The sequence below is a fragment of the Cuculus canorus genome, chromosome 2 (assembly GCF_017976375.1).
Source record: "Cuculus canorus isolate bCucCan1 chromosome 2, bCucCan1.pri, whole genome shotgun sequence".
NCBI lineage: Eukaryota > Metazoa > Chordata > Aves > Cuculiformes > Cuculidae > Cuculus > Cuculus canorus.
Genome location: NC_071402.1, coordinates 158,407,246 through 158,551,424, shown reverse-complemented (window position 1 = coordinate 158,551,424; position 144,179 = coordinate 158,407,246). Strand labels below are relative to the sequence as shown.

Sequence of the window (144,179 nt, the reverse complement as noted above, 5' to 3'; positions counted from 1 at the left end):
TGAGAGGGGTGGGTGTGCAATTGATAGGTATGGGACAACCCAGTGGGCCAGGGATGGGTGTGCAAGGGATGAGTGTGAGACAGCCCTGCAGGCTAGGAATGGGAGTGCAAGAGATGAGTGTGAGAGGGATGAGTGTGCAAGGCATGGCTGTTCAAGGGATTGGTGTGGGGAGAGGGTGTGCAAGGGATAGGTGTGAGGGGGTTGAGTGTGCAAGGGATAAGTTTGTAAGGGACATGTGTGAGTCAGCCCGCCAGGCAAGGGATAGGTGTGCCAGGGATGGGTGTGAAATGAATGCAAGGCATGCGTGTGCAAACGATGGATGTGAGAGGGATGGGCTAGATGTGAGACATCCTGGCAGGCAAGGGCTGAGTGTGTAAGGAATTGGTGTGCAATGGCCAGATATGCCAGGAATGGGGTGAGTGTGCAAAAACTGGATGTGCCAGGGATGGCACAAGTGTGAAAGGAATGGGATGGGTGTGAAAGGGATGAGATGGGCATGCAAGGCATGGACTGGGTGTACTATGGGTGTTTGTGAGAGGGATGGGCTGGGTGTGCAAGCCACGGGTGTGCAGGGGACAGGCTGAATGTGCCAGGAATGGGCAGCTGGGCAATGGCTGGGCAATGGCTGGGCAGCTGCACAAGGGCTGGATATGCCAGGGGTTGGCTGAGTGTGCAAGGGCTGGATATGCCAGGGATGGGGTGGATGTGCCAGAAATGTGCAGTTGTGCAAAGGACAGATGTGCAAGACTTGGATGCAATTATGGAAGGGCTGGACCGTCTCCCATATGAGGGCCGGCTGAGAGAGTTGAGCTTGTTGACCCGCAGAAAGGAAGGGTCCAGGGAGACCTTCGAGCAGAATTCCAGTAGTTAAAGCAGTGCAGGAAAACTGGGGGGGCTCAGAGGGGAGATGTATGTTAGATATTAGCAAGAATTTTTTTTTCCTGTGAGAATGGTGAAGCGCTGGCACAGGTTGCCTGGAGAAGTTGTTGAACCCTGGTGGTGGTGAAGGCCAGGCTGAATGAGGCTTTGAGCAACCTGATCCAGTGGGAGGTGTCCTTTCCCATGGCAGGGAAATGGAACTGGATGATCTTTAAGGTCTCTTCCAACCCAAACCTTTCTATGATTCTATGATGGGACACATCTGGGCAACTGTGCAAAGCCTGGGCAGTCACACAAGGGCTGAATGTGCTGGTGATGGGCATCTGTGCAAAGGCCAGGCAGTTATACAAGGGTTAGGTGTGCAAGGTCCAAGTGTGCAAGGTCCAAGTGTGCCAGGGATGGGCAGCAATGCAAAGGATGGATATGCAAGGCATGGATGTGCCACATCTGGGGGGTTGTGCAAGGGCTGGATGTGCCTGGGATGGGCATGGCATGCAAGCGCCAAATGTGCAAGGGCTGGACAGACATGACAGCACTGGGCATGCAAAGGTTGGATGTGCAAGGACTGATCAGTTGTCCATGGACAAGACATACAAGGACCAACCAGTCATGCAAACACTAAATGTGCAAAGGCTGGTTGGTCGCACAAGCGCTGCAGTTGCAAGTGCTGATCCATCATGCAAGAACTAGGCAGCTGTGCAAAGGCTGGACTGTTGTCCAAGGGTTAAACACGTTTCTCAATAGTTCAAGACATTCATGGAAAGGCAAGATGGGCAAGGGCTGATCCTGCGTGCAAGATCTAATCGGTGGTGCAAAGGCTGGATGTGGAAAGGCAGAGGCAGCACATGCTCCTGTGCAAGAGCAATCATTGGTGCAGTAGAAGGGAGCACAGAGACCCCAACGCATGGACAGGATGATGAGCACCCCAATGCACATACAGGACAATTAGCACCCCAGCTGGGAAGCAGTTAATGTCCCAAATGTCAGCCCTTGAGGCCGGTGCTCCGTGTTGGGTGACAGCATTGTTCCAGGTGCTGCAAGTGCTGGCTAATGTCACTCTCCTCGTCATCGTCACTCTTCTCGTCATCCTTGAGGCAATTTCCACACCCGCTACCACCCAAGACCAAAAAAAGGTTTCCCTCCTGAGCGTGTGTGTGTGTGTGTGTGTGTGTGTGATGTAGCTGAAGTGTGATGAGCTCTGACCCCATAGGACAGAGGTAGGAGGACTCCCAGGTACTTGCCACTGGACTCTCATCCCAAAAGCCACCATCCCTGGAGGTTTATGCTGTTCAGCTTCACAGAGCCATGCCCAGCAGGTGACAATCAGATGTACGACGAGACAGCAAGACCCTAAGATAACTGCAGTGGGGCTGTTTGTGTTTCTGACCCCCATAATGTGTAGACAAACTGATTTAGGATCCAGACAGGGTGTGGGTTAATGGGAATGAACCTTCTGTCCTGGAATAGCCCCTGGAGCAACACTGGGAGCTCAGGGGATTTATTGTCACCAGTGGCCATGCATTTGGGCATTTCCAGCCTTCCCAGCACTTTGTAAACTATTTGAGTTCTGCTTATTTTCAGAATAAAAGGAGGGGGAGAAAGTGCGAAGCTGCTTTAATTTTTAATGTGTGAAATATCTCAGTCCAATCCCAGACTAAACTGTTGCAAAACAGCCTTGTGGAAAAGCATTGTGCAAAGCTTCACATATCCACAAATACACGTCATGGCTTGGGAGCTCCCATTGTGGCTTTGCATCACAAACCTCAGCAGCCCTTGGGGTGGGGGATGAAACATGTTGGGGGTGGTGTGTCAAGTCCAATCCTGCAAAAGGCTTCCTCAAACCTGCATGATTTACCAGGATCTGGGAATATCTTTGTTCCCTTATCCCAATGGTTGGGGTGAAGTGGCACCGTGCCACCACCCTGTGGGTGCTGGAAAGTGAGCAGCCCCGGTCTCTGCAGGTGGATTGCAGCCCAGCTGAGGCCAGCAGCAATATTGCATTAAAGCCCCATCTAGAGGCCTTTCACTAAGGAGAGTTGGGGAAATGAGGACCAGCTCTGTTGGAGTGTTGGGCATCCTTATACTTCCACTCAAGCAGTTCCAGCTTAAGAAAAATCAATAAAGAATTCCGGATGGAGGGGAGGACAAGCAAGGTTTTATATATAGATAGAGAGATAAGAGAGATAGAATCATAGAATCACCAGGCTGGAAAGGACCCACTGGATCATCGAGTCTAACCATTCCTAACACTCCCTTAAACCATGTCCCTAAGCACTTCATCCACCCATTAGCACTTCATCCACCCATTTAGAGAGATGGAGATGATAGAGGTAGAGGTGGAGGAGAGAGAGAGAGAGATAGAGGTAGAGGTACAGATAGAGGTAGAGATAGAGACAGAGAGATAGATAGAGAGAGAGAGAGAGAGAGAGAGAGATGGAGATGGTGAAGGAGAGATGAGGTATAATTGGGAAGCTTTGCCTGAATATTCTCTACTGAAAAAGACAGTTTCAGAGTCATTCTTCATGCATGTCCCCAGGAACTTTGTGTGCCCCGCATGTGGAAGGAAACTCCAGTTATGCCAGGCAGCCCTGAGGTGGAGGTCTGGGACACACAGCTGGTTCTGGGTCATGGAAAGGCAGCGAGACCTTCACTGTTACTCATTTCCTCTGCCCGGAGCACAGTGCCATAGCTGGAGTGATGCTCTGGGACATTCACGACTCTTTCCGAAGTGAGACAGCACCAAAAATAGCCACCACTTCTGCTTTCAGTTGAGGGAAAGGGGAAGCCCAAGCAGGTGATGACTCCTAAAGGGGTTTGCTGCCTGCAGATGCTCCTTGTCATGACTGGGGACCATTTCACTGATCCTGGGCACAGCATCCTTCTGGGGTAGCTTTGTGGCTTTCCAGGTCCTCCAGCAGTCCCCAGAGTGATAGAAAAGTTTGTTTTTTCTGCTCAGCCGTGGTGGCCTTGGCTGGTGTTCCCATAGCCACTGACAGCAGAGGGCAGTGCCACACAGGAGCAGTGCTGCCTTGTCCGAGGCGCTGTGAACATGCTGGAGTGCTTTTGGCTTTTACCTGGGCATTTTTCACCAGATTGTTTCCTATCCAGAATGGAGAGGACACACCGTAGCCAGAGTGAAGCAGCCAAGCAGCCAATGAGTTTGGCATTTCAAGTAACAATTTCAAAGGGCCATAACCATACCGCTGCCAGCACAGTGCCGTGTTCTTTAGGATCAAAAAAAGATGCCAGGGTACAAGGCGAATGGTGGACAAGTTGCCTCAGAGTAGTTGCCATCAGACCTGTCTCTGCTTTGGCATCTGTGGAAAACCTGCACCCAAACCCACTGTTGTGCTTTTGTAACTGCAAGGCGGTTGGAGGAGCGATAATTCATGGATCCCAGCAAAGAATACGGCATCGTGCAAAGGGTCCTGGCATCCTGCACCTGCTGCTGGGGTCAGCCCTGCCTCCCAACCCCACTGGTGACACCAACAGCCACCAAATATAGCTGATGGGACACCCTCAGACAGCACACGGCTGCTGCGGTCACCCTATCAGGCTCTTCTCAGGCATGTTAGACCACAGGAGGATCTGGAGGGTGACTTGAAGTTTTCCTTCTCCATGACTCAGCTCTTGAGTGCCTCCTGGGACTCAGCCTGCCTGCATCGTTCCAGAGGCTTCCTCACCCCAGAGGAGCCCTCACCACCATCCTTGTTATGTTTTTGTTCAGGAAACCCAGTAACTTTTTTGCTCAGGGTTCCCCTTCCCTTCCTACGGCATTGCTCTAGGTTCTCTTCTCTGCAGCACAGAGCTGGGCTCCTTCCAGCCTCAAGCAGCTCCCATTAGAGAGGTGAGGACTTTGACCAGATCACCGAGGTCTCTCTGCATGAACCAAAGCTCTCCAGGCCAGCAACTCCAGCTCAGCGGGGCGGTTGAGTCATTGGAGTGCGAGAAGGAAGGAAAATACCCATGAGGTCATCTTGTTCATCCCTCGCTGCCAGTCCTGCATGGGTTCCCCACCAGATACTTGGCACTCACTCCCGGGCTGGAGTAACTCAAGCAAGGCAGCAAGAGGTGGGGACCTCACTAGGCTCAATCTGGGCTGGGTATCTGAGGCTGTGCCTCGGATAGCTGAGAAGCCTTCAGCTGCGTTTCCTCCCGACAAATTGTCTCCGAGACGAGCCACTCACATTTCCCTTCCTCAGTTTCCTTAATTAGAAGTGGGCCTGGCATTTATCTGCCCTCCGGATACAGTCTGAAATAACAGACAAGACCCGGGAACACCGCCTGCCCACGGGATGTCGTTTATTCCACGGTTTCAGGGATCACACTGTGCAAGTGCCCCACTGTCACCACCGCCTTCATTTCCAGTTACTCTTTTTTCACCATCACGTGGACTTCCATGGTGTTTCCTCCCTCCAAGTGATCACACGTGGGCTCAAAGCCAGATTCTTGCTTCTTTTCCATCAGGCTTAAATGCAGTTAGCGTCAGCCCAGGGACAGCTCTGAGTTTCAGGGAACGTGGGTTTGTGTTATACCTCCATCCCATCCCTCCCTGGAGCCAGTGCTCAGCCCTCCAGCCAGGGCCAATGATTTTTTGGGGGTAGAGATGTGGTCAAAATATACCTATTGCTTTTGACTGGGCTGCTGAGGGCCAGTCTGAGAGCATCCCTGCTTCCCCAAGGCTCTGGATAGTGCAAATCACTGTGAATAAGGAGCAGTATGGTCCTGATTGTCCCCATGCCCCCTCCTGCCTCCTGTCTCCCCACCGATCCAAATGAAGAAAAGGCATGGAAGCCAACTGCAGTCCAGTACTTCAGTGTTATTGAAGGCAAAATGCAAGCGAGAGCCTGTCATGCCATGGCCTGCAAGCAGTTCACCATTACGGAGCCCCCCTTTCCACTCAGGGCAGAGCAGGAAGCGTGAATATGGGGGTACTGTAAGGCTTTGTGCATCCCCAGCTGCAGAAAGTGCAGGGCACCAGCTTTGTTCTGAGGTCCACTTGCTGTGAGGACCATGCTGGACTTGGAGGCATAGCTCATGGGCTACACACATTGAATTTTCACTTATTCCTCTGTACGTCTACCCTGAAATGAGGCAAATTGTTGGAAACAGAATGAGGCCAGGGCACGATGCTGCCATGGGACTGACCCCTAGCAGGGCCCCTCGAGCCAAATCTCAACAAGCCATAGGTTTCCCTAAACCTCACTCCCATCAGAGATCCCCTCTCTTAACTGATTACAGGACTCATATTAAAATACTTTGAAAGGGACTTAACCAACAGGTCCCAATAGGCATCTGTTACACAGCAGTTAAATCTTATTAAGCATTAGCAAGCACCTTACTCCTGGCCCACGGTAACAGGCTCACACAGATCCTTTCTGAGCATTGCCAGCTCTCTGTATAATCAGGCAATCTCATAAAATATGTTTACAAAGGGCCTCAGGAGGTCATCTAGTCCAGTCCCCACTCCACAACAGGAGCAGCTCCTTTATTTATTTATTTTTAATTGCAATCAGTAATCATTTTCTCTCTCCTGTTGCGCCACTGAGACAAAAGAGAGAGGAAACTACTTTTCAGCTTTCCTAAGGCCCTTCCAAGAATTAAATCTCATGCAAGAAGAGCAAGAAGTGAACTTTGGGGGCATTCACCTCTTTTTCCTTACTGTAAGAAGCTGTCGCCTGCAGGTAAAGCTGAAGGAAGGGCAAGTTCATCACCTATTTGTATCGAACAAGCTTGAGGGGGGTGCACAGATTGTCCTTGACATATGAGCATATGAGCACTGCATGCAGGTGGAAATGATTGCTGCTGGTCTTCCCTCATGCATCCTTTGCAAACACCTAACATGAGTTGGCAATGTATGCTTGAAACCCAGAAAGTGAACTGTATCCTGGGCTGCACTCAAAGAAGTGTGACCAGCAGGGTGAGGGAGGGGATTCTGCCCCTCTACTCCACTCTCCTGAGACCTCACCTGCAGCCCTGCGTTCAGTTGCACAGGAAAGACAAAGAACAAGTCCTGAGGAGGCAAAGAAGATGATCTGAGGGCTGGAGCACCTCCCATATGAGGACAGGCTGAGAGAGTTGGGGTTGTTCAGCCTGGAGGAGAGAAGGCTTCAGGGAAAATTTAGAGCAGCCTTCCAGTATTTAAAGGGGGCTACAGGAAAGCTGGGGAGGGGCTCTTTATCAGGGAGTGCAGTGATAGGATGAAGGATAATGGTTTTAAACTGAAAGAGGGGAGATTTAGGCTAGATATTGGGGAGACATTTTTCATTGTGCTGTTGGTGAGGCACTGGCAAAGGCTGCCCAGAGAAGCAGTGGGTGAGCCACCCCTGGAGGTGTTCAAGGCCATGTTGGATGGGGCTTTGAGCAACCTGAACCACTGGAAAGTGTCTCTGCCCATGGCAGGGGGGTTGGAACTGGAGGATCTTTAAGGTCCCTTCCAACACAAACCATTCTATCATGTGTGTGAAACAAAATGTTTTAAAATTTTTAATTTTTAATTGCTATGCATTGTTTAAAAAAATGAAATGATACGATGTTTTACTTCTCCCACTCATGGAATTCCTAGTAAATACTTCTCTTAAAATCTAATCATTTTAATCAAAATCTAATCTCTCTGGCAGCAAAAGGCATCTCTTTTCACCGGTGTTCCTTAGAGCTATAAAAAATTGTTTCAAATTACCTAAAAGTTGAGATTTTTGCCTCCTGCTTCCATGCCTATCTTTCCTGATTAGTGCTCTGCTCTTGCAAATCTTTTTCCTCTTAAGTACACAAGTACTATCAAAATCGCCCTTCTGAATAAACCCAGACAGGTTGTTCTTTACATGAAAATCGCCTTTCTCCTGGCAATTTCACAGAGAATCGGCGACTTCATAGTCTGGACCAAAATGGTTTTTAATGCAATTTGTCCCAGTGCAAAATAAGGTCCTTATTGTCTTTATGACAATCAGGCATGCTAGGAATTAATGTGTTTTTGTTAGACAGAGCTGCAGGAGGTATTTTTTTAGGTCTGAAGGAACAGTGCCAAGGAAGCAGAGACCTCTTTTCACATTCTTCCTGAGCCCATACTGTAAAACACAGTAAGTTACCTGCCATTATTTGAGGGCTTTTGATGACAATTTGCTTCCTTAGTAAAATTAGGTAGGAGAGAGACATTATTTCGAGCACAGTGGAGGGACAGGCTCCTGTGTGAGCTCAGCAGCTCCTTTGAGCCGATTAACACTGCTAATATGGTGCCAGCCCTGACGCAGCTCCTGGCCATGCTGCTTGAGGGCCAACTGTGGAGGTACCGGAGGTAGCAAGGGAGTGACTGAAGGATGAAAACTGGGAAACTGAGGTTCATGCAGTGGTAGGCGTTAGGGGAGCTGAATGTGATGGAAGGGTTACTGTGAGGGCTGATGTCAGGATGCTACCTGCAGATCTATAGGAGACCTCATTAGCTCTGCTCCTGTAGGACCTTTTGTTTACCTCATCCTTAGGGTGACAGGTGCCCTGGGGTAACATATTTCTCTATCTTTAAGGTCACCCACCTATGCCTATATCTTATGGACTGATGGAAATGACCAGGGGCATGCTCAAGTCAAGGGTCTTTGACCTTGAACATTCATTAAACCAGTTAACTGCAGGACATGCACAGTCCCGAAGAAGGAAAGGGAGAGATATGATAACGTGCAAAAGAAGAGAAAGGAGAAAAAAACCAAACCAAAACAAAATAGAGAGTGGGGAATAGAGTCCAACTGACCCCTGTTTCTCTGTCCCTGGCTGTGGTCACTGCTGACCCCTTAGAGAGAGTTTCACAGAAACCTCTTTAACCCCTGCAAATCGATTTTTTGTTATTGTTGCTGATGTTTTGTAATAATTTCTAGCCATCCCAGTGGTCTGTGGCTGTTGTCATCCATCATGCGCTTTTTTGAAGTTCCCCTAATTAATTACTGCTCTGATAAAATGAAAAAAAAAAAGGATCCTTTTACTGATTCCTAATTTCTTGCCACCATTTAATTTTGGGTCTCCCCCGATGGAAAGTAACAGGTCATAGGGGGCCTACAAGAAAGCTGAGGAGGGACATTTTACAAAGTCATGTTGATAGGACGAGGGAGAATGGCTTTAAATTGGAAGGGAGACAGCTTAGATTAGGTGATAGGAAGAAGTTTTTCACGATAAGGGTGGTGAGGCACAGGCACAGGTTGCCCAGGGAAGCTATGGATGCGCCCTCCCTGGAAGTGTCCAAGGCCAGGTGGGATGGGGCCTTGACCAGCCTGGTCTGGTGGGACATGTCCCTGCCCATGGCAGGAGGTTGGAACTGGATGGGCTTTGGGGTCCTTTCCAACCCAAACATTCTATGATTCTATAGCATCTGCTTTTCCTGGAGTGCATTTGTGCCTGTGGGTTGCAATATGGGACCAGATGTGGCTGAGATGGGGTGATGTGTGTTGAGTGTCATCGTGTGGTCATAAGAACTGAGGAAAAGAAGTGTGTGTTGGTGGATGGGGCTGGGAATGCTTGTTCTGGATCCAGTTCCCTCTGCTGGCTCCACTGAAAAAGGATGAAGGATTTTGGATCAGTTTTTAACATGGCAGTGAGCAAGAAATTATAACGATAGTGGATAAGGAGTGGGCCTGAGTAATGTCTTTTTTCTCTTTAATAGCATATTTTCTGGAAATGGATATTAGAGAAGAACAGAAGATATTCATAAATTCATGTTGAAATTCTGTGGGGTGGAGAAAAGGTGGGAGAAATGATACATTTCCCTGCAACAGTCTCAAGGCAGGTCCAAAATACCAACAGGTTTCCTGGGATATTTCAAAATATGACCTTTTTGATTGAAAATTACACGCTCTTTAAAGAAAAAAAATCCCTATGTGCAAAGGAAAGGCAGTTAAGGGAAGAGTGAAATGCCCTCAGAATGAAACAAAACCAGCAACTGAGCTCAAATGGACTGTTACGAGCTGAGCCAAAGGACATTTGCTCTTCTCCAATTTTGTTTTTTTGCTGAAAAGCCTGAAGAAAAAGACCCTTTGGTCTTTCCAATCCACCTGAATTTACTTCTGACACCACTTTCCACATCCTCTTTTTTGGGTTCAGCCTCCTTTTGGCTGTTCCCCAGGAGATCCACGTTTCATCACCCCATGCTGGGGCCGTAATGGAGAGGAACTAAGTGTGTTGTCCAAAACTACTCACCGCCAGCTCTTGGATGGCAGAGGTTTCCCTAGGCACCTGTCCTCCTGTGCTCCTCCGTCCTGCGAGCAGCCACACTTATTTAAATGAAAAGAGAAAACTGCTGCTCCTTGGACCCCGCTACGCCCTGTTTGAAACTCCCAAAGCAAGACAACGGCGTTGGCTGAACTTTAAGCAGTTCTGGGAAGCTTCTCTGAAACTGTTGACAGTTACAATGGCTCAAAACAGTGGGATCTTTCTAGGACATTTACTGGGGGGTCATTTCCTGAGGCCAGAGGCACCGCTGTCTCTTCAAGCCATATGGATAAGCTAGCAAACCCATCTTATTGAACGCCGAAGCAGAAAGGATCCAGCCAAGAGATCTGGCAACCCATCAACTGTGAAACAGCCAGAAACAAACTGAGCGAAAATATTTTTGTAGTCACAATGTCAAGCCCACCCATCGAATCTGTGTCGAGTATTTTCCAGAACTGCTAAAAACTCTCACTTTGCTTTTATTTTTAGTGGAAGGGTGATTTTGGTTATGCTATTTCACTTTTTGGACATTTCATGCTAATAAAAGCATCTTATTTCACACTGTTTATCCTTCTTTTAAAGTGGGACTTCTGATTTACTGCTCTAACTGAGATGTCATTGTCTTGAATGTTGTCACCTGTCTGGTCTTCAGCCAAAAACTCCAGGAGCTGAGTGTTTTTCCCTGTGTTAGTGCATGAGTAGACTGCCAGATTTTGGCTCCTGAGCCTTGAGTTGGAGGAATCTTCCCAAAAGTGACTCCCCACTCCTGTGAGCAAAATGAGCCTTTTGAAAGAGAACTGAAGCTCAGAAGTTAAGATCACAGTCATTGGGTTGATACTCGCTGGTAGGTACAGCAAAACACAGAAATCCTCAGTGGAACACATCCCCTTCCATTTAGAGGTCTCCAGTAAAGGTGTCCATGTCTGCTGGGCACCTGAGGCCCCGTTACAGATTGAAGGCAGGTGTCTGTTGCCAGAAAGCTGGCCTTGGACACATTGAATATCCATGCAGTACTGGCAGTTATGATGCAGATGACCTCTCTCAAGCAGCGGATGAAGGTCACCCAGGCACCTCAGGGCATCTCAAACAGCATGAGATGGCCACGTCTGAATGGTTGAATCCCTCTTCATTAACTGAACTGAATATTGCCATTAGCCATAAAGGAAGCAGGGGACAAAGACTGCTCGTAAAAACTTAAGTATTCCGAGAGTTAGGACTGTCTGAGTGGAGATATAGGGTCATTCTTGCCATGCTACCCTGTTCTCTGCTTGCTTACTTTATATTTAATGCCTCCCTGCACAGCCAGAGTGTTGAAATAACCATTTTGCCATGTGCCAGTTGCTACTCAGGCTCTTTCAAACCTTATTCCAACCCACCACATCTCTGAAATCCTTTACGGCTTCTTTCCATCTAAGTAAGAGAATAAGAATGCCACATCTCAATAGGCAACTCACTGCTGGGGAAAATCTGAATATCAGTACTGAGCTAGCTGGTACAGCTATGGTGGTCTCCAGATATCGCTGTTGCAATGACTCAGGTCTGAATCTCGTGATGCCTTCGTGTTTAGGCATTCAGAGACCACTAGTGGTTGGACGCCATGACGATGATGAAGGATGATGATAGCATATACTGCTTGATCCAGCGTAAACACTTGCAAGCACACCATCACACAAAGCAAAGCTAGCTCTGTTTCCTTCTGTTTTCTTCCTTCTCTGTAGCCCATTGCCTTCTGTCTCAGATTGCAAGCTTAACAATTAATACAATTTGAGAGACAACCTGAAGCCCTTTCTTCTGAGAGAGCTGGGCTTGTTCAGCCTGGAGAAGAGAAGGTTCCAAGGAGATCTTATAGCAACCTTCCAGTACCTGAAGGAGCTCCAAGAAAGCTGGGGAGGGACTGTTCACAAAGGCTTGTAGTGATAGGATGAGGGGCAGTGGGTATAAACTGGAGAGGGGCAGATTTAGACTGGACATAAGGAAGAATTTCTTCACCATGGGAGTGGTGAGACACTAGCACAGGCTGCCCAGAGAAGCTGTGGATGTGCCATCCCTGGAGGTGTTCAAGGCCGGGTTGGATGGGGCCTTGGGCAGCCTGATATGCTGGGACATTTCCCTGGCCATGGCGGGGCGGTCTGAACTAGATGATCTTTAAGGTCCCTTCCAACCCAAACTATTCTATGATTCTATGATTCTGTGATTCTATGATTCTATGATTCTATGATCTTGCATCATCCAGCTTTACATGTCCACAAGGCTCATACAGATGGGCTGAATGTGCCCAGAGTCCAAATCTTACAAATAATCCCAGGCTGTGTTGTGTGGTTGAAGTTCGTAATGTGGCATTGCAATGTGGGCAGCTGGTAAGCAGAGCACTGAAAAACAGATTCCGTCCACTCTGGTAAGCTGTGATCTGCATGCAGTCTATCTCAGTCCATTTGAGAGGACCTATGTTATCCAAGACACCGACTTATGACTGGCAGATACAACCGAGGTCCACCTGTAGGCCATGCAAGATTGACTGAGATAACATCTCCTGCCCTCCTGAAGGGCAGGGCTTGACAGCCAAAATATGCCTTATCTCTTACAGAGCAACTTCGATAGAGTATCTGATGCCTGAGCTGAGCTGGAAGTGCACTTAACTCTTGCTGTTCCTTTGAAGGACGTGCATACATCAGACTGAAACAAAGCTGGGCAAAATTTGTAAAAAAAAAAGAAGTAAAAGAAAGGGGAGTTGTTGGAAATTAAAGTTTTCTTTTATTTTTTCAGGATTTGGGGGGGGGAGGGTGAAGATAAAGCTCAGTATGTAGAAAAGTTTGTCTTTATTCATTTCAAATAGATGTTTTGTTTCTCAATTCAAATGCTGGCCTTCCTTTTTTTTCACTCTTCTTCTCAGTCAGATCTTTTGTATTCTATTTTCATCTTTAGTATACTAAATATCTTTGGAAATCTAATTCTCAGGTAACTTTGGGGTTCTTGTACTTAATCCACCTTTAGGGAACTTCCTATTTCAGTATTGCTGGGAACCCTGAGATACACCAAGGAATATCCCATATACCAAATGTACAGTTTGTAGAACATCTACTAGCCTAATTCCATGTACTATTCCGGGGAAAAAGGTGTCTTCCCAGCACTGCACCTGATCTTTGTTTCACATCATGATTTTGATGACATCCAGATGGAAAAGATTCCCCTTCATGCCATCACATCACCAGCTTTCCTTCTTTTTTGAAGTGAAAGATATGGGAAATTCAGTTTCCTGAATTTCCAGTAGCACCCACCAAGGAGAATGACACGTAATAAGTACTGGATAGCTGAGCATGCATAGAGCAAAACCACAACAGGGGTGATTAGATAGGTAATTCATCTGACTGCCAACGCAAGAATGGTATGCAATGAATGGATTTATTAGTAATGATAAGCTAGAAATGAATGATTAATTCTGTCTCATGCAAGGAGTGCAGGGATAGGACAAGAGGTAATGGTTTTAAGCTGAAAGAGGGGAACTTTATGTTAAATCTTAGGAAGAAATTTTTTTACTGAAAGGGTGGTCAGGCACTGGAACAGGTTGCCCAGAGAAGTGGTGACTGCCCCATCCCTGGGGGTGTTTGAGACCAGGTTGGATGGGGCTTTAAGCACTCTGATCCAGTAGAAGGTGTCCCTTCCCATGGCAAGGGGATTGGAACTGCGTGGTCTTTAAGTTCCCTTCCAACCAAAACCATTCTATGATCCTATAACTGATGGATGTTTGGCCAGTGCCTCCAGATGACTAAATTTGTGTACTTTAGTGGCTCCTAAATTCCGACGTAGCATTTCTGCAACACGTAGACATATCGCACATAAAAGTGAGTGTGAAAAATGAGTGGCAGCTATTAAGTCTCCTGGGGTTTGACACAAAGCATGAATTTGGGCAAGATTAGTTTCCAAGGTCAATGCAGCGCAGATGAAAATGTGGGGAGCACCAGCCTCTGGCACACGATTGGTTGCGTGAGAGCCTGAACTGAGTCATTACATCGCAATATCCACACAGGTCTGTCAGCAGCAGCACTGACGAGACGGACAAGTCGGGGTGCTTTCTGTATGGGACCCATTGTTCAGCAAACCAGAGGGCCTTCCTATTTGGTTAATGGGTCAGCAAACTCTGTTGCTTTAGTGGTTAATCATCTACTTACATTGTTCAACAAGTAAACCCACGCAGATAATGCTCCTTGCCTACAGTTCATGTGACAGACCCACTTCCCATCTATGAACAGGGAAAGTATTTGACACTGGGAGAATAAGAGAGAGGAGAAATGCCAGGCTGTGCAGCTCTGACCTCAAATTGGTGGAAATTATGGGAATAATAACACAAGGAACTATATGTATGTGCACATACACACAACTATGTGTGCACGCATATGCAAAAATGTAGGAATGAACAGACAAAGGCCCACACAGAGATCCACATAAAATGAATATTTCAACCCCAGACCATATTCCAACAATTAAATTAGCTGCCTATCAGACGGACACGCAAAACTCACTCCAATCTCTTTTAAGCAGTAAGTCACGTTGAGGGCCATCACCATTCAAGATTTCAGAGTCTCAGTAGCATCTCTTATTTTGATTACTTGAACATCAGACGACTTCAGACTTCTGAATTTCAAACTCTCACATCCCATCCTTGTGCTTTGTACTGTCTGAATAGATCCAGCAGAGAAGATGTGGACCTTGGAGTTAGGTGGCCAAATTAGAACTGTACAATCGTAGAATCATTAGGATGGAGAAGACCTTTGAAATCATCAACTATAACTGTACCCATCCAATACTAAATCATATCCCTAAGAACTTAATCTACTCATCTTTTATACACTTCCAGGGACAGCGACTCAACCACCTCCCTGGGCAGCCTTTGCCAGCGCTTGATAACCTCTCCTGTGAAGAAATTTTTCCTAACGTCCAAACTGAACTTTCCCTGATGCAGCATAAGGCCATTCCCTCTTGTCCTACCACCTATCATTTGGGAGAAGAGACCAACAGCCACCTCTCTGCAAGCTCCTCTTAGGTAGTTGTAGAGAGCAATAAGGTCTCCTCCATGCTAAACAACCCCAGCTCCCTCAGTTGCTCCTCATAAGCCTTGTTCTCCAGTCCCTTCACCAGCTTTGTCGCTCTTCTATGGACACATACCAGGACCTCAATGTCTTTCTTACAGTGAGGGGCCCAAAGCCGAACACAGTATTTGAGGTGCATCCTCACCAGTGTTGAGTACAATTCTACCCACTGTTGACATTTTGGAGATGTGACTTGTTTGGACAAGTCTATTACAGGCAATATACTGCTACTTTCACTCTTGGAAGCACCTGGTGTTACCCAGATGACAAATCAGAGCTTGCCAAGGTCAAGGCAGGAGTCACTGGTTCCAATTTTCTGATTTACTGTATTCAGGCTATCAAACTGCATAATTATGTCCTGACCTAAAATACCTCTGTCTCTACGTGACAGTGACAAATATGCACTTTAGCTGATTGACGGTAAGGATGATTTCACTCCAAGCTCCCTTGATTTGACAGGAGTTTAATTCTACATGTAGTCTAAACTGAGCATCCAGCCCCACTGTCTTGAGATGATCACTTCCAGAGCATGATCTGTCCCTTTCCAAGACAGGGTTATGTAAGTTGACGGGAGGAATCACCAGCCAGTAATATGCTGGGGAGATCATAACATCATTAAGTTTGGAAAAGATCTCTAAGATTATCAGGTCCAACCATCAGTCCAGCACCACCACGCCTACTAAGCCATGTCCCAAAGTGCCACACCTACAAGTTTTTTGAACACCTCCAGGGATACAACTGTACCACCTGGGCAGTCTGTTTCAATGCTTTACCACTCTTTCAGTAAATATTTTTTTCCTAATGTCCAATCTAAACCTCCCCTTGCACAACTTGAGTCCATTTTCTTTACAACTACACTTGATATGTTCCTGTTGCCCTGAGTAGGAAGCAATGACTTTCTGGTCTGCTAAAGCACACAGCCAGGCAAACTAACACTGGGAAAGCCACTAGATGTAAAAAAAAGACACATCTCAGATAATAAGATGAATAAACCAGACATAGGACTCCCAATAGCAATCTTGAAATTCTTGTGACTCCATATGGTCAATACACTTCAAGTCCACTTAAGAATAATGACCTTGACTTCATGTCATCATCTAGGGTGGTAAGCAGTAATAGGAGAATGATCTACAAACAGTTGGAGTGTTTGTTCCTCCCCGGTGGGTACTTGTCACTTGGAAAGTACTTCCAGCCTTCCAGAGCTTGAGAGGGTAACCTTTGAAGTAAAAGTCCCTTTCCTATCTGGAGGGGCACATCAACACTGCAGCCTCACCAGATTTTTTTGTTGTTAAGCAGTGAGCGTTGAGATGGATGGCAGGGAAAGGTCATGGCCACCAGGTTAGAGAAGAGGACCAGCAACAGAAGGTTGTCCCTTTCTCCAGGTACAAAACATTCTTACCTTACATCCTAAAAATGGAGTTAATGGGACAGTCTGTAGTTTCTCTGCAAGGAAGTAGATTCAGATAAACACAAATGGCCTGAGCTGTCTGGAATCTTTTTGCCCTGGTTTCAGGCATGAATGTCACCACTTGCCCTTGTGTCAAAGGTTTCTGCACTCCTGGAGGATCTTGTGGGACAGAGCTTGCAGCCCAGACACTCCAGATGATCCCACTCCCTTGGCAGAAATAGGCAACCCCACTGTGAGTAGAAGGTAAAAAATGATGGACCCCTCCCTTCTATTCTTGCTCAGGGACCAAGAGGCAGAGCCCTCTCACCCTGTAGTTCTGGATTTGACCTATTTCTTCTCATCCCAGCACAGGAATCTACATGTCCTTCCTAGCCAAAATAAGTCTTGCCTTGTCCCAGATGTTCCACTGCCTCAAGGAAGGATGTGTCTGCTCTAGAGAGTCACAGGAGAGCAACTGAGATGGAAAGAGGTATCAAAAGAGGACCTGTGAAGGGCAACAGAACAGACTTGTTTGGTGTAGGGGAGACCATGAGTTGTTGGGGTCAGTTTATCCACTTGCACTTCTGGGAAAGGGAGAGAATAAACTGTTCATCTAGAGGGAAGGAAACAACGGTCTCTGAATGCAGTAACACAGGCTGAAGTTAAACATTAGTGTAACCTGTCTGCTGGCCCGGCTGGCAAAAATGTGGGCCAGGCTCAAGTGTGAAGGGGTCAGTCAGAAAACACCAGCCTGGGCCTCCGGCCCCAGGAACCTGAGGACATAGAGCAAAGCTCTGGTGCCTGGTGAGCTAAAACTGTCCTGCTCACCAAGGGAACAAACAGTATTTTACTGAAGGGAGAAAAGGTACAGACAACAAGATAGAAAAGCAAAGTAACACTCAAAATCCCTCCCAAGGACAAAAAAATAACCCATATAAAATAAACAGTGTTCACATCTGCCTGTTTGTCCTTACTATTTTAGCTCTGCTCCCCTCCATCTGATGCCAACACACCCTCCTGCATTTGGGAACTTGTCCCCACTGAGGACACCTGTGATGAGTGGGTTGCTTTGCCTTTCAAGCCTTGGTTAACAGGCTTATGTTTTGTGACTGGGAATCTAGTTAAAGCCGAGAAACAACTGGCCTGTGGAGGTCCTTAAGGGCACTGGTTTGGGTAGATGTGGTGCTGTCTTGGGGCACGGTAACAGAGTGGGAGAAACTCTCAGGACTTTTTTTTCCAGCCTGGGTGGTTATAGATTTGTGAAAGTCACTCATCCCTTTTCCAAGGGCCCTAATCCAGGAAATTCAATTCAAATTCAAATCCTACCTGATTTTCTGCTGATGACATCTGCAAGGTACAGAAAAAATACGCAATTGAACCATCCATGGTTTCAATACAGGATGTGGTACATAAGGGAGAATTTCTTCACATTGAGAGTGGTGAGGCACTGGTGCAGGTTGCCCAGGAAAGTGGTGGCTGCCCCATCCCTGGAGGTGTTCAAAATCAGGTCGGATGGGGCCTTGGGTAGGCTGATCTAGTGGGAGGTGTCCCTGCCCATGGCAGGGGGTTCAGAACTAGATGATCTTTAAGGTCCCTTCCAACCCAAACTATTCTATAATTCTATGATTCTACGATTCTATGATTCTATGATTCTACGATTCTATGATTCTATGATTCTATGATTCTATGATCCGAGGGCTGGAGCACTTCCTATACAAGGACAGGCTGAGAGAGTTGGGGCTGTTCAGCCTGGAGAAGAGAAGGCTTCAAGGAAACCTTATAGCGACCTTCCAGTACCTGAAGGGGGCCTACAAGAATTCTGGGGAGGGACTTTTTACGAAGACATGTAGTGATAGGACTAGGGGGAATGGCTACAAATTGGAGAGGGGAAGATTTAGAGTAGACATAAGGAGGAAATTCTTCATAGTGAGGGTGGTGAGGCAATGGCCCAAATTGCCCCATTCCTGGAGGTGTTCACGGCCAGGTTAGACAGGGCTTTGAGCAGCCTGATCCAGTGGGAGGTGCGTCTGCCCACGGCAGGGGTGTTGGAACTGGGTGGTCTTGGAAGGCTCCTTAAAACCCAAATCATTCTATGATTCTGTGTCAGCCACTTCTAATAGAATACCTGCCTGCAGATCACTCTGCTGCTTCTTGTAGTCATTCTCCAGCTCCCCTAATGTGCTCTTTTAAAGCTTGCACTCTCCTGCACATTGCCTGAAAGAGCAGATACCAAAATACACAGCTTTGCCAGGGACGAGAGGAGCTGACAGTGCCCCCAGAAATACCCAATGCAGATCATTGCAGTGCAATGCAAGCAACTAATAGGTCTCTCTCCACTCAACTCTCTCTTTTCAACAGGTCCAAGATGTATGCTACACTAATTGTCAGCTAAGAAAAAAGCTTTAGAGTTTAAACTTCCACTTCTTTATGATGAGATTGCTCTTTACAATGTGATTGCTCTAAAAATAACTTGAGTAAAGCTCTTGACATTAATTCTCGGTGGTTCCCCTTCTGAATGTCCACCACTTTCCTGTAGGAAATGGTTTTATTTTATTGCTTCTTAAGTGCTCCACGTGAGCTCTGGGGCTGTCAGGTCTATGGTCAAAGGCAAGACTGGCAGCAGCCCAGGATACCTCACTCATAGCTAGCCAGGAGACTGCTGGCAGCAGAGCTCATGCCCAGGAAAATTATGCAGAGGGTGAAGACCCACTACCAGGTCCCAGTTGCCAGATGTTCATCAGTTTGGTTTTCTTCTTCCTATCTGCCACTGACTTTAAAGCTCTGCTGATCACAGGAAGCCTTTGAAATAACCTCCACCTTGAAAGGGATGTAGAAATGGGATTTGGCTGCACATTGAAGGACCTGAATTTTGGTATCTACATCTGGAGGCACAATTCAATTGCATAATCACATCTTTGCCATCTAAAATGCTCCGTGGGATGCTTCACCAGCCTCCAGCAGCTAATCCATCTGAATGCAGTCCTCCAAAAAGTCCTGTCTCCTGCAGACCAGACTCATGTGGATGTCTCAGATGCCCTAGGGTGTCACCTACATTGAGGCAGGTGATTCTAAGTTTGGCATCTCTGTTTAAGTGGATATCTAAGTTGTCATTGCAATCACTGGAGATCTAGTCTATAACGATTGTGGAGGGGTTCAGGCAGTCACCTGCTGGTATCTCTGAGTCTCTTGCTCATACCAGCATGGGAGAGAGCAGCCTGAATTGATGTCGATGAAGAAGGCTCAGCTGCCATGGCACTTGCCACCATGGCAAAACACATGGGCAATCACTCAACTTGGCAGACACATAGCAACTGCTTGTCTCCCACACATTTGTCTGAATCCTGTCGAGACACATGGAATGACCTGAATGTACAGAAATGTTACCTAAATTTGCTGGATTCAGCAAAACTTTTTTTTTCTGGGAAGCTTCAGGGGCACAGGAGTCTACAAGGGTCAGGTTAACTTTCACATCAATGCCTGGTACCCTCAGTTTTGACCTGGAATCAGAAGCAAAACCTGGCCTTGGAAGAAGCCACAAAACACGCACTGTGGTTCTGCATTTACACACTTCCCATCCTGCCAAGGTGGTTATGGGAACCCGCACCACTAATTTACGGTTTATCTCCATGTTAATTTTATTGTCTTCTTCTTCTGGAATTTTTGGGTGAAGGGTGTGGCGTGCAAGACTTTTGAGAATCGGCTGAGGGAACTGGAATTGTTTAGCCTGGAGAAGAGGATGCTGAGGGGAGACCTTATCACTCTCTACAACTCCCTGAAATGAGGTTATAGTGAGTTGGGTGCTGGTCTGTTCTCCCAAGTAACAAGTGATAGGCTGAGAGGAAATGGCCAGGGGAGTTTGAGATTGGATGTTAGGAAAAATTTCTTTACTGAAAGAGTGGTAAAGCATTGGAAGAGGCTGCCCAGGGAATTGGTGTCACCATGCCTGAGGGTGTTAAAAATAATTTGTACATGGCACTTTGGGACGTGGTTTAGTTGACATGTTGGTATTGTGTTGATGGTTGGACTTGATGTTCTTAGAGACCTTTTCCAACCTTAATGATTCTATGATTTCTGAGGAAAAGATAGCAAGAAAATGTTCTGCTGTGATGCCCGATGCTCAGACTCATTTCTTCATGTTGCTTAGAAAGAGCTATACTGCGACACTAGACCGTGTGCATAAGTCACAAGTTGGATGATTTGTCCAAGCTTTCAGTTGTTGCATGGAACTTGTACATGAAGCATTAGAATAGGTTGCCCACGGAAGAGGTGAAATCTCCTTCCCTGGAGGTGTTAAAAAAATATACACGTGTGGCATTTTGTGACATGGTTTAGTAGGCACGGTTGTGTTGGGCTGACAGTTGGACTGGATGACCTTAGAGGTATTTTTCAACCTTAATGATTCTCTGTATATGAGTATGCAACTATTTGCTGGAGGCTCTTATCTTCCAGTGCATTTATGGGGACAATGTGATTTTCTCAGGGCCCAGTTTAGGGCAGCCACCCTATCTGGAGGGAGGATATCATGCCAGTATCTGGATGCGTTTGTACTACACTGCTTGCCCTCAGATGCAGAGAATGTGCCCCAGCTTGTTTTATCTAGTGGCACAGATATTGCCACAGGGTCCTGGCTCATACCTCGGTTTGTTGGGCAAACACGGGCAGCATTGCAGCCAGCCTGGCAGTTCAAAATGCAGTATGGCATTTCAAAACTGCTGCAGGCATTCACATGTGATGATCAGGATTCACGCCAGTTTCCTCTTGCTTCAGATTCCCCATCACCCAACTGCCCTCCTCTCCCCTGTTTTGGTTGCTGCTCAACCTCAATGAGGAGCAAGAGGGAAGCAATCTGTTCTTTCCCCTCACCTTGCACAGCTGATGGCACTGCACGAGAGAGGCAGAACCTTCCAGGGCACACCAAGGGAATGGAGGGGAATGCATAACTGCCAGCACGCAAGGGCATTTCAGCACCTATGGGGTGGGGGGGAGGAGGCAGCGTGCAAACCACTTCTGGCCTGTAAATTATTGTCAGTGTTCACATGTATTAGGTCATAGTTCAGGGACTAACCAATGAAGCATCCACTCTCAAACATGCCATCATACCTCTAATTTACGAGCAATCACAGCACAACACTTCCAAGATAGTTCCCCATGGAAGTTCAGAGGGGTATCAGGCTTTGGGGAGCATGAAACATTTTCATAGAATCATAGAATCACTAGGTTGGAAAAGACCTTTGAGATCATCAAGCCCAACCGCATCTGCCCCTTACTAAATCATATCTGTAAGCACTTCATCTACCCGTCTTTTAAATACCTCTAGGTTTTTGTGTGGGTGAGAGGAGATGTAGCTTTGTCAGATTCAGATGCCTCACTTGCAGAAAATGCTGGTTTCACCAGCAAAGAAATTATAGAGTGCACACACATCATCTGTCAAGAATGAACTTCCTTGACCACAGCCACTATATGACCATGCTTTCATTCTCATGATTTGCGTAGGCAAGGCATGGACAAAGCGCAGTACACCACAGTCCATTGGCTGTATGACATGGGTTTCCTTCAGGTTATCTACTGAGAGATTTTGTGCTTCTTAAGCACGAAGTTGGTTGTTCATATGAGGTGGAGCCAGGCAAAGAGTGATGTGGATGGAAAGCACAAAGACCATCATGAACAGCTTTCATAAGCCTCTCTTAATCCCCTTAACTTTTTTATGTGCTCAGGCCTTCTCTTTCTGCCGTTCCTACGTTATTTCTGTATCCTACCTCCAGGCCAAACAAGTGCCTCCCATACATCTCTCCGCAGCATTTGTCTCCACCCCTCATTCAATCAGACACCTCTTGAGATTCCTACCAACCTGAACTGTTCAGTCTTTCTCAAATTAGCATTAATTGCAGTCCTAACCCCAATCTAGTTAGGACACGGTTTCTATGCACCATGATGGTGGCAGGAAGGGACTGACTGGTGTGCCTCAGTAGGTCCATACGATCCCCCATTAAGGGAAGGGTGCAGCAGTTATGTTCTTTGCAGAGAGGAGTCTGTGTGCCCTTCATTCCCTTCATCATGCCATGTTAAAAAAACAACGGCATGTGCAGCTTCCAAGTGCATGTTTCTGCTGGCCTTTGCTGTTGGGCAGATAAAAGTAATTCTCATCTCTTTTACCTACTCACTTTAAATCCTCAAAAGTATGCATGAGTTGGCCAAAGTTTGTTGGCACTTTTAGTACAGGCTGGACCTAGTCCATCCTGTCTTCAGGTCCTGTCTTGAAGAAACGCCATTCTGAAATTTGTAAGGGCTCGTGCTACTGCAAGTTGCAGCAAAGCCTGGAACTGGCAAGCCAAGCTGGAAAGTGCTGAAATAGATCTACAGCAGCAGCTATTTTTACGATAAATGAAAGTCTAACTGCTGAATGTGGTCTTGATGCTGAAAGTAGGTGTCCTTTTGGTCTTGGTCAGAAGCAACAGTAGGAGCCCAGAGCCTGGGAAGAGGCTTTTGTGCAAACCAATTGGCCTTGAGAGAAGATGAAGAACATGGGGACTGACGGAAGAGAAGAACATCTAGGTTGGATGAGGCCTTGAGCAACCTAATCTAGTGGAAGATGGCCCTGACTCTTGCAGGGGGAGTGGAACCGAATGATATTTAAGGTCTCTTCCAACCCAAATCGTTCTATGGTTCTAGGATAATGCAGTATTTGTTGTAGCAAAAGGTTTAGATATTTTCTCTCTGAGAAGATCAAGGCTTGACCTTCTCTCCGAGAAAGAGCAAGAATAGGTTTTTTTCTTATTTCTGGGAACCAGGAAAATTCCTTTCTCCAGAAAAGTTGGAGAGGTTTCTTTGAAACTTCACCTTTCACTGTTCTGGAGGAGAAAATGCTGTTCGGTCCTCTAGGAAGGGAGGGTTTCCTCAGCCAGATCTCATCTGTGGTGTGCAGATGTTCACAGAGACTGATGACATTGATAAGACATCTGGTCTTACAGGTCCGTATGGTATATATATATAAGCGTATGTCCCAGGCTGAGATTGTCCTGCTGAGATTTACCTTCCAATGGACACCAGTGCCATGCTTCTCTGCCGTGCTCTGTTTTCTGAGCATCAAGGATGATGTTAGGGGGAGAACTGACACAAAGCTGGAAACAAAAATACTTTCCCAAGTGTGACTGGCAGTATCCTTGTAAAAAAAAAATAGGACTTGCACTCACCTGGGCTGCTGGATCACAGTTAGTTGACTTGGACATATTCTGGATTAAAAATGAAGCTTGCTGGCCTAGTCTTTGATGTTGAAGGGGGGTTGTTCATTTTGGGTGCTTTTTTAACCCCCACGGCACACGAGCAATAATTCAAAAATCCAGACAATGAAATCCACACACCAGAAGGTAGCCAGCAGGCCAAAGCAAGTCGGAGTACAAGTCTCTTCTACTTGGCCTTTGCATCATGTCTAAGGGCAAATAATCAGCAGGAAAATTCTGCTTGGGTGCCTTTATTTCTAGTTTTTAGATGTTGAGATCTCAATGCACGAGGGATCAAAAATGACTACTGAAACCAAAGTAAAAGAGGAGTTACTGTCTTCCTCTGCAATTATTGTTTCTCCATTTTCCTTGCTTTTGCAGATGTAGCAGAACTGTTTTATTCTGCCGCACTAACAGATCCACTCCTGGCTTCAGATCCCAGTCTGGGAATCCTGTGGTTCATCAGTGAGCACCTGACTCAAAGTGCCTTGAGTCACTAATTTATTAATAGTTTAATTTCGTCAAGGTGAAGAGAAGCCCCATATCACTACAGGTGGAAAGTTCGGGGACAGAGTGGATGTGTTTCTTTGTCCCTGTTGGGTGTGGAAAACCTTGGGAAAAGCTCAGTGTTCCCTGCTTTGGCAGAAGGAAGCAATGCTGCCCTCACGTAGTTTCTCCAGGCTTTACTAGGAAAATCAGCAGGTTTTTATCATGGGAATGAAGAGGAGCAACAGGAGACTTGCTCCTGCCTGTCTGATGGTCTTTTGCAAATAGAAGGAGAACCCAAGCACTGACCTTTCTCCTGTTGGAATTTCCTGACCAAGTACATGGGAAGCCTCCATCCCACGGACACGGGAACCACCTCCCTGTGGCTACTGGGAAAACCTGCTCTGGGGACCTGAAGGTAGTAAGTGTGGAAATGGCTCCATCTATTGGCCACAAAACTGATCTGGAGCACAACGACCCTCGAACCATGCCGAAATCATGCAAAACTGCTCACCTGGAAATGGATAACAACCTTCAATCTCCTGATCCTCCTGTGATCTCTGTGGGCTTCTCCAGGCACGGGCCCATCATCTGCTGGAATGAGCAGATGTACATCTCCAGTGGTTGCCAATTAGCAGCAAGCATGAATAGCAATCAACCTGAAATTGTCCTCATCGTTCCCAAGCAGAATACACTTATTTCAGGTGGTTTTTCCCCTTAAAAAAAAAAGCAAGTCTTTGGGACAGGGGAGTGAAATAACACAAGAATTAAAATAAAAAAAAAAAAAAGAGATGGGTTTTTAATATGTTTGCAATCAAGGAATTCAACCTGCAAGTTCTGCATTTATTATGCAAGAAAAGATGTGAATCTCCAGGACCTGGGCTTTTGTCAGGCAGGGATAAAGCTGCATTCGTATTCTCGATATTTTAAGAACCCGTAGCAGGATCTTGGAGAAGGCTTTAACCCAAGCTGAGGAGCATGACCTGCTGGAACGGATGGGGATGCACCTGTTCCCACATGCAGCTCCATGGAGAACCACTGCCATCTTCTGGCAAAGAAGACCTTTTCCAGCCTCGCAACAGCAGGCGAACACACAGCCTGGGGATCTTCTGGCTGGCCAATGAGGATTTGGGGATCAATTTGGTCAAGAAGCTCTCCAGAAGACGCACTGACCTTGTATTACTGCCACACTTAGCTCTGGATTGCAGCTGCATTTTACTAGGCTGTAGAACAAAAGGTTGTCCCGGCTTAGAAGAACTGGACATCCATCCCTTTCCCTTGGCTGTGCAGTATTATGTGGTCACACAACGTTGTTCTTGCTTAGGGTTGGATTTTTTAGCAACACTGCAATGAAGAGCAGTAACACAGCCTGACTTCAACTTTCACATGAATGATCCAGGAACAAATTATAATTTCAGTCCCCTTTTGCTGTCTCAGGGACAGTTGAGAGAGAGGCTGAAATATGAGGTCAAAGAAGCGGGCTCTTCATCAGGGGGGTGTAGTGATAGGATGAAGGGGAACACTTTTACACAGAAAGAGGGGAGATTCAGAATAGATATTAGGCCTGTGAGGGTGATGAGGCACTGACACAGGTGCCCAGAGAAATCATGGATGTCCCATCCCCAGAGATATCCGAGACCAGATTGGATGAGGCTTTGAGCAACCTGATCCAGTGGGAAGTATCTCTGTCCATGACAGGGGAATTGGAACTAGGTGATCTTAAAGGTCCCTTCCAACCCAAACCATTCTATGATTCTAAGTGACTTGGGACCATCCTGAAGGTAACTCATGGGACTCTGAGAATGAATAGCTGAGGAATAGACCACTGACATCACAGTCCTTAATAGTGCATCTCTCCTGCACTGCAGAAGAGAACAGTACCAATTAATTTAATCACTTTAGCGCTCTCTTAAGTGAAACTGTTGGATGCACCTTTGTGGCTCAGCTGTAGCCTGAGCCAAAGGGCCAATAACTGCTGATAAGACAGTAGCTGCATGAACCTCTCCAAATCATCCTCTCTGTGGATAGGAACACTTCTGCTGAGGACACGAGCAGATTCCTCAGAGTTGGTAGCTGTTAAGGACACTTCAATGAAGCACATATTCCCTTCCCACCTGCTCAAGAAATAACAAACCAAAGGACAATGAAACGCTGTCTCAAAGCGCAACCCCAAATTGCTGTGTGCCTACACTTAGGCTTAGGAGGAATGTGTCCAAGGCCAATGGTCATCTTTCTCATGGGCTTTTGCAAGTGCTTCTGGAGATGACAGGAAAGGAGTTTCCAAGGAGCTGTGAGCTGTTTCATGGTCACTAGGTGGCAGTGACTGTTTACATTTGGCAGCTCTTGACAGGTGAGGGCTATCTAAGGCTGAGAAGAAATCACTTGGAATAAAGATTCTCAGTGAGGACACTTTGGTGGGCTGCGGGCAGATGCTGACTGGTAGCCTACCGGGAGAAGCTGAAACAGCAAAGCTCCTTCTTCAGCGATTGAGAGTAATTTGAGATCAAAGTGTCAGAGCAAGTTGAAGCTAGAGGCTTTGCACTCTTTCCCACCTCTGGCCATGGGTACCACCAGGAGCAACCATAGCTTCAGACTGCTGCCCACTTAGAGATGCAGTTTGGTTGGATTTGGGACAGAGGAATCCTACTAGACATTTAGATCTCCAGGGGCTCCAGCAGCAGATCAGGTGGAGTGGTCTGAGCTCATTCAGCCTCTCTATAGCACAGGAGATACAACCGCACCCCTGAACAATCTTGCTTCCCTGGGACACATGGGTTCAAATTCCCTTCACAGAGGTCTGACCTCTTGGCTCAGTGCAGAAGTTGCATGCAAAGCTATGGAGTGTAGCATGGCTGGTGCTGCTCGAAACCCGTGCTGGGTACCCCTCAATCCTTGTCTTACACTAGCTGCAAGGGAAATAGAACAGTATTTTGTCAGTGACCTCTTTTTCCGTCTCTAAGTCCCACATTTGTAGTCATGTTCAGGATATACTTGCGGCCAACAGTTTGGGAACCATTGACTTAAAGGTTGCAGTGCTGTTCCAAACGCTAGGTGTGAGATGGTCCTACACTTCTAAAGCCTGTAAGGAGAAGTTTTGCCATGTATCATTCCCCAATGGAACTCATTGCTTTAAAGTATTGAGGTAAGAAAACTGCTTATCATTTATTTAATTAGCAAAATAGATTACAAATTTATCCTCAAAACAAAAGCATAGTAGAGATAACAATGGAGAGAGGAGAGGAGAGGAGAGGAGAGGAGAGGAGAGGAGAGGAGAGGAGAGGAGAGGAGAGGAGAGGAGAGGAGAGGAGAGGAGAGGAGAGGAGAGGAGAGGAGAGGAGAGGAGAGGAGAGGAGAGGAGAGGAGGGGAGAGGAGGGGAGGGGAGGGGAGGGGAGGGGAGGGGAGGGGAGGGGAGGGGAGGGGAGGGGAGGGGAGGGGAGGGGAGGGGAGGGGAGGGGAGGGGAGGGGAGGGGAGGGGAGGGGAGGGGAGGGGAGGGGAGGGGAGGGGAGGGGAGGGGAGGGGAGAGGAGGGGAGAGGAGAGGAGAGGAGAGGAGAGGAGAGGAGAGGAGAGGAGAGGAGAGGAGAGGAGAGGAGAGGAGAGGAGAGGAGAGGAGAGGAGAGGAGAGGAGAGGAGAGGAGAGGAGAGGAGAGGAGAGGAGAGGAGAGGAGAGGAGAGGAGAGGAGAGGAGAGGAGAGGAGAGGAGAGGAGAGGAGAGGAGAGGAGAGGAGAGGAGAGGAGAGGAGAGGAGAGGAGGTAACCCATTACTGCTCTCTGGGGGGATCTTGTAATCCTACAATATCATTAGCTGGGATAGTCCTTACTTGGGCACAGTTTGTTAATGGCTATTAAGTGAGGTAAACAACCGGATCAGTTATGATTGGCCCAGTAGTTACACTCTTGCCACGTATATTTATCTCCTGAGATGATGTAAGGAAACCTTTAAGAATCTGGGCCTCAGGATGTGGAGGAACATATCTCTCCTTGGTCAACCACCACACTGATATCTTTGAACAGCTAGGTCTGAGATGCAGAAGTACATCCAACATGATGCTTTGCTTTTCTGTTTGAGCACAGAACATCAGTGCATCTGGGGCATGAACTCCTGAGTGCAGCCTCAGCTGGGTGTCTTTCCAGCTCTAGAAGAGGGGGATTTCCTCTGTGACCTTCAATGGACATCCTAGTGTCTCCGACTGCAAGACGCTGGGAGAAGACAGAATGGTGTCCGCTGTGTGGTCCGTAGCACCCTGTGGGGAGGTGAAAGAAGGAAGGACTCTGCTCCCTATGAAATCTCACTTCCAGAGCAGCACATGAGCACTGCAAGCCCATGGTGGTGGTCAATACCATACAGAAAACTCTGGAAATGGAAAAGAATTTCTTTAAAATAGTTTTTTTTAACGGTTGTGGAACATAGATATTGTTCTCCAAACCTGAGACAGAGTTTTAAACCAAAAATCATTAGAATGCAAATAGCGATTGCAAAAAAACACTTGTAACCTGTCCCACAGAGTAAGGCTGTAACAGCAACCAGGACTGCAAGGATCTACCCTAAGAACAATGAGAACATCTGTCTCTTCACCAGGTGATTTTCAAGACAGTGGCACACTTTCATATCATCATAGAATCGTAGGATTGTTAAGAGTGGTAAAAGCCTCTATGATCATCAGTTCCAACCATCAACATAATACCAACATGCCCATTGAACCATGTCCCAAAGTGCCACACCTACATAGTTTTTTAGTACCTCTAGGGATGGTGAATCCACCACTGCCCTGAGCAGCCTCTTCCAATACTTTCAGTATTTTCTTTCAGTAAATAATTTTTCTTAATATCCAATCTAAACCTCCCTTGGCACAATCAGGGGCCATTTCCTCTCATCCTATCACATGTTAGCTGGGAGAAGAGAATAACACCCACCTCGCTACAACCTTGTTTCAGAGGATTCTAGAGGGCAACAAAGTCTCCCCTCAACCTCCTCTTCTCCAGACTAAACACCACAAGGTCCCTCAGATGCTCTTCATAAGACTTGTTCTCTGGATCCTTCTTCAGCTCATTTCCCCTTCTCCAGATGCGCTCCAGCTCCCTCAATGTCTTTCTTGTAGTGAGGGACTCAAAACTGGGTTTAAGGTACAGTCTCACCTGTGGCAAGTATAGGTGCATGATCCCTTCCCTGCTCCTGCTGCCCATCGCTGAACCAAGCCAGGATGCTGTTGACATTCTTGGTCACCTGGGCCATTGCTGGCTCATGTTCAGCCACTGCCAACCACCACCGCCAGGACCTTTTCCACCAGGCAGCTTTCCAGCCACTCTTCCCCAAGTCTGCAGCGCTGCACAGGGTTATTGTGAACAAAGTACAAAACTTGGTGCTTGGCCATCTGACCAAGGAAGAAAATTCTCAAAAATTACACAAACTAGGGATCAGTTGATTTGGTTTTGTTGATTTTTTTTAACTGAATAAAAGGTTGAGATGGTTGGAGGAATTGTTTTAGTCTAGTTTTTGAGATGGTCAAATCCACAAAGTTTTAATAGGATCTGACACCAGACCTCACTGTGGGCACCCACTGGTGGGCATAGGAGAGTGGGTGCTCATCTGGGATGGGGATTTTTTACTTTGGATGTAATATGCATTAATACGCTACAATTATCCCTTGTAGATATTAAACTCTCATGTACCTGTGAGTGTTAGGGGAAGAAAGAGAAATTTATTTGCAAACTCAACTCCATTTAATCTGTTTCTGTGATTAAGTGCCTTCACTTTGGAATTCACAAAGCAGCCTCATGGATGCTAGAAACCAGATCCAATGCAAGGCAACCTTGAACATCCTTGAGGGACTTCTAGTGAGGCCCAAACCAGAGAATCCAAGTCACACTGGAGGTGTTATTAAAACACTTATCCAAAATATAATCTAGACTTATTTGATTTATCAGAGCATAAAACTTCTTCTTCATTTCTCTGAGATTTTTGTTTTTATTTGAATCTTGCTAAATGCCTGTGCTGTCTTGTGGCAGTGAGTTCTTCAGTTTAATAATTAGCTATCTATATAAAAGCATCTGCTTTTACTGGTTTTAATTTTGCTGCTTTTAATTCCTTTGGGCTGGTATCATGAGTCAGAACAAATTATAGCTTCTTGACTGATTTCTATCCTGTTCATTATGTTGTACATCTCTTACTCACCACCTCTCGGCAATGAAACCCTGATATTTTTAATCTGCTCCTTTTCTCTTCTTTTTTTTTTTTTTTTTTTCTATTTTGATGAAGAGTGACTGGAGCTGAATAGAATCATAGAATCAGAGTGGTTTGGGTAGGAAGAAACCACGAAGGTCATCTAGTCCAAACCCTCCTTTCTAATATCTAGTCTAAACCTCTCCTCTTTCAGTTTAAAATCATTACCTCTCGTCCTGTTGCTACAGTCCCTGCTAAAAGGTTTTTCCCCATCTTTCTTACAACCTCCCTTTAAGAACTGCAAGGCTGCAATAAGGTGTCCTGGGAGTCTTCTCCAGGCTGACCAGCCCCAACTCTCTCAGCCTCTCTTCATAGGCAAGGAGTTCCAGGCCTTTGATCATATTTGTGGCCTCCTCTGGATCAGCCTATGTTTTTCAGGTGCTGAGGGCTCCAGAGCTGGATGCAATATTCCAGATGGGCTCTGACAAGAGCAGAGTAGAGAGGCAGAAACCCCTTGCCCCGCTGGCCACACTTCTTTGGACGGAGCCCAGGATACGATTGGCCTTCTGGTTAGCAAGTACACATTGCTGGTTCATATTGAGCTCCTCATTCACCACAATCCTCATGTCATTCTCCACAGGGCTGCTCTCAATCTCTTCATTCCCCAGACTGCATTGATGCTGAGCATTGCCCCAACCCAGGTGCAGGACCTTGCGCTTCACCTTGTTGAACCTCAGAAGGATTTCACAAGTCCATTAAAGTTCCTAATATTTAACTAATCTCATTAAATACTCTCAGCATAATTCCCACTTCCTTCCTAGATATATTCTGATTCTCTTTCTTTCTGTTTTCTTAATCATTCTAGCACAGGAAGGTGTCCATTGTGGAAAACATTGCTTTTCAGTGTAGCAGCAGTCCATGGAGAAGCCCTGCAGACTGACCACTGGTCTAGGTTCATCGAAGACATCATCACCTCCTTCCTGAACTGGATGCTAACGCCCAGCCTCATTTGCCCAATACAAATTTTTGACAGTATAAAAAGGATATCAAGCTACCAGAGAGTGTCCAGAAGAGGGACACAAAGTTGGTGAAGTGTGTAGAAGGGAAGTCTCTTGGCTAAAGTCTCTTGGTCTTTTCAGCGTGGAGAAGAGGAGACTGAGCAGAGACTTCTTTGCAATCTATAGATTTCTTATAAGGGGAAGAAGAGGAGCAGGCATTGATCTCTTCTCTCTGGCAACCAATGATAGGACTTGATGGAATGGCAGGAAAATGTGCCAGGGGAGGGTTAGGTTTGGTATTAGGAACTAAGGTTCTTCACCTAGACAGTGGTGGAGCACTGGAACAACTCCACAGGGGAGGGGTCCTGGCTTCAAGCCTGACAATATTCCAGAGGCATTTGGACAGTACCCTCAGACATATGGTGCAAATGTTGGGGTTGTCCTACACAGGGACAAGAGTTGGATTCAATGATCCTTGTGGATCCCTTCCAATTTAGGACATTCTATAATTCTATGATTCTATGAAATCAAACTCTGATTAACCTAAACCACCAACAGATTTTTATGGATTTTCTTGACACATCCATAAGCTATATTTTAACAAATATGTTTTACTTGAATGAATCCTTCTTCGTCTACCTCCTTTAACAGGAACTGACATTTTTCCTTCTGCCTAGATGTTCTTACCTTCCCTCTTCCCTGTTCTTCCTAACTCTTCATCTTTCCAGTTCCCTCAACATAGTCCAGTATCTTCTTTCTGCTTTTGTTTTTGGTTTTTTTTTCCCTTCTGGACTGAGCTGCTGGTTTCTTCCTTAAGACAAGCTCCTCCTGGACCCTGAGAAGTCTATCTCATATTTCGTGGTCCATGCTATCCTCATTTAAAGGAGTTTGCAATGCATCATTTTATATTCAAGATGGTGCAGAAAGCTTGAAATTGCTTAAGAAGCCTTTCTGTCATTTTTTGGATGTCATTCCTTGTGCCAGGGAGGAGGTGTTGTATAGCAACTCTTTAAGGATGTCATCAGTGATTAACTGCAGGAACTGAGCAATGAGATAACACTGCTATGTTGCTGAACAACAGCATTCGGAAGAGTTATCAGGCAAATGCTAATAGCCTGAGTTTAAACTAGATTCAAATGATTTGCTATAGTGTTTGATGGTGCAAAACTTATGAGAGTGTATTTCCCCTAATCATCCAAGGCAATGTTACATTTCTCAACCCATACAGGTCCAAGAGACCTCTCATTTCTTGCAAACCCTGTACAGGAGCAGAACAAAGGTTTTCAACCTTCTCTTCTCACCTACCTCTCCCTTGAAAAGCTGACGATGTAACCTTACACTTGGAAATACCCTCCCTAGCTTTGAACAAGGTCACTGGGGCCTTTGCTGTAGGGCATTTTCCAGCTGCTTAACTGAGATGATAACTTCTTTCTCTCAACCCTTCTAAAACTCATTGCCTCTTGTATCCAAGGGAGCTCCAGGGTTTGCCATGTTCAAAACCATGCAGGAAGTGTCAGGCAGACTTACATGAGGGGGAGGGATGGCAAAAAAAGCACTTTGGACAAGGTAATGCTTTGTCTTCTCCCACCAACTGCTCTCCTTACAACTGGCCATATCAAGTTGGTAGGGACTTGCTCCGATAGCTCCTTGCCCACAGCTCTTCAAAATTGCTTTAAGGAGGTGTTGTAATTGCAAAGAAATGGTTGGAGAGGCATGCAAATAGAATTTTCTTCAAAAATGAATAGATTTCCAAAAATCTTCATTCTTTATGGCCAGTTTTACCTAAATCTTCCTAATACAGCTGTCACTTTTTCCATCTCATGCACTACTCCCAGTGCTTGTATCTCCAAATTAAGTTACAAAATACAATATTTGATGGGGATTTTTGTTTTTCCTTCTCCACACAGCAGCTTCAGGAGTCATGTTATTTTGTGCAAACATACAGCAAGTTTCATGTTGTGCAAAATATCTCAGAAACCATGTTGGCCACCTATTTTGAAACTTGAAAGCAATTCATGACTCCAAATATATTTGATACCATGTGAATTCTGGGAGGAGGAAGCTGAGGCAGAAAGAGCTGACTCCTGATGTCTGGAGTGCCAATGGTTTATTGCTCAATGTCTTCTGAATTTACAGGTTCAAACTTGTGCAGCTTTAGCTCCAAGGAGTCCATTGAGGGAGAGAGAAGGTGAAGAGAGGACGAGGAAGCATCTCAAGGGAGGACTCAGCAGCCATGAACTATCTGCAGGACTTCTCTTGAAGGTCGCTGAAGATCTCACTCCTCCCTGGGCAGGAGCTGCTACAAGGCAGTATTGCCACCATGCCTCAAGCCTGGGAGCAGTTCCATGTACTAGGAATTTCAGGATTGAAAAATGATGGGTAGAATCATAGAACTGTAGAATGGTTTGGGTTTTAAGAGACCCTAAAGATCATCCAGTTCCAACCCCCCTGCCATGGGCAAGGACACCTTCCACTGGATTAGGTTGCTCACAGCCTCATCCAGCCTAACCTTGAATACTTTCAAGGATGAGGCATCCATGATTTCTCTGGGCAACACGTGACAGTGCCTCACCACCCCCACAGGAAATTTTTTCTTCCCTATAGCTAATCTATATCTCCCTTCTTCCAGCTTAAAACTGTTTGTCCTCATCCTGTCCCTGAGCTCCTTGATAAAGAGCTCCTCTCCAGTTTCCTGTAGGACTCCAGTAAGTGCTAGAGGGATGATATGGGTGACCCAACGCCCCATGAAGATTTAAACACTTTTTCTACCAAACATGGCTGCAGAGAAAGAGTATTAGCCTTTTTTCTTGGAGAGAGAAAGAGAGAAAGAGGGATGGGTGGATAGATAGATAGATAGATAGATAGATAGATAGATAAAAACCGCACAACTGCCAATGGGGACTACTTAATAATGCAGATTTTACTCCCTTATTTCTCCACAGAGTAAGGGATTTCTGGGTAGGATTGAAGAAAGGCAGGGTTGTTAGCAGGCAAAGTTCTTCAAACCCTGTGATTTCCTTGTCTTTCCCATGAAAAAAAAAAAAAAAAAACAACTCCACCAGAGCCGGCTCTGCTCTCTTGCAGAATCCAGCCAAATACAACCCACATTAAGGGAGTTGCTCTACATTCATATTGAAAAGTAGGTGCTTGCCAACTTGATGTGCCTTCAACTTTTTGTTTAAGCTCCTGAGCACTGGTCTGGGGAAAGGATTGTGTTGAGGAATATGTTCATACAGTGCCTGGCACTGGAGGGGGGGGGTGTTGGCTCATGACTGGGGTTTGTAAGCACCTCCCACAAGACTTGTAAAGCTCTGTAATGCATTTGAAGTCTGGTTTCCTTGGGAAACTTGGTTTAACTAATTATGTTCAGTGTCTCTATCTGCTTGTTTCCTCTCCTACAACCTCTGAACCCCTCAGCCAATCCCAGCCCAATTTGGCAGATAGATAAAAGTTTCAGAGAGATTAAGTTGTATGAAAGTAAGTGTACAGGTAGGAAAGAAAGGCCTTATTACTGTATTTCCCTCCTTCCTCCCTGGGATTAAAGGGCTACAATGTAAGCTTAACCTTTATAAAATACCAGAGAGCCCACAGAGGAAGGAGGAAGGAACAGGCGACACTGCAAGCATCCTTAGCAACATTTCCCACTGAACTACTTGCTGATTGAGTCACTTTGCTTCATACCCAGGTCTTGGAAACAACCTTTTAAAGCAGTGTGAAGAATGAGAGGACCTGGACTTAATTTTGAGCCTGCAAACCAGAGTAATGCACCCCCCATTTTTGCTCCTGTACATCACTGTGCTCCAACTTCCCTGGCAGAAATCCCCCTTAGGGTGTCCCTTACAGCACCCAACACACATGACCCCGTCTGGAAGCAAAACCCCTCCTCAAAGCATCCTGTGGTCTTTGCAGACACATTCACCAAGGTCCAGTCTTCACCATTGCTTACACCAGAGCAAAATAGGCACAAAGAACCTGACTCATGCCATTTTGCCCCATTTTGACACAAGGACTTGGATGCTGGGCAAGAAACCATCTGCAGGTGTCACTCCTGCACTTGAAGAAAATGCACCAGAAGAAAGTCCAAGACAGGTGGCCACCCGGCAACTGCATTAAGACATCATAACTTTGACTAATTTGTAAACAGGCTGAAAGAACATTCACCCTCCCTGGAAGGGAGAGAAGTGTCTATTTAAACCCTGGGGATATGACCTCTTGTCCTCTCTGTTTATAAGAAGGAGGGGAAGGGGAAAAAGAAAAGGAGGGAGAAAGGGAGAGAAAGTCAGACTTGTTGCCCGTGTTAAAACCTCCCCCCCCATCAGCTTTTGTGATGAAAATGGTAAAGGACACTCTCTAGTGCCTGGTTTTCTCTCTTTGTCATTCAAGCTTTGCAAGGGAGAGCTCCTTTCTGTTTATTTATCAGCTTGGATCCCTTGTCAACACCTTACTTGACTGAGGTTTTAGCACCTTGGTGGGGTTTTGTGTTTTTTCTTTTTAACTCTCTCAGCCAAATCTCTCTGTTCTTTTTTCTCCTCTGGGTGCAGGTAGTTCTTTTCTTCCCTTCTTTTGCAAGAAAACATCTTTTCTTGGCATGATGTTTCTCCTGCAGCGAAACATCAGTCAATTCTCCATCCAGCCTTGTCCAGCCCTCACTGGTGAGACTGATTTTTGGAGTGAATGAGAGATGTCTATTCGATTAGGTATTAGGAAGAAATTTCTTACTGTGAGGGTGGCCAGGCACTGCCACAGGTCATCCAGAGAATTTGTGGACGCCCCGTTCCTGAAAGTGTTCAAGGCCAAGCTGGATGAGGCTTTGAGTAAAGTGACCTAAAGGAAGATGTCCTTTCTCACAGCAGAGGGATGGAACTGGATGATCTTTAGGGTCTTGTCCAATTCAAGCCATCCTATGATCCTATGATGTTTTGGCTTATTTCATTATTTCTCACCACATGGCAAAGTTCTGTCCCAGCTCATCAGCTTCCCCATGCTCTCCTCTCGCACACTGCAGAGGGCTGGTACCCAGTGTAACAACCAGATAATCTAAAAATCTTGATGTTCTGCACTTTAAAAACACATTTAAAAGGGATTTGAAGGCTTTAACCTGGGCACTACTGCAATAACAGATAGTTATAGGAGTGCCAGCCTGACAGATTCTCCTGTGCTTTCAAATTGTTCCCTGTATTCCTTGTTGTTGGTTTTAATGTATCTTAATTAGCCTTCCTCTGTGGTTGAAGAGAAGACACGCCAGTCAGGGTAGTTTTTCAGTCCAGTGCTTGTCAGCATCATACAGTAATCCCTATTTAAAATGCATATTGTTTTGCTAGCACAAATCATTCATCTAAAACGATAGTATCGCTTGGCTTTCAAACAGGAGTGTTATGAATGAATGCACAAAGGAATAAAATTCTAGTGTCAATTTTAATTTTTCTTCTTTTGTTTACACCTGCAGCAGGAGTGTGGCTGGGTCTTTGAAAGAGATTATTTGAATCATATGTTACAATGGGATGAGAAAGTTTCGACATCAGTGCATTGATGACTTAATATATTTAATATATTTAATATATTCAATGTTTAATTTAACATAATAATATAACTGTTTTGATTATTGATCTTCCTATTTCACAAACACTTGCTTTTCATCTCTTTTTTTTTTCCTTAATACAATATATATACCCCCAAAATCATAGAATCATAGAATAGTTTGGGTTGGAAGGGTCCTTAAAGATCATCTAGTTCCAACTCCCCTGCCATGGGCAGCAACACGTCCCGCTGGATCAGGCTGTCCAACCTGGCCTTGAACACCTGCAGGGATGGAGCAGCCACAACTACCCTTGGCAGCCTGTTCTAGTGCCTCACCACTCTCATTGTGAAGAAATTCCTCCTTATATCTAGTCTAAATTTGCCCCTCTCCAGTTCATACCCATTCCCATCACTTAACTGGGTGGAGCAGAGTAAAGAAATCACAACTTTAAAACCAGTCCTCATTCTCAGAGTGAATTGAGAGGGCATCTTCCCCGAAAACCCTGTTGTGCTCCTGCAGTTTTCCTTCAAGACAAACAATATTACATTTGTAGCTGTCTAGGCAGTAGTTAATGAAACGAGGACAGAAAACCAGGACCCCCTAAAAGACATTTCATTCCATCCATCGAAGGCACTTCACCTCCAAGGGCACAAGCTCCTTTTGGATATGTAGTGTTAACAAGTGGTCTGAGACTTGATGAGGTGGATGTCTCCAGGAAGGGATGCAGGATTCGCCCCCAGGAGCCAAAATACCAGAGCCTAAAATCTTTCTCTTAAAGAAAGCTGGTGATTATTATTACTCTCTCAGAAAGATTTCATTGTCCTCAGCTATAAGCATCTAAGCTTGCATCCTTCAATGAATGGTTACTTGTATACATAATAGCAGGTTTGCACCCCTAGAGATTATCTACTTTAATGCTAATTAATAGTTTTTTATCTGAATCTGGCCTAGAGAAACTCCACATAAACAAACACACATTACACACACTGGGCTTAGGTTACGTATTCATTGATTGAAGTAGTGTCCTTAGGGGAAGACTTACACCAGTCAGATTCTTCACTTCCTATTTTTGCGTTATGTCCTCTAAGAATCTGAAGTTCTTGATGTGCCAGAAATGTAGGATTGCTTTTTAGGTATGAAGGGAGGTAAGTTTGCCTTCAAATGGTCAGTGTGCCTTCAAAACAAATTGCTTTTCCCGAAATCTCATCCCATGAGGAAGATTCCCAACTTAGGTGTCTGCTGGTGGATGCCACCTGGAAGAGCCTTCTTTGCCATCAGCAAATAGACCTACTGAGCAGACCACGCTTGCAACAACCCCAAGTGGCTGTGAGAAGTTCTGGAGCAGGTTGTTGAAGGTGACGGACTCAGAAGGTTTAGGAGAAAGGGACAACAAAAAGAAATGTTTGTGTGAACATAGATAATGTCACTGATGTCCCAGCACCTACTGCTGTCTAATAAAACTGGGTATGCATGGTCAGTTCCCTTCAGTTGTCATTTATTACTGAAGATTGGGTGAAGCCCATTGCTATTTCTAATTGCCACCCTCGCTCTAATAAAATATTTTGCCTGTCTGTACCTACTCTTCACCAAGTCAGAAGGCCAGAGTCAGGGATGCTGGTGTCCCCACCTACCCTGTGCTGTTGAGTGTGTAAGTGATAAGGAAATTGCTGCATGGTGACACTGCCCCAGAGCACTGACCAGTCCTGAGAGTGCATGGAGGAGGTAAGAGAAGAAGTAGCACCCAAAGTCCATCCTCCCAACTTCCAAGGCAAAACACTACCTTCCTTCTGCCCACCCGGCACCCCTGGCATCCCACCAGGGATATAGAGACAAGCCCCTTCCCCATCTTGGGTTCTACCAACTCTTCTGCTGTGGGAAAAAGGAATCAGAGCCCTGGTGGGCCAGATACCTGTGTACTGGCTGAATTGTTGGGCCGAGTTTTTTCTCCCCAGGTTTGTTCTCCTGCTGTACCACTAGGTGGGCCAAAGCTACACCGGTGAGATTACTATTTCTCCTGCAGGAGACTGGCAAGGCAGGTGCCTGCCTTATCCCTGATGGCCAGGGGACAGGAAATTAAGAGGCAGGAGGTGGAGGGAAAGAACAGGGAGAGGTGCCAGAGACTCCCCAGGTTTCACCTTGAGCCTCGCTGTCATTCAGGCCCTAGCAGGAGAGGTGTCCTGTCCTAAACTGACCATCTCAAGGAGAGCAATCCAGCTGGGATGGGATATATGGCCATTAAGTCACTTGCACAAAGTCACACCACAGGCTGGTGGCAAAGACAAGAGCAAAGCCCTCACCACTATTTCAAAGCTTGGCCTTACAACCTACTGCCTTTCTAAAGCAACTCATTGATCACCGGGACACGGTCCTAAGAGCCTGGCATGGAATAAACAGAGTCAACACCAGAGCTTGCGGGTACCAGCTGGCAGCACACACAACATGAGAGAGAAACCCTCCTCACAATACCATTTTTCGTCATCCAGGTTGGGGTGACAGAAAATCCTGTATTTGAAGGTCCAGAGGAAAGGATCTTTAGCCACGACAGATCTATTCTACTCTGTGGAAGGTCTGGCACATTGCAGTTCAGATCTTTGGATGTTCTAACTCCTTTAAACTGAAAACCATGTCATGTTTCTAATCTTTCCTGTTCTCTTTGGGACATATCAGTATTGGATACTACGCTTTCAACTATCCTTTATTTCTCTTATGAGCAGTGTGACCAAAGGATAACATCTTTGTATAGAAATCTTTTGATCAGAACCCAGGAGCAGCCAAATATCCCAGCCTTCTATCGGCATAGAATAAAATGAGCAGATGGCTGCCATTTTTAAAGGTGTTTTAGGTAGTGGCAAATGTATGCCGTCCCTTTGCAGCTGAGGATGTGTTTTTGCACCCTAAAGAGCTGAGAAACCCACCCTGAATGTGCTTCTGATTTATTCATTGCTATCAGTGCCTCTTTAGAGCCCAGAGAAGAGGCAATGGCCTGTAGGCATCTCACTTAACTTCAGCTAGCTGAAGATTAGACACCAAGTTTCGATTAGATCCCAAACAGAGAAAAATGCAAAAGAAGAAGTTCACCACACCTACCGGTGTCTTCAGTGGGCTGAGTTGCTCAGGTCTCCACTGCGCTATTGGACACAGAGGCAGCCAACATTATGCAGGCAGGAGTTGGACAGCTGTAGTAAGGCAGAGGGAAGCCCATGCTGCTAGTGTATTTGGCACATTTCTAAAAACCTTCTCCATCTCCAGCAGTGGACCAACCTCCACTTCTGCACAGCAGTAACCTTCTAGAGTAAAAACAGCTGGTCACAGGAAGGCCTATCTTGAAAAGGGGACATGAATTTAACAGCAAAATCGATCTTTTCACAAGTTCTGCCCCTGAATCACATCATGAGCCAGTTGATACCCACCTTCTGCCTTGTTACCCACATTTGAGGAGATCAATATTAACTATCTTGTCGTTATTTGTACTGATGTGAGTCCTAGTCAAGATGTATGGATGACACGGATGGCATCAGAGACCTTTAAAGGCACAGAGGCAGATTGAAAGAGGAAAGCAGAATGATATGCCACAAGTCAAAAGGATGAGGGCAAAGCCAGGCTTCCAGCAACCCAGGATCCAGGCATCTAAGATCCCAGCACTTACATGATATTTTCCAAGCATCAGTGGAGGGAAGAGGTTTGGTGGTTATAGCATGTTTTGATATCTGGGTTTCCAGATATCTGTAGCAATTCCTATTTGCTATTGGGGTTCCTTACCAGGGCTGGCTTTAGGGAGGGTGGGTTACAAAGCTGCCCGACGGGGGTTTACTGGTGCTCCCATTATCACAACGTGCCACAGTGTGGACTTCTTGGCATAAGAAAAAAAGGTTGTGGCTTTCTCATGCATGGTGGCTATATCAAACCATGAAGACCACAGCTCAGAGAGTGATATGTGAAGCAGACGGTGAAGAAATCGTAAATGGGGAAGATTAACCATCATCTAGCAACAACTAGTTCCAGTTGCAGTTTGCAAAAGCAGATGATGAATCAGATTTTACCCTTCTGCCTTGCGAGGAGCCTTCCGTGGCTCCATCTTTGCTGTCAATGAGGAGGATCTCCCCAAGCTGCAGTCATAACAAATCTTCTCCATGTAGGGTACAGGAGGAAGAAGAGCAAGAGAAGCGACACAAAGAGTATTTGAGAAGTGTGACAGACTGCATTGCACCAGTCTGTCTGCCTTCCTGTCTTCCTGGATCCCTTTAAACCTTCTCTCCTTACTCCTGATGTCTTTACATAGACGTCTTTGGGGTGGAAGCACCCTGGATGTGCCTTTTTTGGAACATGGGTGAGTGCAGCTGTTCCCTCTTGTGACTAACCGCACTGTGAAGTGGTCATATTTCTAAATCCAGCTCTATTTACACACTCAAGTAGGCCGTGAAGATGCCAGATGGGCCATCCCCATGAGTAAGCAAGGTAGGACCAGCTTCCAATGTCTTCATAAGACATTCCAGCCCCACCATGACGAGACCTGCTGCATATCTTCTCATCCACTTTTCCCCATGCCATCTTGACAAATGAAGCTACCCACCTCTTTTCACAGCAGGCTTATAGGGCTGAGGAATTTGCCCCATGGCAGAGATCACGGTAAAGACTTTATTCTCCCATTTGACAGCCAGGGTGATGGACCTTCACCTCCTGGGACAGTCATGAACCAAATCTGGTGTTTATTTTGCTGTTGTAAATATGGGCACTGTGGAAAATCTGTACAGGCAGGCTGCAGCGTCACCAGGACTGAGACTTGGGGTCACCAGTAAGTGGTCACAACCCTTCAAACTAGACTTTCCCCAGAACTTCTGCCCTGGCACTGATGAGCAATGCCAAGAGCAAAGAGGCCAAAGCTATGCTGCTGTCATCTCACCGAGGGCCAGATCCTGCCCATTGCAAAGCATATGTCTGAATGCATGTCCAAATATTCGTGACAGGGATGGAAACCGATTGACCAGCATGGACAAGCATAGCCTAGTTTTGACATCAGGCCCTTAAACCAATGGTTGGGAGAAAACATTGTAGATCTGGGCAGCCAAATGCCAACAATCTCATATCCGTAAAGCCCATGGCAGTCTTTTTACTGACTCTAATGGACTGAAAAATCTGGCCCTTAAAGGGCTCTGGTTCAAAGGTAACGTTGATAATAGATAACTAATCTACAGTAGAGTTCGTAGCTATGGGAATAACTCTTATACACCCGACTACATTTTATAAGTGTAATTAAAAGCAGTTGGTGTCAGGGTAAGCAGCAATGCTGCCTGCTGAAGAAATCAATACCATCCCACTTATGAGTGTGTGTGTGTGTGTGTGTGTGTGTGTGTGCGCCTGTGACAAAGTGGATTATCTCCATCCTCCCCAAATAGCAGCTGCAAAGCAAAGAGGAAAAGGGAGAGTGGCTGAATTTGTACCTTCAGGTAAAGTTGCCTGGTGCTTCCTGGTGGGAGGGGCAGAGGCTTTGGGGGATGTTTAAATCTCCCCCCCAGGAACAAAAGGAGGGGAGATTAGCTCGACCCCTGGAAGGGACATGTGTGCTGCCTCTTCCTCCCCCTCCATCCCCGGTTTGCTGGGACGCCCATGCCCAGGCGGGAGCTGGTGTCTCAGGGTCTGAATGTGTGTGTGTGTGTGTGTGTGTGTGTGTGTTCCAGTCTGCAGTGTGAGCAATTTCACTTGAAAAGACAGAGAAATCCCCTCCTTTGAAAGTCTCAGCGTTTGGTTCTTTCCAGTAATGCTATAATTGGATGGGATTTTCTCTAATACTGAGGGAAAGTCCTTAAGATGATTTTTCACACACTACCACCCTCCTCCTCCTCCTTTTCCTCATCCTACATTATGCAATAAAACTCCCTGCTCCCTCTTTAGCCTTTTTTGGTTCCTCGGAGGTGGGGAGCTGCTGAGGGGGTGGGGGACTGGATTTAATGCACTCAATATAATTGCAGCATCAACACCACGGGGATTTGCTGGGAGAGCCGGAGAGAGCATCCGTTCCTCTTCTGGAAGCAAGCGAGAAGCCGCTCAGATCAACTCGAGCTTGGCTATACAGGGCGATTAGATCTTGGAGCACTTGCCAGAGCTCACATTTGCAATCACTTGTCATCCAACCCGAAAGAAAATAATCAGTCCCCGACCCCTGCCAAATTCCCAATGATTTAAATATCCCCGAATGAACTGCATTTCTAGTATAATTTCACTAGAATGAATATATCTCTCCATCTAGCTAGACACAAACATATCTTTATATATATGCATATAAAGCTCTGTGTGTGTAAATACAAATATTCTTTACTAAGGGAAAATCTATATGCAATTCTCAATGAGAAAGAAAGCACATTTTGATTTGCGTTAATGCGGGGTTGCAAGCCTTCCTCCCAGAAAGTCATTAAAAATTGTACCGCTCTTTGTTCCCTGTAAGCCACAGAAATTTTCTGATTCACAGATAAAATAAAATCAAGTTAAATAAATAAATAAAATCTCATCCTCATCTCTCTCTCCTAAAAAAAAAAAAGGGGGACAAGAAAAGGCAAAAAAACCAATAGGCAGTGACCACAACAACCAAGAAAAAATCAGATAAAAGAGAGTTTTCGTAGTTATTCCAGGAAGAAAATACCTCTTCGCTCATCCAGTGCCTCCATCCCCTCGTTTTCACCTCTCCAGCCCCCTTTCAAGTGACCCAGGGTAAGGGGAAAGCCTGTCAGCTGGGTGACACTTGCTCACAGATCCAGCAAGCTTTAAACAATATGTTCCGGAGGAGCAGCAAATCTCACCGCACACCCAGTCGTGAGGAGCTACGTCTTTATAATAACACAAATGATGATTTTTCTTTTTCTTTTTTTTTTTTTTTTTGTTTCATTCTTATTTCCACCCCACCGAAAACCTGCAGATTTTTGGAATGGCTCGAGCCACCCCAACTCACCCCCCACCACCGTCCCTGAAAGGAGAGAAATTGTTACAATATGAGAGAGAGAAATTAAAAAAGAGATCAATTACTAGAGCCCTGTGGGGTGGATCTGGTGGAGGAAGTCGTTTGCAGCAGCGCCTTCGCAAAGTCTGGAGCTGGGACTCTTGGAAATTGTGATGATCTGGATGAGCCTTATTGAGATTTACGTGGAAGAAGTTGATTTCATAGCAGATGTCTTCAGTGGAGCTCTTGGATATCTGTCTGGTTGGACTGGTGGGGAAGGGGTGGGTGTGTGTCTGGGGGGGTGTGCATGTCTGTGTGTGTCTGGGGGGGGTGTGCATGTCTCTGTGTGTGCATGCATGTCTGGGTGTAAATCCTCTCTTTTTTTTTAATGAAAAAAGGAGGAAAAAAAAAAAAAAGAACCAACCCAAAGTTTCTAGAAAGTTAGTTTAAATGCATCCCAACCATCACCGTGAGGAAACGGGGATTTGAGAAGAAGACAGAATGGCAAGAAGGAGCAAATCAAGAAAATAATATATTTTTTTAAAAAAAACAACTTCACACTTTTTTTTTTTTTTTTTTTTTTTGCATTTTAGTAGCTTCGACCCAGGGAGTGAAATCCGGGCAGGTTGTTATAGCTACCCAAATCCACAGGGGTCCCCCCTGTCTATTTAAACCCCCTAAATCTTCCTTCCCCTTTTTAAAACTACATTTTATCCCTTGGCTTGTGGGCCAACGTGCCCCCTAATGAGTATTAAAACACTATCTCCTTGCAATTAGCTCATTCCTGACTTCGCGCTCCTGATTGACAGAACAAGCCAAAGCATCAGAATTCTCCCTTTGGCAATAAGTGCTGATTGGGTCCTTTTTAAGAGAGCTACTTCAAACTTTTTTTTTTTTTTTTTTTTTTTTTAATATTTGCCTTCAGTGTCTTGGCTGAGAGAAGAGTTTTTTACCTCTCTGAGATTTTTTTTTTCCTTGAGAGTAGTAGAGGAAGCAAGAGAGGATTTACCTGGTCGGGTTGAGTTCACTTCATTTGACTTTTTTTTTTTCCTTTTTAAATTATTGTTATTATTATTATTATTATTAAAATAATCATCCTGCCTCAGAAGAAAGGAAGGTTTTTGGCAACTCTGGTTAAAAAAAAAAAAAGAAAGACAACTTTTCATCAATGGCCTCTTTTGGATATTTCCTGTTTCTTTGTGGGTTGAGTCAGGCTCTGTCAAGTTACCCAATCTGGTGGTAAGTTTTATTCTTCTTCTTTTTTTTTTTCCTCTCATTTTCATTTATTTTACCCCTCCTCTGCTTTCTCTGCAACCCCTACGCTTAAGATGACTTGAAATTCTCCTTTCGTTGCCACTCAGCTAAAGAGGTGGGATTGTTCCAGCGCCAGCAAGTTCTTAGAACCTGCATTTCACCTCTTTTATTTATGCATTCACTTTGTTTATTTTGACTGGGTTATACCTGATCGCTCCTTCTCCTACTGTAAAAGAGAGAGAGCGATCGGAAAGTTATTTTTTTTTTTTTTTTAAGTGCTTTGATCCTCTCCTGTGAAGAACAAAAGGCACTGCCTGAATTAAAGAGATAATGATACAAGTTGACATGAGCAGTTCAAAGTGCTTTCGAGCTAGTCAGGTGGAAGGAAGGGGGAGAAAGCATGAAAACATTTTTTTCCCCCTTTTCGCTTTAAGGAATATTTAGGGAGAAAGAAAAAAAAAATAAATAAAACAAGGAGGGGAAGGAAAAAAAAAATACGGAAAGAAAGAGAAGGGAGGTGAAGGCTGAACAACCTGAGCTGGTTTCAAAAGGCAGACCGGAGAGGAGAGAAGGGGCTGGAGAAGGAAAGGATCCGCGGGGACCTGCGAAACCCTTTTTCCGTGGGATAACGCACTGTTGTATCCGTGTTGCAGCTCCTGGTTTGTTTTATTTTCTCCTGCGCTTTGCACCCTACGCCTTTAAGAGCCTTTTTTTCTCTCTTCCCCCACAAAAAAAAAAAAAAAAAAAAGCAAGCAAATGGTGCTGGGCAAGGCATGTAACTGCAAGATCTGCGCTAATTAGCCCGCGGAGGTAATTGGGCTCAGGGAAGCCCTAGCGCAGGCGGGCGAGCGCGCAGGATGCGCGGAGAAGCCGCGCAGGGTTGCGCGGGGCTGGGGAAGCTCAGGCAAAGCCGGGGAGGGGGGGGAAAGTGGGTTCCAATCTTTGCTTCCCAGCTCCGAGGGTGCGGAGATGCTCTCCTCAAGGAGCTGCCAGCCCCGGGAGCCCTGCTCCGAGCTGGAGGAGGTGCTGTAAATCACCCCGAAGCGTTCCCCCCCCTCCAAAAAAACCCGATATTCATAATAATATACATTTTTAAAGTGCATTTAATCTCTGCCAACCGCCTCTCCCCCCACCCCTAAACGACGAGGGGAGGGAGTGGGGTTCAGGTGCGATCCGGCCGTGCAGAGATGAGGGTGTTGAAGGCAGCCTCTCCAACTATTTCAGGTATGTCTGAAAGCAGGGAATTCGTTGGGATGGGAGAAAAGCAATAAAATGCAAATGGGTTCTTGGGAAGAAGACAGGCAAGAAAGAGCACCTGGACAGGAGTCATTAAAAAGCAATCTTTTATTCCCAGCCACCATCTAACTTATAATTAGAAACTCTGCTTGCATTCCTGATTGGAGAAGGAAACGCATTCCTCCAATACCAACATAAATATTCCCTTGTCACCCACCATGGGGAGAGGAGGGCAAAGCGGCCACATCTTTATTCCTGTCCCCGTCCTCATCCCTAATCCCAACCCTGCCCTCATCCCTAATCCCAACCCGGTCCTCATCCCCAATCCCACCCCCCTCTTCATCCCCAGTCCCAACACCATCCTCATCCACCCCCAACCCCATCCTTGTCCTCATCCCCAACCCCGTCCTCATCCCCAACCCCTTCCCCAACTCAGTCCTTATCTCCATCCCCTTCCCCATCCTCATCTCCATCCCCAACCCCGTCCTCATCCCCATCCCGGTCCGCATCCCGGTATCCCGGTATCCCCGCTCCCTGCTCCCTCCTGGAAAGGCAGCTCCCTAGGCGGGGAAAAAGCAGGGAATGAAGCAGTGGAGAGAGGGGCAGGAGGTCTCTTTCCACGCTGGGACATCAGGTGTGTGCAGGTGGACCGCAGTGGCGACCCTTTGGGGTCTCGGTCGTTTTCTTCTCCTCCCTTTCCATCCTTTCCCAGTGCCAACCGGCAGTTTCAGATGGTTCTTTCGAAAAGAGAGCAACCCCCCCTTAGGCCATGGAAATGCAAAGGAGGTTTTGATTGGGGTGGGGGAGTTGGAGGAGAGGCTGGGTGCTGCTACATTGGCTGCTTAAATTCCCTCTCAAACCCACCCTCACCCCTTTCCCTCTTTATTTATCTTCAAGCAAGTTATAAACCTGTGGCCACCACCGTGGCTGGAGCTGGGGGACAATCCTGGAGCAGGGCGACTGAGAGCTGGAGAGGGACACAGGGGTTCCCCAAATGCACCCGTGCACTTCCCAATATCGGGAGTGCAGTTTCTTTTCTCCTAGTCAAACACAGCCTGATTCCAAACCAGCTGATATAGCAAAACAATCTTGCTTCTTTATTTTATTTTCATTTGATTTCATTCTTTTGGGCTTCTTTTATATTTATTTTTTCTTGAAGGGGCTGTAGAGAGGGCCTGGAATTTTTTTAGTCTGGTAGCGCAAGCAACAAACATCTCATCTCAATCATCTCTGTTTAAAGCCTCCCCCGTATAAGCTTATAGTGACTTAACTGCTTACAGCAGAAAATCTGTAATTTGCCATCCCCAAACTGTGCCCCCCATGAAGAATGGTTCCTAATTAAAGCGTAAAGTCATCCTAAAGCACACAGAGCTCTGGATACTTACAGTGCTTTCAGCTTCAAGATAATCTGAGCAAATCAGGGATGGAGAAACGACACTTTCCTGTAGGTTTTAGTTAATTATTCTCCCAAAGGAAAAAAATTAGAGGAAACATCAAGTGTGTAGTTGTCAGTGGGAGCGAGCAGGCATCTCTCTGTTACTGTAGTTTCTACCTGCCCCTAAAAAGTGCTCATTACTTGGCTGAGATGTTCGCGCCGTGGCAGAGGGGCACCTGTTTAAAATCAGGAAATGAAGGGATGGTGGCCTCAGTGCAGACCTAGATGCACGGTACCTTCAGAAAAATTTCACTGGAGCAAAGGGGAAAAGATCCTTCAGGGCAGCGATGCTCCCACACTCCGTCCTCGTCCTTTTGGTGACAATGGGGGAGAAAGCTACGGCAGCATCTTAAAAACAGAAAATTCCCAAACAATGTATTTAGAGAGAGGGAGGAAATGGGCTTTAAAAATAATTATTTAAAAATAGTAATGAAAAGGGTACCGTTTCCAGTTGGGACTGATGTGATAAGATTTTAGGGATGTGCTGGCATGATTTATTGTGGCATAGTAACCCCACAGGACTTTGTCCAACACAGCACAGTGCTGTTCAAGCTAATGAAGTTACCCGTAGTAGCAACCTGCTCTTCCACACCCAGGAGAGCAGGTTAATAGCAAAAAAAGAAGTGGTTGTTGATTTGGTTTTTTTTTTTCAAATGTTAGTGCTGTTCATTTTTTCATTTGTTTTTTTTAAATGGAAGAAAGACCTGAGTGAGTGAAGGAAGACTTAGGAAATTCAGAAGCAGAATTCATGGGTGGGGGAGGATTAGATGTTACCTGTACCCTGTCCTGTTGGGGTTTTGGGGTCCTTGCAGAGTCACAGTGGCAGCACGGACAGAATTACAACTTTTTCCAGCTAACTTGCACTTGCTGACTGAATGCATGTGGAATGGAAAAAGCATTTTGTTTTATTTTTTAATCAGTGGCATAAGGCCTGCCTTGGTCTGAGGACATGATTCAGAAGGGTTCGGTTCAGGAGGCTAAAGCAGCAATAAAAATGAACTCGGAGCTTGAGTGCTGGGAATGTTCATGTCTAGTGGCCCGGGAGGCTGGTGCTAAGAGACATGATGATGGGAGAGGATCTCAGGGCTGAATAAGAAGTACAGGCGGATCTATATACCATGGGAGAAACCTACCAGCTGGCATGTCAAATGCCATTCTTTTTGGGATGCAAGGCATCTTGGTGTATGTTGAGCGATGCACATAGTTAAAGCCTGGAGAAGGGCTGGAGGAGGACATCTCATGGGAAGAGATGGGCACGGTCTGGGACTTCATGTGGTGGTGTTGTCTTAGGCAGTGTTGTTTCTCCTTTCCTCTGTCCAATCAGCCATGTCAGAGCTCCTCTTTTCTCTGCTGCTCTCTGAAACACAGGTATCACATCCTAAGTGGGGTGGGATGAGATCAGCCCCATAATGAGCTGGGCAAGGAGATGAGCCATTACCACTAGTGACAAAGTGAATGCAGTGCTACTGGAGATGCCAGGCTAGTGTTTAGAAAGTGAACATAAAGAATATGTGTTAGGAATGTTTTCCTGCTTGTGATCTGTGTCTGTTTGCTCTTGGTTTCTTATTACTTTCTCCCCCAGAGTGGTCACGGGAGCTCTGTTGGTTTGCTCATCCATGTAGGATGAAGTTGACCAAAGTCTGTGATGTCCTGCAGTGGCCACTTTGCAGCCCATGAGGGTTGGAGAAAGTGATATAACAGATCTTTCCAACTCTATTTTTTTACAATTCAGGAAATGTAAGAGCATGGGCAGGGTGGGAGGGAGCCTTGCCAACAGAAAGACAAGTAACCCGGTGGCAGTAATCCAGTAATGTGCAGGTGCAATCCCTGAACATGTCCCTGTCAGAAGCTGATGGCATTACTGCAATAAAAGCAATGCATGGATGAAGTCCAGGCACGTGCTCTGGTTAAGGTCTCTTCTGGGATCTGTCCCCTTTGAGGTGGGTGGAACAACCCCCAGTTTACAGTGGGGTGGGTGAAAGACAGACCAGGTTCTGGATCCCATGAGAAACCCCATTTTCCTTTTGTTGCAAATCCTGGAGAACCAAGCTGATTCTTGGCAAGCTCCACACTTGAGAAAGCAAAGCTTGAGTTTGGCAAACAACAACTGTGTTAAGTGAGAGATGATCATCCCTTGTTAGCCAGGAGGGAAGCAGAGCTGCAGAAGGTCACCCAAGGGACAGCGTGAGACATATGTGTTGGCACCAGAGCTCCTAAAGCAATCTCTAGAGCTCGGAAAGATGAATTGCATTTACCCATTTCTTCTCTGCTCGATTAGCCAGAGTTGAGGGTTTTGACATTTCCGAGGTGATGGCATTCATCTTCATTTCCTTTGCTACTGAAGCAGGTTGTGATGCAAAGCTAAACAGCTGCCATGTTCCTCTACAGAGGTGGCTGTATCTCAGCTGTATACGGTGCAATCCTTGTACATGCAGCCCTCGCCCACCCTTGCCCAAAGCTTGGGAATTGTCTTTATATGCATGTATCTATGTTACAACAATATGTTACGCGGCCCTCTTCTGCCAGGCAGCATATAGTCACGGAATGATGGTTTAGCCTATTCTTAGGTAACAACTTGCCCACCAGGTGAGATTTTCTGGACCACAGCATGGGTGATTTGCACCTAAGCAGCGATGGGCATAACGGACAACTAGGTGGAGAGGATCTTGATATGTAGATGTAAGGGGTAAGAAAGAGCCTTTTGCCTGGTCCATGCATAGAGCATAGCGTGCAAAGGGTCAGGGAAATGTTTTTCCATCTCCATTTTTTCATAGTGGGACTGCAGAAACAGACTGTAATGGTATTTATGTTGCTGCAGGCATAGTCCAGGCATGGAGGAGCTTTGCTGGTGGGATTAAATGACTGGGCCATGATCACACAAGAAGGTTTTCTCAAGACAGGAACTGAAAACTTTGCAAAGTCTTAGCAAGAAGCCTCTGTTTGAAGCACAGGGAGGGCTGGGACCCTCTCAGAGAGCACAGTATGTGTTAACAAAAAGCCCTCGTCTACTCAGATTTTAGATAAATTTTATTAAATTGTGTTGTCCTGCTACATATTCACTGATAGTTTTTCTTTCGGTTTTGAGAGGACTTCATTAGATAAGTTAGCCTGAAAACCATCAACTTGGTATTCAAAACACTGAATGAAGGCATTGCTTCAAACAAGCAAGCCTTTCCCAACTGAAATAAGGAAAGGTGACTCATTTTGCTCTTCGGCCTTTTTCAAGTAGCCCCAGAGGCAAAATATGTCCTTTACAGACATTTGAACACCTCTAAAACTTTTCACCTGGAAAGCTTTGAGCACCTACTTACATGGCTTAAGCTCTGATATGTGCCCAGGAAGGAAGAGAATGTTTTTTATTCCTATTTTGCAGGTAGGTAAGCAGAGGCAGAAGAATTTAAAGGCCCTGCCCTGGACCTTGGCAATAAGCCCGCAGCAGGGTTGGGTGTAGAGACACTTGGTTGTCCAGTTCACCAAGAGAAGGCAGGTCTTTTATTTTTTCTCAAGACCTTTCTGCACAGGCCTCACATCCTTGGGTGCTATTGCAATGCATAGCACAAGGGCAGGGTAAAGAAGCATCTGCTTCAGGAACAGTAGACTTAAATGAAATATGTGAGTCTTGTTATACTCTCTGAGCTCCTGTGCCACCTAGATGAGTCATGTCACTTGCGCACATGGCATTTCTTTTTTTCAAACCCATCTCTACAGCTAGACCTGCTGTAGATAAAGTAATTGGAAGAGCTGGGGGTTAGCCCTGCTTTCTGTTGACCAAAGAAGTCTTTTTGACTGTTCCTTCTAAAGCATCAGGATGGAAGAGCCTTGACTTTTGTTGTGAGTCTGTGGTCTCTGCTAGGAAAGAAAAGTCAAGGATTGTTGATTGTACCAGGAGAAATGAGGCTGACTCACTGGTGTCTCCATCCCAAATCTATGGGATCACTTTCCTGCTTGCATCCAGCTTCCTGCATCTAGGATGAGCCAACTTGACTCCAGCCCTGCAGCAGTGCTGTGACTTTTCCAGATATGGACTGCCAATCTCTGCACCTCTTCCCATGTCACTAGTGCTTAGCACGGGTGTAAAGCAGCAGGGTAAGGAGGTTCTGTGCTAGACCTCACAAGGAACAGACTTTTTTTGCTTTGCATGTATGGGAGCACAAGAAAAGCCCAATGAGACAACCATAGGTCGATGTGTCTGCTTCTTCTTTGGTCAGCATTTGTGCTTGTGTTCCTCGAATGCATGATTCAAATAGCCCAGCTGCATTTCAAAGGGCTTTATTGAGCATAATGACACCACTTAACAAGCATTGCACAAGTGTGTCACAGGGGGAATCCTCTGGGCTCTGAGTCATGGATGCTCCCTTTGGACAGCTGAGCTGTATGCAGTAGTGTGAACGCAGCTGGCTACGCAATGAGCATGCAGTCTCAACCCCGGGGCCTCCTGCGAGCAGGGGTGGACCAGTCCTACTCCCACCAACATCCATGCTGAAATTTTCTTCCCAGAGCAGGACTGGACTCATGATCTTGTTTTCGATCCCAAAGGAAACTCTATGGGGCCAAAGACTGCAGGTGGGACAAGGGGAGGTGAAGTGTGCAGGAGGTCTGGAGGCTATTGTTGTAAAGGAGGAGGGCTTTTTAGGCTCAAAATGCATAGCCGATGTCCTTTAGTGATGTGGGTCTTGATGCTTTCTGCCCAGCCAGGTTGTGGCAGGTGCTGGGATGATGGTGCCTCTTAAAATCACTGGAATATAGTGGAAAGGAAGGGAAAACAGCAAAGGCAGAAGTATTGGCCAGAGCACATCTGCTTTGTCCACATGCTCTGCTAAGGCTGGATGGGCACTACCCCAAGAGCTGTTCCCATCCCGTCTCACTAAACCCATCTTTGCTTTGCTGATGCCACTGAGGGCCAAATCAAGACCTGGGATCCCTAAAAGCCAGAACAATTCAGAGGGGCTCAATACTGACAGGAAATAAATGTTTAGGAGAGTCTGGAAAGTCAGAAGACCTTCCATGATGTACCCAGGACATGTACCCATGATGTACAGGACTTTGCTGGGTCAGGCCCAAGGTTGTTCTTGCAGAAAAGCAACCCCTCACACTATCTTTGGCAAATGTTTCCATCTAGCCTGGCCCAATCATAATGCTTTTCACCCCTCCTGTCCCTTTAAAAGAGGCAAGGTTTGGTTTAAGTGCTGTCATCACCTTAGCATAACATGTAAAAATTCATCAGTTCACCAGTTCACTCCAAATTCTCCCAGTGCTTGCAAAGAAACAGCGGAAGGGAAGAAGAACCAATACATTAACTCCCTTGTTCTGAACTCCTAACATAGGACACTGCTTTTAAGAACAGCCTGTAAACCAAGGGAGAGCATTGCGCATCACAAAGGTGCTGTTTATCCCTTTTCCTTGTTTGTCACCTGCATATTCACAGTCCCCTTCCCACTTGGGTGTTGCTGATACCCAGAGAGTGCTTTGCATTTGTAGAGCCTCGGCCATCAAAGGAGTTCAAGGTGCCTTTGGTCTCCTCACTGCGGTTTCTGTTCTGGTGTAAATAGTAGTCAGTTATGTTTTATATTTTTATAACGATAATTCTTAACTGGGATGCTGTCACTCTTTTCCAACATGGATATTCCTCCACATTCTATTGGTGTGAAATACTTTTATTGCATCCTTGCACACTCTCAGACTTCATCAACAAAGTCACATCATAGGATGTGGGCTGGTTCTTCTCTCACATCCCAGGTGTTGGGATGGCCATTTCTCCTCTTTCATGGGGGCTCTGTCTTCCATGTGGCTCCTGGGCACAGGTTTTTCTAGAAGGCTGAGACAGTGCCTCAGGGGTTCTTTGAGTTCAGATCATGGTAGATGCTTGCATTTCTGACCTGGCCTCATATCTGTCACACCTTATGGAAACTCTCCTGGTCACCATGCATCAATGCTGGTGGTCAGTCTAAGCACGTCTTCGAGGAAAGACATCTAGTCTGAAAAAGAAGCCTCAGTTCGCACAAGATGCCCGTGCAGACATTCTACTTCCAGTGAAGATGCACAATATCATCCTAGTTGTCCTCAAAGGCCTGGCAGGGACTGTATACAACTCACTGATGACACATTCCTTCCTCAGCAGCAGAAGGAGACCAGTCAAGAAAACCCTAGAGCATCACAGGGGCACTTGATGCCTATCTGCAGGCAACCGAGCAAAGCCTTGGGGTGGAATTAATTTTAAGGATTACATGCCTGCAATTTTGACGTCTCCATTCAATCCAGGTGCTCTTGGCTCCTTTTATTGATGGGGAGAAGTAGGCAGTTTCTCATGGCGCAATTAATGACAGTCATTTAACTGAGCTTGACTTGTTAAACCTTCTGTGATAAAAGGAAGTTGAGGCAATCAGCTCAGAGATACCCACACCACTGTTTTCAAGGTTTGTTTAGGTTATAACCACGACACAGAATCCTCCTTGAGAACTTGCTCATTTACCTATTTCCTAGCTGTTAACATATGAGCTTTATTTCCCATTGCCTGGCTAAAATAAAGTCAGGGACTTCTTCTCCACTGTTTTCCTCCGTTTTAATAAGCTCTTTAGTGCACCGTGCTCATTGGTGCATTGGAACGGGTACAGAAAACCTCTAGGCCACCCCTCTCTTCAGAAAATTCACACTATCTGATATTTTGTCATGTTTCGGGACAGCTGCTGAAAGCCTAAGCAGCTTGAGTATTTTACAGCTTTCTCTGTAACGTATTTAATCCTGCCTCTAATTCAGCACACTCCAGAGCACAAATGCATCTTCCTCAAGCTCCTTATCCTCAAACACACCCAGAATCTCCCGCCATCCTCTAACTACGCCCACAAGCCATTGGCTTGAGCTTGGAATAGAATTTTAACTCGAAACTTAAAAAAAAAGGTGTAAAAGGGCTTTCTTACATCCCCATTGTGACAGTTTTCTCAGCAGAGGATGCAGTTGTTCTCATTAATGTAAGAGTTGTATCTGCATTTTTGAGAATTCCTCTGACTTTGTTTTACTTTCAGTTCTCTGAAATCAAATCCTTTTCTCTTTTCCCAGTCTGTATCTCTTAATTTCACTTTCCAGGTTTGTATTTCTTCTACGTTTCTCTTGGAAGATGTGGGTTTATGGCAGAAGTTATGCACATTTCCAAGGAAGTCGCTCTTATTCAACAGGATTCACATTGCAGGACAGAGCAGTGAGAAAAGGCAGAGACCATCTCTGCTATAGCCGAGCCTGTGAAATGAAGCCAAACGGCACTAAGCAGAGCAGGGTTTTCTTCTGCTTCCAAAAGGGTGCACCTTGTCTAATAGAGATATTTACTAAGGGGTGGGAAGGCAGGATTGAAACTCCTTGAACAGTTGCCAAGCCTACCATTCAGTTTGTCCCTCTGCCCCCAGAAGTGCAACAATAGAGCTTGTTGCTAGACAGTGTCTTGTGGCATGACAGAAGGCAACTCCAAATCCTTTGCAGGCTGAGGGACGAACTTACGGGAGCCTTTCCATTTCTTTACGAGCCTACAGTAGCAGGGAAGAAACAGGACATCCTAAGCTCTTGCTGGATGGGTGAGACCCCACCCAAAGCCCAGTGAAGACTGGGCAAACACCGCTGGGTGTCAGATAAGATATATAGAATTTACTGGGAGACGCATAGTTCCTTTAGAGAATCAAAATCTGGTTAAATGCTGGGTTTGGGGAGAACCAGGTTTGATTGCTACCCCTTCTGGATGGAGAACGACCTTGCAGCCTTAGCAGTGTCACCAAGTTGCCTTCAGAGTTATTGGTGAAAAAATAGGATGCAACTTATCTGACATATGTTAGACATTTACTTATGGATGAGATGAATCACATCCCAGCAGTGCCAGTTCTCTAACCATTGCCAGGATCCTGGATGACTAGGTCAGACAAAGATATCTCCTTTTAGACAGATGAACCCAGCATCTAGGCATTTTATAATCTACCTAGACATGTAAAACACTAAAAGAGGGTACTTCCATTAGAAAACCCTTCTGAAAATCCTAGTGGGCATCACTTTATGTCTTTAGTGACTGAATGACCTTTAAAAACCCATCACCTGAGGTCCCGGTGCTGCTTCCTCATATGTATAGAAGAGCTGAGGAAAAATCCTGTATCAGCAGGGTGTTTGAAGGGAATTCTTATAATGTATCAATGTCTTGCACATTCTTCTATGGGAAGAGCAGTCCAGATGTACTTATCATGAAATAATTTGCCTTATTGATCCAGAGCAGGAGACCTGGGTACCTCATTTGATCCAACATACCACAGGAGAGTTGCCTCTCCTTGTGGATTACTTTCCACTGGTGGCGGAGAGCTGTGCTGAAGACTCTGCAAACAGTACCCTTCTGAAGATGAGTAGATGCTAGGAAGAAGGATTAAAGATGTTTTCAAGTGTGTGTTGATAGACTCTATTCTGGTAGAGAGGGGTCCAGGCGCTGAGAAGCTCAGTCTAGCCTAGCCCATTCACAGGCTGGCTTGAACAAAGTGTGCTGATTTTTTTTCAAGGCCTGGATATGCTCCCATTTACAAATACTGCAAATCTACAGAGAAGGAAAGCAGCAGCCTGTTTTCCAGAGCCTGAAAGCTGTTTTACTGCAGCACTAGCAGAGATGTGTTTTGGTCACCATCTGGGAAGATTTGCTGATGGAAGTGTACATACAAAACAATAAGAGGCTAAGTGGAAAACGACAGAAGAAGTGAAGTGCAAGGCTATTTAGACACATAATTCTTGCTTTATGCCTTAAACTTATTGACTGCATTGCTGCAGCTGATCAATTAGCTAATTTTATAGAGCTGCCCCTTGTCAGTGGATTGCAGTGACTGGTTCATGAATATCCTTAGCTCATTCTGAATGTGAGGAGAAGTGGATTAGCTCTTTTGCTTTTATTGAAGTGCTTATTTCTCCTTACATGTTGTAGAGAGAAGTTAAGCAGCATAGACTTAGGTGTTGAACCATTAGGCACCTTAGTTTAGTTAAGATGCTTCCCACTGTGGGTTTGCAATAATAGATATAACAGCTTCTGCCATTATTAAATCATTAGATCCAGAGATCATTTCATCCACCCTCATGTGCCCCAGGCTGGATTAAATATACCTAAATCAGAATTGTGAAGAAGTAATGGATATAAGAGGTAGTTAGCACTGAGTCATTACTAACAAGAATATCAGCTGGTGGAGGAAGGAGCTTACTGGATCACAGCCGTTGTCTAACAGGACAAGTCATGGATATTAGTGGATTGATTGCAAAATGTAGAAGTCACTTGCAACAGAAGACTAAGGGCACAGTGAGAACTAGTTTTTTCCTGAAAGAGTATATGGTCCAGACAGATGGGGCAAACAACTGAGTTGAAAGAGAATAGATAAGACACATTAGCAGAAGATTGGGAATCAGACAGGGAAATGCTAATTCAGTGGCCACTGAAATCCTCGGTGCAACTTGCCCACAGGCATATGGGAAGTCTGTGATAGAAAGGAGCATTGAGTCCATCTGTCCTGCTAATGCAATGTGTAGTCTCCTGGTAAATGAAAGGTTCAGGATAAGTCTTAATACAAGGAAATGTGTTGTTAGTAGAGCTTTCTAACAGCTCTGCTAAAATTACAAGAGAACTGTAATGCTTACCAGAAGAGTCTCCAAACAGTGGTACAGAAAGTAATTCATACAGAAAATATGTTGAAGGTTATACAGTCTAGCATATATTTACAATCATAGGTACGGTGGTGTCTTCTGTTACCACTGAACCTGGTACTTCTCCCAAATAACAAGTGATAGGACTAGAGGAAATAACCTCTAGTTTCACCAGGGGAGGTTTAGATTGGATATTAGGAAAAATTTCTTTACTGAAAGAGTGGTGATGCATTGGAGCAGGCTTCCCAGGGAAGTGGTGGACTCTCGATCCCTAGAGGTGTTCAAAAAACTTGCAGATGTGGCACTTTGGGACATGGTTTATTTGACATACTGGTATTGTGTTGATGGTTGGACTTGATCTTGGAGGTCTTTTCCAACCTTCAAAATTCTATGATTCTATGACTCTATATTGAGAAATTCTGTCCTGCACACAAGCTCCAGAAGCAGGCCAATACAGGCTCTTGTTTTTATTCTTGAATGCAAAAGCTGAGTTTTGTCCATCTGTAGTACAAGACAGGTAGGGCAACATGCAAGCCCATGGCTATCTAATGAATTGCAGACTTTGTGATAATCCAGGGGAAAAAGATAAATCAGGGGCTAAAGCACATCCTTAGGACACAGGACATCTAGTCATATCGTTTCTCTGTCCACCACAAGCCTAAACTAATAGCTTGGTGAGCTGGACAGATGAGGATCATAAAGCTGGAAAACAAGACAGTTTCCTACAGTCTCTGGCAGAAACGGGCTGCACCCTTCCCATTTCAATGTACAGCATGGGGCCACTGAGCAGAGACAGAGGTACAGGAGGAAAAGCTATGCTGGAGTTGTGTTTGACTCACTGTCTCAAGAAAAGAAACACTCAGGTGAGGATAAGACCCAGGGCAGCTGAACACATGAGTCAGTACAACAGACACCATGAGGGAAGAGTTTAGGTTTGTTTACTCCATGGTAGAGATGTACATAACGCTTACGCACTGCAGCCACGCTGAGCAGGTTTCATCATACTCTATCTCAGAGCTGGACATCTCATCTGAGGTAGTCATCTAAGCTCCCTTTCTAGTCAATGAATGAAGGCTGACATTTCCTCACTGTGATTCATCAGATCTATCTTCAACACCAATCTTTAGATGGAATGACTCTCTCTCTGTAGCAGCTGATCTCTCTACATTGGTGGTCAAGAGAGTCAAGATGACTTGTTGTGTGCCTGACTTCTAGACAAGCAAGGTTAGGTCAAATGCTCTAACCCCATCGTGACCAAATCCTTAGGCTTATCCTGCTCACAGCTGTGGGTCTCCATGGACAGGGAATTCGTACTTTTCCAAAAGTCTGTCCTTTTTGGTTTTCTGTGGTCCTAGCCTACCACACAAAGATTGATTCAAGAAAGGTGGTCTTGGAGGAGCATCATTCATCAAAGAAATACCCATTTGGATTGACTTTTTAATGAGTAATGAGCTGGCAAGTAGAGGTACCGTGACAGAGACCACCCTCAAGGCCGATCACAATTCTGAATTCTCTGTGCCAAGAGTCACCAACTCATATTGTCTTGCCCTGAGCCTGAGATTTTTATAGTTCTGCTGACCTTGCTGATAAGATCTGTACAAGTTTATTCACACACTTGTGTTGTCTAGTCCTCAAATTCCCAGACTGTTTCTGTTACAGTGAATAAGGAAGAGTTTGGCTTATCTTAAATTTCCTTGATCTTAGAGATGTCAGGAGAGATGCCTCAGATTTTCTTTGATGTCAGAAGAATATGGTGGCAACACTATAATGGAAGAGTTAAAGAAGTGATGTCAACAGCCCTCTAAACTGCCTAAATTTCAGGTCTCTACATAGGTTTTGCTACTAAAACTGTCTGGGTGTTAAGTTAGGTGTGAACTTAGCCTTAGGCACTACTATGCTAAGTTTGAATTTCCTATTAATATTAGGAAAGAGTAGATGGAGACACATCAGGTGCAATTTGAGTAATTTTCAGCCCATGTTGGTCCCCTTCTCTGTAAAATTCAGGCCCTTCCGAATTATGTTTTCAATGCAGACCTTTAGCTGTCAGAGGAGAGTTTGTGCAAAAGGACTGATGTCCTTCAGGGCATGCTCTTCATGGACCAGGAGGGATTGGCAGGCTAGGGACAGGGAGGGGCTCATGGAAGATCTCTCAGACACATTGCTCCTCTAGTCTGTCTCACAGCTGGTTTCTGCATGAACTAAGACATAAGCAACCCCGCTGCCTGTCTGTTTATCCCTTTAATGACACTTGAACCCACTGACCCAACGAGATTTGTTTGGCAGAGGTTCTCAAAAGCACTGGACACCCACAAGCCTTGCAAAAATGGGCTATTAAATAGAGGAGAGATGCAACTGGTGCCGTCCCAGAGGGAGAGGCTGTGGTGTGCGTGCATACGTGTGCATGCATGTGTGCTGTGAGTAAGCATACACACGTGTGCATGTGTACATGCGTGTGTGCATTATTCCTTGGACATAAGAAATCCAGACAGAAGGACAGAGAATGTAGTGCTCACAAGTTTCAGTGCCCTCAGAATAATTCCTTCCTCTATATTTTTTCATTCATCCTCTTTTTCTTCCCATTCCTCCTCAGTCTGACTCCATGACTTGTGGGAGGAAGGAGAACACGCAGTGAGTGGGCCATGCCGTGAATCTCTTCATAGGCGGAGATGAAGTGAATTAACCTTCTTGTTAGGTTCAAGGAGGATGGAGGGATGCTTTCCAGCCATGGCTTGTCTCCTGTAACAGGACAAGACATACTGTGTGTCCTTCACCTGGGAGACACCTCACAGCATGGCTGGGCACTGCAGGCATTTTTACTGGAGGGTTCCAAGACAGAATGAATGAGAGCAATGAAGGGTTTGTGAGAACAGCCAGGACAACTGGAGAAATGCACCCACTTCCCTGGTGGAGCTGCTAGCAGCTCTCAGTGATATCTCCTAGAAAAGTCCAGTTAACTACTTTGAGGATTCTATGGAGAAAAGAAGTACCTATTATGAAGGAATACAGATAGATAGATAGATACATACATACATATATACAAAGAAAATACATATGGCTGAGTATGCACATGTATATGCCTAGACAGGGACTCACATCTATCCCTCTCCTTAGCTTTAGCTTCTTCTCCAAAGGCAGGTTGACTGCAAAGGAAATCTTCCCTTGACTTTAACAGGCTTTGGAGCAATCTTAAACTCTGAGCTTCTTTAGGTCTTGATCCTACAAGTTTCTTCATAATTTGGTTCTGGGCCAGGAAAGCGCTGCTTACCTTTCTGTTTTTCCTTAAATATCTGGGCAGTTCTGTTCATTTGCTATACTCAGGCACCAAGCTGCATCGCACAGGTTGAGATCAAGCCCGAGAGCAGGGAAAGTCTTTCCTGCATTAGGCTGATACATAGCACATTATTATACATGCTATCAGGGACATACAGTAATAATGTATGTAAATTACAAGCATATCTCTCAGTCCCATCTCCTATCCCATTGCAGGAGAGAGAAGGAACCCAGTTAAGGCTTGTATACATCTGACAACATGCAGCAAAACTTGGCTAGGAGCTGGATGGGGTTTTGGGGCATGCAAAGGCAGAATTGCAGAACTTTTGTGTGTATTTTAATGGGCTTCAGCATTTGCAAAATCCATCCATATACCACCTTTCGTGATCTGCACCCAGGTCTCAGACACTATGGGTGTTAAGTTGAGAGCTTCTGCTCGGAGTTCCAGAGGTTTCTGGCTGAATCCCCAGTATTGGCCAAGACTCAATCAAAGTGAATAATTGATTTGTTAGTTTTGTGGAACAGCATAATCTTTTGGCTAAGATGCGCTACCGAGATTTGAGAAAACTGGGTTCAAAACACTGCTTCAAATCAAGCAGAGGAAACTTATGAAGCTCATTTTCCCATACTATGGGTAGGTGCCCTAACCACTAAGTTGCTGACTATGAATATAAAGGGGACATTGCGTCCTCTGACTTCACTTTGGGAATGGCACCTTAGGGGATGGGCACATGAACAAATTACCACAAGGTAAGTTAGGGTGTGAACTAATAAGATGCCAGTTTTTCTGTGGTAACTGCTCTTACCATGCAATAAATACAAGATGGTTCATTTATTTCGGGGGTAAGAATGTTCACATGGGTGTTCACATGGCTCACACCCTGGTTTGACTCCGAGCAACTTGGGTTTGTGCCTCTAACCTCAGTACCCTTGAAAATCCTTCCTGAAAAAAATCAGACTCTTCTGTTTTACAAAGCCCCCAGATCTGCCTTTTCTGCATTTTCAGTAATAATTATTTTAGTGCATTTTTAGTTTGCCACAAATGATTTGCTGAGCTTGAGTCCACTGCACTGTGGTAGGGAACAGTTCCACTTGAGGTCTTTATGAACAGCTTTAGCCAACAGAGGCAGATAGTCTACTGATGCCTCACAAGCTTTGCCTGCCTTGTAATCAGAGACCTTCTGGGGCACCGACATAATGTTCATATTCCCCTTTTTCACAGACAGACCCTGAACCCTGAAGAGCTTTAAGCATGTGGAGGCACATAAAACACTACTTAGCCATTGGAGGAAATGGTGGTGTGGTTGTGAGACAAGCAGTGCTCGCAGATTGCCTTGAGGTCAGAAGGTGTTCAGGGCTTTTTCATGCACTTCCCATAAGCCTGGGAAATGACCACAAAAGAAGGCAGGAGGTCTGAAGAGATCTTGATTTAATTTCTTGGCATATTGGTCTAAGAGCCTTCTCAGGTTGCAGAGATAGACAACTTCGCCAAGGAGCAAGTGCATAACCGTCCATGAGCCCAAGTGACTGAACAAGAGAAAATGCCTTTAAAATGCTCCGGAACTGGACTTAATGTTCCAGTCAAAAAAATCCCGACTTGCTTATAGGGTGGGAACTTGTATTATAATGATCCTGAAGTCTGGCTGACTCAAGCTATCTTGAGGCATCTTCTTTCAATTTAGATTGGGAAGATTCAATTCACCCTTGAGGACGTGTTCAACAAACTTGGGGCAACTCTGTTTTCAAAACAAGGTTTTTTTAGAAAGCTTGAGGACACCTTCTGTTTCCAGGCATACACGGAATTGTATCTGTACTCTATTGGGTGACAGCACAGTCTCCTAGCAGACCTCTGGATGAAATTCACTCACTTAATTTTAGCCATGTAATGCTTAACTATCTGAGCCAATCATCTTACCTTCCTCTAGAAAGCTGGGCATCTTCTGAAGGCAATTCATCCTTCCTCAGATAGGTATCTTTTTAGTGGATGTGATGAATCACTGTCTGGATTTCCCTATCTTTCTCCATCCACTCTAGAAACAGCCTAAACACCTACCTTTTAGACAGCTAAGGCTGGAAGGTATGACTGAGTGCCTGAACATCCAACAAATGTCATTGATGTGATGCCAGTTGGTATCTGAAAGGTTTTTATCCCTATTAAAAGAGTGACTGATGAGAAGCCTTAAGTGTTTGTCAAGTCCTTGACCTTCATCAGTTATTTTGCCTGGAGACAAGAGGTAAAAGACCCAAATCCTTTCTGATGCAAAAAGTACAACTCTTCCAATTTCAACACATAAAAAAAACCAAAGCAGATACTGCTTTGCAGAGTTACTCCAGGAGAAAGAAAATGCTTGCTAATAAAAATTGAAAATTGAATGGGAAGGCAGATCAGCTCCACAAGGGTTCTTACATTTTTTTCTGGAGCAGCTAGTTCTGGCCACTCTAGGAAAATGTTCCTGGCCTCAGGTCTGCTGTTTTACATTTTTCTATAGGACTGGAGGATTATTACCAACATGGTTTGCAAAGTGCTAATCCATTTTTGTTTGCAATGGAGACACCAAGATCTTCATAGAGAAAATAGAAGCAATTTTCCATCACTGCACTCTTCAGAGGGAAACTGATGGGTTTTGACTGGCCCATGGCTCAGTAGAACTTCGACAATGTTTTGCAGAAATATTAAGCCAAGAGTGTCTGTTAACAATGTTGAAAAGCGATTTAAAAACCTTTCCTTCTGAACTCACTATTGAATTTTTCTTGTGCATGTATATGGTTCGAGAAGGGTAGGATTCATCTGAGCAAGCTTCTGCCATCTAAATATTAAACATGTGATTTATGGCTGTCATGTCATAGTCTACAGGAAAGCTGGAGAGGGGCTATTCATAATGGCTTGTGGGGATAGGACCAGGGGAAAAGGGGATAAACTGGAGAGGGGCAGATTTAGACTAGACTTTAGGAAGAATTTCTTCATTATGAGAGTGGTGAGGCACTGGAACAAATTGCCAAGGGAAGTTGTGGTTGCCCCATCCCTGGAGGTGTTCAAGGCCAGGTTGGACGGGGCCTTGGGCAGCCTTATTTAGTGATTTAGATGTCCCTGCCTATGGCAGGGATGTTGGAACTAGATGATCTTTAAGGTCCCTTCCAACCCAAACTATTCTGTGATTCTATGTAGGTTGCTTTCATAGGGACTTATTCCCCTCAAAGGCAATCACTCCCACGTATCCTGGACACCTATCTTAGAACAGGTCAACTTGTTCTTCTGAGCCCCTGATCTCTCTGTTATGAGGACAGAGGGTGCCTAGGTGATATCATTAACTGGATTCCTAACTTTCAGGTGGCTAGAGAGAGACAAGATGAACTCTATCCCAGGTGACCATCTCTGGAATTAGCATTGGTTTCTGCCATGAGCATGCATGAAATTTCAGATCTGGTGAACTGAGAGTTCTTTGCAAAGCTATTGAAGTTCTGCAGCCCCAACAACTCATTTAAAGCTCCAATGGTGTGAACTGGCACAGCTCTATGGCCTAGAGGATGGGGACCACAGCTGACAAGTATCACACCAACGTGCAGAGATGAAATATGAGGTCATTGTGGCAAGGAAGCTATGGAAGCTGCTTGCAAAGTGACCTCACTGTGGAGGTTTGAAGCAAAGATTCTCACGTTTACTAGTACCTACATGTCTTTTCGAAGTCTAATTGCCCTAACGCTATAGCAACTCTGACTTCAGGGAAGTTTTTAACCAAGCTATGAATCTCTGGAAGCTTCCTTCTTGCTTTGCTTCAAACCTCTATAGTGGGAAAGTCTCTGTGTCCAGGCTGATTTCATAAGCACAAACCTCAGCATTTCATTAGGCTTTTGTGGTTGCGTATTCAGATGAGGCAACCTGGAAATGGAGACGTTTACTCAGGACATCCTAAGCAAATGAGAGACATCATTGCAGCTAATGTAGCTTTGCAGAGTATGGGGCTGGTCTTTACTGACCTTCAAAGTCCCATGGCAATTTCTTTCAATTATGATATCCCATTTTTACTTATATGGCAAAAGTGATAACAACTGAATTTCTATGTAAGTCCAAAGTTTACGCTTTACAAAATTTAAACAAAATCTACCTCATTTTTCTCTAATTGAAACATTCACCTACTTTCCTATAACGCCATGATGACCCTTTCCCTTCACTTTCCTGCTCTTTGCATCATGTTTCACCTAAGTTTTAAGAAACTCTTTCATTTGTCACTGAGATGCAATCTGAGCATCTGTTTCATTTAGAAAGTCAGAGGGAACGGTGGGAGTAGGAAGGTCAGCTCTTTAGCACGACACCGGTCCATGTTTCCAGGGCTTTTTTATAAATATTGAGAGCTTGAGCCCAAAAATGAGTTGGGATCCTTGCAGTCCTGGATAGATAAGGTTGACTTGCAAAATACTCTGTAGTAGATTCAGGAAAGCCAGAATCAGTCCTATTGGACATTTTTGTATGCAGACATCTACCTGTAAATATCCCAGTCTGTGAAGTGAGCCCCATCCTGAGAAACCTCAGCATTAGATGACTGATAGCTTTACTCATTTAGAAGTGAATTTGGGATGCGAGGCTCTATGGGCTCATTCCTTAAGATCAAAACGAGGATTTCATCACAATTACCCCTACAACTTATATTGGACTGAAATACATTTTTGGGAAGAGCTTTCAGTTGTGATCTTGAAGCTGGCAACCAACCTATCTCTTGATGGACTTGCCCAGTTGGGGATTCATCAGCTTCAGGTCTACCTCTGAGCTTAATTTGCCTGGTTTCAGTGAACAATCATTGGTTCCCATGTCACTGTTGGATTGTAAAAAAAACCCTCATATAACCCAAGCATCTGGTTGGTATTTTGTTCCCTGCTAAGTTACTTCAAGAGTGTCCTATGGGCCACTGGAAGTCTGGGAAACAAGCGCTTCTGTTTTCTCTCCTGGACTTGGTGATGTGACAGGTCTCCTCTTATGTTGGGATTGCTGCTGATCACATCTGTCTTCTGCCTAGGCAGCAGACAACATAGATGGGATGAAAAAAAAAGTCAGTATCTCTCTTGAAAGATGTCTCTTCTAACAGCAGAGGTTGTGTTTGTGATTTAGAGCTAGATGGACTGTGACTGTACCTATTGCTAAGGATCTTTGGTGACCTTGTTTTGTTGTTTCCTGACTCAGAAGCAAGACTACCATTAACTCATCTATACCTTACTTTATTTGTAAGAAACACATGTATTTTATTGTTTTCTATTGAGCACAGCTCTTTCCCAAAGGATACTTGTTACCAGTAGTGAAACAGATTTATTGCTGTTTGATACGAGGGGCTTTTAATGTTTTAAGCTGGAAGAAGATTCAGAAATTTAGAGGGGGTTTATTGTTATCGCTGTTAGATACTTCATTTGTGTAAAATGGAAGGTTTTGGAGGAGTATGGACTGATGTGCACCATGTCATAGCACCTCCCAGCAGAGAGGGATATCAGTGTGACTGCATCCTCTCCTTAATACAACTTTTAGTCAATGTTGTACTGCCTGAGGCTTTAGGAGGAATTAGAATCCAGGTCTAAGGGTTTGCCTGTGTGTGGAAGTTAAGCAAATTAAACTCATGATCAAGTTTCTGTGGTGCAACAAGTTACCACACATCAGCTGACCCTTGGTAACTGTCTGTGTGCTCACTGCTAGCCTGCAGCAAGTGAGGTAATTAGACTTTGCTTACCCACAATAAAAAAGGGTTAATTTAAATCACATTCGCTAGCATTTGCTGTAGGCTAGGAATCCACATATGTAGGATTGCTGTGGGTCAACTGACATGTAGTAATTTGAGCTTCACTTGCTGACCATGAGATTGAGCCCTAAGTGGAGATCTGAATTTATCACACAATGACGTCTGTGTAACGATTCCTTCAGAAGGCACTCTAGAACATCCACATTCAGGCATCTGCAATGGAGACATCTTTTTCTGACTCCTTCACAGTCAATAAAGAGGAGAAATGGATGTATATACTGAGTCATTTTTCTCAGCCTAAAAATGTGATAGGACAAGAGAGAATAGCCTCAAGTTTCACCATGGGAGGTTTAAATTGGATATTACGAAAAATTTCTTTACTGAAAGAGTGGTGAAGTATTGGCACAGGCTGCCCAGGAAAGTGGTGGAGTCATCATCCCTGGAGGTATAAAAAACATGTAGATGTGGCACTTTGGGATATAGTTTAGTAGGTACACTGTGTTTTGTTGATGGTTGGACTCAATGATCTTAGAGGTCTTTTACAACCTAAACAATTTGATGATTCCCTGATTCTATGTTAAAAAATTAACTAAGTAAAACCACAATGAACTGTGTCCTAAATCAGTGTATTTCCCTTCATTGCTGATATGGAAATCTGAATGCCTTGCTCAGATGCAGACCTCTACATTGCAGATGTCACCAAGTGAACAGATTAGTCTGGCCTCCCAGTGGACATTGAAAGATCAATTTTGTTGCAGACTATGAAGGTCTAATGCCATCCAAGGGACCTCCAGTCTCCTCTCCAAAAGACCTCAGATGTCGCAAGGGTCTTGTGTCATATTTGCCAATCTCCCAAACATACCTCAGAATCCTAAATGTGAAGTGATTTACCCACATTCAAAAACCACATTTTTAAGACATTCCAATGTAGATTATTCAGATGCACTTAGAGTTGACTATTTATATTTCAGGGTTTATGAGGAATAGGTAGCACTTAATGTATTTATTGTCTAGGTTGCTATGCGATGATTTCTCATGTAAGTAAATCATTAGTGATTTCTGTACATGTTCTGTAAGTGCATATGATGACTCAGAGAAGCAGAGATTCTCTGCGGTATGTAAATCTTGCCTTCAGATGAGCCAAAAGAGTAGAACTGATCAAATTCCAAGGTAGCTGGGTACCTGAGTCCACAAGAGATGAACAGACAGGCTGAAAGTTGAACTGACCAAGCAACTTCTAAAATAGTCAGTATCTTTCAATAACTTGTACAATGCTGCAAGTTTCCTTTCTCCAACATAAACAGCCCCTTCTGTAATTTCACCTTTGTGATTCCTTATTATATCTGGTACAATCCTGAGCAAAGAAGAAAAGGATGACTTTAATCTTATGCTATGAGTGATTTTTTTAACTGAACAGTAATATTCCTCCCTGAGAGTTTGATAACTTTGTCTAAACTTAGATGTCTGAAGCCATTTGAGAATTCCCTAGTGTCCATGTGCTGCTCCAGAAGGGTACACGTATCCCACAGGTCTTATGTCATACCTGCAAGCTTTGTGTAGATATATTTGTGGAAATATTTAGGAAATTAAATAGATTCCTGAGCTTCAAATTCAGATACCTTTATTTAAGGGTTTACAACATGGACATCATGTTTTTGGGCTGAAGGTTGGACTGGATGTTCTTCCAACCTTTATGATTCTATGATTCTATCAATGCCTAGTTAGTTTTCTGAGTCCTGCTACAATCAGCAGACACTTAAGTTTCAGTACAGTCATGTATGCAAAATATATAGTGCCATTCGGGATCCTTCATGTCATCTGATGTTTCCACATGCTTTAGAAAGGCAGGCTGGGGCCAGGTGGATGCTGAAAAGCAGCTCAAATGGAACTCAACACACTAATGCTTAAGCAATTGAATTCCACCCTGAGAATTTAATATGTGATAAACTAAGGAAAAAAAAATCAAGGTTGTTTCAAGCAGGTGCATTAAATTTCTCCCAAAAGAACAGCTGTTAGCAGGCTTGCTTCAAAATGCCTGCTTCCCAACTAAGAGTGATATTATGCAAAACACTCTTCTCTAACTTATGTGCAGCAATGAAGATTTATCCTGGTAATAGGAATGGTAGTTGAGAGGTCTGGTAGCCTGGCCACAGACCACAAGACTGTAACAGAACATAGTAGGAGTCATTGATCATGGAGTCAGTGAGCTGAAATATAAAAGAAAAGAATTAACCATCTTTCTGTGTTTTGGTTCAGTTAATTTGGATCAGGATTAGTCTATTTTCATGGAAGAAGAAATTCACTTTGCAGTGCATCTGAGATGATGAAGACCACAGTTTCCAGAAACCAGTAATCTAGTACCAGTCATCAATTTAAAATTGACTTTAAGTAATTTTCATTTTCAAGAGTAACCCAGTATTACTAATTTAGATCTGTGTGTGATTACTGTTGAAGAAGAAAATTAAGATGTTAGTCTTACCTAGAAGGATAAATTGTGGTGTTGCATAGGATAATTTACTTTCTCTGGCTCAGCACGTTACCAGCCACCACCAGCAATGCAAGACCTATAGAATCATAGATTCATAGATGCATAGGATCATAGAATGGTTTGGTTTGGAAGGGAACTTGGACATCATCTAACCATCCATGGGCAGGGACACCTCACACTGGACCATGTTGCTCAAAGCTCCATCCAACCTGGCCTTGAACACCTCCAGGGATGGGACATCCACAACTTCACTGGGCAACCTGTTCCAGTGTCTCACCACTCTCATGGTGAAGAAATTCCTCCTCATGTCTAGTCTAAATCTGGCCCTCTCCAGTTTATACCCATTGCCCCTATTCCTGTCACTACAAGCCTTAGTAAACAGTCCCTCCCCGGCTTGCTTGTAGCACCTTTCAGGTACTTGAAGGTTGTTATAAGATCTCCTCTGAGCTTTCTCTTCTCCAGGCTAAACAAGCCCAACTCTCTCAGCCTGGCCTCAGGAGGTGCTCCAGCCCTCTGATCACCCTTGTGAGCCTGTATATGACCTCAATTTAATGTCAAGGCGAAAAGAAGAGTCTTAAATCTGTATGTCCCCTAGTTGGTGTAGGCTAAGAGTGCTGTCATGGACAGATTCAGCAGCTCTCCTTGCAGGCAGCAACTTGTCAATTACTTGATCTCATTCATTGTGTGCCAATACCTTGCTTCTCGTCACCGTGGTGAGTAAACAGAGGGAGGTAGAGCCCCGACCTCCACGTTTATGAAAAGTGTTGCCATGTCAACGTGCACAACTTCACACGGATACATGTGAACAGATCAGCTACGCACAGACATGCATCCTTCAGCCTAAGTGAGAAATGCAAGGTGACGGGAAAGAAGAACCCGCATCATCCAATGAACTGAGCCCTTGAATTGAGTTGGTATGATAATATGGCTCCAGAATGAGTGCACCTGGACTACTGTATTTCATCCCATGCTCATGCCAGGAAGATGTTGACAAACTGGAGGGTATTCAAAAAGCCAGAGGGCTGGAAGGACTGGTACTGATGAACAGAGATTAGCAAGTACTAATCCGGGCCAAATAATGATATGATAATAGCTCTCAAATATTTGTCAGGTGTATATAGTAAAGGAAAGCAAAGAGGAATTATTCCACAGTGTACCGGTGGTCATAACTAGGAGAAGGAAAGAAAAGGGACCTGCAAGATATCAACGAAAGCTGCTTACTTGATATTCTAGAATGTTAAAATGTAGAAAAGGCATTTTTAAACTGGTGGAAGTATCATCATTTGGCTTATTCCACATGATCTCAGGCAAATGGAGCATTTGTGATGGAGGTTTTTATTTTATGGCTACCCTGACTTTGGTGGAACCATTGCAGCTGCCCAAGGACATAGAACAGCTACTGACAAGATGGAATTCAGGATGTGAACCCCCTAGGCATTAATCTGTGTTAAGCTTGAGGACCTGGACATTCACTTATTTAGATATAAAGGATGAAATTGCCAACCCAAGGATATGTGTACCAGGTATAACAGAGTGGGAAAACTCATAATTTCCCATTGACTACAATAATTTTCTGTGACCAGGCTTGTGTGCCTTCATACTGTTAAGCATGAAACATGTCTTCTAGCCCAATAACTAACTCTTCCACACACAGATTTTTCTCACTTAGGTGAAAATGACTAAGACACCATACATTGGGTTACCTCCTGAGCGTGCATTTCCTTCCATCAAATATAGTGGGAACTGGACAGGGTAGACATGAACATTTTAGGTGGCTACTGTCAGGTGAGATGTGTCCTGCCTGAACTGCAAACAAGCATTTGTGAAGCTCTGGAGTATATGAGAACGGATAATAATTTGTTAGAGAGTCTAAGGTAAGGTCAATGCTTTACTTCATATTTTCGTAAATTAAGATGAAGTGAAGGAGTGGTTTCCTGCTGCTTGCTAGAGGAGGACCTAGATTTTCCCCTCTTTTGGACAGACCCTCAGTGTGAGATGGTCATTTTCTCAACTTCTCAGTCCTACAGAGTGTATAAGGGCTACATCCGTAACAGATGTAAAAAGACTCTCAGGATAAACACTATTTAAGCACTATGTAACTTCTCTCTTTAGTATCCTGCTGAAAAGTTGGGCAACCAGTATGGTCATGCAATTAAAGAGTTGGTGTTAAAGAAGAGGCTCCTCACAAGGCATGTGATACTGGCAAGGGAATGCATATATGTGGGGCAAAGGGTTAGAGTTTAGTGACTGACTTGACAAGATACAGAGAGGAGAAGGGACTACGTAACTTGCAAATTCATCTGTGCTTAATTTCCTCTATCCTATTATATGTGGAGTTGCCACCAATGCATAGGTCACTGTGTAAATGCACAGTATGCAGCTGGTAGGAAGGAGGAAGGGTTTTATCATCACGGTCAAAGTGGGGTGAGTATCTTTAGAGACAGACTGGCTGCTAAATGTCTTTAAGGACCTGAGTCCTAGTCTTCTGGAAGTCCAGGAGTGCTGCTGTTTTACACCACTTGAGGATCTGTCTTCCCTCAGTGCTGATAGAGATCACTAGATTTCAGCAGTGTTGTTATGTTACATTATGTATTGCTCCAAAATGCCTTGGGATGAGATTTATACAGAAAGCTGCAGAGGACAGAGTCTGGATGAATTATGTCTGCGCTGAGTTCCTTCCAGCTGAGACAAGCTCAGGAGCAGAAGCTCACATTTCCCATCCAGCTGGCAGCCAAACACATGAACAGATCCTCCCCACCCTTTCTCCTAGCACTGGGTGGACTTCATGGCTTATGTGCACATTGCACAGAGACCCTCATGGTCCTTAGGCATTAGGTGAGTCAAAAATGGAGCCTCCACCCCACTGGCCAAGTTGTGCTGAACTTGTCTCAGCTGGAAGTCACTGTTTGCATATTTTACCATAGCTACTGAAATACGATTGATTCCAGGCTGAGGTGTGACATGCAGGTTCCTAGCTCATATATGCAAATTTGCCTGGTGAATTTGGATTGCCTCCCAGTTGCTGAATTATCCAAGATATATATGCGTGGTTTTTTCTTCATCTTTGTGATTCTGTGTTCCAGGATCTAGGGTGCACCAGGAGCCAAGATCTCAGATACTTAATATTTGGGTCTGAAGTAATCCTTTTGCTCAATATTAGCCTATAAATCCCATCTAACCAACACAACGCCTCCTCTCACAGCCCGAGGTAGAGACTGCTTTAGGCACATGGCAGGAATACTGCCATGCAACAGCATTCCCCAGATGCCTGGGTCGTTAAACAGCTCTGAGAAGCTCCAAGGTTATTATCAATTATGCTGGTACCTAGATTAGTCCCTGCTCTGTCACCTTATCAGTAACAGAGTCATAAAGTCAGTCTTTGTGATTCTTATCTCTTCACTTTGATCAAATCCCTGAATCTTGATTGTGCGCTAAGTTGATCTTGTCTGTTCTGTATGGGTACCCAAGAACACATAGTGGGCAGGAGCTACACATAGGACTCAGGGTGTAAAAAAACAACTGGGATCTTGCTTTATTTAATCCAAAGCCCTGGCAAAGCTCTGAAACCAATTCTTGCCAGACACTACTGTTTTCACCCAACACAGATTGAAGTGACGCACATAAAATGAAGTGAACACACAAAATACCTTCCCATTTCCATTTTGAGTCAGATGAGGACAGCCTGTTGTGGACTTGTTTCTCATGGGACAATGTATGTGACAGTTGTGGCCACCTGAATCTAGTCTTTCTCCTGAGGACAGCCTGACCACATGATTCTTTGCCTGTCTCTGTGAGACAAAAGAAAAAAAAAAAGAAAGAAATAATAGCAAAAAGGCAACATGAAAAATTATATTTTCAAAAATTAGTCTGCTTGGTTTGACTTCCCCCATAGTTTATTTTCATGTACCCTTTAAAGCAAATAAACAGACACTCCCAACCGGTTTTAGAGGGGAGCTGATACAAGAAGGCACTAAAAGCATACAGGCCACACACAACAGGGGTTAAAGAGAGGTAAAGTGAATATGAGAGCTCAGGACTCTCATGTGAGTCATATTTGTGTGATTGTCTTGAAGGCTCAGGACTTTTATCTTCAGCTCTATGAGTACCAGGTCTTTGACAGCCATGTACTGCTTCTTCTCTAGGTTCCTCTGAGCTTCCTACCTACTTGTTCTTTGTAGGTTGTTTGACCTGTTGGCTATCATTCAGGAAGATACTGTAATAGAACCAATAGGTGAAAAAAATGTCAGTTAAAATATACATCAAACACGCTGCCTTGGTACTCTTATTTACTAACTTAGGATATTGTATCATCTATCATATCTGTCATAACCAGCTGCAGTGGCAGAGGTTTCCTAGAGGCCACTTTGTTGGATATCTCTACTTATGAATAGGTTTTAGACTACAGGGATCAGGCTATGGAGCAAGCCTTTCCTCTAATATAGGTGCATGATATATCCATTTTCATCTACAACTGCTAAAGTATCCCTATAGATCTTTGCTAACTTATCAACTGATATGAAGAAATAGACCCTCAGCAAACCGTTCTGAATGAAATCAAGAAGTGGATGATTATCATAGAATCATAGAATGGTTTAGGTTGGAAGGGACCTTAAAGATCATCCAGTTCCAGCCCTGCTACCTTGGGCACTGGTAAAGTTGGCAATGTAGAGCCGAACGCTGCAGTAAAGTTGGTAAAGTAGAACTGAATGTAGATTTATTAGAAGTTTTACCTGAAAGAGGTTTTGTTGAGTGTTGGGGATTTTTTTTAATTCTTGGAGATTTTCATGTTTTTAAATTTTAGAGGCTTTATAATATTTAAAACAGAACAGCAAGTAGGGTCGAACATTACAGCGTTTAACACATAAAAACTGGGTCATGCATCATTATTGAATTAAATCTAATTCTTATGAGAACTTTGGTTTAGTCAAACACTTAACCACATGTTAATATGGAACACCCATGTCCTTACATACTTGCCTATGTGTGATTGATCCATAAGTTGGCTGGGCACTGGGTAGATTTGGAACATATCAAATTGACCTAGGAGTCAAAAAAGGAAAATTCCAGCTTCCCAGCATCTGTCCTGTCTAGTAAAGTGGATTGAAAGGCTGAAAACAAAAATCCACCAGTAATCAGACAAGGCTTTAGTAGAACTGCAGAAAACAACCACATTTGGTGTGGCTCCGAAAATTGCAAGGAGAAAACTTTATGGATGAGGTGGGGAGATTCTTACATAGAAACAGAAATGAAGCGTTTCCCCCCAACGAAAATAGTGTTCACATATGCTACTGTGACTTGGAAGTCAGATTTGCATACTGTATCATACTTACAGTTAAACAGCTGGTTATAGGCAGGGATCTGATGTGCTTAGGGATATGATTTAGTAGTGGACAGGTATAGTTGGGCTTGATGATCTCAAAGGTCTTTTCCAACCTAGTGATTCTATGATTCCATGATTCTATGATCTTTGCAGCCCTTCTAGAAGGAAATATATTCAGAGATTCATCAGCTACCTTCTGTTCCTGTGTTTCTGTGGTTGGCATGGGCCTCAGTTTGCCACTGCAATATGGTTCATTCATTAATAATCCATCACCTAAGTTGTCTTTAGTTCCTTAAATACTGTTTTCATGAATGCGTATGGTAATATTATTCCCACTTCACAGATGGGAAATTGAGGCAAACCAAAATGCCTGATTTCCCTCAAGTCCGCAGGGGATCTTTTGTGCAATGAGGTATTGAACCCACAGTCCTATAGTCATGCCTTAATAACTATGCCATTTTCTCTCCTAATTAAAGTTAGTTGCTGATATAATTGATCCATGTGCACACTGGAAGGATTATTATCTCAAATCTAATGTCAGCTCTATTAAGGACAGGTTCAAAAATCACCTGATCTTTTGATGTTGAAGGTTCTCCATCTCACACTCTTGTTTTGAATTGTGAGGGCTGTGAGGTTTCGTTATTCAGTGTTTATGAAGCTCCTATCCACTCAATACAGAGTTTGAAATGATCAGTCTTAAGGTAAAACAAAAAAAAATGGGGAAAATATGTTGCAGTTCTGATTGGTATTTGATGATTAAAAACATGATTCATTCAAAAACAACCCACGCCTTTCAGTCTGTTCCCAGAGCTCTGGCGCCAACCAAATTCTGGGTACCGAAAAGACATTTCTGTCCTGTCACAGCAAGTAGCATAGAAATTGCAGCAAGGCAATTCCTTTCCTTCTGCTAGAACAGGGTGACTTTCATAATGAGGACCCAAATTGAGTAGAGTATCACTTACAGGGGGTGCAGAAGCCTTTCTTGAGCAGGATGCCACAGGACAATAGAATGAAAGGGCTACAAGTGAGATGTTTCCAAACAGTGTTTTTAGTTTAGGACCTTTGCTGATAAGTGATTAGATGCTCTAAACAAAAAGGTGGTGCTAAAAGGATCAAGAAGGAAAGTCAGTGCTGAGTGGGAGCAATTTGCTGGTGAGAATCAACATCCTTATTCCTGTAAGCCTGAAGAAGGCTGGTAATTTCAAGGCATAAATCCTTTTAAGGCTTGCCACATCCTGGTTTCAGCCAACACTGGGATGGGTTAAAAGCAGGAGGGGCAGCATTGTAAAGCCATGATCTTATCCAACTCTCATCCAACCAGCTATTTATGTGGTTGTAGATATATTACATCCCATTGTCTAAGGCAGATCTTGCTACTCAGCCCTTTGAGGTCTTGTGGTGAATGCTCCTCTGATCAGAGAATTTTATAGCACTTGGTGATAGGGGACTTTATGGCCTCAAGCCGTGGACCATCTTGGGCCTGATCGTGTCAGATTCCTTACCTAAAACAATAAGGTTGAGTCACTGCTTGGGTGGGAAGACTTCAAGGAAATCTGAGTATGATTCTGTCTCTTCAGGACCATTATGACCATGAGGGTTGAGAGTTACACCAGGTTTCTCTTTCATCAGGTCTAGTAACTTGTGTTTGAGCTACAACATTTAGCATGATATTCAAGGTGGTATTTTCCAAAACTCCTGTAGTCCATATTCAGACCACTGTTCTTAGAGCTTAGAGGAACTTATCAGTACATACTACAGCATCAGAGATTTTGGTAATATTTGAAGTATCTCCTGTATGTGACTGGCTTCAATCCCGTGTCCGCTTTCTCTATTGTCTGTAAAGGGAAGAATGAAGTAGCAGCTAGGAACCAGAGATAATATGAATCAGTCATTTGTCTCTCAAACATAGATGTTTTCCTGATTTCCCAGGCCCTCTCCAGCTTTTCAATACATTTAGTGTAGTATTTTGGTAGTTTCCTCACCAGTACTGTGTGCAGTATTTATATTCTCCTCCTCTGTCTTCACTTTCCTAGCCAGCCTGTTGTGCTCAGCGTTCATGTCTAGGGGATCAGTCCCCAAATCCCTGCATCGTTTTGAAGCCTTGACGTGGCTTACATCACTTCTGCAAGCCTTACCCGGCATCTGGGACATGAAGGTGTCTTTAGATAGACGTGTCCTGATCTCTCGTTTTGCTCTGCTGCCCTGTCGACATCCTTCACTCTTACTCCTCTGATGCTTTTGTATCCAAAGGACTTTTTCATTAATGATGTGATGGATGGTTTTTTTTACCCTTGGTAAGAAAGTTAAATACCACTGAGATGATCTCAAGAGGGTTTCAGTTAGAAACAGCCTCATCTGATGATGAGTGCCGAGCAGAACGATCATGGGGAACTGTCAGTTGTGCATCTATTTATTGTGTACTATATTGATCCTTTATCTTTACAGTTTGAATTTTTTATTCACTGTTTTTCTTAATATTCTGACAAGAATACTATGCCAGCAGAAATACTTTTATCACCTATGTTTAACAATCTCATTTAAAAGTTGCATTGAATTAATTTTCCAAGTAACAGTAGCTATTTCCACTAATTATACTACAACTCTTTCATTCTATAGGGGTTCAGTCTCGTATCATCCACTTCCCTTTTGGGCCAGATAACAGATTTACAGTTATCCATTTGCTAGTAACAACACAGTAGATTCCTAACCTATTTGGCATTCTCTTGTTCTCCATCATCACTTCAAGATTTATTACAAATGTTAACAGCAGTTATCCAGAAATATCCTAGATTCCCTTCATTCTTTATCTCCTTGTTTATCTATGTATGGTTAATACATTATTAGGAACTATAAATGTGTATTTCGGTATGAGTCTCTGTGTGTGTTGATATCTCTGTCTATTCTCTAACAACACATTAATCAATTATTTATAGGTCATTCTCATGTTCTTAGCACTATGAGCCATGGATTATTCACTGATGACTTGAGATTCCCTTATCACTTATCTGCCTTACTTAGTCCTAATTTATATTCACTGCATTCACAGTTTCCCCTCTCTTCTCACATTGTTTTTGAGTGCACATAGAAATGGAGTGAGTTTGAGACTCATGGGCAGAGCTGTAGGATGATTTTTAAACTATCCTAAGGGATTTCTCCTAAATTGTAATATTTTTTGTAAGAGCAAAGGTGTTCACTTCAGGAATTGTACTCTCTTTACCTAAATTTCCACCTGGATAGACTCTTCTTTTACCCTCTCTGACGTAGACTGTAGTTCAGTGCTCCCATGTCACAGTCCAGGCAGAGGCATTAATTCTTTTTTCTTATACACAGATAAGAAATATGTTTTTTACCATTTATCAGAAAAACCCAGAACCAACACTTTAGACCCCTAGAAGCCCCTCTCAGCCACTCTGCTGTCATTTCACATCTCACCTTTCAAGATCCTTCCAATTCTTTATTAATTGAAATACATTAGCCGTTGCCAGTTCCAAGGAAGTCGAAAGGCTCCTTGTCCTAAGCACTATATGTGCATATAGCGAGAGACAGTCCCTGCCCTGAAGCACTTCAAATCTAATCTAAAGAGACAGGAAAAACAGTGGGTGAAATGAAGAATTATTAGTATGGCACAATGTTAGCAATTCCTTACACGAGATCCCTGGCAGCTTTCCAGCCCCCAAAAGGGACATGACTGTAAGTATCTCTTCTAAAGGCAAGGGGTTTTGTCATAGAAAGCTCTCCACCCTGGATTTGCCACTGAGGAGAGGTTTTTCTCTGGGCGTTTGATGTACTTGAAGCTGAGCTCTGTCAGTGAAAAGGCAATAGCAGCAATCAGAGCAGTACGCAGCTGCTAAAGGTTCTCCCACTGCTATGTCAAAAATTCCACTTTTCTGCAGCTGGGAAATTCAAGGGAGCATTCCCCTTCTCCCTGCCGAGATCTGACATGTGTGGACACAGACAAAGAGCAAGGTTTGCTTAGGCAAGGAACGGGTGCTGACTCCTGCTCTTCATTTTCTACTTACTGCTGCCTCTCATCCTACTTCATTCCTGGCTGCTTTTCTCCGTTCATCCCTTCATGTTCTGCCTGAACGCAGACAATGAGCTTTCTACAGCAAGAATCAGCTCCTTGATGTTTCTCCATCAACCTCCAAACACAATGGGTGCCCTAATCTTACACCCAAATTCAAGGCATAATAGTAATAATTATTATTATTGTTAGAATAACAATGATGGAAAGATTTAGAGAAAGCAGAAATAAAAGTGTTGCTAACAGCAAAGGAAGATTATACTGACCCTGGGAGGAAGAGTGTATCAGCAACTTTTATGCACCAGATAGTTGTCTTCTTTCAGTGTGGGATGATACTAGAGTCTGGGAGGTCTGGTCGTGCTCTGTGATAGACCGCATGCTAGGATGAATGGGTCAGTAAAGTTACAAAGGGGTGCAAAAAGCTGTCTTCCTAAATGGAGGTGCACAGAAAGATGAGATATGGACTGCAGGCATCCATGAAGGTTCATCAGCAGAGAGTGGCCCAGACCTCAGCAGAGAAAGGTCAACATTTGGCCACTGATAGGGTACGTAGTACGGGGTTAACAGCCACCATGGGCATGCAGGGCTTTATCCCTCTCTCTTATTTCTTCTGAACACACCAGATAAATAGCTCCAGGTGAAGGCCTGAACATTCTTTATGAAGCAAAACGTGCTGTCGGTCTAAGGAGGCGAATGTGTGGCCCGGGGCACCATGTGCAATGTAATGTGTCTCGAGTCCCTTGCACAGGCTTGTTTGAAATATGTGTCAATAACACCAGCAGCAGCAGCTTGCTGCTCAGAAAGTAAAAGGAGGTTAGTGTGGTGGGGAGCTGAGGGGAAAAGCAGCTCAGGGTGGAGGAGAGGTAGGTCCCCCATCCTCTCCCACGAGCCTCCTTAAACAGCGAAAATGTTCCCCTCCTCCTCACCACCAACTCCCTCTTCAGCTGGTGATATCACCCTCATTAAAGTGAATGCCCAGCAGAAGTACTTCCAGGAGGGATCCAGCATATTTGCTTACAAAATCCTTTTTCAGCAGAAGGAATAAATGGTCTCTTGTAGGGAGTGGTGAAACCTCTAATTACTTTTTTTAAGGAAGCAAACCATGCCCAGATTAAAAATTACATGGGACTGATTGTCTCCCCTTCTTCCTTCCTATTCTAGATAGGATTCAGGTCTCACTGATTTCAGTGGAATTAAAATGAACACCTCCAGGGCCCACTTCTGGAAAGCCATATTCCCTTTGCCCAAGGCTTCGCACTGTGGTCTATGATTACTAACGCTCCCACAAAAATATGGCTTTAGCAGCATTAGCCACTTTTACCAGCAAAGGTGGTTAGCCACCACAGCACGTCCCCAGAGGGAACTGGTAGATTCCTCATCTCTGGATATCTTTGGATCAAGACTGAGTATCTTTCTGAAGGAGATGATTCAGCTGAACAAAAGCTGCTGGCTTTGCTCCAGGTGAATCCAGTGTCTGAAATGCGATGGCCACTGGTATAGAGGAGAAGAGGTCTAGAAGAATTTTGAGACCATTCCTAGACTCTTGAGGTTCCCTCTCACCAGTTCCCCTGCCCTAGTTGATGAAAGCTATCTCACAAGAAAAGAAGTGAAGGGAATAGTCCTGAATCTTCAATTCAGAATTTCTTGTTTCAGTGAGAATCTCCCTGTTCTGGTTTAGGATACTCTGGGAATCTCTGGGTTTGGGTCTCTGTTCCTGTATCTGTCATACATCTATAGAAGCAGTTCCTACCTCACTGCAATCCCCCTTCAAGTTTCTCTGGATCTCCTCCAGGACCAGACCTTTGTTTAGCCCAGAGGTTTAGTATAGGTGAATAGAACCATTCTGTTTATCTTTTAACCTTTGTCCATAGGATCTTGAGTTCATAGTAGGGTTCATCTCACTAAACACTACAGTGTCAGTAATTCACACTTGAGGTATAACTCTTTTATAGCCAGTGCAGTCCAAAAAGTAATTTCACCTTGAAACAGTTATCTAAGTTAGGCCAAGATACTTCTGTCTCAGATTTACCCTTTTCACTCCATTAGGCGCATGGGAAGCACAGGGTGGTTATCTCAGGTCTACGCCGTAGCCTTGTCTACAGGGCAGTGATCTGCATACCACCCAGCTGATCGATCTGCATCAAGGTGTCTAGTTCTGCCGTGGGTGCCTGGTGGTACCCAAGACTCGCAAGTGGGGCTGGCAGCTACCACACAGGTCCTACAGAAGACCTGTGTCCTTTTACTGTGACAGATAGGAGCCAGGTAGGATCCCCAAGCATAGCTGGATAGGTGTGAGATGCCTATGTGCAGTCAACCAAATTGGCCTTCTTGAACTACGTCTCTGGCTTTTGGAATTTTGACCCACCTCGTTCTGACCTTCTGATGTCCAAATATTATTAGTCAGTATTAGCAGGAAAAAAGATATAAGAAAGGGTTCTTCGAGGGCACCCAGTGCTTCTGGTTGATGTTTGGGTGCATCAAATCAAAGAAATTCTAAATCGTTCCTCCACAGGCAGGGATGTGTCGATAGGTGTGTCTCTGCATGGGTACATGCAGGAAGGGAAGGGAAAAGAAGGCAGAAAACATCTGATGGTGGCATCAAGGGTAAACATGTTCTTATGTTCATGGCTTTGCTTCCATCATCCTTTTCAGCCTTGCAGTTGAGAAATAGACAGTTCCTTCCAAAGAAAATTTCCTCTTTGCCCTCCTAGTTGGGTTTAAATTGGCTAAAGTCATGTAGATGATGTGCTCAGAAATCTTTAAAACCCTGGCATCTTTGTGCTGTAAAATCTTTAGGCGTTACTGTTTTCTGTAAAATAGCTGATCTGTTTTTACTCTTGCTAAGCTCTGAACCTTAATGATAATTTGCAAAACTGAGTTCCATCAATTAATTATTTGTGCATTGCAGTAAAAAACACTGTTCTGCAGGGCCTTCTAAAATAGTAGTTGTAGAATCTGTGTACTGCTTCATGTGCTGTTCCTGTAAAATACTTGAAAACTGAACTTGGCAAAATGTACAGTTGGTAATTCTTTTATGTCTTAATTAAAATATTGCTAAAATTCTGAGTGATTTGTTCTGATAAATATTTATGGACAGTCAAAAGATGTCCTTTAGATTTCTACTTTTCAAAGTTCTAATGCGTATGGGACTATAGTGGAAACTTATAATGCTAAAAGTTGTTTCAATGAGGAAAAATAGCTACTTTTACTGCAACGGAATGTTTCGGTTTTTAAAGTAAAAGATCACAGAATAATAGACTGTCCAGAGCTGTAGGGAAGCCACAAGGACCATAGATTTCAGCTCCTGTCCGTGCATAGGACAACCTCAACACTGACACTGTGATGTCTGAGGACATTGGCCAAATGCTGCTTGAATATCGAGAGGCTTGACGCCATGACTCCTTCCCTGGGGAGTTGTTCCAGTGCTCCACCACCCTCTGGGGGAAGAACCTTTTCCTAATATCCAACCTAAACCTCCCCTGGCACATCTTCCTGTCATTCACTTGTGTCCTATCATTGGTCACCAGAGAGAAGAGATAAGCGCCTGCTCCTCCTCCTCCCCTTGTAGGGAAGCAGTAAAGTACAATGAGGTCTCCTTTCAGTCTCCTCTTCTCCAGGCTAAACAGACCAATTGACTTTAGCTGCTCCTCATACAGCTTCCCCTCTAAACCCTTCACCAACTTCAAGGCTTCCTCTAGACACTCACCAGTAGCTTTATATAATTTTTATACTGCGGCAAAACTGCACCCAGTACTCATTGTAGGGCCACACCAGTGCAGAGCAGAGTGAGACACTCTCCTCCCTCAACTGGCTAGCAATGCCATGCCGGCTGCATCCCAGGACACGATTGACCCTCTTGGCTGCCGGGGCGCACTGCTGGCTCATGTCTAACTTGCTGTCAACCAGAATAATAAAATAAAATAAAGCCTTAACATGTTAAACCCAACAATGGCACAGGTTGGGCTTGCTGATCTCCAAGGTCTTTTCCAACTTAGTAATTCTATGATTCTAGGTTTCCATGATCCTAGGTTTAGGGTTCTCTTTACTACCTGTGCATCATGGAAGAAAATAGCAAAAATGCACAAAAACCTTGGTGGGGGCTTAGGCTTTTGAGGATTTCAGCACAATCACATCCAGAGCTTAATGTTTTGATTCAATACCGATACAAAAGAAATGCAAGGGAACATTCCTGCAACTTTTTGTTGCTGTCTCTGCTGTGATAGGCGCCACTAGGTTCTATGAGCATAGGAAAGTCAAAAACTGGAGAGAGAGCAGTCTGGTTGATTCCTGTAGCTTTTTGGTGCTACAGAACTGCTTCTGTTGCATGAAAGAAAGTAGCTTGCTGGCACACAGCGAGGTCCTGCTGCAGAGGGCTGTGGCCTCTCAGGCTCCTTAGACCTGAGCAGAGTCCACAGGTTCTACGTGAGATCCATGGGTCGATTCGATTTTCTTCAGTGGAACTGTCTTCCCACAGCCTCGCATTGTCACTGATCAGATCTCCTGTGAAACCTAATTATTAACATTGCATAATCCCCCAGATACATCAATGCATCAGTTCTGCAGGTAAACGAGGAGAAATCCAAGCTGGAAAGAATCCATCTGCTAAGCTGAATGACCCTGCAGCTTTATTATTATTACTATGAAGAGGAGGGCTTGTCTCTGGTTTCTAAAGTAAACACAGGAGGTATCTTGGCAGAGGAACGTGCAGCAGAAAACTGGGATTGCTTTCCCAAATTCTTGGCCGCTTCCCTCACTACATGTCAAAGCTGGTATCTTTGCCTAATAGTGATCACCCCTCCACGAGTTGATCACTATCTGGCAGCCTGTCTGCATTTCCCCAGCTACTTTCAGAAAGAAATCATTAAGGCTCTGATGCTGCACAGAGAGGTCTGCAGGTGCGTCTCCTGGTTGCTGCCACCCTCTGAGAGACCTTCTGAAGGAGACTCCTTGCCCCAGGCAACAGGGGGTTATTTACCCTCATCAACCAGGGAAAACAAGCCCACTGCCCTGATTATTTGCTTTTCACCCAGCATCTTATTCCACCCTCCAAGTCAGAGATTTGGGTTAGTTTCTCCTGCTCCAAGGGCAATTCCCTGTCCACTTTCTTTCCTCCAAATCCTACCACTCCTACATGCTTCCTCTCTCACATGAATTCCCTCCCCATTCTCCAGCCTGAACACCACCACAATTTTTCAACCAGGCACTGAGTCACCAGTCACACTGAGAAGTTACTAGGCTGGAGGACAGTTACTCTCTTCTGGGCAGCATCAAGGCACCACATCTACTCAGTCACTTGGAGAAGACGCTCTTTGAGCCATGACTTCTCATGTGCCAACACCAAACTCCACCAAGTGTAGGAAGAGGAGCCTGAAGAAGAAAGTTTGACCATTCTCTGTAAGATCCGGTGATACACACATGGTGCCATCTGAATTGCAGGAAATCAGACCAGGCCTGTTTCTTGGTTACTGAAAAGACTGGAAGAGCTTTTTCATCCAAATTGCCTTTTTTTGACTGAGAGAGCTGTAGCTCCTTGGAGTGGGTGGCCTGTTGTGTAACAGTCCATAGAAGATGGCTACAAAAAGCGAGCTGGTTGTGAATAGAATCACACATAGGGCTTCCCATCACAAAAATAGATGATAAAACATGGGAAGTCAGAATATTTCACTTAGTAGCCCAAGAAAATTAAACTGCCTTATGGCTGAAACATTCCTGCTTGTTCCATTCACATCAGAATAACTTTCAAGCTGAAGGAGACTCTATACATCCATTTCAGCAGACAGGAGATATCCACAAACAATAGCAGAAGTCAGTGCTGTAAAGTGAATGAAATCTTTCTCTTCTCTCTCTGCATCAGGTTTATTGCTGCTGTTATTCTTTCTGTTGTGAGAGTTGATCTTTGCAAGAAAATTTTTCTCTCTCTCAAAGTGTATACAAATGCCAGGACATACACTGGCATTTTTCCTGTACCTTTGAGCGACTCATCAGTCTGTACCTCCTTAATTTTACTGAGATCTAGCTCTAACATGTCAAGGAGCCATGAGGATTTTTTCCCATGCAAAGCAGTTTCTTTGCAAAGAAAAAAAAAATCCAGTTGTTCTGTTGCAGCAAAAACTGCCGTTTCGTTTTAAAAAGTACTTTTATAAGCAGCAAAAGAATTCTGAGCTTCATGGCAGTCTTGCAAGAGTTGAGCTCTAAGTAAGAACTGACTTCCCTCTGGGATGGGACGTCCCTCCATGTAGATTCTCTGTTGTCTATCAATAGGTTATCTTTTGCTCCAGACCAGGTAGGGTCTTACAAAAGAGACCCCAAGGCTAGGTTGGATGGGGCCTTGGACAGCCTGATCTAGTGGGATGTCCCTGTCCATGGCAGAGGGGTTGGAACTAGATGATCTTTAAGGTCCCTTCCAACCCAAACCACTCTATGATTCTATGGAGAGCAGAGTAGAGGCCCTCTATTCTGCTCTTGTGAGACCCCAATTGGAGTCCTGCATCCAGCTCTATAGTGCTCATCACAAGAAGGACATGGATCTGTTGGAGCGAGTCCAGAGGAGGCCATGAAGATGGTCAGAGGGCTGGACAACCCCCTGTATGAGCACAGGCTGAGTGAGTTGGGGTTGTTCAGCCTAGAGAAGAAGAGGTTGTGGAAAGACCTTCTAGTAGCCCTCTAGTACTTAAAGGGAGCTGCAGGAAAAATAGTGTGAGATTCTTCATCAGAGAGTACAGGGATAGGATGAGGGGCAACAGTTTTAAGCTGAAAGAGGGAAAATCTAGATTAGTTTAAAGGAAGACACTTTTTCCTGTGAGGGTGGTGAGGGAGTGGCACAGATTGCCCAGGGAAGTTGTGGCTGCCCCATCCCTGGAGGTGTTCAAGGCCAGGGTGGATGAGGCTTTGAGCAACTTGATGCAGTGGGAGGTGTCCCTGCCTTTAGAACAGGGGGTGGGGGGTGGAGGGTGGAGGGATGGAACTAGATGATTATTAAAATCTCTTCCAAGACAAACCATTCTATGATTCCATGATTTTATGGAATATTCTCCTAAGTCCATCCTGTGTACAGACACGGTCCTCAAAGAGGATGTAGGATGTATTCATACCTATGTAAGACTTTGGAACCATTGATTCAATATTGATCATTTCTTGAGTCTTCCAGAGAGTTTGAGTGAGATGAATCTTGTGACATTTCAGATGAAAGAAACAGATTCTGTGATGAATGAAAGGAAGCACTACCATAATTTGTTGCAAAGTAGTTAGATGGGTTTTTGATGGATAGTACAACTAGATGAAGAGCTCTTTCAGGTCTGGGAACTTTTTTTTCAGTTCAATAGTTCAAAAATGGAAGAGTCTTTTTCATGGGTGAAAAATAAAGCATTTTATCAGAAAATCCTTTTCCACAGAAATTAAAATATTTCACTTTGAGGTTGTGAGTAAGCCTAAAAGATTTATACACAAAGAAAAATGAACTCATTCTGAGTGCTTGGCATATGTGGCAAGCTCCACAGTAAGTGAAAAATAAGGTGGGGATTTTCTATGTATATATATATGTATTTTTATGGGAAATAGATTCACGTAAAAATAAATGCACCCAGCCCTAACTGGCAGTTTCAGTAGAGGAGGTAAACTAGTGTAGGAGTTTGCTCTTCCTCTAATGATCAGAGTTTGGATACAGCAACAATAAGAAACAGCAAAATTCCTAATGCAATTGGAGCTGTGCCCTGGGTCTGAAAAGGAAACAATCCCTGGGATTGCTTAATCAAAACCACTAATTTGGTATCGATAATTAAAAATAAAAGCACATATAAGTGTAACAGAAAGTTCCTTACTGACTGTATCGCTGCAATAAAAGTCTCCAAACATATGCTCAGTCTTAAATATGTGCTTAAGTCCCATTGATTACAGTGTTAACTTGAAGCATAGGCTGAAGTGCTTCTCTAAATCTAAATGCTTCCTGTGTTTTCCTTAACAGTATTTTATGACCAGAACAAAAAAGTAGCTGCAAGATTCATTAGAGGCAGAAGGGGAAACTAAAAAACAGAGAGAGAAAGACAGTGCAAAAGGAAGGAAAAACAAAGAGGGGAAAACTTTATGGCTCCGTAAACAGCTGTAAGCAATGTCTCTGGTCGGGTCAGACCGGTCTGAGTTGACAAGGCAGTGTCTCCAATTATATAGCATGCTGTAGCCTGTAAAAATGAAATCAATTTGTTATTTTTCTGGGAGAACATTATAGCGTGAGTTCACACATTTGGTGAGCTTGATGACTCAGTGAAAGCCAAAGAAGGAACTTGCAGATGTGTGTGTGTGTGTGTGTGTGTGTGCACAACTGGGTGAGGGTACGTGTGTGTGTGTTTGATGTCAGCATGCATAGTCAAAATACATCCTTGGAGGAAAGGGCAAGAAATAGAAGCAACTCATTGTATTACAACAGTGGACAGTGAAAATGACGTTGTTCTCACAGTGTTACCAAAACCAGGGTTACCAAAACCAGGACTGTGCTTTCCATCCACAGTTCTCATTTCAAACATGGCTTCATCACTAAGGAGCTAGAGGATAAAATTCCTGCAGGCACTTAAGCACTTAAGCAATTTAGAAGTCCAAATCCAATCTTCACAAGGATCTAAGGTCTTTGAGCCCAGTCCTCTGAGGTATTTAGCACTGACATAGCCCAGAACAGACCTCAGTTCAGGCAGATGAGCATTAATGAGAGGTTTGAAACCACAGTATGTAATTTATATTGCTGATCATTTTAGAAAGGTTCAAGTTGGGTTGCTTTGGGGTGGGGGAAAACTAAGAGAGTTAAGATTAGCCACACTCCTAATTATTATTGAAATTCATAGTAGAAGTCTAAATTTCTATAAATACTGTAGGTATTTTTCAGTGCCTGACGTGTTGCCTTCTCTCTTCCCTCCATTCGCCTAATTTACTACAGCTGACACAGAAAATTTGATTTTGGGGGCTGAAGCAAAACTTGATTCCAATGCCTAAGTTATAAAAGTATTATACTGAGTAGAAAGAGGCAGGTTCTCTCTCAGGCAAGCCAGTCATTGCATCACAAACACATACAAATACATACTTTCCATTTGTCATGAAACCCTGATAGGGGTTAGACTGGAAGAAGTCAGAAGTAAGGCAGCAAAGGTGTTTACCTGAAACTTTAAATTACTCTGCTTTCATTTGCAAGTAACTGTTGTTCCTCATCTCAGGTAAATTTATCCATCAGCAATATCATTAGATGAGTTCATTATAACCACGAGATTTACAGCTCTCATAAACTGCAGTGTAGGTGGCAGATTAAAACGTTAAGGCTTCTACTTCTCTAATATCCTGCACTGTGATCCTGGGGAATCTTATAAGATAAATGGAGCTGAACCGGGGGCAGATTTCAGCATCAAGACCTCCAGGGAGAAGTCCCAGATGTAGGATGTGGTATAGAAACAATATCAGGGTCACTGCATCCTGGAGCCAGGCTTGAAAACATAGTTTGAGGGACCATTAATCTGCTCAATGGCTTGTTTTTCAGAAGACATATACAACAGACTTAATTGCCTATGGTAATTAAAGAGTTCCTGGTACTTTTTTGCAAGGAACCAGGTTCTTAAAACTCACAGTTTCTCCTCTTCTATTCTGTTTGGTAGATCCTAAGGGAAGACAAAGTCAAAGAAATATTTCTTGCACTTGGAGTGGAAGGTGCTGAGTGTTGTGGTGTGGCTTAGTTCCTGTGGGAATTCACTGTCCTGGCCAAACCTCAACTCAGATAATTACACTCTGCTTTCTTAGCATCCACTCGAAGTTGCCGTTGAGTAGGTTATTTTATAAATCCAGACCTAAACTGCTGTTGGGTGTTATAAATAAGCTGCTGTAGTCCATGTTAAACATAGCTGCCATCCATCTCTCAGCACAGACTTTCCTTAGAGTCCTTATACCAGCACTCCAGGGATTTCAGTGAGAAACGGTGACATTCCTCATCCCCAACTTTAGCTTGCTAAAAACAAGGTGTCTAGTTTATGCTCATCACTTTTCCACAGCCAGTGCTGCCTCTGAGGCATCTCCAGTGATTCAGCCCACCTATCTGAGGCACCTATCTTAGGATGGGCTGAATTGCCCTCTGGAGATGCTGATCTTGCTCCACGGACTCTAGTAGACAGCTAACTTGGCCAAGATGCCTAACTTTTAAATGGTCAAAGTCAGGTGAGATTAATCCCACGCTTAGAGATCCTCTGATGAAAGATGCTAGAGAAATACAATGCTGCATCATCACCATCATTATTATTAATACAGAGCAAGGGTGAGGGAATTATTCATGGGAGAAAAGGTACCTCCGTGCCTGCATGTTTACAGGATTGGACCTATCCACACAATTTGAACATGAGCCAGCAGTGTGCCTGGCAACCAAGAGGACCAATTGTGTCCTGGTGTATTTCAAGCACAGCACTGTTAGCTAGATGGGGGAGGCGATTGTCCCACTCTACTCCATGCTGGTGCAGACCCACCTTGAGTACTGGGTGCAGTTTTGGGTGCCACAGGATAAAAAGGATCTAAAGCTACTGGAGAGTGTCCAGGAGAGGGCCACAAAGTTGGTGAAGGCTTTAGAAAGGAATGGCAGAAAGATGTGCCAGGGGAGGTTTAGTTTGGATATTTGGAAAAGGTTCTTCAATGAGAGTGTGATGGAGCACCGGAACAGGCTCCCCAGGGAAGAAGCCATGCTGCCAAGTTGGATGATATTCAAGAAGCATTTGGACAATGCCCTCAGACACATGGTATGAAGGTTGGGGTTGTCTTATACAGGGACAGGAGTTGGACTCTATGATCTGTGTGGGTCCCTTCCAACTCAGGACATTCTATGATTCTATGAATTGTGTGTATTCTTTCTGGGCTAGAGGAGAAAAAGAATTTAAATACAGCTCTTTTTGCTCTGCTTCAGGATGAAAGAAAAGATATCTAAAAAATGAGGTGGAAAGAACAGTTAATCCAGCAGGTTTCAGTCCTTTTTTTCCAGATTGGAATAGATAATTTGGGTGAACAGACACCTGCACAGTGAATTTGATCTGTCTGACAACAGGCACAGATTTCTTAGCTTATTTTGTGGACCTCTTAGGAATAGTCTATCAATAGGCTAGTGCTCAGAGATCAGAATTTGAGGACACTACTGGAATCAATGTTACAGAGTCATAATTTCTGCATGACAATATGTCACTTCTGCAAATATTGTTAGACTGCTTAGGTCTAGGTCTGATTGTTACTGGGTAATACACAACCAAAATAAACCCCTTTCAAGCCGAAAAAAATGCTTTTCATGATAATCAGTTATTTAATGTATGTATTCTAGAGCTAAACCTATTGTTTTGCTGACTTGTGTTAAAAGTGTTCTCAGCAAGTGTGACTTGTGTTCTCAGCTAAAACATTTTCAACTAAAACATAAATTAAAATTTTCATAGAATCATAAAATCATTAAAGTTGGAAAAGATCTCTAACTCACCTTGTCCAACATTCAGCCCAACACCACCATGCCTACTAAACCACGTCTCAAAGTGCCACATCATTTCTCATTATTGTCCTCATTTTGTAATTAGTTTGGCTTGGGATAGTTTTAATGTCATACGAGAAAGTCAGTTCCATCCAAGAGGGCCATTAGTTAGCAGTATTATTTCCTTTTCCATTCAAAATAGCAGGGTTTTGCAAGTTCTCTTTCCTTTCTTTCCATTCTAAAATGTCTCCAGCTTTTATTTTAATTTTCTTAGGGAAACAAAAAAATAATTACAATGTTTGCTAGGATAATGGTGTTATTCTGTGGAAAAGAATGTCATTAAATGAACACAGATTTATTAATGTTTCTGCCTGTCCACCCACCTGGCCTCTGCGCTGATGGCTCGACTCGGAGGAAGAGTTTCATAGAATCATAAAATAGCTTGGGTTGGAAGGGACCTGAAATATCATCCAGTTCCAACCCCCCTGCCATGGGCAGGGACACCTCCCACTGGATCAGGCTGCCCAAGGCCCCATACAATGTGGCCTTCAACACCTCCTGGGATGGGGCATCCACAACTTCCCTGGGCAACCTGTGTCAGTGTCTCACCACTCTCATGGTGAAGAAATTCTTCCTTATGTCTAGTCTAAATTTGTCCCTCTCCAGTTTATACCTGTTCCCCCTTGTCCTATCGCTACAAGCCTTTTTGTGGAGACTGGGAGCTGATGTGTGCTATAGGAGTGAAAAAGAAGGCACAGGAGCCTTAACTACACCTCCTGTGCCTTGTCCCTAGCTCTGGTTGAGCTGTCCTGGAGCATCACTTCCTGTTAGGGAGGCACCATAGCTCTTCAGTCATGTATGCAGGCCTGTGTTGTGAGGGTTTGTGGGAACTGAAGCAAGGCTGACTTATAGATCTTACCCTGGGAGTCTTGAACATTCAGGTGCCATTGGCTACTCATGGCAATCTCCATTTTTCAGAAACTTCATAGCCTCCTAGTAGCTCACGTCTCCCAAATGTGGTTTCAGGTAGTCTCAAATACGTGAAGTTCATGCTGGTCAACCTTAGCATCACAATGGGGATTATGGGTAGGCCTAATTGTGATGCTGTAGGATGGAGTAAGGGTTGCCCACTCATCAAGTGCAAACAGCTTCCCTGTGAGCTCTGCTGACCTGCTACAAGGAGATGTGAGACAACCCTCACTAGGTTTTCCTTATAACTTGACCTATGAAGACCTCTTGAGCCACCTTCTTCCTTTCAGTATCTTCATCTCATAATTCCATGGGTGTTTTGTGAATATTCATCTTTTTAGACAGACAGCTCTGTACAGCTTTCCTGCTTCTCCACAATGTGGCTGAAATTTGTCTTCAAGAAGTTAGATGTGGGACCATCAAGAGGCAGAGGAAATTGGTGAGAAAAGAAAAGGAAAACAGAGTGAAGTGAACCTCTGGAAATAAGAACAGATTATGAGAAAAGATTTGGAGGGTGTGTGACACCCTACTGTTAGGCCATCTCACACAAAGGAAGCAACATGGAAGAAAACTAGGGCATCTACAAACGAATGTAAATCCCCTCTATTATAGGAGATGGATATCCTTTGACTTAACTTTTGCACCAGGGCTGGCTGCCACCTTGCATCTGTGTAAGACAAAGGGAGCAAGGTCACTGCTATTGCTTAGTTCTCAGTATTCAGTGGGGACTTAAGTGCTCTTATACTGGGTCATTAGACAGGTTACACTATTGTTGTACAACATTAATAAATACAGCTATTATACCTGTGTTGGGACCTCAGAAGGACGTCTGCTGAGGAAGCTCTCAGCAGCACTTTGGAGCCAGCAAAAGGCCTCTCCAAGATAAACAGCAAAATAGAGCTCCTACAGAGATCAAGAATAACAGAATTCAGGAAGAAGCATAGGTGTACACACCTCTATGTGCTGCTACTGATGTGTCAAGGACTTTTGACAGCCATACTGAGGAGGCAGGGACTTTGAAAATTCAGTAGAGTGGTGCTGTATAGCAAAGACATCCAGAACAGAAACATTCTCTTTTTTCTTTTTCAAAGCTATAAGCATATACTTCCTGCATATTTCTTCTTCATAAACTGGCTGGGGTGTCCAAGAGGGAAGGTACATTTAATTTATTAAGAAGGTGGCCAGGTACTTATTTACGACGGCTCTGCTGAAGGAGCAGATAAAATGAGATAAGGAAAATGAAGAGCTCTCTAGGTGTGTTGGCAAAGCAAAATTCTCACTGAAGGTTGAATTAAACACTTCAGGGCATGCAAGGCTTAAAGATAAGCCAAGAACTTTGGCTGTGGACATATAGAATAGTGTTTTCATGGTTCCTCCTGAGCTAATGGGACTGAAAAGTTAATTTGTTTAAGAAGAACAGCTATTTGACCCTTTTCCTTGGTTGAAAATTGAGCTGTACTTCTTCTGGGGATGACTGTTCCGGCAAACGTGAGTGGTCCACGAATGTCCACTGAAAAAGAAGAGTTTGGCGTTAATGCATCCAGGAAGTATTGGTGCTTAAGAAATTTGAATATGAAGCCTGGTTTGACCACAATAGACAACACTTGACTCATTTTTTGACACCACATTTTCAAAATCACCCACATGCAGAAAACACTTTAAAAACAGATTGCAGGAGAATGGAAAGTGCAAAAGACAAGTTTAATCATTGGAAGCAGAAAAAATGAATGATGGAAGCTACTTGAGAGTTGAGTAATGCTGAAATGAGATTCTGATCTTTATAGACTTTCCCAGTGTCTTCTAAAGGTTTTGGTTGTTGGGTTGTTGTTGTTTTTTGGGGAGGAGGAGGAGGGGGTTGGAAGGTTCATATCTCCTGATCAATAAATATGTCAGGAAGTTGAAAGAACTTAGTTCTCCTAAAGATAAATTGACTTTAGAGAGAGGGAGAATGTCTTTACATCTGGAAAACAGGAGCAAAGTAGGGACCAAAAAAGGGTTCTCTGATAGATGTTATCACACTCCACAGTCTGCAAGAATTAGGAAGAGGGCTGTGCTTAGCTGTGTTTCACAGCAGAGGCACTATTCATGGAGAGATGTTTTGAGGTTCCATCTTGTATTTTCAGCTGAAAGTCAAGTGACTACACACGACTCCATGAAATGCCAAATTTGCATTACAGTGTCTCAGTGCCTGATGACGCCTTGAGAACAAGACTCTTGCTGGAGATTGTCTTTTGCAGATTAAACTTTCCAGACTGTAACACAGATCAAAGCAAGGTGTGACTGTTTCCCTACTGTATTGAGAATGGAGCAATGTGAAAAGCAATTAAAAGTATTTCTGCATGTTTTTATTTTTTTTTTTATCTTGGATGATCTTCCCAGCAACAGAAACGTATGGTTGAGGGCACCAACCCATAGGCTCCTCTTCCTGTAACTGATGTTTTCACTCTGCTGCTGCAGTAACCACGAAAAAAAATCATACAGGCATGAGTTTGTTCACATCAATTAAAATTTATGAGACTAGAGTCCTAGAACTTCATCCAGGTTCTATTGAAATAGGTCAAGAAAGTCCTTCTGGCTTCACAATATGATGGATGGAGCCTGCAGCAGTTGATTATATCACAGAGGATATTTTGTCTTCGGTGGGAACTGAATGGGGCATTTTTTTAAGATTTGAGAAGGATACCAGTGCCTCTGGCTGATGTACGAACAAGCTCTACAGATGTTTCTACCACAGTTAATTTTAGACACTGGAAATATCCACATCCTGGACTCCCTATTTGGTCAGCGGCTGAACTATTCTCTGCAGGATGAGTCAAAGCAACCAAGTTAGTTCTTTCCTCTGGAGGCTTCAATGACAGCATCTCTCTTTCCTCATTGTTTATAGAGAGGACCATCTAGCTTCTGAGCCTAAAGTTGGCATCTCTAAATGCCTTCTAGCTCAAGGAGTGGAATGGGTTGAGATATGGAGAAGTGGTACCCTAAGACTTCGTATTCCCAAAAAGGCCATGAAAGCAACTCACTCAAGTCCTCTGAAGCCCAGAACCATGTTTTAGAAGTGTTTTAGAAGGTGTCTTTTGTCCAGAAACTGTGATCTAGTGTTTTGCATCTAACTTAGCAATGAAACAAAACCATGTACAATGCAGAGTGAAATCATCTTTTGGCTTGACATGGGCTGCATTTCAAAGCTGCCTTTCTGTCATTAATTGTTTCCTGAATTAATTTAAAGCTAAAGAAATCTAAAGAAATCTAAAGAAATCTAAAGAAATCTAAAGCTCATGCCATTTAGTTAGGGAAAAGAAGTTATCTGGGTTCTGTCCTTGGTCTTATCTCATGGGTTTCTGCGGGCTCCTGAAGGAACTTGTCCCCTTTCTACTGCTCAGCTTCAACACATTACTTAGCTTTCCCAGTGGGACTTTTTTTTAAAGGAACTTAACCATCCCAATTATTAGGTATCATAGCATGATTCATCTGGAGACTTCTACAATGCAGACATATTCCACTGAAACAGTCACCCAGGCTGTCTTGACAGTCTAGCCAATACAGTCAGTGAAGACAAGGCCGTGATTCACCTCATCCAAAACAGACATCTGAGATGAGGCAGACAACTCTTGCCCTGGAAGGGCCTGTTTCTTTCCACTGACTGATTGCAAAAGCGGGCTGGGTTGAATAGATCAGCTAGAGATGTCCATTTTGCAGATATCAAAAAATAGGTAAGCTGAACACATTTCCTGTTCAACAGTCATCTTGCCTCCCTGGGACAGGATGAATTGTCCTCCAGTTTCAAGTGAGATTAACCTTCTCCCAAAAGTGCATCTGAGGTGGAAAGAGGAATCTAAGCTTAGGAAATCGGGTGAAAACCCCTTGTTTTCCCTGGCACCTTATACCTTGCCCAGTTCATTTACTGGAAGGCATATTCTTGACTAAGCTGATTATCTTGGTCCTGGACTCTTATTTAGAGTAATTTGGGATCCAGAAATCATAGAATCCTAGAATCATAGAATGGTTTGGGTTGGAAGGGACCTTAAAGATCACCCAGTCCCAACTACCTTACCATGGCCAGGGACACCTTCCATTGGACCAGGTTGCTCAAATGGATGTCCCTATGTCTCTCTCGCCTGGAAAGGACTGATTTGTAAAGTCTAGTCTATGCACATTTAACGAAGCCATTAAGATGTGGCACCTGACCCTCTGAATGTCCATCTCCTTTTCAATTCTGTCATCTTTTGATCAGGTACCCACCAGGAAGGGAGATAACTAGCTGCAATTGCCCTTCTTCCATCAAAAGGACAGATTCTTTAAAACATCTTTTACCCTAGCTTAGACAAGTGCTAAAGTCAGGCAATGACAGAACCTCAGCAATGGCAGAACTCTTGTACTTTTCTTTAGTCAGAGCAAAAGAGAGTGAAACCATATTCCCTGACTTCCTTGCTGAAAATCCAAATACACCAGGCTGTTCCCAAATGGAAACCACATAACGAAAATGAATGTAAACAGAAGTGTATACTGCCCAGGCAGGTTTGTGTTTGTCATTAGTTCTGAGTCGAAAAAGTCAATCAAGAGTTTTAATTAGAAGAAAAGGAAGTATACTCTAAAAATCCCTTCAGTTTTAGTAATCAAGGTTATTATTAGAAGCACCAGTAAAAACACTTTAAAAATCTATCTAATTAGCTACATATCTGCAGATCTCTCTGCATAGCTAACTTGTTTGTCTCTAAAGCTTCAACCAACATAATGGTTCGTGGACACTCCTTTCAACGGACTTCCATTTGGCTGAGAACAGAATTTACAGTCAAATTTTTTTGGTGGCTTGGGTTTTTTTCAATTTCACTTTCCTCACTTTAACCGAAGCAATTTAGAAACTGAAGGTCAAAGGAGGTTCTCCAGATCCTTGTGACAGTACAGCAAAACTGGCATTGTTTTGCAAAAATACAACTCTGCTTTTGAAAATTCCACAATTGAAACTGATGTGAAAGAGAAAACATGCTAGGCTAATATCCAGAAGGACACTGGTGGCCATTTTCATAGAATCATAGAATGTCCTGAGTTGGAACTCACCCAGAAGGACTATCAAGCCCAACTCCTGTTCCTGCATATGACAACCCCAACATTCACACCATATATACGAAGGCATTGGCCAAATCCTTCTTGAATATAGTCAGGCTTGGGGCTGTGACTGCTTCCCTGGGGAGCTGTTCCAATGTTCCACCACCCTCTGAATGAAGAACTTTTTCCTAATATCCAAATTAAAGCTCTCTTTGTGCATCTTTCTGCCATTCACTAGGGTCCTATCTTTGGTTGCCAGAGTGAAGAGATCAGTGCCTGCTCGTCCTCCATCCCTTGTGAGGAATCAGCAGACTACAATGAGGTCTCCCCTCAGTCTCTTCTCCAGGCTGACCAGACCAAGTGAATTTAGCTGCTCCTTATATGACTTCCTCTCCAAAAACTTCACCAACTTTGTGGCCTTCCTCTGGGCACTCTCCACTTTCAATAATTTAGTTTTAAAACACCTCAAAGTCCCAGTATAAAGTTTTGCAAAGCATATGCCTGGATTAAGCAGGTGTTGAAAGACTTTACTAAGGAGCAAAAAATCTTTTCTAGACCATACTTTCAAGGAGGTTACCAACACGCCAACCATGGCTCCAAACTTGCATGCCCCTGTTTTTCACACAGGGGAACAGCATTGGTATTAGACTCATATCAAGCCACAGGAGAGTTTTCCTCCAGGTTGTTTCTGTTCTAGCAAGGCTACATTTCCATCCCCTTTTGCCTGTTTAACTGCTTATGGCAGTGAGTTTGTGTGGCATTCCTGTAGCACTTAGGTCAGAGTTGGGTTCTCAAGGTCCAAACTGCTTGAGTCCTCAGGATGAGGTTCAGCGCACAGAAGTTACCTGGTAAGGTTCAAATATCTAAGGTGCATAGCTGAATCGTATGATGGTTGTCAGTTTTGGGGTTTCTTTTCCAAAGACTTGGAGCATGATGTCTTCTGCTGCTGATGTCATTACTTCTGGTGGTTCTGAAAGTGCTTCTAAATGTCTAATCCTTGGCCTTCCTCAGCTGCCAAAATTTCCTATAAAGCCTACGTGCTCTTGTACAGGTGTGCTTGAGGGTAGTGAGGCACTGGTACAGGTTGCCCAGAGAAGTCATGGATGCCCTATCCCTGGAAGTGTTCAAGACCAGGTTGGATGAGATTTTGAGCAACCTGATCCAGTGGAAGGTGTCCCTGCCCAAGGCAGGGGGGTTGGAACTGGGTGGTCTTTAAAGTCCCTTCCAACCCAAACCTTTCTGTGATTCTATGATTCTATGTTTTTCACTGTCTGCTTGCAAAGTTTTATGAGCTCAGCATCTTTGAGAAGAAGCTTCACAATGATGGATTAAGGCTTTGAGAGGATAAAGAAAATGGAAGGAAGAGGGTATAGGTAGAGTTGCTTGCATTGTTGGGTCCTCAGTGAATTTCAGGAGGGAGATGATGTTGTTTTGGGGAAGGGTGACAGAGGAAAAGATGTTTTCAGGAGAGGAGAAGGCAGAGTAACTGAAGATGCTGATTTTCTGTCCCCATTGTTGTGAACCAAGTACAAGGGTGAAAGCCAGCCTGACAGCATTTCATTTTCCTTGTTTTTTTTTCCAGGTCCTTGGCAATTGGTCACCAGTATTCCTCTCTGGGGACTCAGCCCATCCTCTGTGGGAGCATCCCAGGACTGGTACCCAAGCAGCTACGCTTCTGTCGGAACTATGTGGAGATCATGCCCAGTGTAGCAGAAGGGGTAAAGATTGGGATCCAAGAATGCCAACACCAATTTCGAGGGAGGAGATGGAACTGCACGACTGTCAATGACAGCTTGGCCATCTTTGGGCCTGTGCTAGATAAAGGTGAGTGCACTACTACAGGTTTGGTGACAATGACATCCGAGATGGAGCAGAAACAGAGATCTCGAGAAACCTACTGTGAACTCATGTGTTTCTGATAAAGTATGATGTAAAATGGGCTGCTGGATATTTGAGCTTGATAAGGGAGACACGTGACACAGGCAGGGAAAAATTTTTTGGCCGAGGATCCCATCCAAGCAGATGAACCCCGACTCAGAAGGTGTTTTGTAGACACAAGAAGAGAAATATTTTTTCTCATAGGGATAGCAAGTAGATGTGTGCCTCCCCAGCGTAAGGATGGTGGTTATCCACCACCACAATTGTACACCAAACATCTAGTCACAGGTAACCACTATTTCTACCTCAGACCTCTACTGGGATTGTGTAGGTGACCCAGAGATCTGGGAAACTCCCCACTTGGCGGTGAGCAGAGAGTGGGGTCATCTCCGACCATGCTTCGAGCAGAAGGTTGGACTAGAGAACTCCCAGCATTTCTTTCAATATGAATTACCCTATGATTTTATGTCCTTTGGAATGAACACAAAGGATTATTGTGTTTTCAGTGGTCAAACTGGACGTCTGGCTACTTTTCTGACCCCATGGCATTTCGTGCTACATTTTCAGTTTTCTTGATGATCACAGTGGGGAAATGAAGGGCTGTTAGGGATGGTTCCTACAAACTGAACTTATCTGATAACATCAGATTTGTTACCATAATGGAACACAGTGAAGATAAAAGGCCTGAGAAAATTGCCATTAATTACTGGTTCTGCTTTCCTTGGTTTTGAATGTGGCAAATGAAGACAGGGTGCTAATTCAGGCAACTAATATTCTGACACAGCATCCACTGACATAAGTGGGACCTCTTAGAAATGTTCAGCCCTACGTTGTTGAATGCAGTGGGATTTAAGCAGCTCGTTAAGTCTCAGTGTCTGTACTTTTCCCCTATAAGCTAGCAGGATCCTATTTTAGCCCATAAGAAATGTTTTATCCTTCTTTTCCTTGTAGTACACCTTTTAAAGACCAGCCTGTTCTTGCTGGTCTCACTAAGTCAAATTCTGCCTTTCCCTTTAACACAAAGGGGTTCATTCAAAAAACAGATTCGCTTTGTACTTGATTCCTGCCCAGATGGTAAGTCCAGGTGCCCTGTGCAGACCTCTGCAGAAATACAGCTGCTCTCTCTTTGGAGACCACCAGTAGAAGAAGCTTGGAAATCCTTCCCTTCCCTTCCCTTCCCTTCCCTTCCCTTCCCTTCCCTTCCCTTCCCTTCCCTTCCCTTCCCTTCCCTTCCCTTCCCTTCCCTTCCCTTCCCTTCCCTTCCCTTCCCTTCCCTTCCCTTCCCTTCCCTTCCCTTCCCTTCCCTTCCCTTCCCTTCCCTTCCCTTCCCTTCCCTTCCCTTCCCTTCCCTTCCCTTCCCTTCCCTTCCCTTCCCTTCCCTTCCCTTCCCTTCCCTTCCCTTCCCTTCCCTTCCCTTCCCTTCCCTTCCCTTCCCTTCCCTTCCCTTCCCTTCCCTTCCCTTCCCTGGTTTGCAAAAGAGTAACACAGAATCCTTACAGTCTGAGAGCTGGAAATACTTTCTCTGGAATAGTATAGTAGCACCGTTTGACCCTGTATAAGAGAAGGAGCATCTGGGATAGTTTCAGGAAGTCTCCTAAGCTGATATATGGAGCTGATCTACACTCATCTTGGGGCACGTTCTTTCAGCAGCTGCTATCTGGAGATAGGAGTTAGGTTTCGTTTTCCCCCTTTGCATTGCTCATAAAAGACCTGGGCATTTCCTCTTATGTGAATCTTGAAAAATAGGGCAGCCAAGAGAGAGCAAAGCCTTGGTTTGTATCACTGCACCAGCTGGAACAGGTGTTTTACATGCTTTCAGCTGTTGAGGTATTTTTCCCATACACACAAGCCCGACATAACTATCTGAAGACAATTCACAGGGCACTGGCAATAAGTGAACCAGATATCCTAATGTCTTTGCCTCATCACTGGCTGGATTTCCTTAAGAACATGTGGGGCACCTTGTGCTCCCATATGGTCTCTGATTAGGCACTCCACATCTCCCGTGCCTGAGGAAAATGATCCTCACCTTCTTGCTGACCGAAGGAACCACAATCACACCAGCTGCCAAATGCTCTTATCTCACAACGGTGTTGACACAAAGGGTCTGTCCCTGCTTGAAACTGCAGGTTTTGGTAGCAGGGCTCAGGGAGGGAAAGAAGGCTGGGACGATTTCATAACTGAAGAATGTTGTTCCTTGAGGGAGAATCAAACTACCCTTCAGTTTTGCTTCACCCAGAGCAGGAGGGGGGAGAAAAAAAAAGCTCAGTTGCATTCTTGTGCAGCAAATCCCCCAGGGTAGGAACATATTTTAGCTCCTACCCAGAAAAAGAGAAGTAGAAAAGGAGAGAAAGCAAGGAAGCAAACAAAACTCTGATTTTGCGGCTTGGATTACAAGTTACTCAAGATCTGACTGCACATTTTCATTTTAATCAAAAGGGACTCCATCATCCCTCAACACAAACCAACGTAGACACTAAAGAAACTCCCTTTTGCTTTACATGACTATTTTATATGACTGCTCTTTCATTGAAAAGGACTGATTTTAATGCCTTCAGGAAATACTTTCTGGGCCTAAATCTCATTGAAGCTGCCTCACTGTCTGGGCTGCCCTTGCTGCTTTGCTCTCATTGCTAATTCAGGGCTAGACTTGAGCTGTGATTCAGCAGTGCCAAACTGTCACTAGACTCTGGTCTCATTAAGAGCCATATTCTGATATCTCATGTAAAACTGGACTCTTTTTTTCCCTGTAAGCCTGTTCACGGAAAGAAATCACAGAGGTTTTATCTACAAGTATACATATATATTTTACGTTTCTATCATGTGCTCGTTTGGGCTGGGACAGTGTTAATTTTCTTCATAGTAGCTACTATGGGGCCATGTTTTGGATTTGCGCTTGGAACAGTGTTGATAATACAAGGATGTTTTAGTTATTCCTGAGCAGTGCTTGCACAGAGTCAAGGCCTTTCTGCTTCTCGCATCACCCCACCAGCAAGCAGAGTGGGGGTGCACATGAACTTGTGAGGGGACACAGCCAGGATAGCTGACTTCAACAGACCAAAGGGATATTCCATACCATATGATGTCATATTTAGTATATAAAGTCGGGAGAGGAAGGGAAGGGGTACGTTTGGATTTATGATGTTTTTTCTTCCCAAGTAACCATTATGCAGGATGGAGCCCTGCTTCCCTGGACATGGCTGAACACCTGCTTGCCAAAGGGAAGTGGCGAATGCATTGCTTGCTTTGCCTGCTCGCGTCGCTTTCGCTTTACCTATTTAACTGTCCTTATCTCAACCCATGAGATTTGTCATTTTTACTCTTCCCTCATCCCACTACAGGGGAGTGAGTGATTGTCTGTGTGGTGCTTAGTTGCCAGCTGGGGTTAAACCACGACATGTAGCCAGGCCTAGTGAATCACATATTAAACAGCAATGGCATTCATAAGCCCAGCTATGAGGGAATGGTGATGCTCAGAGGATCCAGACCAGTTGCTGTTTGGAGGCAATACTCGACAGGTTTGGTCCTCTGTCCCTCCAGCTCTTCACATGTCATCAGGATGTACGAAAAGCAAAAGTTCCCATCCCATCCAGATATTCAATTACTCAATTTCGCATGTCCTTGTCTCAGGAATAAATGTTCCTTATTCAAAAGGAACAGAGTCGTCTTCCTCGCTCTGCTGTGCTACTTGCAAGGGGAATGATTCAAGCATTAACAGCAGATGAAATTGCTACCAGGCTGTCTGAAGGGGGATTTTTCTCCTCTTTTGTAGTCTTGGGAGAATATGAGCAGCTGTGCAGCTCTGTGGAGAAACATTCAGATAGGTGCCACTGGTGTCTTTCTTGCAAAGGGCTAGGCAGTAGGTGCTCAGGTACCCTAAACTATTTCAAATGCAAAGAACAGTATCCTACATAGGAAAAGAAATGAGCTTGAGCTCTTCTTCTCTACCTAAACCTACCTATCTGTCTATCAGTCACACATAAGACACTGCAGTACATGTACTTTCTGGTTTGCCAGAAGCTCAAATATCAACTACTAGACAGCAGAAAGAACTCCTCACTTGAACTTTTCTAACAGAAAAGTTACTAGAGGAAACAATTGATTTTTATTTGTTTCTTTGGGACTGATACGGTTACTTCACCTGCACTGCATGAAGCAATGGAGCAGCACATGGCCATAGCCACACAAACTGAACTGATTTCTTAGCCATAGCTCACACTCAGCTACTTACATGAGAGGTTTGGCAGTTTGTAAGGCAGTTGCCATATCTTTCAGTTTTCCAAGGAGAAGGGAAGATGCTTGAGTTGCCTTTAAAAATATACAGCATAAAACTATGGAGGGTGTGGCAGTGGGACACACCACCACTGGTAACAGATAATGAACTGTGCAACTTAACAGGCATTGTCCACCTCAGACTTAAGTTGCATTTACTGGAATTGTGTCTTTTGCCCTGTGGACTTAAGACGTTGTTCACGTTTAAGTTGTAGTGCATTTTCTAGTCTCTCAACACTGTGTGAGGGCTCTTTAAAACTCTTCTGGACAGCAATATGAACTGAGCTCAAGAAAAGTATTACAATAAAAGCTTATCATGACCCTGTCTCTTTAAAGGATCTTAGCACATAATTAAGTCAAAATAAAAGTTTCCTCCCTCTCCTCCCCCCCCATTCAATAAAAGTAAATTACTTCAAACTATTTAAGCCCCCAGTTCGTTTAAATTTAAAAAGGGAGCCCTTGTCTATCTATTTCTTTCACTCACTCCCACCTCCTTCTGCTAAAGACTGACTGGGGCTTTAAACCTGCCAGCTGGACTGAGAAATGGTTAATAGTTATTGTGGAGAAGCAGCTTTTAATGAACTATTGAAGAATGATACATTGATGGAGTAATGGGAGTTTAAGTCGCTCTGTAATGAAACAGGTTCTCATCGCGGACCCATTGTGGTGTAAATACAGCACGTCTCTCCCACTGTTTGGTCAGGACTAAATAGCAGAGGCCAGAGGGGGGTCAGCTTATGGGGTCTCCGCTTTAGTTAATCAATCTGATTGGATTAGGGTCACTGCGATCCCTAATAATGTCAAAGGTTACGCCAAACTGGATTAAATGCTTTGTTGGAGAGGGCTCAGATTCTTTCAGCTTTCACCGACAGGGCTTGTTTATTAGAGTTTAACACTCATGCAACCTTGGGAAGCCTCACTCTCCCTTTTTGTACGTCGGGGCGTTTGCTGGCGTGCGAGGGGGTTTGAACGAGCCAGGGCGGGTGCGCGCACGTCCCATTGCTTTGTCAAGTGTCTGCGCCCGTCGGATGTGCCCTCTGAGGACATATATCACATTCCCCACTGGACAAATGAGACCCTAATGGGTGATGCAGAGGCTTGGGGGCATAAATTCATTCCGGAAATAATCGTTTGCCATCGCCCCTGCTAGAAGGCAAGTGATGAGAGCTACAAAAGCACTGTAGTGACCCACTGTTCATGTCCCCCTGTGTTAACCCTGTTCCTGTCCAGCAAGGAGATGTCCTTTCTGATACAGCTCATCTTTGTGCAGTTACCAGAATAAGCGTGGAATGAAATATGGAGTATTCAAGACCACTTCCTTGCTTTGCTATTAAATTAGGTAGAACTGTTGCCTTCCAGCACTTCCAACTCAAATTAAGTTGGGTTAGAATAGAATGGGATGAGATGGTTTCTCCCTTTCAGTTTATCGAGGGAGACTATGAAGCCTGAAGAAATTCTATTACCTTCACTCATGATGTTCCTGCAGATGACATTGTCTTGTAGAAGTGACAGCATGTCCTTCAGAAAATCTCTTTGAAGGCCACTTAGCAATGGAAAGGGGCAATAATAATAGTGTGTTCTTAGTGAAGATGTGATATCTTAGTATCTCAAATACCTCTTCCCTTCTCGCAGTACTGTGAACACTGCATGTTTGTAGCCTGTCAGGACTGTCAGATAATCCAAGCAGGATTCTTTCACGATGTAGACTGGAGAATTTCACCTCAAGACTTTTGGAAGGAAACCAAAATCTGGATTTGACTTTGACATATTCCCAAAGGACATCTTGCCTTGACATACCACCACGAGGTAGAAAATCTATCTACCTCCCCTTTTACAAGACCCCTTGTTTCTAATGTTACATGGTTCTGGTGTTGACAACCAACCACTATATCGTGCTTTGATAGATCCAGAATAACTTTTCTAGAACAGAGCATTTTCTTTACTAATTACGTTTTATAAAAAAGTTAAAGTAAAGGCCTGCAGAAGAGCAGTGGGTCAGCAAAAGTTTGTGTCTGTGATGTCAGACAACAAGACAGGTTGAGGGAGTTCGATTTGATAGTAGGGTCCTCTGGGGCATGATTCATCTGATGTGTTCTAGACAGCTAGGATTGAATTAATCACACCCTGAAGTTTCTACATCTCTCCATCAATCACTGAGGGAATCCAGGGAGACCGGCTCTTGATGAGAAGACTCCTGCTCCCAGGGCCTACATGAAGGGCATAACAGGCATTTGTCTAGCTCATGAGAGATGTAGGATTCGAGTTACATCAAGTTTCATATGGGATGTTGGGCATCTTTGCAGCTTAGCTTATTTTGGACAAGGCTTACTTTGCAGCTAGGCTTATTTTGGAGGCTGGACCCTTTGGGGATAAGCCTCATGCCTTGTCCCTCTCAAGAAAGCCAAAATGTAGCGGTGATCATGGGTTGACTCTTTTATCCCTGTTACTACTGTGGATGTGAAAGCTTGTCTTGTGTCTAGTGAAATCCGTGTGGGTTTTCCCTGGGTTTAGCAAGAACAGAAGAAGACTTTTAAATTCAGTTATAATACCTCAGAGACACAAGTCTCTGCATTTTTTTCTTAACTGTGTTGTAATAAAATCGCCCCACAGACTCTCTGATAGGCCCGATCTCATCTACCTAAGTTAGATGTCAAAATCTGAGCTAGTCACCCCAGGCTTCCTTCGTAGTCAGTGGAGAGCAATCAGCATCTCCATAAAGCAATTCATCTGACCTATCTTAGACACCTATCTCAGGATAACATGAATCATACCAAGATGTTTATTTCTCTCCATTGACTATAGAGGGAGCCTAGGGCTACAGGCTTAGACTTCCATGTATACTTCTTCGAGGCCCATTTTGGGGGCAAAGATCCCACTCCTCATCTTTCTCCTCTTAGAAAGCAGTCCTGGCATCCAGCCTCTCTTGGAGACCCCATTTTACTAATGCAAGAGCATAGTAATGGAAAGGATCTCCTGGACCATTGAATACAGGCAGTCCCTTGCTATTTCAGGCATAAGACCATCTCATGATATCTTGCATGACTTAAAATTAACATGTTTAGCAGACCTCATCATATTTTCCTGATGGTATTCTGGCATCTCAATTGTTTCTTTGCCAAAAGCTTCCCTCTTTTTCCCTGCTCTAGATCAGACTTCTCCACTTCTGCAATAAAGTAAGGCATGAGCAGAAAGCCACAAGATACTGATCCATCCAGGAGGTTAGTTACATGTAGGAGGTACTCTCTGCTCTCTCATGAAACTCTTCCCAAGAGGATCTGATTTCCAACCACACCCCGTCTACCTCTCCGCTAATGGCAATTTGGGCAGCTGCCCTGGTATCAACAACGGAGATCTACAAACTCTACCCTGTAACTATGGGGAAGGAAACTGGTAGGATCAGGATTGAAAATGTGACTATGCAAGCTCCACTCAGCAGTCAAGATGCATAAGTACTGTAGGCCAGCGATTTGCAGTGCTCTTGAGAAAAGGACTGGCAGATTCTGGCTCAAGACAGAAGCATCAATTGTGCTTATCGTCAGCATAAATTGATTTTGGAGTTGGAATTACTGCAGGGAATGAGACAGTCATAAGCGCCAGCGTATAGCTGCACTATGTGAGTTCACTTTGCAGCCCACAGGTACAGGACAGCCCATATTCATAGTTGTAGCATTCCTGAACTCACTTTTATACAGCTAAGGAGAGGTCTAGATGAGCTGTAACCACATCTCTGGTTTGTAGCCCACATCAGCACTTGGAGATTAGCAGCATCCACTGAGCCTTGGCAAGGCCAAAGTTGCAACAGCAACAAACGGAGATGCTGAGGAAAATTGTCCACGTGTTAGTCCTTCAGCCTTTAGGAACAGCACATCAATGAGGTGGCAGAGGAACTCCTTCTTTTATTGGTGGAGCTGCTGGTAGGGCCAGGGCACCATTCAAAAGGGTCACTTGAGCCTCTTGTGACTTCAAAGGCATTCAAGGGCAAGGACCAGGCAGTCTTCCAGTACAGTAGGATAACACTCAGAAGACTATGAATAGAATCATAGAATCCTAAAGTGATTTGGGTTGAAAAGGGCCTTTAAGGTCATCCAGTTCCAACGCCCCTGCCATGGACAGGGACACCTCCCACCAGACCAGGCTGCTCAAGGCCCCGTCCTACCTGTCATTGAATACTTCCAGGGATGGGGAATCCACAACCTCCCTGGGCAACCTGTTCCAGTGCCTCACCACCCTCATCATGCAGAATTTCTCTCTTAATGTCTGATCTAAATCTTCTGCCTCCCAATTTAAAGCCATCCCTCCTCATCCTATCACTACATGCTCTTCTAAAATTCCCTCCCCAGCCTTCTTGTAGGGCCCTTTCAGGTACTGGAAGGCCTTAATGCCTCCCCAGAACATCTCTAGCTGAATTTGTCTCTCCATCCCCAATGCAATCAGATGAGTCAACTGGAGGCTGTGCATGGCCTGAGTTAGGCTGAAGTGTACCTTGGTCTTCTTAGAAAGAGGTTCTGACCTCATCACCTCTGCACCTATGAAGTGATCCAGGGATAAAGATCTGGCTTTTGTGCATCTGTACAGTTCTCTGATGAGACAGCCCACATAAACAGCTGTAAACAGCCAACACCCAGACGCGGGCTGCAGACCCAGGAGAGCAGTGATGGTGAAAAGGAAATGGCAACAATGCCAGGTCCTGATCCCGTTTGCTTTCTGTGCTCGCTCTACCTCCCACTGCACCAAACCTCATCTGTCAGCCCTGACATGGAGGCTTTTTTCTGGCGACTAAAACATTAGACAGAGGATCAGGGAGGGGAGAAGGAACAAGACAGCCTGTAGCTACAAAACCGGTGATGTCTCTCCCGGCGGCGGGAGGCACTGGAAACTTCTGCCTCAGGCGGCATGCACAATGCGATGGCCTGGCAGGGAGCAGGCTGTGCAGAGTTATAGATTTATTTCCTTCCCCCCTCCCTTTTCTCCCCTTTCCCTGCTGGGTACATTACATTCCCCAATTGGGCTCAGGCTGGTTGCAACAAGGAGCTCCCTCTGCCGCATCCCAGAGTGCCAAGTCCAAGCGTGGGAGCTAGTCCTAGACAAAAGGGAACAGTAGAGGGAGCTGATTAGCATCCCTTTGTCCCTGGAGAATCCCAGCCCCAAATGGGCCCTTGGCTCACAACAGGCAGCACAAACACACACACAGGCATGGATGAGAGCCAGGGAGGGAAACGGGGGCCATGGAGGCTTGGTTGCCTTCATCCAGGCGATGGGGGAAGGGGAAAATGGTGGGTTTCACCCCTAAGCACTGCTGTGAGATGGGAAGATAGCCAGAGTGCATCATCCTCAGGTCCACAAGGGTAGTTTTTGCCAGTTGAGGAGATTGACATGCATCTGCCCATGTTCCTATGTACACTGCCAAAACAAGCAAAGTCTTCTGACAAAGAGAGATCCAAGCCCATGAATGTGGCTTTTCTTCCCTGTGAGATGTGTTGAGCTGGCAGTGCTGAATAGACTTGAGGATTTTAAGGCCAGGAGGGGCTGTGAGATCATCTGGTTGGATTTCTGTATAACAAGTAGAGAGTTTCCTCCTATCCCCATCCCCGAAACAGATATGATTAGGGAGCAAAAGGTAGAACAAGGGCCATAAAGATGATTCTTTCTGTGCTGTGGGCTTGCATGGCAGGGGAGTGGGGCTGTCTCCTTCAAAGTAGACAGGACAGACAGCCAAGACACTTATAAGCAGGAGATAGATTAGCATGCTCCCTACTAAGCTCTGCTGCTGCAGGAAACATACGTGCTGATGGATCTACTTCTCCCACTCCTCTCTCCCTCAACTGCAATTTTCAGGAAGGTCTTTCAAAGGAAGAACTCTCTGGCCATGCAAGAAGAGCCATAGGATTAGCAAAGAGGCCAGATTCAGCCACCAGGAGAGGGAATGGTTCAAAAGGATTAGCATGAGTATATTTGGATTTCTGATGTACATGTGAACCATATGCTTACAGGAATGACTCGTGACCAGTCAACTTTAAGCTGAGCAGCAAGAACAAAGAACAAATAAGAGGAAAGCAGACTTTTGGGGGCTCCAAAGTCTTGGGAGATACAAAGTCATAGAATCAGAGAGCTTCATGGAAGGCAGAACCCAGCTGAAGAGAGTAGGGACTTCTACTGCTCCAGGCTAGACAGGGATGATACAGAGAAGTAGACTTTCTTCTTAAAACATCATGAAATGAGTGAAGATAAGACAACTGCCGAGTGTGTAGTAGCCCCCAGGACATTGAGCATGGAAGTGCAATATCTCCTGGTCACCTTCAACATGATCCCATGGGTCACTAAGATGCTTCTGGAGAGTGTTGCCTACAGCTAATCACCGTAAGATGGTTCCATAAAAGAGGGTTATTGATATGTCCCAGTATGGTTATGCTTTAGGAAGGTGTTTGAAGTAAACTCTTGTGATTTTGGTTTGATCTTGGTGGGCTGTTACAGGAAGTGGAAGGTGGCATTGTGAATTGCAGGGAGGGTCTGGATCTTTGGCTCTTAGTGACCTTAAAAAATGACAGCAAAGTGCAAACAAAAAGCCAGAGATTCCACCAGATCTTGGAAAACAAACTGCCACTCACAGGTCTTAAGGAGGCTTTCAAGAGTGGATATAGGTCATAGGTGGAGGAATGGAGAGTGTTTTTCACTTTTTATTTCATCTCGACTCATCTCATCCTTCCTAGAGAAGAAAGCCAGCTTACAATGCATACATGTTATTAGTCTGGACCAGTGATGGGCAGCAAGGCAAAAAAGAGATGTTCTGATTCTGGCTCTGCTCTGATGGAGACAATGGAGCAGGTCTCCCTTCCTCAGCATCTCTGCTTCCCATGGAGTCCACCACAGAAACAAATGGATATTTCAAAGAGCATAATACCAAAGTAGGTCATATGTAGGGCCCTGCAGCTCTTGCAACAGATTTTAGGGAGTTTTATTGACCTACTTATGATTATTGCTCTCAAGTTTGATCGACGGCACAGTAATACTTCATGGAACATTTTCTGGTAGGCTGCAGCTTGTTGACTAAACACCTGGCACATTTTCCTCTCCATTATTTACAGGTGCTAAATCACATTAAATGATAGCTAATAATTATGGTTTACTCTTTCCTAATCATGCTTTCCTGGGGAAGCTGTTGCCACAGGGATGTTGTGGGAGTGTGAATGGGTGTGAAGGGCACAAGGAGATATTTCTGTTCACCCGGAGCCATAAAAAAGTTGGAGACCCCCTAGGCTAGGCAAGCAGCATTGAGCCTAGGAGATATTATATCTTGTAAAAAAATGTATTTATTTATTTTCTGGGTCAGTTTTCCATCAGAAAAAGTAGCTGCATCAAAACAGAAATGACTTGCAGGATGCCTTCAATTTCAAGGCAAAAATGCACAACTTTGGCTTTCTTCTTTCATTTTGCACATTTCAGGGAGTTTCACATTCTTGAAATTAAGATGATTTACTTCTTTTTATTTTAAATTTGTTCTTATGTCAAAGTAGAAAGTCAATAAACTACAGCACACTACTGAAACTTTAATATTTTATAGAATATTGGGATGTTTTGATATTATGGAAGCTGAATGATTTTAACTTGTCAAACACAAAAATTCTCATGCTAGCAGGATAAAATACTTAATAGACTAGGATTTCTTCTTTTCCCAATCTCTCATCATATGGAAAAATTCAGACTCTCATATTTTCCATCTGATTTTCATTTCTCAAAAATAAAACAAGTCATAATTTCTCATAATAAATTTAATTTTTTTACCTTCATTTCTAGGCTTAGGTATGACACACTCTCCAAACTCCTTGGTTCTGATAGGCTGCCTAAATCCAGATTAACTGAGAGTGAAGTATTAACAGTGTTCTCCCAAGGATCCCTCTAAATTCGTAAAGCAGTCTTAGAGCTCTATGAAATAAGCTGCCAGAGAGAAACCCCAGATCTATGATTTACTTTCCTCCGTAATAAACACTGAGTCCTTTTGTGAAAATGCTCCAACAGGAAATTGCACAGTTTCTCCTTAGAGAAGAAACGAAAGCAGGGCAAGTGTTCTAGTGTCAGAATCATAGTATGGTTTGGGTTGGAAGGGACTTTCAAAGTTTGTCTAGTCCAGCCCACGAAGTTGTGCAATTGGTTTTGGTGAAGAAAGATGTTTTCATTCATACAACATTTTCCGTCTGCTTTCCTAATGGCAATGTGGATATAGATTCCTTGACAGATGATTTTCAAGACAGAGAAGTATCTTGAGAAGAGATAGATGGGAGCTCTATGGAGCAAAGTCCAACTATGTTAGATCTTAAGCCTGCGTACAGCACAGTGGTACCCTGGTGAGATTTGTAATAGAATCATCATAGAACCATATTCATAAAATGGTTTGAGTTGGAAGGGACCTTAGAGATCAACTAATTCCACACTCCCTTAACACAGACAGGGATACCTCCCACCAGACCAGGCTGCTTAAGGTGGCATCCAACCTGGCCTTGAATACCTCCAGGGATGGGGCATCCACAACTTCCCTGAGCAGCCTGTTCCAGTGCCCAGCGTTTGAAATAAAGATTTATCTCTGTGTTTAGCTCACCTGAGCACAGTTTCTTCTTAATCAAAAGTTGCACCTCAACACACCAGAGATGATTTAGTGATTTTGAAGGCAAGACCCCAGCAAACAACAGATTTAATGAAGTTTTGTTTATGGCTTTATTAGTCATAACCCTGGTCCAAACATATCCCCATGTCATGTCATTTATCTCTGTGGACCAGGAAAAGGCCGAAGGGCATACGTATGTTTTATAATAAAATAGTCTATACTTCCATTGAGAAAGACAATGGATCCTTGCCTTCTTGGGTTGGTTCTCAACAGGCCAGGTGGACACTGAAGCTTTTGAACTTCTCAGTCAGCAGAAAACCACCATCTCAGTTTTAAGTTCCATGTTTCCAATGTTTTCCCCAAGATTCCAGGAACTATATAAAATAATAAATAATCAGTATGTGAGAATAATCAAATGTAAGAGTTAAAAACAATCCCTAAAACCTCACTACAACCAAAGCCAATCACTAACCTCTAGAAGTTTCTTGTCCCATCAGTCATTAATACTTTTGTTCATTGTTCATTTTAAGGGTATTATGGCTTCCCTGAATCTTTAAATCAACCTGATATAAAGCCAAAGTATTTTTCAAAAAAAAAGAGAAGGAAAAGTGATAAAGGTGTTTGGTTTGTGATTTTGTTTGTTGTGGGGTTTATTTAAGGAACCTGAACATTTCTCCATGTTTAACCTTTTCACGTAGACACTTTGGAAATGGATGGTACTCTGCTCTAATAGCCACGTTTCCCATTACAGCTCTTACACAAGCCTCATACACTGGTTCTGGCTACAGAATAATAGTTACTCAAATTCTGCGTAGTAGGAGAGATGCAATTTAAAAATATATGTATCAGCATTACAGGTCTGCTAGAAAAGAGGCTGTAATCACTGATGTTGCAATTCAGTGAGGTCACTGCGTCAACCACTCTGAACTATTAACTGCATGTATTTGCCTATTTTATGGGCTTGACCACTACTGTGGTTGACCAAAAGCTGGTATTATATTGGGCTTTTCTTGCTAGGGCTGCATCTTCTGATATTTGAGAGGCTGTGGTGCAGACGACTAATTGTTAATCCAGGGCTGCACCTTCTCTTGTAGAGGCTTATACCTGCTGATGTTTTAGACTTGTCTTTGATTTCATCAGCTCCACCAGAAGAAGAAGGGTGTTCTTAATTCAACCTGGGCAACTGAGCCAGGTAGTCTGGTTTAAAATAACAGAAGAGCTAAGCTTGGTACTGATTGGGATCAGTTTGGGATGAACCCCAATGTGGGATGGTGGATCTTCATCACTCTACAAGCCACAAGTGACATACATCAGAAAGTCTGGGATAGCAGTGTACTAGGACTAGCTCAAAAGATGACAGTGGCTCCTCTGGAGCTGGTCTGGGCAAGCAAACCACATTCCAGAGTAATACAGTCCAGTGACACTGGGCTTCTGGGCCCAAAACAGCATGGCCCTGCAGCTAAAAAACCACATGCCATAGCCGGGGCAAGGAGCCATACGCAAAATATTGGAGAGCCACGTGTGATTCAGGAGCTGCTGAGGAGCCACTCCTGCCCTAACAACTTGAATTTTATCTACTCACTCAAAGTAATGCCCAAACCTGCCTTGAATTTAAGCTGCTTACCTGATCTTATACACAAACTGCCTTGCCTTGAAAACTGTTTTAACCCAATTTAGCCAACTGAAGTTAACCTGTCTGGGTGAAGTATACGTCTTCTTCGTGCAGGGCTTAGCAGCTGGGAGCTCTTCATTTATGTGCTTGATATCTGAAGTTCTGTGAAACTGTGGGAATCCACAGAACATGGACATTTTACTGATGTAGTTAAATATATTTACTCAACAGGACTTTGAGTTTCAGATACTGGTGTGTTGCACTTAGCATTAAAATAAGGGCAAACACGGGCCCTGAAATCTAAAGAATCCCTGCAGTTGCTTACCAAAATCTCTTCTTTCTATATGAGATGACATCTCCAGGGTGAAGTGGAAACCCATTCTCAGCCCTGCTTTGCTCAGCTTTGCTCTCAGTTCTTGAACTCTACAGGCTTCCACCAGTCCCCAAAAGCAGCTCCAAAGTTAATGGTGACTCTCACAGCATCTGTGCTTATCCAGAATAGAAGACCAAACATGCAGATTAGAAGAAAAACATACCAAAATCTTCTCCATAGCCGAGAAATGTAGCTGAAGAATTGCATATATTCAAGAAAGCCAAGAGGATGGTGAGGCCTTGGGGTGATTTGTGGGAAGGAGAAAACATTTCTTATCAGCATTGGCATTGCTCAACTGCAGGATAGGACTGGGCAGCGTATCGGTGACAGCTGCAACTGGTTGACTTCTTTTTACACCAGGAGGTCCTGCAGCGTCCACAACACGAGCTGTATCATTGGTCACCAGTGCCATACTCAACATAAGAGCCATGGTTGAATATCTGAAGAGTGATGCTCAGTTGGAGAGCAATAGTGTGGTCTCCAGGAATAAGCCAAGAACCAAACATGATTTCATGTAGCCCACTAACAGCTTCCTGCGCTCCTCAGCTTATATCCATTGTCAGAACTTGCAAAGGCTCCATATCCCATTGCCAATTGCTTAATCCACTCCTTCCCACCCCACTGTCAATACAATAATACCCCACTGAGGAGATCCACCCACCAGGAAATCCCCCTTTAACACCCTGCAAAGAAGCAGCCAGATTTATCTCCACTGTTATTCTGGAAAAGTAAAAGAGGACTCATCTGCTCTAATCCTCTCTTAAGATTTCAAGATGAGGCCTGCGTTTGCATATTAGCATATCTAACAGCTCCTGTATGTGCCTTGCAATGATACTGCTCCATGGAGGTAAATCATGTACCAACACATACTTAAGGGACCCTACTCTCTCCCTCTGAAGACACAAATGACTGAACCTTTGCAACCACTTCATAAAAATGCTTGAAATGAAGACTTGAGTTAAATGAGCTTGGAAGTCTTCTTGAAGTATGAATCTCATTACTCATCCACAGCCTTCTGCTAGAGAGTTTGGAGGCCACTCCTTACATGTAGGCAGATGTCAGCCATGGAGCAGCTGAAGTTCTGGGGTGAAGATGTCCACTTGGGATGCGAGTGACGGAACATTTTGGTCATTGCTGCTCTTGAGGCTTTGCTGTTTCATGGTGAAAGTCTTAGTTCGTTGGGGAGTCCTGGGAGTGTCAGGGAACACAAGTTTTCATGGCTTGTGGTGGACAGCAGGAGACTGAGAAGGGGTGAGGAGGCCAAGGGCCACCATCAACACCGATTGGTGTAGCACTCCTTTGTAAGTCATGCAAGACTTTTGTGTCCTTAATGTTATACCACCCGGCGGGCACTGCACACAAGGCACCCAGCCTTGTTGTGGTGAGTTGTCCTGGGCAGACTTTTGAAATAAACCACTATTACACAGTTACCTGAAATTGCTGGAGATCAGACTTTCTGACTAAGTGTGCGTACCAGGTCCGAATGATGCTAAAGTGAAGACTGAGTGATTTGATCTCAGCCTTTCCTCAAAACACAAACCAAGCTGGTCTTCTTAGGGTAAACAAATTCAGATGTTTGCTGTGGGGTTTGGGGCCGTAGTTTCCATCTAATTCCTTCATTTTGGTAGTCTCTGCCTACCTGGAAGTAAGAAATACTAATATATCCACTAAGCTCTCAAATTACATTGTCCAGTAAAGAGGCTTGTTGGGCCATGTAATATGCAAACTTAATAGTTTTTATTCCTCCCAGCTAAACTGGGGGAAGCATCTATTTGGAGGGATGCATTTTCAAGCCCATAACCATAAAAAACTTTGTTGTGCCAGCACAAATACCAGTTCCCGTTGCCCTATTCAGTCCTGCAAGCCTTTTGCTGGCAAGTCTGGAACTGCACTGAAGATGTGAGCCATTTGCATGATTAAAGGTTGCAGGACCAAACTGATTAGAAAGATTCAGCAAATTCTCCAATCAGAGCATTAGCAAAGATCCACTAGGTGAGGATCTGGCTCTGGATACATAGTTGGCTTCTCCTCAGAATAACTTCCACTGGTTTCTACCGAGAGCTGGAAGTTCTCGGCTTCTCTCAGGATTGATCTCTGCACCTGCAAAGTGAATGCTTGTAAATATTGTTGTGGTTTTGGTGGCTTTTTCTTTATAATATCAAAACCTGCTACTTTGATTAGGGATGGGGGTAAAAAAAAAAATCTGACAGTGTTTTCTGGCATTTAGTCCCTAATTGGAATATTCCCTTTGGGTATTTAAACAAAATATTAAGTTGGCCCAGATATTTTTTTATGAATAAGACTTTAATTAAATTTTTACATATTAAATGTACATCAATCGAAATAGTTAGACAAATAGCACGAGTGTTAGTCATGGGATGAATCAGTCGAAGATTGCGTATGTTACAACAGCCTCTCCCTCCGAGGGCACATGCGAGATGCTGAAAGGCAAGAGAAATTAACATGAGAGATGGAAGCGAGTGAAAAGAGAGAGAAAGATGAGGTACCCAGTGGGTTTAATAACGTAAAAGCCCTTTCGTTTACGCAAGCATAAGTCATGGAGTCAAGGGACCTGAGTTCTATTCCCAGCCCTACCACTGATCTGCTATGCAACTCCACAGCATTACTTTGTTTTCCTCTCTTCCTTGCACTTCCACTTCTTCCTTTGGTTTGTCCAGGTTAATTTGACAAGTTCTCCTCCACGTCCACTTCAATCGCAGCTGAGGGACTGGGGTTAGACTTTAGGGAGAGCAGTCTAACGGTAAGGGTAGTGAAGCACAAGGATAGATTGCCTGAGGAAGGGGTGGGAGCTCCGACCTGGGAGGTTTTCGAGAACAGGTTAGACAAACATCTGTCAGGGATAGTTTAGGCAGAGTGGATCCTGCCTTTGGGCAGAAGGGTGCGATGTCCAAGTCTGATATCTATGATTTAAAGGCTTTTCTGGAGCAAGGGCTGAGCCTGCCAGTGCATCTAGATATCAGTTTCATGAAAATACCAAGAAGTGAGATATCTTATACAAAAAAAGTAAGCTTTTTGTAGGGAATAAATACTCCTATACCACAATGCACCCCTAATTACACTGAATTAACTTATCTGCCATTTCCTTCGAATTAGGTAAAGGTTATTCTGACTTACATCAGGCCAAGAGGAGAATCAGGCCTCATGTTGTTCTGCTGATGGCCAAAATCTAATTTTACTTTACCCGATTTATTCAGTAACTGATTTTCAAAGATATTTCCTAAGGGTTCTTGGTTTGTTCTTTTTTCTCATGCACGTAGCATATCATCTACCCCCACTCATTACACAGGGCAGCCGCAGTGTTGCCACCAAGGGAGCTTACATTTAACAGCGAGAGAAGAATCTTTAACAGCTCCCATCCCAAGAGACTGCAGGATGCGTAGCTTTGATTTTGTTGCTGTAAGATAGGCAGGGATGAAAGCGATGTGCACTGTCAGTAAACCCTTAAGGTATTGGGTTCCTACAGCAGTTTGTTGAATATCTTCTACTCCCACTAAAGTCACTGAAGATAGTGTAGGGAGAACAGGTCATCACCCTACCTTACCCCTCCCCCATCAAGTTATTATGCTGGATAAGGAGCCATGAGTTGTTCCCACCAACTCTAGTGTGCACACACCCTTAGCCGTAGGGTATGGATGCTCTTTAACAACGTGTAGCAGAACTACAGGAGCATTTAGGATGCAAAATCAGGTATAATATTGTGTCCAGTCATCAAATCCAAAGGCAGGGCTGACATAAGAGCAAACAGGTATTTGGTGAATTAAAAGTAGCAAGAAGGAGAAGTATAATCTGGAATTGCATGTTTCCTCATGGTCAGGTTGGCAAAGTACTGGAGAAGCCTAACAATGTGAAAGAGAAGAGGCAAAAATGACGTATAGCCTGAGGAAGGGAATGCTTCATCAAGGCAAATATTATCTTTTGCCTTATGATGGGTTAACATAGACAAGCCTAGAAACAGAGATCGAAGCACCTGCCTCTTTCCCACTTGCTGACAGCCCTCATCTCTCTTAAGAGAGGATTCAAAACCCACATGGAGGTTTTTCACATACTGGGTGCCCATCGGTTTCCTTGCCTAGCAGGGTAAAACCCATGTGCAGTTCAGACCAGGAGAGATCTTTCCATAGGAGAGAGCATGTCTGCACGCTCCCAGCTCTGCTCCCCACGAGGGCTGACGAGGGTATGGCACGGGGCTGGGCGAGAAAACTGCATCTCTGTAATTAGGTAGGTGGGCGTTATTCACACTTAAGAAATCTGAGCAAAATAAGGTAAGCATAAGATTAATGAAACTGGCTTGCCTTACGAATACAAATGATGACTGATTAAGAAAGTTGTCTGGAGGTGTTTGGTATCCTTTGCTTCTACATATTTGTTTTTGTTTTTTAATGTCAAGTAGCTGTCTCATGCTGTAGCAACTGTGCTGCAGTTCAGATTATGGGAGGGATCAGGTATCAGTAGGAGAACGGAGTCTTGCCAGCATCTGTCCAGACTTCTGAAATTGTTAGGAGGTCATAGGTTCAAAAATACATGTGGCTCAGTGAGGAGCAGAAATCATCATGGAATCATAGAATGTTTTGAGTTGGAAGGGACTTCAAAGCTCACCCAGTTCCAATCCCCTGCCATGGGCAGGGACAGCTCCCACTGGATTAGATTGCTCACAGCCTCATCCAACCTAGCCTTGAACACCTCCAGGGATGGGTCATCCATGACTTCTCTGGGCAACCTATGCCAGGGCATCAACACCCTCACAGGAAAAAATTTCTTCCTAATGTCTGATCTAAAGCTCCCCTCTCACAAAACTGTTACCCTTTGTCCTGTCTCCCTGATAAAGAGACCCTCCCCTCCCTAGCTTTCTTGTAGGCCCCTTTTAAGTACTGGAAGGTTGCCATGAGGTTTCTTCAGAGAGAGGGAACTCTAATGTCTAAGGGAGCTCTCATGTCTGAGACCTTCTTGATGGGCATCACAAAACCCAAATCCAAACCATACTCCTAATCCAGGCTGTTTTTTCCAGTTGAAGAGAGCTCACTCCTTGTCCTTTCAGTGAGAGCATTTGGCACTTGCCTACACCATAGGATGAGAACTTCATGTCACCTGTTTCACCAGTGTGGGCACAGGCTCATGGGTGGACAGTTGTCCCCAACAAGTAGCCCATTCACATTGTTGGGCAAGGCAGGCACTGCTTATGTGTGAGAGAGCTTCACTGTTTTAAGTCACAGGTAGATACAATTTATGGCTATTTTATTGTTGATATTATTTAACCTGTCTATCATTTAACAGTGAAGCTAATGGAAAACCTCCATTTATCTGGAGCTGTTGGAATGAGTTTTATTGGAGCTGTTGGAACGGGCCCAGAGAAGGGCTACAAAGATGATCAGAGGGCTGGAGCACCTCCCATATGAGGACAGGCTGAGAGAGTTGGGCCTGTTCAGCCTGGAGAAAGCTCCGAGGAGATCTTATAGCAACCTTCCAGGACCTGAAGGGGGTCCACAGGAAAGCTTGAGAGGGGCTATTTGTAAAGGCTTGCGGGGATAGGACTAGGGGGAATGGGTATAAACTGGAGAGGGGCATATTTAGACTGGACATGATACTATCTCATTTCTGTGGTCTTATACTCACCAAGAACTCAAGCTCTTTGTCTTATTCTGGACGTGACAGATTGTCAAGTGGTCTTCTAGCCAAGTGTTCACCTTTTATGCTTTTATTCAGTTTCCCAAATCAAACTAATCACATTTTCTGTCCAGCGGGATGAGAGGCTTCATGGTGGATAAAATGAACCATTATTAGGATATACATGCAACAGTGTTCGATTCTGCTGAAGAATTTCTTCACCATGAGAGTGGTCAGACACTGGAACATGTTGCCCAGGGAAGTCATGGCTGTCCCATCCCTGGAAGTGTTCAAGGCCAGGTTGGATGCAGCCTTGGGTAGCCTGATCTAGTGGGATGTGTCCCTGTTCATAGCAACGGAGTTGGAACTGGAAGGGCTTTAAGGTCCCTTCCAACCCAAACTATTCTATGATTCTGCTTTGAAAGCATTGTGGTGCAGATCCTTTTCTTCGGTTTTTAAGCATGAGTACTCATTACTCCATGTCTGGGACCAACAGCAGGCTGGTCACCAGTTTACAGACTTGTTTTAGCCCTACTGTGAATGGTGCACGGAGGGATATTTTTAGGTTTTTCACTTTTTCTGTTTTGATTATTCTGATTACATCTTCCTAGGACTGAAAGATTTTCCCTCTTAGAGTAATTTAAGGGATTCCTTTAAATCCCTTATGTTCGGTTCCTGCATTCACAACATAAGAGTTCTTGCGATGGTTTGCCCATAAAAAAATCTTCGCATGACCAAGTTCAGGGTTTGCATCCACCTGGCCAGATTGAGTGTTCATGGAGGGTATAGCTATTTTCTTCAGAAAAGGGTGGTGTGGCTCAGCTCTTGAGGTTACTGTTTTGATTGGGTGAACTGGTGGATTTGTTAGTTTGCCCACCCTTAGAAGATGCGCTTCTTGCTGTAGTGTCCTTACATGCACTCCTTCCGTGATGGACAATTATAGAACTGAATGCAACTTTAGACAGTGTTCAATATATTTAGTTCCCTTTTCCACTTGCAAATTGTATAAGAGCTTCAGCAATAATCACAATATCTGTCACCCAAAGCTTATCTGCTGATTTATAATTTCCCGTAAATTATTCAGTCTGTGTCTGGGGCTTTGCAATTTTCTTATTTCTCTCTGTCTAAATAGATCTGCAATCCCCATTGCTTTAGCAGCCAGTTGCATCCTCAACTGCTCGGGATTAGGAAGCAGGAAGAGAATGATTGCTCTCCATTTTACAGGTGGGCAACCAGAATAGATGCAGATGAGCTGCTCAAAAGTCATGCTGTTAAGGACTGAGCCCCTTATCCCTCAGGAACCACAGATCCAGCCTCCAAACCATGCTTCCTCTCACAAGCTATTTATAAAAGGTGGCTTTTGTGCTTTGGGAGTTGCATAAAAGTTTTCTGCCACCTCAACTGCGTGAAACTGAAACCACCACAAAAAAAAAAACCAAACAGATTGCCAAAGCCTGCTGCAGGGGGATGAGCAGCTCCCTGCAGTTCCCCCAGCACCCAAACCCCTCTCTCTTCTCCTAAAGCAAAAACTTCTACAAGCTAAAAAATTGCTTAATTGCCTCAAATTGATTCCATGGTTCTATTAAGATATTTGCCCAGCTCTATTATAGTTAATTATTTGTATTACAGTAGACTCTGAGGCCCCAAGCAGAGATCAGGGCCCCATTGTGTTAAATACTGTACAAGCACAAAAACCCCAAATCACTCCTTGCCCCAGATAGCTTACATTTATGCAGAGAACTGCAGTGGAAACACACTATGGCTTTACATGAACACCTTTTAGGAGAGGTTAACATGGATTTTAGAAGCCAAAAGCATCCCCTGTGAGAGCCTGGGGTGCTTTCATTGTGCATCCTTGCTTTTCTTGCTGAGCTCTGGTGTGAAGAAATCAAAGAATATTGGCATACAACTAACAGAGGATCCCCTCCAACCAGACTTAAGGCTTCATGATGGGAAGGGAGTGAAACAAAGGTGAGGAAAGAAAAGTGGAGAAAATAAAACAGCTTCACGTGTTGCTTTGCCCTTCACCTTTTCGTTTGTGCTTGGAAGCTCGGCTGCAGGAGGGAGCTTGTTTCGTTGGGGATTTCCAGACTCATTTTGAAACGCATTCTTCTGTTTAGGAAAACGTTGAGATGAACACCCAACTTTGAGCTAGCTTTGCGGAGGCCCTGCACCCTCTGCTGCTGCCTTCCACGGGTTCCTAGCCTGGGTGAGGAAGGGGAGTAAAAATACAAAAGGGATGTAAAAAGGGAGTCCTATGCTTCTTCTTCCCCCTCCTTCCACCCCACTCCACAGCCAGATCTCTGTGGCTGCCCCTGCGTGGTAGATCTTGCTTATCAAAAGGTCAACACTGGGGGAGCTTTTCCACACCTGCAAGCAAGTGGGGAGAGTTCGGAGACCTTGAAGCCTTGCTGGAGGTGATGCTTGGAGCTGGGAGTGTGGCAGGTTTGGGATGAACAGTCAGCTGCTGATTCACCCAAGGGTACTGGTTGTACCCCAGGCACTGCTGAGCTCTGGGTGAACCTCATGGGATGCTCAGGAGGTGCGTTGCAGAGAGGTCACACATCTCTGCATTGCCCACCTCTGTCTTGTGCTTCTCCCTGCATTACAGCCCAAGGTTGAGAGGACGTGAAAGGCAGCAAACTGTAGCCCAAAACCAGGGGAAAATCCAATTGTCCCTAAACTCAGGACTCAAACAGAGCAGGAACCTCTGGAGATAACGTGGTGTCTGTGTGTGTGTGTGTCTGTGTGTAAAACGGCCTTGCAGAATCCCCCATCTTTAGCAGGGCTTTGAAAAAGATCTGGGTGGTGATTCAAAATCCAGGTTATGACCTGTGACCTTTGGATGAGAAATTTTTGCCATTTAGGATGTGTTAGGAGGTCCATCCTTTTCATCAAATGCGTGTTTCTTCTTGCTGCGGGAGGCAATCACACCGGTATATCATTAACTCGCAGAAAAGGAGGCTGTAAAAGAAGTTGATGGGGGACCTTAGCCCACACCCTGCTGGGGTCTGCTCAGAGCACAATATCCCAGCGACCATGAGATTAAGCTAAAGAGAAAAGTGAAAATGCTTTTCACGATTCACACGCCCTTTAGATTGTTTTATTAAACCATTTGAATAGGGATTTCCCTTTCGGCCGACAACGGGGCCCGGCCAATGCATAGTTCTAGGTTGCTATGACTTAGTTGGTGCTGGCTAATCACAAGTGAGGGCAAATTTCATATAAAATATCTCAGGCCATTGTCAACCTAATGCAGCGTGACAGTGCCAGCACAAAGGGGGATTCATTCACCCCAGCAGGTAATAAGGACGATTTGCCATACCAACCAGGCAGTCTCGAGGGGGGCTGTCAAATACAATCAGAGCAGCGAAATGGAGCCTCACATTCCATTCTCAGGTGGGCAAAGGCGATCCTTTTGTTTGGCCATGTTGCTTCTGATAACAGAATACAATTTTTTTTAACTTCCCCATATACTATTGACCAGTGGGGCTGTTTTGCATAGCAGTCTTTGGGGCTTGTGGTTTTTCTCCTGCCTTTTTTTTCAAGGCCAGAAGGGACCCCAATCATCCTTTAACCTGGAACATACCCTGGAAAATTTAACCGCAGTCCTTCCCCACTTCTTTTCCGCCTTCCCCTTTCATTAAGGACTCATCCTGTCACAATGAGCATGCTGTATCTCTGCTAATAACCCCCAATTGGCACACAGCTTCCTTTTGTCTAGAGCCTGCCAGGGACGTTGGTCATTGGGGAGGCAGGAGTTGGGGTAATTTGGGGCAGTTTGAGGGGCTGAGAAGACCATGCTATTTCAGGACTCGACATGGCAATGAAATATTCAGAAGGCAGCATTTATGGGATGACGGGAGGGGGGCATCAGACACCGAGTGTTTCACACATGACCAAGCCAACAGAAAGACAGATAAAACGTGCTTGCATTAAGCAGGGTAGGTAGGGAGACATACATGGTAATGATTAGATCGACAGAGAGATAGAGAGATAGAGCGATAGAGAGAGAGATAGAGGGATGTTTTCTTTGCAGGTATCAGACTTGGGTTACTGATAGCAGACCATCCTGCTGATTTGCCTGTCTTGGGGGTCTGGTTACCTGCGATTACCTGGGGTTATTTTGACAGTAGCTAATTAGTGAGAGCATTCCAGCCCTTGACACACCCTTGACTCACACAGGCTTGGAGGGTGGCAGGGAGCAGCGACCTCGCTCACAGCACTGTGCACAAGGCTCCTGGGCTGCTCCAGCATCTGACAATCTGGATCTACCTGTTTCAGGTAGAGCCTGAATGGTTTGGAAGCACAAGCACAGTGCTAGAGTTTGCAACTCTCTTCTGCTGGGTACAACGATAACCATAAGCAACCAGCAGGAAAAAAAGGAAAGGAATAAAACCATCATCCAGACATTTTAGGGGAAGTTGGCCTTCAGGATTTTACAAGCTGTGATAATCCAACCTCCTTCAATCCAACATTCCCTCTTATCTATATCACCTTCATGTTCCCTGGCAAGAATTGCCCATTTAATAATTTCCCTCCAATGATCTGAATCACAGCTAATCTGATCAAATGTCTTTTTATGGCCTTTCATCTTCCCAGGGATGTGTTGACACTAGCACGCTGGTTCAGAGGAAACAAGAACTCAATCAGAACTTCATTCTAAACACAGATGGGACCCAAACCTAACCTTTCCTTTAAGATATGCAAAGGTGTGGTTAGCTTCTTGTTATTATGCTTTGCATTTGCATAAGGCTTTGCATTTAGGGGCCTGATTTTTAAAAGGATAAAAAAGTCAAACAAACCCTGGAGCTGGATTTTGGTGAGAAACACTGCACAATCAGCTGGGCACAGTGTTGACATGGCTTTCTGTGAAGAAGGGCATAGGCAGTGGCATCATGCAGAGTGTGTCATGGATCCATGAGGCAGTTCCTGGCTGGCATCACTTGCTGCAGTATGAGTGCTCCAAAACCGCATTTCTCCAGCCGCTGCATTTGCTCTTGGAGCCACCCCCACTCCATTTCAGGGTTAGACCTGAAAGCTTTGATTACCTGCAGCCCCTTATGACCACTGGTTTTGCAAAGCAGGCTTCCCCAGACATGAATATAAACCCACTTGGGAAATGCTGCTAAAGACTAGAGCACCTGAGTGGATGAGAATCTTGGTGGGTGAGAAGTTCAACACAAGCCAGAAATGTGTGCTTGCAGCCCAGAAAGCCAACCGTATCCTGGGCTGCATCAAAAGAAGTGTGACCAGCAGGGTGAGGGAAGGGATTCTGCCCCTCTACTCTGCTCTTGTGCTCACCTGGAGTCCTACATTCAGTTCTGGAGTCCTCAGCAAAGGAAGAGCATGAATCTGTTGGAGTGAGTCCAGAGGAGGCCACAAAGACAATCAGAAAGCTGGAGCACCAGCCTTCTGGACAGGCTGAAGAAGACAGGCTGGACAAGGACAGACTGAAAGAGTTGGGCTTGTTCAGCCTAGAAAACAGAAGGCTCTGGGCAGACCTTAGAGCAGCCTTCCAGTAGCTAAAGCAGGCCTACAGGAAAGCTGTGGGGGCTCTTTATCAGGGGCTGCAAGAACAGGACAACAGGGAACAATTTTAAGCTGAAAGAGGGGAGATTTCATTTAGATATTAAGAAGACATTTTTACCTGTGAGGGTGGTGAAGTCCTGGCACAGGTTGCCCAGAGAAGTCATGGGCACCCTATCCCTGGACGTGTTGAAGGCCAGGTGGCATGAGGCTATGAGCAACGTGATCCAGCGGAACATTCCCTGCCCATGGCAGAGGGGTTGGAACTGGATGGTCCTTAAGGTCCTTTCCAACCCAAACCACTCTGTGATTCTATGAGACAAGCTTACATGCTGAAAAAACAGCAACAGGACTTTGGGTTTCACTGGTGTACGGCTCCAAATCATTCAAGTCAGTTTGTAAATCCACACTAAGACTCTAGTGCTGCAAACAGATCTTTGAGGAATAGACTTGGTGATCTTTCTGCACCCAAGGGATACCACGCAATCATTTAGGCTCTGCTCTTGTCCAAATAATCCCATGCAATCATGCTCTTCTGGACAAGATTGTTGGGAATTCACATAGCTCTAGATGGACCTTCTCTGTGCAATGCAGAGCTGCTCTGGAAAGTCCTGGAGCTACTGCCATGACCTACAATGGTCATAAGCCCAGATGAGGTGCTGGTAAGAAAGTAACTATGTCCACACAGCTCAGCGCAGAGGCAGCTCAAGGTGTGGATGTGTTCATGAGTACTGGGTGAGAATAGAAGTCTTCCCTTTTCTCCCTCTCCTCCGTCATGTTATGGGCTGAAATGATGCTTGAAGCTCAAGCTACACAGTATAATTTGAGCTTTCTCACTCTGTCCTGTATGGACAGCATGCCAGGTGTCGTCTGTGGTGTTAGCCAATAGTGACCACTATTTGAATGAATCTATGAGTGGCTTTTTATATGCCATGATACATTAATTTCAACTATTTGGCAAACAGAGATTCTCAGTGGTTATGTCTGGAGAGGGATTTTGTGCAGCATTTATAGTTCACTGGTTGCAACAGTCACCAGGTGCTGATTTTCCCAAAGCCTCCACAGTCTTCCCAGAGTAGAAACAAGGACTTCTTGACTGATGCTGCTGCAATTGATCTGAAAAATAAAGGTTTATTGGCACTTGGCCACCTGGTCTTTATCGTTCAGAATGACTTCAAGTAAAGAAATGAAACCTTTGACTTTGGAAAGCGTTTTCCAACATGCTGTCAAATGTGAGAATGTGCTCTGTGGAATGATTCAACCTCCCACCAGGAAGCTTGACTTGTCCCCTCCTTTTATACTCTTTGTGTTGAGCACATCCAAGGCCACAACTTGCTCCTCTCCACCTTCTATAACAGGTAGCAGACGAAATGTTTGAAAGCAAACAACAAGAGTGGTCAAAGGTTCCTGTTTTGGGATAAGGGGCTCATTTAGGAACCTTCGATGCCAGGCCAGGAGATGCTGTTGCAGGAGGCCAACACATTGAGGTTGATAAGGAGGGTCAGGGAAACTACCAACACTGGAAATAGGGGCCTCTCCTGAGAGGAGATAGAAGAAGCTTAAGGCTGAGCCAGCCAACTTATGTAAAAGCCTTTATTTGGTTTATCTGAGATGGGATCCTCTATTGCTACAATACAGAGGAATGTGGTGAAACTGAAGCTCGCCTGTCTCCATGGCCATGAGAGCCAATATTTTGTTTCCAACGTTCCCTGTATTTTCCCCACAAGCAATGTCAGGCTCACAGCAGCCATGACACCTCTGTGATCCTCCTCCTCTATGATGGGAACAACACTTTTTCCCCTCCAGCGCTTGGGCACTGTCTCCGCAGCATGAATGGATCTGTCAGCTATTGTGTGCCAAGGGGTTCCCTGTTCTCTGTCTTCACCTGATACTGTGCCAATATTTAATAGTTTTGATCGGCAAAAAAATATGCTTCCTTGTGATCATTTGAAAAAGGCACTTTTTAGCATTTGTTTTTCCATCTTCGCTCCTCCTTTCCTTGTGCTTTGAGATGTGACCCTTCATTTTAAAGAATCATAGAACACTTTGGCTTGGAAGGGACTTTTCAAGGTCATCCCCCTGCAATGACCAGGGACATTTTTAACTCGATCAAGTTGCTTAGAGCCCTGTCCAAGCAGACCTTGAATGTTTCCAGGAATGAGGCATCTTCATCTCTCTGGGCAACCTGTTCTAGTGTTTCATCACTCTCATATAACATTTCTTCCTTAGATGTAGTCTGAATCATCCCTCTTTTAGTTTAAACCGTTATCCTTGTCCCATTGCAATAGACCCTACTGTTCCCACCTTTATTATAAGCCCCTTTTAGTACAAAGAACATCATAAGGTGGAAGACATCATCCCCATGTCCTCAATCTTTGCTTCTTGGTTCTGAGGGATCCTCTGGTTGGCAAGTTTAGCGCAGAGGTCAACAGGGCTGAGGGGACTGGAGCATCTTTTTCTCCTGATATCAAGGACAAGCAAAGCTTCATCACAGCAGGTGGTCCTTCTTTACCTTGCACACAGATTTCAGGGTCAGCAGGCAGTGCTTTTCCTGTAAGTCAATAGTCATCTCTGCATATGTTTTTGCAGCTCCTGTAAGCTCTGACTCACCATTCCCATTGAGTTTCACTTCTGCTATTCAGAAGGTATCTGCACCTGCAATGCTGTCAGCGTGAGCCTGAAGAAAGCCACTACCCCGGGGGTCACCATCTACTACCCCGGGGGTCATCATCTACTTAACATTTGATGAGGCTTTGACTCAAGATAGCTCTGAGAAGTACCCCAGACAGCTGGGGCCTTCCACCAGCTTTGGCTTCAGTGTAGTTGAAGAGGAGGAGCAGGCATTGATTTTATACCATCAGTGCTTCAGCTCCTGCATCCCTGGTGAAGAGAATTAATTATTAACCTTTTCTGGCACCCATCTTTTCCAGCAAAAGTGGTGCAAAATGGTCTTTCATTCAAGCCCTTCTGGTTTTGTTTTCAACATGAAGGTGGTTATGGGTGACCTTCCCCACATGAGTACGGCACAGTTCTCCATCCATATCTAAGTAAGATGGCTCTCTTGATGTAGTTTCCTCCTCTCTAGGAGGAAACTACAGTGTACGCACAGCAGCTGGGTAGCCCTCTATACTACAGTGAAAACCAAAATTCACTTCACTTCGAGTCAAAATCTAGCCTTCTAAATCTCTCAAAGTTCACTTCAGAAACTCCTCGCTATCTTCCCCCACTGGATCATAGAGTCATAGAATAATTTGAGTTAGAAGGGACCTTAAAGATCATCCAGTTCCACCCCCACTTGCCACGGGCGGGGACATCTCCCACCAGACCAGGTTGCTCAAGGCCTGGCCTTCAACCTGGCCTTCAACATTTCTAGGGAGGGGGCAGCCACAACTTCCCTGGGCAACCTGTGACAGTGCCTCACCACCCTCATGGTGAAGAATTTCTTCCTAACGCCTAGTCTAAATCTTCACCCCTCCCATTTAAAGCCATTACCCTTTGTGCTATCACTGCATGCTCTTGCAAAAAGTCCCTCCCCAGCACTCTCGTAGCCCCTTCAGGTACTGGAAGGCCACTATAAGTTATCCTCAGAGCCTTCTCTTCTCCAGGCTGAACAACCCCAACTCTCTCAGCATGTCCTCGTAGTAGAGGTTTCAACAGGATAATGTCTAATTCCACTGCAATCCCCATGATGTCTGACCTGCAAGCATGTCTCACTCCTGCAGTCCTGCTAAGCACACATGATATTTTCTCCATTTTAACCACTTGCCAAGTCATTTTCCCAATATCACTCAAGTAGTCTGCAGTGTCAGGAAGTCAAAGGTTGCAGTCACACCACTGCAGTGTCTTTCCTAGTGTGGGCCTGGAAATGGGATGCTCTGTTCAAGAGCAGACATGCTAGTGATGGCTGGATGGAGTGGCTAAGATATGGGAACTCTTTCCTTCACTGTCATACATCTCCAGGAACAATCTGGGACAACGCGGTTCTTTTTCATGAAGATTATACGTCATCCAGCCCAAAAAGGCATCAAGCCAGTGTTTCATTACAAAGGACATGCTTCAAAAACTATGGTGACAACGTTTTAGAATCATAGAATAGTTAGGGTTCCAGTGTCTCACCACTCTCATGGTGAAGAAATTCTTCCTTATATTAAGCCTAAATCTGCCCCTCTCCAGTTTATACCCATATACCAGTCTTGGGCAGTAAAGAGCTGTTGACATGGGAGATATGTCTTCACAGAGAAAAGTCAGTAGCTGTCCTGGAAATATCAGGGTTCCCCATGCAAAGAAGTCTCCACACCTTCAGGAGGACCTCCTAGAAAAGGACGGACCCCTAGAGCAGGGTCCATCTCTGTTGCTTGGCTATCTGTTCTGCAGGCTACTACGGTCTGTAATCCAGAACCACTTCAGGCAAGACACCTTCCTTCCTTCCTTCCTTCCTTCCTTCCTTCCTTCCTTCCTTCCTTCCTTCCTTCCTTCCTTCCTTCCTTCCTTCCTTCCCAGATCCCATTGCTTTCTTTTAAAGAACAATCAGTGGAAACAGCGGTGCCTGGGGGAGTGGTAGATTCCTCTACACTAGACACTTCTAAGGCTCAGCTTGATAAGTTGTTGGGACATCTCATTTAAACTTTAGATCACCTAAAAAAGTTGGACTAGACAATCCTTGAGGACCCTTCCAGCCTGGCATTCTATGATTCTTTCTAAAATACCATCTGGCTCTTTGAGCAGTGATTCAGGAGACAAGACTTGCAACTTTGGCTCCCAGCACTTCTGGAAGTGGTTTGCATTGCTTTGTCTCATGAACCTGCAGTTACCATCAGGCTTTTGTGCAGAGAGGAAGGAAAGATTTAGAGTGCCAAGAGTGGGGGAAACAGGACTCAGTACTATGATTCCAAGATGTTATAAAGGGACTGTAGCTTGTTAAGACTGAAATAAACCATTATGTTTATGCTTCTACTTCACCATAGTCCTTCCTCCCTCAAACATGGGATATCTACCTAAACTGAGGTTAATTGTTTAGTCATTCAGAGAAAGATTTAGGGAAACTAAGTCACTGTCTGGGCAGCAGAATCCATAAGACTAGGTTTCATATATTAGACAGACAAGATATTTATGCTATTATTCATTTGTCTTCCTCATCCCACATCTTTTTGACCCTTTGTTCAGCTCCACACCTTCTGCCCACAATTCTGAAGACATCACTGAATTTTGCATTGCAGGCTCCTGAGGATTCTCAGGATTCTCCTCAGGTGTATGGATAAAGAATCAGAAGTACAGACTGACTAAAGGAATTGCCCAAAGTCACTTAAAAACACTGGGAAAGCAGGAAATAAAATCTTAGGTTACTTCATCCTCAGACCTCTGAATTCTCATACTGATACTTCTCAGCTATGGGGTTTTTTTTCTTTCCAAGACGTTTCTGCTGCTGAAACAGGGTGACCAGAGACTGTTCTACACGGGACATTCAGGCTCACAGCTTCACAGACCAGGGTCCTTAGGAAACAATTTCCAGAAGTACCAGTGGCTTGGAGAGCTCTGCAAGAGTGGGCAGCTGCAAAGCATCGCTAAAGGCCCTCTGTAAGTCTCAGCACCCTTTCCACCGACAGCCAGCTCCCACAACAGGGTCCAAAATGGGATTCTTGGAAGCACCAGTCATCCAAGTCTCTGAGCCCTGCAGCGAAACTCAGGAGCAGACAGGAACTGAACAAGCTGAAGCCAGAGCTTTGGTGACCTTGTGCTGCACTGAAAACAAAGTGGTTAAAATGCTCTTAAGTCAACATCCCCATGAGGTATTAGTCCCTATTAACCTTCGCTTGCCAGATGACTTTCCAGAAGCTCTCTTCAAGTCATAACGAGCTGCTTGTCTTCTGCTACCAGAACCACCCAGAGAGGAATGAGGCGACCTGACAAATATACTGCACTTTCCTGTTATCTTTGCTAAGTCTCTTGCATTTTTATATGGCACCTTAATAACCCCTCATTTCCATTACAAGTGCATGCTTTCCTTCTGCTTATCTGTATCTCTATACACTCCTTCTCCATTCCTGCAGCCACGCCGCCTCCGGCTACAACCTGGGGAGCTCTTCAGAGCTCAGCAGGGTCAGGTCTGCTTAGTAATCGGAGGACAGTCCCGTAACTTCAGAGGTGGCAGGACGTGATTCACGCAATGGCGTTCTTCCATCTGCGTCAATATTGAACTCGGTGCCTTAAGTTAGGGGTAGGAGATGTAAACCCAGTGCCCTAATTTCATGGAGTCATTAAGAGATTGGCTGCAACTTTCTCAAAAGAAAAACTCCTAACCTTAGTGCCCGGGGCCAGATTTCAACTTCTTCACTCTGCCTGCCTACATTCCCCAGGTACTTACTATCAGATACAATGCTATTTGCTTCCTGTTGTGTGCTGTTAAGTGGTGGCTGCACTCCACCCCAGGGGTGGCTGCATTTCAAAAGTATACAGGCTGTAAAAGGCATTGGGCTCCTTCTGGGAAGAGGAGAGCTGGGTATAATCTGTGCTTCTTAAGGCAAATCCTATCAATACCCTCCTGGAGCTGTACGCTTTCAATAATGGCCAGGAGCAGTAGAGAATTTAGGTAACAGATCTGGGATTTAGCCAGATTTGGGTATCTACAACAAAAGTGGTTCTTCTGTAGCCCCTTGTTCAGCTCCAACCAAGTCCTGGAAAATGCAGGTATTGTGCAGACCCTCTGGATGCATTGCCTGAAGCTCCCTGGCTTTGGGTGAGCTCTGTACCTGTGTACACAAGCAGCTCCGCTCTGAAATAATGGCTCATGCTGAACCCCAGGTGGGATCCACAACCCTTGTACTCCTAAGTCAAAAAGACTCCTCTCATCCCCACAGAGGAGAATGTCTTCTGCACAAATACCATGGCTCTAGGTGCTTTATTGTCAGTCACAGCATGGTAAGGCACAGGGTCTCTCCATGAGGTGCTGGCACAAGTTGCCCAGAGAAGTCATGGATGCCCCATCCCTGGAGGTGTTCAAGACCAGGTTGTATAAGGTATAAGGCTATGAGCAACTGGATCTAGTGGAAAGCATTCCAGCTCATGGCAGGTAGGTTGGAACTGGAATCTTCAAGGTCCCTTCTAACCTAAACCATTCTATGATTCTATGAATACATTCATAGAATCTTCATTTCATCCCATTTGGATAGAAATATCTCGTATCCTTCTACATTTTCCTTCATCACATTTATGAAGTTAGTTGAAGGTTCATAGAGATGGAGACTGTGGCATACCTACTCCAAGGAAGGATATGATTAGTAGACAAAGTAATGTCAGAGAAAATAATATTTTTTGAGAAGGGTAATTAATTACACAAATCTGTAATTTGTCACAATGAATCATATTTCCTTTCTGACAGTGAGGAGCACGAAAACCTCTTTTCATGCTGTATTGCAGCAGCTCAGTGACTGTTATAAGAACAACCCAATTAGGAACCTCCTTGAATGGAATGTGATATTTAAGGTGGCGTCAATTTTGTAGAGAGATGGTGTAGAGATCTTACGGTTCCTACAAGCAGGACTATGTGTACCTCTATAAATGTTTAGAGCTCCAAAAAGAACACAAAATCATATCCTCATACCATATTGGATTATACAGGTCATCAATTGTAATGAAATCTATTTTGTAGGTTTTTATAATTTCATATCTAACTGTTTTTTCTTGCTAAGGACAGAGCCGTCAGGCCAAAGCTGCCCATACTGCAGCCCACACACCCAGCTATTTTGTTGGAGCTGCAAAGAAAAAATTCTATGGCATTAACAAACATCAGCTCAGAACCTACAGCACCTTCCCAAGTTGTCAAAGGCCTGTATCAGGTTTCTCCTCTTGAGCAGAGGAAGGAATGATTCCCAGGCGATGAGAGCTAACCTGTCCAAGCAACGTGCTTTAGCCACTACACTTGTCAGATAGAAGGAGGAAGAAGAAGAACAATGATCACCTTCCTCTTTTGTCCATGGTATAGCAGCATATTGAAAGGTCTGAAAATTAGTTAGGCTGCAGTGGGAGGAAGTGAAAGGTGTGTCAGATATTCTCTGGTCAGGCACTAAACCCTCTACCTCTCTATCAGAGGGCAAAGGCATTCATCCCACCAACTTATATGACTGGCTTCTAGAAGAAGCTTGTGCCATTTACAGACACGAGGAGTCGTCATCAGTGTTCTTGGAGAGACCATACCAAGATCCTCAGACCTGAGATTTGGTTTTTGGATCCCACCTGGCCTTAGACAAGTGGAAGATGCCAAGTCCTCTGTCCTGCTAGAATTGGACTCATCAGTTCATGCTCAAAAGATGAGCTTTCGCACAGCTTGGGAACTGTGTGGTCATCAGTTGCAGGAAGGTGAGATCCTCCAGGCTGGACAGATGCTGAACAAGGGTTTTCAAAATCATGTGGAACTGAGAGATCGTTTTTTGGTTTCTAGCCCTTAGTGACTTACTAACCTCACGATGCGCATTGACATCATGTTCCAGGACATTGCTCATACCTTCAGCTTGTAAATTCATGCACATTATGTGATTTGCATACTGTTGTATTTGGTAGTTTTCCCAAAGCGAAGCAGTGCTGCACAAGTTCTTGCCTAAGCCTTCAATCCAGCCAGGGCTGCTCTGCAAGCATGCAGTTTTGATTTCCCCCCAAGAACATGTTGGCTTTTTGGCTTGGCATATTAAACTCTCCTTGCATTAGTAAAGCATGGAAGCATCTAGAAAGTAAAGATTAAGCCAAAATGCCCAAGGAAAGCTCAGATCAGCAAAATATGGTGCAGGGAAGGTTTGAGTGGTTTTGAGGAGGCACATCGTCAGCTGATGCAAAGCTCAGTAAAAGCTGGCAAAGCCTCATTAACTGGAAACCTGAGGTTTTTATGGATCTATTCATATTTCAACACTGCCCTAGTCTAATATGAAAGGTGTTAGAGACAACATGCTTGCTTGTCTAACTCATCTGTTAGGCACGAGGTGAGTTCGCGTGGGGAACGGCATAGGAGGTTAAGAGAGGCCAATTATCAGAATCACTGTGTTTTCTTAGAAATACATCAATGGTTTGAGAATAGCCCCGTTCATGATAAAACTGCCATTTTGCTGAAGCCAAAAAGCATTGCAGTGGTGTTTTCTGAGGTGTGATTTTGAACTCAGGGGTAATTTCTATTGAATGAAGAAACATGATTAAAAACAAACCTATGGGGAAGGCAGGGAATGAAAACATATTTTGTGATTTTCCCCGTTTGATAAGCAGCCTGAAATGTTTGGGTTTGAAATGGCCTCAAGTTGTACCAGGGGAGGTTTAGATTGGATATTAGGAAAAATTTCTATACTGAAAAGGTAGTGAAGCACTGGAACAGGCTGGAACAGGGAGGGAGTGGAGTCACCATCCCTGGAGGTGTTCAAAAAAATGTGGCACTTCTGGACATGATTTAGTAGGCATGATGGTGTTGGGCTGACAGTTGGGCTTTATGATCTTAGAGGTCTTTTCCAAGCTTAATGATTCTATGATCCTACGGTTTAATTTTGACATAGTGTAGGAAAAAACACTGGAAACCAGGAAAACCAAGTCAATGCTACACTGCCATTGCCCACCCAGCTTCAGATAGGAGGAAAGACTGAAGGAAGGTCTCCACGGTGACCAAGGTTCCTCAGTCCTTAACCATTAAAAAATTTTGTTCAACCCACCCACCATCCTGAGGCACTGAGCAGAAAAGAAAAGCTCATTTCCAGTTCCCTTGACAAGGGCATTGCTAGGCAAGTGAGCAAAACTTTGGATAGATGCAAGATGCTGTGTATTGAACATTGTCTGTAACTGACCTACACGGCCTAGGACAAAGAAGGTGGTCTCAGGATGGAGGATGGGGACAATGTTTAGTTTATGTAGTGAGGACTGAGGAGTATCTGACCATTCTGGCATAATCCTACCTTGTAGCCATCTGCAGCTCTCTCAGTCGAGGAGGAAGAGGTGCTTTACCTGGTGATGATCCCACCACTGAAGGTGGAAGCTGTCAACGAATGTAGATCTGAATTTTCCATGTTACAGGAGCATAGCCAAAATTCGGTGCAGCTGACACCAAGACTGCAGCTCAGAGTATGGCTACATGGTGCATTGCCTGAAAAGCATCATACAGAATATTCTATACAGCCTCTGAAACTTTGCCATAGTTCCATTCTAAGACCTCAAGATGACCTTCATCAAAACTTACCGGCTGACCTCAGTGGGCTTGAATCAAGACTGGTCCTGCCTACACAGGAGCTTATTTCCTAGTGTAAGAAAATGAGAAAATGTCTTTGGAGTAGGTCCAAGTCGGACCATAGGGAAGAGGAGAGTTCCCTGGCCTTCTGCCATGCCCTCAGGAGGTGTTCACAGGGTTGATCTTAGCCATGAGTGGTCACTTCACTGGTTGCTATTCTATTCACTGATTTCTCTCTCTCACAGCTACCAGGGAATCAGCCTTTGTCCATGCCATTGCCTCTGCTGGGGTGGCTTTCGCAGTGACTAGATCCTGTGCCGAAGGCTCGGCCACCATCTGCGGCTGTGACACCCGCCACAAAGGCTCTCCCGGGGAAGGCTGGAAATGGGGAGGCTGCAGCGAGGACGTGGAGTTTGGGAGCATGGTGTCTCGGGAGTTTGCAGACGCTCGAGAGAACAGACCAGATGCTCGGTCAGCTATGAACAGGCACAACAACGAAGCTGGAAGGACCGTAAGGAAATTTGTTTTCACCTTTCTCAATCTCCCTTTAATGTTTTCTTACTTGCCACAATGAACAGTTGGGAGGTAACTGAGGGGAATAACCAAACCATGCAATTACGATACCTGCCCTGTGATAGTTCTTACCAGGGAGGAAACCTATGAAAGCTCTAAGTAAATTTACCTACCCAGATGTAAATGTCTACCTTGGAGTCAGTGTTCCAGGCATCTTTATAGAGAACAGATCAAGACAGACAGGTCTAGGATGGGATTTCATCCCAGCTTGAAGAAGTCATTTGAAATATCTCAGTTAATGATGCCTGAGCTGTGCCTGTCCACCTCAACTGGCTGTAGGAAGAAGGTGAGCTGTAGAGACAGAGCTATCTGCACTATGAGCATCTGAGGTTGAGAGAGATAGACCAGAGTTTATTGGGGAAGATTCAGCTGCTTAAGAAAATCCTCTTCAGTAGAAACTGAGATATCCTGAAGTATCCAGCCTGCCCTTGGGCTGCTACTGGAAGAGACTGTGTGTCTCCTGCAGTTCCTCTGTCATTTGGGATTGATGCCTTGGACAGATCTGGAGCTCACAAATGGCATTAGATGCATGTCTTTAGCTACTTAGTCCTAGTTTGAATGCAGCTCGTCATTCCCTGGGATCATCAGTTTTCTTTGCAGGCTTAAGGGTGGGGAAGAGCAGGAGAGAATCTCCCAGCATCCTTGCTTCCAGTACTTAAAGAGGGCCTACAAGAAAGGTGGGAAGGGACTCCTTATCAGGGAGTGCAGGGAATGGATGAGGGGGAAATAGTTTTAAGCTGAAAGAGGGGAGATTTATATTAGATATTAGAAAGAAATTTTTGACTGTGAGGGTGGTGAGGCACTGGCACAGGTTGCCCAGAGAAGTTGTGGATGCCTCATCCCTGTTCAGGGCTAGCTTGGATGGGGATTTGAGCAACCTGATCAAGTGGGAGGTGTCCTTGCCCATGGCAGGGGTGTTGGAACTGGATGATTTTAATGTCCCTTCACACCAAATCCATTTTTTGATTCTATGATCCTTCTCAACACTGGTCCATTTCCCAGGGAATATTTAAAGAAAATGAGAGGTAAAGTGACACTGGTGCCTTCTGATTTAACTTGGACCAGACCCCAAAGCCAGTCAATGTATTTTCACATCAAGCAGTCACAGAGCAAAGTGGACAAGGGATCTGAAAACACTAAGTCTTGCCTTCATCACAGTCACTAGCTTGTACACATGATTATTTCCATAAGGTGGAACAATCCCAGTAAGAGGGCATTCTCTTTTTCATCTCAAGAATAATCTGTAAATGGCAGAAGAACCTAATCTATGGGAAAAAAATTGTGAAATTCATTCACAAACTTCTGCTAATGGAGACTATGCTGCAGCTCCTCTGACATAATAGTATTGTTTTTTCTTGTAATATACATGATATAGTTTATCCCTCAGTGGAAGAAAGATACCTCATTGTATTCAAAAGAGATTAATGTGGTCTTCTTCCCTCAGGAGCAGGCCTTACATGGGCTTAGGAGGATATAGGACTGTGCAGTGAGCTATAGCAAAGCCACCACAGTTGCTTTACGCTAGGAAGAAAGCTGTCCTCAGACAGGCTAAGACTTTGGTATGAGGTCCTCAGGTGGATGACATAAAACCCTGGTGAAGTAATCCCCCCTCACACTCCAAGAGAGGTGATCTCAAGTAGGGAATATAACCCTTTGAAATTAAATACCACCAGAAAGAAAAATTGTCCGCAATGAAGATGACCACAAGCAATAGTACGGTTTCCTCCAACACTGTCCTGAATTATTCCAAGATGCATTGCTGGTGGCAGTTGCTGGGATAGATAATGAGATAAAGAGGACTGTGGAGAAGCTGGGTAGAGTGGAAAGAAAGGATTTGCCTTAAAGTGAGAATCCCTGGAAAAACTGAGTTTTGAGTAAATCTGCCTGTGATCCAAAAACTGCAGAGGTTTTCTTCTTGTAAGCCTTGTCACTTGACATTGAGTTATTTTTGGATATTTTACAGCTGTCAAAGATTAGAGAACACATGTCACACCATTATCTGCAATCCTACTGTTTTATAAAGCACTAGTGTTTTCTATTCTCACCACGCCAGCCCTCATGGGGTAGCTCTTCCATGCCTCCATGCTCAAGTGTTTCCGGCTAAACGTGAGCCATAGGCAACATTTTGCATTAGTTTCCTTATGAACTCAAACCCTACTACCAGGCCAGAAGCTTTGATTAAGTTCAACATGATTATATGAACTGAACCTTTTGTGGTTCTCTCTCATAGCTAATTACAACCTCGTTTGCAGCGGGTGGTACTCCTTAAATAATACAGGAAAGCACCTGGTGAACACTAAGGTGCTGATTCATGGCAAATCTCTTGGACTCAGGCTGGCACTAGTCTGTTCACGTACCCAGAAATTTGCTGATCACTCTGAAAATGCAGATTATCACGTAAGTTGCATAAGGCTGTCTCCCACCTCAGAATACTGGACGGCAACACCTCAAGAAACACCTTTAGACTAATTTCCTAAGAGGTAAAAACAAATAGCAGACTTCCAGGATCAATAATCACCTTTCCATTTATTCCAGAACAGTGTTTTATGTTGAAGTCTGAGCTGTTCAAAATTAAAAATTTGGATCCTATCTTTTTTTCTTTGAAATTATTTTAGGAAGATAATAAACCTGTCTTAAAAATAAAAAGATATTGCTTTTCAGGGTTTTGAACGTAGCTGCAGCAAAGCTAGACCCTTGTTTATTTAAGCAAACATGAAACATGCAGAAAAGATGGAATTCTGTGCTAGATAGCTAGGACATATCATACTTCTTTAATTTCCAGTGGAATAGATGTTTATTTCATTTACAAAGCCATCGTTTCAGTAGGTTTGTGTGCTCTTCTCTTCTCTGCCTACATGTGTCTGAATCTTGCTCTTGGGTGAAAGGACTGCAACATTGACACATGAAAATTAATGTCAGAAATTATCATCCACAGAAATCTCCTTAGTGAAAACACTTGGTAGATGCTTGAATTTGGGGTGGGAATTAGACATAGTCATAGAATAATAGAACCATAGAACCATAGAATGGTTTGTGTTGGAATGCACCTTGATCATCCAGTTCCAACCCCCCTGCCACGGGCAGGTACAGCTCGCACTGGACCAGGCTGCTCAAGACCCCATCCAGCCTGTCCTTGAACACCTCAAGGGAGGAGGCATCCACAACTTCCCCCACTGTGCCAGTGTCTCACCACTCTTATTGTGAAGAATTTCTTCCTAATGTCTAGTCTAAGTCTTCACCTCTTCCAATTTAAAGCCATTCCTCCTTTCCCTATCACTACATACCTTTGCAAAAAGTCCCTCTCCAGCTTTCTTGTAGGCCCCCTTCAGGTAATGGAAGGCCACTATAAGGTCTCCACATAGCCTTCTCTTCTCCAGGCTGAACAACGCCAGCTCTTTCAGCATACCCTCATAGCATTCCTCTGATAATCCCTGAAAGTAAAAATGTTGCAGAGGTTTTATCTGCCTCAGACTCAGCATCCATGCTGAGCATTGACTAGAGGCTAAGGTGATTTTTGTTCACAAGCGCTTAAAAACATTTATGAAATCCCTGCAAATCTTTAGGACACTAAAGCGGAATGCAATACGTGTGTTGATAACAAACTAATGTCTTCCTTTTTCTTTGCCTTTCCTCTCCTCTTTTTCAGTCTATTATTGAACTCATGCATCTTAAGTGCAAATGTCATGGGCTCTCAGGCAGCTGCGAAGTGAAGACCTGCTGGTGGTCTCAGCCAGACTTCAGGGTCATCGGTGACTACCTCAAGGACAAGTATGATAGCGCTTCTGAAATGGTGGTGGAAAAACATCGAGAATCACGTGGCTGGGTGGAGACCCTCAGACCCAAATACAACTTCTTTAAGGCTCCAACTGAGAAGGACCTGGTTTACTATGAGAACTCACCGAACTTTTGTGAGCCAAACCCTGAGACAGGTTCCTTTGGGACCCGAGACAGGATCTGTAATGTCACTTCCCATGGGATTGATGGTTGCGACCTTCTGTGCTGTGGCCGTGGGCACAATACGAGGACTGAGAAACGTAAAGAGAAGTGTCACTGTATCTTCCACTGGTGCTGCTATGTCCGCTGCCAGGAGTGCATACGAGTCTACGATGTCCACACATGCAAATAAAGCGGGCAATACCCTTTGCTGGGCTCCATGTGGAGAAATGGTTTTGAGCCTACTTCCTCTGAGGTTGCAGACATGAGAGAAGTCTACTTTTTTGATATTAAATGAAAAAAAAAACTTTTAAAAAGGCTAAAACTGGTTGGATAGAATAGGTCTAATGACTTCTGGGCTATCCTGAGGTTCATCTGGCAGTCACACAAGTTATGCCCCAATGATGCCTCCTGTAGGAGACAGCAGTTTTTCAACCAGTGACAACAGAGAAAGAAGAGCATCAGCAAAAGCATGGATTTGCTCTGCTCTCACCCACCTGAAGTGACTGAAGTGATTAAGTGTCCTCTGAAAGACTTACATCTTCATAAGAATCTCCTTTTCCTTCAGCCAGGCAGAGGCATCTACGTACCGAAATGGCCAGATTGTGTGTATACTATGAACAACAAAAACAGCAGCAAAAGAAATAAAACAAGATGAATTAATGATCAAAAAAAAAAAAAAAAGCAGCAAATCCTCCTTTGCTTTTGCCCTGGAACAAGAGAAGTCTACAAATATAGAATGGAAGCTGTAGAGTGGGCAGATTCTTTATGTGAACTTTTTAGCATAGTATCTTCTGCCAGTTTTGACATAGGATGTGGTGACACCTCCAGAGAGGGAAGAAGGGAGAAGGAGAGGGAGAGAAAAAGAGAGAAATGCTGGTGGTTTCCTGCAAATGCCCTTTTGGCATACAGATGATGTGCGTGGTACAGAAAAGTTCAGTGACTGATACATAAAGTGAAGAGGACTCGTGTGCATTGAGAAGAAGACGGTACCACAAAGGGAGAAGTTGCTCCAGCTGTGTCCCGGTATGTGGCTCAGCCAACGAACCTTCCCAGGAAATACGTGTTGCTGAGCAAGTGTCCTGGGGCTGGACACTCCCTGCTGGGCATAGGACATCCAGCTCCTCAGCATCCCAGCTTGTTCCCATAGAGGAAGAAAGGGAAAGTGTTTACCCCTCCCACCTCATTAAAGAACACGAACACCAACAGTGGAAAGTGCACTTAGTCCATCTGCTCTCTGCATCTCATGCAGGCTTCCCCGGGGCACTTAGAAAAACTTTCGACCACAAGTCTGTCAGGAACATGACTCTGAAGGACTGATTGTCACCCATCAATTTACATGACGGTGAACCAACTCATCACCACTATCCCCCAAACTGGAACAGTTTCAGACTTGAACTAAATGTTGTTCCACATCTAATTTCTACAGCTGTTTCCTTCTCTAAAAGTGGCACAGTTTAAAATGCACAGAATTCAGACTTTGAACCAGTCCAGATTTTTGGGCGGTTTTGGACACAAAGCCAAATACTAACTTTTCAGTGCTGACCCATCTCTGCCATTCACCCATGACTCCTCATCTCTGCATGCTGCTCTACTTCTGATTTCAGATCAGGATTGCCAGTTTACAGAAACAGCTCTCACCTCCTCCATGGGCATCAGGGCATCCTTCAGCCATGTGGGTAAAAGGCATGAATCTCAGCCCATCACCTTGGAATTTAAAGCACTGTAACTATGCTTGTGTCATTCCTGGTCAATACTAGCATAAATAGTGGCGAACCAAGCACAGAGTAGTAGACTGTTTAGCCTCCGATGCACTTGTCCTGTGTCCTCTTTGCCTTACCCACACCTTTGGGTTCCTGTCTTGGGAAAAGGACAATGGATTGGCATTTTTCCTTCCTTTTCAGTACAGAAAGGGAAATGAGGCATACTCTAACTCCAAGTGACCTGTAAGTCTTTTCATGGCAATGTAATTATGGAAGTTCACTATTTCACACCTGGACGTCTACGTAGAGAAATCAGAGCGCTCTCCTCACATGTCAGCTTATTCCCAGGAACCAAAGGAGGGCGTATGCAGAAGAACTTAATCCCATCAGAGAAAAAACAAGACGAAATGATGCCTTCAAGGGCTGACTCTGAGTCATGGCATCTCCTGGGTCTACTCCTAGGCTGATGCAGTTTATGCATCATCCATTTGTCTCAGGGCTGTGCCCAAGGCACAAGCAAGCTTTGCTTATTGATGGAGGCACTTCTATCAATGCTCTGCAAAAAAAGCTGCAATGAAATGATAGCAGAAACACAGAAGGAGGGAAGGAGAGAGGAACAGATCAAAAGAGACAAAATAAATGGAGAGAAAATAAATCAATTGTATCTGCACATGTAAACTTTGCACCCAATGGATGACCAATATGGAAAGCAATAGATTACTGAAAACTGAGAAAGATGGACCAATTAATGGATGAATGACTGATTTTTGTAATACAGTCTGGGAGAAAAGGAAAATATGATCATTACGGCAAACAGTGGAGGAAGCCACTACAGGGGAAAATTGCCACAATAACCAATATTCAAACACAAGCTGTCAAAAAAGCAAACGGTGAAGAAAACCACTTCTGCAGTGGAAGACATTGATGAACTGGAAATGATGGGACAAGGGAAGATATGTCTGACGTAGTTAATATGATGCAGTGTTACCAGTCACAGCAAGAGATGTTACATGTGTCCCATCAGGTTTTTCTATCTGTTGAATGGTGTCTCAACAGCAAAGATGCAAAATACTGCAGGTCACGGTCCCTGTAAATCCATTAACTTCAGCAGGGTCATACCCACAACTAATTTTGTTAAGCAAGGTGCTTTCAAATGCCAGTGAAGAAATGGGTTGAAGGATTTGGCTTCCATGCACAGGAGCTGGACTCTGACCTCAGCCCATCTACAGCATGAGAACATGCACCATTCCTGCTTTTGCACCAGAACCAAGCCCTACATCACTAGCAGGTGAAGGTCCTGGGCAAGCATGAGGGTGCAAAAAAAAACCAAACTAGGCATTTGCTGAGCAATTGCCTCTTAAAGTAAACAAACAGATTTTGACTGCAGCAGTGGAGTTTATTTCACCTGGCGTGTCATCTAGTCTAAGCTATTTATCTAGTTTTCTGCTAGGGTCAATGGCAAGAAACAAACAAGTCCAGAAGGTGATTCATTATAGCCTAGTATGGTATCTAAGCTATGTGTGCTAAATTGCCCTCTGGATGTACCTCTGTCTATCCTCTGACATTAGCTGATAAGCTCATACCAGATGATGAGCTCTTAGATGGGTACAGTCTGATGACGTAAAGTCCACCATGAGTCAAGGAGGTGAAGCCACAATCTGATCGCCAGCTACAAATTGTGCGATTTCATTCAAAACTGGGGTCAGGCTTAAAACAGCTCAGTTGTTGGGGACTTCCACCCCATTGAAGGGATTTTTAACGAAGCCTATGCCTACTTGTTTGATTTTATTATGTAATCAGTCATCATCCACCATGATGATACAATGTAAGGGGATGAGCAGCTCCTACTAAAGTAAATGGAAAATGCCTGTGTGAATTCTGTTAATCACCCCAAGTGCATCTGAGGATCTTAGTCCTGGTTCTGATTTTGTCTACCCGTGAGAAGGGAAGAGGGAGAGCCTGCTAGGGGTCTGGGCGCATGCTGAGTGCAGATGCTAGGCCTGCATCTGACCCCATGGCTCTGGACAAGGGATTTGAGCCATCACTTTGTAATACACATGAGTACAGGAAGTGTCTTTTAAAAACTAAGATCCCATTCCATTGCCTGCACTAGATGTCTCAAGGGTTACCACTGTACTGATATGAAAGATTGAGCCAATAATGAATTAAATGCCATCCCTCCCTATATATCATTATGCCCACATTGAGCTTCATTTAGGTGATGGTCGTCTTTGGCCTCAGGTTCTCCATTCTGTGAAAATGGTGAGATCTTCCTTATGGATGGGTCTTAGGGTTTCACTCGATGATACAAGCATGTGGTGATATTTTATGTGCCCTACAATATCCTATTGGGCTCCAGCTGTTGCTTCAATGACAAAGGACTCCCACAAGTCTTAAACCTGGACAGATATGTTAGAGACTGTAGGGTGTTCAAAATGACACAGGATGTCTATGTGTAGACAGTTGAATTTGCGTTTATCTGGAAACGGCTTTCTGTCAAAACTTTCCCACCAACTCAGTTGAGTTGTGTAATGCACCAGTCTATATTCAAAAGGAAAGGATCATTAATTTCCCACAAATGGGATCTGGCCAACTCAACCTCCATGATTCATGGTGCCCTTCCCTTCAGTGCTCACTTCCGAAGAGGTCTGTTCTCAGGCAGGTGGTTTGTATGAGGGATGTGTCTGGCAGTACCAGGGAAAAGGGAGAAGATATCATCCAATCCGCTAAAATGTAAAATATAAAAAAGGAACATATTTCCATCCTCTTACATGCTGCTATCCAACCTTTCCTTTAGCTGAACAGATGGGATTAATGGGCCCACCAGTTCCACATCAACCTCATTAAAGACAATGGAGTTACCTACGAGGGGTGAATTTGGCCTCATCTCTTTTCTTTCTATGAAAGAAATGGAAACTTTAGGAGTTTTTTTCTGTTTCGGTTTAGTTTTAGAATTTGCGGGCTTCTCTTTCTCAGGGAAAAGAAAAGTATGGGGAGGGAAATGCATGGCATTTTCTTTTACCTGATCCTTGATGTACCTTTTTCGGCTAAGTGTCACACACAACATTGACAGTCTTCTCCAAAGCATTTTGAAGTCTCCAGAATTGTTTCCACTCCTTACAAGGGGTTTCATCTGCAGAGCTAAAGCAGTCCAGATTTAATCTTGGGAGGGGACTGCTGAGACAACTACACCACACAATGGAATATGGTACAGAAATCTCTGAGTCAGCACCAACCATATCAGCCCTGCACACAGAAGTCTTAGCTGAGCGTTGCAGGATTCCTGCACTAGCAAACATCAGAGAGCAATTTCTACTGCCACTAACCTAAAATATTTCTGGTGTTTTCAGTGCATTTGGATATCTTGCCTCAGAGATGTCCATGGATTAGAACACAGTCACTGTGTGTTCTCCTACGTTTGTCATGCCCCCATCCTTATATTGAAATACAGGATAAACACTACGAGTTTTGGATCACTTTTCTAGCTTCAAAGAGAGTTTTCAGCACTGAAAATCTGGAGCTTAATGTTCCTGGAAAAATTCAGGGCTAGAGAATGAGCAACCTGCAGGAACTAGGAGTTTTTAATCCAGTCCTAGGTTCTGGACTATGGAAATTACTCCAGGTTTCCCTTGATGCCTTAATGATATTGCTTTGGGAAGATAAAATGGGCCCAAGAAAAGGCACTAAATCAAACTGCCCCAAAGACACCAGCCATTGCACCTGCATTATAGGAAAATGACTCCTGGCTTTCCCGGGGACCTGCTCTAGAGCTGAGGTTGCCAAGAAGACAACGCTCTGCTATCAACTGGTGTAGCAAGGGAGTGCGGTGTCCACTCAGATCTGTCAGCCAGGTGCCCAAGCAGCTGTTTGGATAAGAATCAGCAGCGAGAGCATTAGACAATAGGAAAGAAAGTGGGCTGGGCGGAAGGAGACCTCTTCTCTTCTTCATAGCCATATGTCTCCTATTTTCTACCTCCCTCCAAGTTAATCTTGGCTGTTATAGCAGGGACTTCTTAGTATCGGAGAATCTCTTCTAGATTTCTTCTCTCTCTCTGCGCAGCAGCCAGGGGATCTCGCTTGCTTTTTGTTAAATTGTTTTCTTTGTACGTGGCTTTGTCCCAACACGTTCATCTTCCCTGCCCTCTCGTGCTCCAACAAAACCTACTGATTTACAGTTCATCACTACTCAGCAAGAGGACAGGTCCCTCCATT

The 144,179-nt window shown here is 44.4% G+C and overlaps 1 protein-coding gene across 2 annotated transcripts; it reads left to right on the top strand.

The window, feature by feature from the left end:
- The first annotated feature begins 45,011 nt into the window (after positions 1–45,011).
- WNT3A (Wnt family member 3A) lies at positions 45,012–143,681 on the top strand. Of its 2 annotated transcripts, none has more exons than XM_009558255.2 (4): positions 45,012–45,082; positions 97,273–97,514; positions 134,004–134,269; positions 137,978–143,681. In XM_009558255.2, the coding sequence occupies exons 1-4, from the start codon at positions 45,012–45,014 to the stop codon at positions 138,455–138,457; spliced, it is 1,059 nt and encodes a 352-aa protein (XP_009556550.1). In that variant the 3' UTR covers positions 138,458–143,681. The 2 variants fall into 2 exon arrangements, with proteins under 2 accessions (XP_009556550.1, XP_053913834.1); XM_054057859.1 differs by lacking the exon at positions 45,012–45,082 and adding an exon at positions 46,278–46,321.
- Positions 143,682–144,179: the final 498 nt, after the last annotated feature.

Coding starts and splice junctions, on each gene's coding strand:
- WNT3A (XM_009558255.2), top strand. CDS start 45,012: ATGGCCTCTTTTGGATATTTCCTGTTTCTTTGTGGGTTGAGTCAGGCT. Junction 97,515..134,003: donor TGGGCCTGTGCTAGATAAAG/GTGAGTGCACTA, acceptor TCTCTCTCACAG/CTACCAGGGAATCAGCCTTT. Junction 134,270..137,977: donor ACAACGAAGCTGGAAGGACC/GTAAGGAAATTT, acceptor CCTCTTTTTCAG/TCTATTATTGAACTCATGCA.